Genomic DNA, 119,819 nt, shown 5'->3' on the forward strand with positions numbered 1-119,819 from the left:
GTGTGTAGCCAAAGGTAATATCTTTGGTTAGCTTGCTTGTTAGCTGAACCGTGAAGTCATTGTTAGGTTAGGTAAACTACCCTACTTTAAGAATAGACTTGTCCGACAGAAAACCAATCGATCTGTCTGTTGGACTATGCTACTTCGAAAGGAGGGTAGTATACCTGACCTAATAATGACTTCACGGTTCAGCTAACAAGCAAGCTAACAAAAGATATTACCTTTGGCTAAACACTCAATGGAATCTGCTGTAACGATCATTTGTATTTGTACTGGGATCGAAACAGGAGTAATAGCTCGCTGAAGCTCGCATTACACATGTTTCTTAGCCTCGTTCAAATACAGCTGATATTTAAAGACACTAAACAGTTATTGTCTATATATAAGATTTAAAACGTAAAAGTTTATTATTAGACTCTTTGATGTTCAAATTCCAATACATTTAAACTACTTTCTAATGTGAAACAAATGCATGTATTTACATTGAAAATTTGCGATGCCTATGTAATTGAAATTGCATATCACATACCGTCAGCCAGCCAAATAGAAAACAAAATGCAAAAACAAAACACATTTGTCATTAACCAATCCAGCTTTACGCAATTTTATTATCAAATAAACAGTTTTTGTAAAGCTTCATGTGGACCCTTTGACTAAAATGGCTGTGTTTACACCACACAGATTCTGAGTGCAGACAAACCAGTGCATCTGGAAAAAAATAATTCATCTGTCAATCTAAACATCATCAATGACCCTTTTTTGTTTTGTACAAAAAATGAATGATTGAGTCAAGCTCAATTTACCTAATTCATTTAAAGTTAAAACCCCTATTTTTTTTAATTTTCAAATTGTTTTTTGAATAAATCTGGTGTTGCTGTTTTTGTTGTTGTTGTTGTTATTTTTGTTGTTGTTGTTGTTGTTGATGTTTTTGACCAACATAGACCTAACAGCAAGCATAAGAAAAATAACAAAAAAAGAAATAAGAACAAGACAATCTTGACCTTTGTATAGAAAAACTTTGCTGTTCAAAAGCAAGAAACGCCCTTGAATAAATAATCGAACCAGTATGGTACAAAATATGTTAAATATTCTAACGGTAATATCAAAGTAAACACTTCATTAAGCTTAGTGTAGAACTAATTAACAAAAATGTAAATATCAGCTGCTGTACGCTGCTATGGGTTTTTAATAAAGTAGTACCACAATAATCATTGTTTCGTGAAGTACCTCTTCACGGAATTTGGGTATGGCATTACCTTAATATCTTAACTGCCTCTGTGACTTCAAGGAAGCTTGTTTGTCTCGAGTGGTGGACCTTGTATCTATCCCCGGTCTTTAACGTCACGGAAACAGATGTAAACAATCTAAGTCATACATTTTCACCTTCAATATTAGAGGTCCGTCAGATTGCCCCGTTGTTACCTTTTTTTTTAAAAAAAGATCTATTTTTTATCATTGTTCTCTTTCTTTGTTTTGGACTCCTGTGATTGGTTGAATATTTTTATATGATCTCTTGAACCTTTGCTGTCATCAACACACTCGTCCTGGAATTAATATTGCAATACGCATTTTTTCATCATTACAGTTCCACGAGTATGTAGTTGTATATAACCAAACTCAAGCGAAATATACGTATTTCAGCTAGCTATATTCATTTTTTTTTCATTTCTCAATTGTTATATTTTTTTTCAAAGAAATCGCCTTTGCGTAAATGCGGAACACGAACAGACTACAAAATGAACTGCGATGTAAATAATAACAATACCATCGTTCGATCGAAATAGAGAAGAATCATACCAGGATAAACATGAATCTTAAAATTATTTATATACCTGCTATTTATACAGAAATTGACTGAGTGAACGCAGGATGAAACTCAATTTGCAAATAACAGAAAGCTTAGTCTTAATAAAGTAACCATTCTAGTCAATTTGATATGATTATTTCCCCTGTAAATCTTGGAAATGGATGTTACCAGTCGTGGAATGACTCAACGGATCATAATAACGCTTTATTAAACTAGAGAAACATTACTTTTCACTAGCTTATTATTGACAAAGCAGTTATTTATGAGATCAGATTTATTATTTTAAGAGCGATTAATCTAAATCACAGTTATATACGATCTTCTTTTGTTCAAAAAGGGAAAATAAATTGGTTTGTTTAACATTAGCCTCTAATCTTGTTAAAGAAAATGGATAGGCGAGGCTGTCAGAAAGCATGGTATAATAGGCAGTACAAAAAATATCAGAATTAAGCTATTCGAAGAAGATTGTTATTTCGCATCATGGTATCATATTATGAAAGCGAGTCCAGTAATATGATTGCAAAAAAGGGATTCAGAAACACCTTTTCCAAATGTGTTTGTGGACAAATAAAACAGGCAGACAATTTCTCCGTCAAAATCCATCGGGTAAAATGATCGTAAAGGTCATTTATAACGCGTTTTAAACACCATCGACATTTGAAATTAAACAAAGGAGTGATGCCATGCCGAAAGTTTTTTGTAATAACCACCCTCATTTTTGCGCTTTCGGTTTCGCATTTTTTACATTGTACGTTATCCACTTGTTAAACGTATATACGGTTTGATTTAATCCCAGCATATGTACCTTTGTATGCTTATATCATGTCTTTGTTCTTCTCTGTGCCCTTGTTATTGTAAAGTTTTATAGTAATAAGGCATATATATATATATATAATGTTTAAAAATAGCAACAATCAACATCCAATCTATTTAGGCGTGGATCAGTTTGTGAAAATAAACTGATACAGTTACTGAATTAAAATAATATTTTTCATATATATATATATAAAGTCAATTGTGGCGTAACAGACATACAGTTCAGTGTCGTAACAGCCATACAGTTCAGTGTCGTAACAGTTATACAGTTCAGTGTCGTAACAACCATACAATTCAGTGTCGTAACAGCCATACAGTCCAGTGTCGTAACAGCCACACAGTTCAGTGTCGTAACAGCCATACAGTCCATTGTCGTAACAGCCATACAGTTCAGTGGCGAAACAGTCATACAGTTCAGTGTCGTAACAGCCATACAGTTCAGTGTCGTAACAGCCATATAGTTCAGTGTCATGACAATCATACAATTCAGTGTCGTAACAGCCATACAGTCCAGTGGCGTACGAGCCACATAATTCAGTGTCGAAACAGCCATACAGTCCAGTGTCGTAACAGCCATACAGTTCAGTGTCGTGACAGCCATACATTTCAGTGTCATGACAGCCATACAGCTCAGTGTCGTAACAGCTGACAGTTCAGTGTTGTAACATCCATACAGTTCAGTGTCGTAACAGCTTACGGTTCAGTGGCGTAACAGCCATACAATTCAGTGGCGTAACTGCCACACAATTCAGTGTCGAAACAGCCATAAAGTTCAGTCTCGTAACAGCCATACAGTTCAGTGTCGTGCCAGCCATACACTTTAGTGTCGTAACAGTCATATAATTCAGTGTCGTAACAGCTTACGGTTCAGTGGCGTAACAATCATACAGTTCAGTGTCGTGACAGCCATACAGTCCAATGTCGTAACAGCCATACAGTTCAGTGTCGTAACAGCCATACAGTTAAGTGTCGTAACAACCATACAATTCAGTGTCGTAACAGCCATACAGTCCAGTGTCGTAACAGCCACACAGTTCAGTGTCGTAACAGCCATACTGTCCAGTGTCGTAACAGCCATACAGTTCAGTGGCGAAACAGTCATACAGTTCAGTGTCGTAACAGCCATACAGTTCAGTGTCATAACAGCCATATAGTTCAGTGTCATGACAATCATACAATTCAGTGTCGTAACAGCCATACAGTACAGTGTCGTAACAGCCATACTGTTCAATGTCGTAACAGCTATACAGTTCAGTGTCGTTACAGCCATACAGTCCGGTGTCGTAACAGCCATACAGTTCAGTGTCGTTACAGCCATACAGTTCAGTGTCGTAACAACTATACAGTTCAGTATCGTAACAGTCATACAGTTCAGTGTCGTAACAACCATACAGTCCAGTGTCGTAACAGCCATACAATTCAGTGTCATGACAACCATACAGTTCAGTGTCGTGACAGCTTACAGATCATTGGCGTAACAGCCATACTGTCCAGTGTCGTGACAGTCATACAATTCAGTATCGTAACAACCATACAGTTCAGTGTCATGACAACCATACAGTTCAGTGTCATGCCAACCATACAGTTCAGTATCGTAACAGCCATACAATTCAGTGTCGTATTAACCATTCAGTCCAGTGTCGTAACAGCCATACAGTTCAGTGTCGTAAAAGCCATTCAGTTCAGTGTCGTAACAACCATACAGTTCAGTGTCGTAACAGCCATAGAGTTCAGTGTCGTAACAGCCATACAGTTCAGTGTCATGACAACCTAACAGTTCAGAGTCGTGACAGCTTACGGTTCATTGGCGTAACAGCCATAATGTTCAGTGTCGTTACAACCATATAGTTCAGTGTCGTAACAGCCATACAGTTCAGTGTCGTAACAAATATACAGTTCAGTGTAGGAATAGTCATACAGTTCAGTGTCGTAACAGCCATACAGTTCAGTGTCGTAACAGCCATATAGTTCAGTGTCATGACAATCATACAATTCAGTGTCGTAACAGCCATACAGTCCAGTATCGTAACAGCCATACTGTTCAATGTCGTAACAGCCATACAGTTCAGTGTCGTTACAGCCATACAGTCCGGTGTCGTAACAGCCATACAGTTCAGTGTCGTAACAGCCATACAGTTCAGTGTCGTAACAAATATACAGTTCAGTATCGTAACAGTCATACAGTTCAGTGTCGTAACAACCATACAGTCCAGTGTCGTAACAGCCATACAGTTCAGTGTCATGACAACCATACAGTTCAGTGTCGTGACAGCTTACAGATCATTGGCGTAACAGCCATACTGTCCAGTGTCGTGACAGTCATACAATTCAGTATCGTAACAACCATACAGTTCAGTGTCATGACAACCATACAGTTCAGTGTCATGCCCACCATACAGTTCAGTGTCGTAACAGCCATACAATTCAGTGTCGTATTAACCATTCAGTCCAGTGTCGTAACAGCCATACAGTTCAGTGTCGTAAAAGCCATACAGTTCAGTGTCGTAACAACCATACAGTTCAGTGTCGTAACAGCCATACAGTTCAGTGTCGTAACAACCATCCAGTCCAGTGTCGTAACAGCCATACAGTTCAGTGTCATGACAACCTAACAGTTCAGTGTCGTGACAGCTTACGGTTCATTGGGGTAACAGCCATAATGTTCAGTGTCGTAACAACCATATAGTTCAGTGTCGTAACAGCCATACAGTTCAGTGTCGTAACAAATATACAGTTCAGTGTAGGAACAGCCATACAGTTCAGTGTCGTAACAACTATACAGTCCAGTATCGTAATAGCCATACAGTTCAGTGTCGTAACAGCCATACAGTTCAGTGTCGTAACAACCATACAGTTCAGTGTCGTAACAGCCATACAGTTCAGTGTCATGACAACCATACAGTTCAGTGTCGTGACAGCTTACGGTTCATTGGCGTAACAGCTTACGGTTCAGCCATACAGGTCAGTATCGTAACAGCCATACAGTTCAGTGTCGTAACAGCCATACAGTTCAGTGTCGTGACAGCTTACAGTTCATTGGCGTAACAGTCATACAGTCCAGTGTCGTAACAGCCATAAAGTTCAGTGTCGTAACAGCCATACAGTTCAATTTCATAACAGCCATACTGTCCAGTGTCGTAACATCCATACAGTTTAGTGTCGTAACAGCTTACGGTTCAGTGGCGTAACAGCCATACAGTTCAGTGGCGTACGAGCCACATAATTCAGTGTCGAAACAGCCATACAGTCCAGTGTCGTAACAGCCATACAGTTCAGTGTCGTGACAGCCATACATTTCAGTGTCATGACAGCCATACAGCTCAGTGTCGTAACAGCTGACAGTTCAGTGTTGTAACATCCATACAGTTCAGTGTCGTAACAGCTTACGGTTCAGTGGCGTAACAGCCATACAATTCAGTGGCGTAACTGCCACACAATTCAGTGTCGAAACAGCCATACAGTTCAGTGTCGTAACAGCCATACAGTTCAGTGTCGTGCCAGCTATACACTTCAGTGTCGTAACAGTCATATAATTCAGTGTCGTAACAGCTTACGGTTCAGTGGCGTAACAATCATACAGTTCAGTGTTGTGACAGCCATACAGTCCAATGTCGTAACAGCCATACAGTTCAGTGTCGTAACAGCCATACAGTTCAATAGCGTAACAGCCATACAGTTCAGTGTCGTAACAGCCATACAGTTCAGTGTCGTAACAGCTTACGGTTCAGTGGCGTAACAGCCATACAGTTCAGTGTCGTGACAGCCATACAGTCCAGTGTCGTGACAGCCATACAGTTCAGTGTCATGACAGCCATACAGTTCAGTGTCGTAACAGCCATACAGTTCAGTGTAATGACAGCCATACAGTTCAGTGTCGTTACAGCTTACGGTTCAGTGTCATAACAGTCATACAGTTCACTGTCGTGACAGTCATACATTCCAGTGTTGTAACAACCATACAGTTCACTGTCGTGACAGTCATACAATCCAGTGTCGTAACAGCCATACAGTTCAGTGTCGTTACAACTTACGGTTCGGTGTCGTAACAGCCATACTGTCCAGTGTCGTGACAGTCATACAATTCAGTGTCGTAACAACCATACTGTTCACTGTCGTGACAGTCATACAATCCAGTGTCGTAACAGCCATACAGTTCAATGTCGTAACAGCCATAGAGTTCAGTGGCGTAACAGCTTACGGTTCAGTGGCATAACAGTCATACAGTTCAGTGGCATAACAGCCAGATAGTTCAGTGGCGAAACAGTCATACAGTTCTGTGCCGTAACAGCCATACAGTTCTGTGCCGTAACAGCCATACAGTTCAGTGTCATGACAGCCATACAATTCAATGTCGTGACAGCTTACGGTTCAGTGTCGAAACAGCCATACAGTTCAGTGGCGTAACAGCTAAATGTTCAGTGGCGTAACAGTCATACAGTTCAGTATCGTAACAGCCATACAGTTCAGTGTCGTAACAGCCATACAGTCCAGTGTCGTGACAGCTTACGGTTCATTGGCGTAACAGCCATACAGTTCATTGTCATGACAGCCATACAGTTCAGTGTCGTAACAACCTGATAGTTCAGTGGCGTAACAGCCATACAGTTGAGTGGCGTAACAGCCATACAGTTCAGTGTCATAACAACAATACATTTCAGTGTCGTGACAGCCATACAGTTCAGTGTCGTAACAGCTTACGGTTCAGTGGTGTAACAGCCATACAGATCAGTATCGTTACAGCCATACTGTTCAGTGTCGTAACAGCCATACAGTTCAGTGTCTTGACAGCTTACGGTTCATTGGCGTAACAGCCATACAGTTCATTGGCGTAACAGCCATACAGTTCAGTGTCGGAACAGCCATACAGTTCAACGTCATTACAGCCATACAGTTTAGTGTCGTAACAGCCATAGAGATCAGTGTTGTGACAGCTTATGGTTCAGTGTCGTAACAGCCATACAGTTCAATGTCGTTACAGCCATACAGTTCAGTGTGGTGACAGCCATATAGTTCAGTGTCGTAACAGCCATACAGTCCAGTGTTGTGACAGCCACACAGTTCAGTTTCGTGACAGCCATATAGTTCAGTATCGTACCAGCCATATAGTTCAGTGTCGTGACAGCTATACAGTCCAGTGGCGTGACAGCCAAGTTCAGTGTCATGACAGCCATACAGTTCAGTGTCGTAACAGCCATACAGTTCAGTGTCATGACAGCCATATAGTTCAGTGTCGTAAGAGCTTACGGTTCAGTGGCGTAACAGCCATACAGTTCAGTGTCATGACAGCCATACAGTCCAGTGTCGTGACAGCCATACAGTTTAGTGTCATGACGGCCATACAGTTCAGTGTCGTTACAGCCATACAGTTCAGTGTTATGACAGCCATACAGTTCAGTGTCGTTACAGCTTACGGTTCAGTGTCATTACAGTCATACAGTTCACTGTCGTGACAGTCATACAATCCAGTGTCGTAACAACCATACAGTTCACTGTCGTGACAGTCATACAATCCAGTGTCGTAACAGCCATACAGTTCAGTGTTGTTACAACTTACGGTTCGGTGTCGTAACAGCCATACTGTCCAGTGTCGTGACAGTCATACAATTCAGTGTCGTAACAACCATACAATTCACTGTCGTGACAGTCATACTATCCAGTGTCGTAACAGGCATACAGTTCAGTGTCGTGACAGCCATACAGTTCAGTGTCGTAACAGCCAAAGAGTTCAGTGGCGTATTAGCTTACGGTTCAGTGGCGTAACAGTCATACAGTTCAGTGGCATAACAGCAAGATAGTTCAGTGGCGAAACAGTCATACAGTTCTGTGCCGTAACAGCAATACAGTTCAGTGTCATGACAGCCATACAATTCAGTGTCGTGACAGCTTACGGTTCAGTGTCGAAACAGCCATACAGTTCAGTGGCGTAACAGCTAAATGTTCAGTGGCGTAACAGCCATACAGTTCAGTACCGTAACAGCCATACAGTCCAGTGTCGTGACAGCTTACGGTTCATTGGCGTAACAGCAATACAGTTCATTGTCATGACAGCCATACAGTTCAGTGTCGTAACAGCCTGATAGTTCAGTGGCGTAACAGCCATACAGTTGAGTGGCGTAACAGCCATACAGGTCAGTGTCATAACAACAATACATTTCAGTGTCGTGTCAGCCATACAGTTCAGTGTCGTAACAGCTTACGGTTCAGTGGCGTAACAGCCATACAGGTCAGTATCATAACAGCCATACTGTTCAGTGTCGTAACAGCCATACAGTTCAGTGTCTTGACAGCTTACGGTTCATTGGCGTAACAGCCATACAGTTCATTGGCGTAACAGCCATACAGTTCAGTGTCGGAACAGCCATACAGTTCAACGTCATGACAGCCATACAGTTTAGTGTCGTAACAGCCATACAGATCAGTGTCGTGACAGCTTACGGTTCAGTGTCGTAACAGCCATACAGTTCAGTGTCGTTACAGCCATACAGTTCAGTGTGGTGACAGCCATATAGTTCAGTGTCGTAACAGCCATACAGTCCAGTGTTGTGACAGCCACACAGTTCAGTTTCGTGACAGCCATATAGTTCAGTGTCGTAACAGCCGTACAGTCCAGTGTCGTGACATTCATACAATTCAGTGTAGTAACAGCCATACAGTTCAGTAGCGTAACAGCTATACAGTTCAGTGTCGTTACAGCCATACAGTTCAGTGTCATGACAGCCATATAGTTCAGTGTCGTAACAGTCATACAGTTCAGTGTCGTAACAGCCATACAGTTCAGTATCGTAACAGCCATACAGTTCAGTGTTGTGACAGCTTTACTGTCCAGTGGCGTGACAGTCATACAATTCAGTGTCGTGACAGCCATATAAATCAGTTGCGTGAGTCATACTATCCAGTGTCGTAACAGCCATACAGTTCAGTGTCGTGACAGCCATACAGTTCAGTGTCGTGACAGCCATACAGTTCAGTGTCGTAACAGCCATAGAGTTCAGTGGCGTATTAGCTTACGGTTCAGTGGCGTAACAGTCATACAGTTCAGTGGCATAACAGCAAGATAGTTCAGTGGCGAAACAGTCATACAGTTCTGTGCCGTAACAGCCATACAGTTCAGTGTCATGACAGCCATACAATTCAGTGTCGTGACAGCTTACGGTTCAGTGTCGAAACAGCCATACAGTTCAGTGGCGTAACAGCTAAATGTTCAGTGGCGTAACAGCCATACAGTTCAGTACCATAACAGCCATACAGTCCAGTGTCGTGACAGCTTACGGTTCATTGGCGTAACAGCAATACAGTTCATTGTCATGACAGCCATACAGTTCAGTGTCGTAACAGCCTGATAGTTCAGTGGCGTAACAGCCATACAGTTGAGTGGCGTAACAGCCATACAGTTCAGTGTCATAACAACAATACATTTCAGTGTCGTGTCAGCCATTCAGTTCAGTGTCGTAACAGCTTACGGTTCAGTGGCGTAACAGCCATACAGGTCAGTATCGTAACAGCCATACTGTTCAGTGTCGTAACAGCCATACAGTTCAGTGTCTTGACAGCTTACGGTTCATTGGCGTAACAGCCATACAGTTCATTGGCGTAACAGCCATACAGTTCAGTGTCGGAACAGCCATACAGTTCAACGTCATGACAGCCATACAGTTTAGTGTCGTAACAGCCATACAGATCAGTGTCGTGACAGCTTACGGTTCAGTGTCGTAACAGCCATACAGTTCAGTGTCGTTACAGCCATACAGTTTAGTGTGGTGACAGCCATATAGTTCAGTGTCGTAACAGCCATACAGTCCAGTGTTGTGACAGCCACACAGTTCAGTTTCGTGACAGCCATATAGTTCAGTGTCGTAACAGCCATACAGTCCAGTGTCGTGACATTCATACAATTCAGTGTAGTAACAGCCATACAGTTCAGTAGCGTAACAGCTATACAGTTCAGTGTCGTTACAGCCATACAGTTCAGTGTCATGACAGCCATATAGTTCAGTGTCGTAACAGTCATACAGTTCAGTGTCGTAACAGCCATACAGTTCAGTGTCGTGACAGCTATACTGTCCAGTGGCGTGACAGTCATACAATTCAGTGTCGTGACAGCCATATAATTCAGTTGCGTGACAGCCATTAAGTTCAATGGCTGTTGTTTGTTACTGTATAGCATATTTGGTTTTTTTAGTTTATTATTTTTGACATGAATGTGGCCGTTGAATTCTCGTTTCAATTGTTTTACATTTGTCATTTCAGGGTCTTTTATTATAGCTTGCTATGTAGTAAAGGTTTTGCTCATTGTTTAAGGTCGTACGGTGGCCTGTAGTTGCTAACTTCTACTTCATTTGGTCTCTCGTGGAGAGTTGTCTTACTAGCAATCATCTCCTTATTTTTATAAAGGCAATAATCCACTTCAATTTCTGAATCACTTCGTAATTGCAAATCCATGTAAGCTAATTATGTAAACCTCAGACTAAACCACAAGACGGTAAAACACAGACTTTGACTACAACACATTTGCAAAGATTTTGAATTAATTTTGACATTTAACCTTTAAAATATAAATAATACTTAAAACAAGGAAAATTTCAATACTTTCTTTGTTTGTCAATATTGATATTTGTTTGCCCTTAGATACATTGAGATAGTATTTGCTTAAGGAAAACATATTACCCATACACTTAAGATATTAACTCAGAAAATCTTTGATAACACAAATTTTGTTTGAAGTATTTTGAACTGAATGTAACATGCTTTAAAAGAACTACCGCATACTTTTCAATCAACCTAATTTAAATCTCTTTTTTTGTGAACGTTCCTACGACGCGTACAGATATACCGTTTGATATTTTGTTCTTTGCTCAGCATGACTCGTTTTTAACAATCATACCTTAAAGAATACCGGCTTCTTGCAATTGGCCTTGAAAGGTGTCTATCAGAATTTATGAAACCATGATAATCAAACAGTAATTAAAAAAAAGGCAGACAACACGGACGGTAGGTCTAATTTTAACTACATTTGTAAAATAAAAAACAATTTTAAAACTCGATCACGACTCGCAGTAAGAAAGCGATTCATCAAATGTTCCTCTCCAATAGCCCTGTGATCCCAGTGTCTCGGATGATAAAAGTAAGTAGTTAACCACAGGCAATCACAGACTCAGAATTAGCCATCTTTCTGTTGAGAAAACTTTATCAATTATTAAGATTTGTTAGAAGATAGTGACGGGCAAAACAAATTACAGTTTTTCGATCGGTGTTAACGTCACATCGATCCCTTGCTTTTTAAATTCTAACATCTGATCGATGTCTAATCTGTATATATATATATATGATAAATATGTACTTTTCGCCTTGAAGATGTTGCTAGTATGTTCATTGATTAAAAACCTTTTAATGCAGAAATTTAATCAAACGATCATAAAATTTACATTTTCTATTCCCAAAAATCAATTAATCATGTCTAAATTTGATTTGGCAGTAAAATAGTAATATTTAACATCCAACAATTCATTTCCATTGATCACAATATGAAACAAACATTTTGATGTGGAAATAAAACAAACCACACTGACGGAAAAGTAAACTTAGCATGAAAAGATGGTTAATGTATCGCACACGAAGAGTTTGTAAGTAGCAACCATCCGAATGGTATAGTAATCAGAACGTGTGCACAAATTACAAAACGGGCTTCAATTAGAAGTAAAACTTAGAAATAGTTTGTCAGCAGGGATTAAATCAATCATTCACTTATTGCAGAAGACAAGTTATTTGTAATATTGAATGACACAAGGGGCTTTTTGTTGACATCGCTAGGCTATAGTTGGGTAAGTTGCACCAATTAAGTTAGAATAAGTGTAATTATTTTAAAACGGTTTTATATGAAAAGTAATATTCCGCCAGGTGTCGATTTTCGATATCGTTTTTATTTCTTTATAATGTCTTTACTGTTTTAGATCAATTTGTATTTTTTTGTTATTGCCGTAGCAACTTTTTTTGCATGACATTTGTTTTTTTAATTAATTATTTTTTTTTTTTTTGCATAAAAGTGAAGTGTTTCAAATTATTTGATTTACTTTAAAAAAATTAATTATTGAATGTTTACTTAAAGAAGTATATATATTGTAAGGCGAATCACATCGATCAGGATCATATTACCATATAGAAATTCAATATTTCCTTTAAATTCTTTATTTGCTTAAATTCAATTAAATAGATTTAAAGAAAGAAATCAGAATAAAGTTGAAAAAATCAATTTTCATTTCAAATGTTGTCTACAGTAAAACACACATTTATATTGATACAGATATATTTATAATGATTTATCAAAAAGAAAATACAAACAATATTTGTTCTGCAAGTGGAGTGCCTTTTATCTACAAGATAATGTTATAAATTTAGCGAGTTTATAAAAAATATAAATAGTTCACCAGCTTTTAATGGCCGATTGAACTAAATTTTAATTGGCAAAGTGTAAGTTACAAGATATACATGAATACGACATCAAATCAATTTCCCATGTATTTTGTTTCGTAATAAATACATTTAAGTACTCCAAGAATTTTTAAACTGCAAATTCGCTTTAATGCCCTCCACAGGAGAGCACATACATGTATATTCATATCAAATATTAAAACCGGTATTAAACAAATTATGACGTAAATTGAAAAAATACAAATGCATACTAGGTAAGAAAATAAATAAATGAACATAATAAAAAAATCATACTTTTTAAATGTCGTGCGTCTGAAGCGCTTTTCTGGATTTATATTCTTCAGGAACGCTCAAGCATCATTTGGAAGCGGATGCGTATACTGGGGTGTCTATACTTGTAAATACGTAGAAACGTTAGCTTTATGATTAAAGGGGACCTAGGTGGAATAGCCAAATTAATCTCTGAACAAATTTTGGCCGAGGGAGTTGGAACCTTAATTTACAAATGTATAAAGAGGAGTCATTTTTTTTCTTCTTGTTTAGTGACTGTAACATAGATTTTGCATTCCTTTTATTTGACTTTCTCACTTTTCACGGTAACAGAAGAGATTTATGTTTGCTTTTTTCATAAGCAGTTTTTATCAAGGTATATTTCTCATAATTTATTGATTCGAAAATATATAATGATTTCTAGTAGCACGTTGACATGTACTTTTCTTTTCAAGTTATAAGTTGAAATACATTTCATAAACTAAGATTAGTTTTTATTATCAAATATTAATCTGAATTCTTCAAATTCTGCATCGTCCTAAAAATGCATGAAATTGAAATATTTGCCACTGGATGTTAAGCAACCAACAATCAATCAAATTTTGCAATAACCCGAATAATTCAGTCGTTAAATTCCGCTACTCTACGGTGCTATACATTCCTCGCAAATAGGAGAGATCGATTACGGGGAGTTGTTCGGGTTAATTTGGTATAATGTCTTCTTAAAAACGCCAACAACCAAAGTGTATATGGACAAACAAACCCATTAAAGATACAAAGAAATGTTCCCGCTTTTAATTGTCGTCTGGTCGTAACAAGAGACAGTGACGATATAATCGTAAACAGTTAGAATGCCAAATGAATTGTAAAATTGAAGAGCTAGGTTAAAAACAAAATTTCCTATAAGTTAAACCAATCATGCCACGGTCATCTGAGACTACTGTTAGACTATAGTTATAGTAGTTTCAGCGGATATCTACGCCTGGGAGTTGATAAACCTTTGTGTTTTGAATTATTTTATCATTTAATGAAGATAAGATTTACAGAAAATGACTATATACATGATACTAAGAGGAAACTTATGTGAATATAATTCAAATTAACCATTAAAAATTCACAATCTGATTAGATTCAGGAACCATTACTGTTACTATGTAGAGCTCTTGTTGCTATTCAAGGTTCGAGACGACAATTAAAGACGGGAAAATTCCTTGTTAACTTTCATGTCATTATTCAATACTGTCATTGTTTATAATATCTCTGTACAATGGATTTTTTGGTTAATGAGAATAAAGATATATATTGTGGGTACCCATTCAAAGTTCCAAACATTTTTTTTTAAACAATATCAATTCTCCGTAAACATGGTATTGATTAGTACCTCATTACACAAAAGATCTTATTGTAAATATAAAGTTTACATACAGTCTTAATGTCAAAAAGTATGTATCTTTCTTACTGTAAATCAGGCAGCCACATGTTACCTTAAATCGAACTCAAAAGTTCATATTACAGGTTTTATTTTATTTCGTCAATAGATATATGTGATGATATATCAAATAATATTATAATTAAATCTTTTACGATAGTACGAGTTTGTATTGATATATTTTTTTATGATTTTATGTATTTTTATAATACAATTTGAAATGATTGTGATCAGCTAATTACAATAGCTCCAATTACTAATGACTTTACTAGGTCATCTCAGGCACCGACCATTTATCTTGTGCGTTTGTGTGTGGGAGCGGTGGAGAAGGCATGTATTTATCTCGGGACAAACTCATTTTTTATTATCCCAAAAAAAGAAGAAAAAAAAAAAAACAAAAAAAAAAACCACACACATTTTTTTCAGCTTCATACAAGAACATGATTATTTTTAGATACTAAATTTTAATATATTTCCTAACCTAATTTTCAGTGGAAACACATGATTTTTTTTCCATTTCAATATTATTTTTTTAAAGAAATTTAGAACTAGAACAATAAGGAAAAATATGCCCCCCTTTACATACACAAAAGATGATTGGTCGTTGTCTTAATATTTATTATATGAGCGGACTGACTGTTGTATACATGCATATAGATATCTACAAATAAAATTCAGATCTTATAGCATGGAGTCAACAGTGATGAAAGTAGCGTCAAACACCAATCAATTAAATATCGTAAGGTATAATCACTCGAGTTTAGTTACGACCTCTAAATATCACTACGAGTTATATATCGTTTGTTATTTTGTCTCGATGATGTATAACCGACGTCTACTTTTATTTATTTCCATTCTAACATAATTCTTCGTCGAGACAAGCCATCATGTGCTTTTCAGAAATCAAATCATTCATCTGGAATACACTATAAAAAGTAATGTACAATTACTCCAAAATGGTTTACGTAAACTCGGTTGACACTCGGGTTGACACCACAAGTAGTGCATCATAACACATTAGACAACGAATGGGGACACTGTTTCCGGGAAATATACAATATATTTCTGAATACACTACTGAAAATGTAGACAGCTCCTGTAATGAGGGGATAATTTCGAAATCACATATACAAATGTTCAATTGTCTGACTTTGGAAATTGTCTGAATAAATGCTACATATGTCAAAATAATTTGTAAACATTCGTCGCAATTTGCGTCCAAAAAATGTCAATCGACCTAACAAAAAGAAATGAGTATCAATTTGCATAAATTCTATCGTACAGATTTACGGCGTATTCCACGATGAGGTGACTGCGATAGTCCTTCAAGAAAATATTGTCAGCATGGTAGTTTTTAACAATTGTATATACACAAAAAGTTTATAATTGATGACAGTTATGAGAAGCTAACTTCCTCTTTCTTTTTTAAAGCGAACGAGGACAGGCTGTAGTAGATTAAAGTACTAGTAATAACAGTTATTTTGAAGGAGTTTATTGATCATGGATAAATTGGGTCGACTCTGAAACTAAGTCCGAAGGCTATCTGTGTGAAAAGCCGAATTTTCACATTAATTAACTGTAAACATGGTAAATGTAAAAATTACTTTTCGATAAAATGCATAGTATTACTAAATTATCCTACCGAATTAGACTATTTACCGGATTTGTAATAACATAAGCAACACGACGGGTGCCACATGTGGAGCAGGATCTGCTAACCCCTCCGGAGCACCTGAGATCACCCCCAGTTTTTGGTGGGGTTCGTGTTGCTTAGTCTTTAGTTTTCTATGTTGTGTCATCTGTACTATTATTTGTCTGTTTGTCTTTTTATTTTTGGCCATGGCGTTGTCAGTTTGTTTTCGATCTATGAGTTTGACTGTCCCTCTGGTATCTTTCGTCCCTCTTTTATGCCCAGATGACATATTTTATCAGAGGCGGATTCCTTTGGTGTCAACTGGTGCACTTGACACCTACCTCTTGTTAGCAAAATTTATGCACCATATAGAGTATATTCAAAATTTTGATTTATATACCAGTTAGTCATTAATGACAATCTTGTCAATCTATTTCCAATACAATAGATTTATATCATAAGGAAACTAATTCCACATTAATATACATTGAATATGTAATTACCGATCATGTATTGCTAATTCGGTTACTGGCTCTACTCTTTTTTTGTGACAAAAATGGTGGGTGACACACTCCTAAAAAAATTCTGGATCGGTTCATGTTTACGAACACTTATAAAACTGCTTCGCATCTTAGGATGCTGTACCTTTGAGATGTGTTTATACATTGTACATGTATACACTTTTTAGTTGACACGACGCACATATTTTATTTTATAAAAGAGTCCAAACGAAAATTTAAGTGCACACTCATTCTAACGTTATATATAGGTAGTACGTATCAATTTGTACACAAATTTTCAACATGATAGAAAGCGCTAAGATTAGGTCAATAAGAAAGTAAGAAGATATGAGCGGCAACCAAAGATTTAAAGTTGAAAAAAAAACAGACGAAAGAAAAGAAATGAAAAGATCAACAATATTCGTAAAAAAGGTACATAGAAACAAAGATAAAGCAACACAATCCTAAACAAAAATCAGGGATGAAAGGAATAGCCCGATATTTGTGCATCAAACTCCCGAGTTTTAGGAAAATATTATATAGTACCCAAATGAATTACTCTCTGTAACATCCGAATTACATATCTGGATTTAAGTTTACTGTTCAGACTATTGCTGAGGTGTACTGTAAATTGATAGTGGAACCCTCTTGAGTATCTCGTATTACCTGAGTGGAAAATCATTCAGTGTTAGTTGACAGCAATACCCGTTGTAAGGGGAAACGAATTTTAAGTTTGTACGAATATGAGAGATGCACGCATAACCGACCCGAAACGACAAATTTTACACTTTCACAATGCAACAGGATTCAACCAAGTTTGTTTTTTACGCTTAGATCTAACGACAAATAGTGACCAGGCCGTGGATCGAAGAAGTGCATATTTTTGTTTCTTTACGATCAGGGCAAGGTCATGATTTTGTTTGTTTCTTTGCGATAAGGGTAAGGTAATGGTTTTCTTTGTTTCTTTACAATAAGGGCAAGCTTTTGTTTTTTTGCGTTAAGGGCAAGATATTTGTTTTCTTTTCTTCTTTACAAAAAAAGAAAGGTACTGTATTTCGTTGTTTCTTTGTGATAAGGGCAAGGTTATGATTTTCTTTGTTTCTATATGATAAGGGCAAGGTTGTGGTTTTCTTTGTTTCTTTAAGATAAGATCTAGGTTGTGGTTTTCTTTTTGTCTTTAAGATAAGGACAAGGTAGTAGTTTTCTTTGTTTTTGGTGTGCTCGGTGGTATTTTTTTATTGTCTACAAAAAGAAACACAAATACATTTTAGAAAATATTTTGAAAATAAAACAACATCGAAAATTTCAAGGGGACTTAAAATCTGAAGTCATATATCATGTATAGCATTACTTTGTAAAACAAATGTTATATACTGATGTGTATTTTGCTACTTATAATTTATGAACAATAATAATGGTCATGTTTAAAATTTTCGTCAATCTGTATACATACTTAATATAAAACAAGGAGATGTGGTCTGATTACCAAAGAGACAACAGAGTTAAATTTAAGTATGGATGTGTGTGGTTTTTTTTTTAATTTTCTTTCTGACCGGCCTTTCGATTTTGAAATTTGACTGACGAAAAACAATTAAAAAACAGACACGACCTAAGGCTTCAAACAGGAATCAATAGTTTCTGGAATTGCACATGGTAAAGAATATTTTTAATGAGTACGTGTCACTTGTAAGGTATGTTATTCTTTTGTTAGGTTTTATCAGCATACAAGAATATTTTCAAAATTGACATCGACACTTGTTTCTATATAAATAGACATCTGCTTATATACATGTCGTAAAACCAATACTACTATTGTAATAAAGCTAATATGCACATGTATGCATCATAATTTACATATGTCCTGAACAAGCTGTCATATGTAAATCTGCCTTTGAAATAAGTAATTAAGTTCAGATATACCATGAATTAAACTTCTTAGCCTAAATTAGGCTGATATGCATAAAACCACATAAGCTAAGATATCCAATCGTACGTAGTACTAATTTATCGTAGGACATGTAGAAAAATCTATCCGTTCGGAACAAATCTTGACTTAGGTAACCCAGGTTCAACAGTCTCGTTGTAGACTATATTTCTTGTGTTTTGTGTCCCTTAGAGAATTTGGTATTGATTGTAGATTTTTTTATTCTCTTTTTACCCCACGGGTTCAGTTTGGTTTACTGTCGTTTCATTTGGGTTCGTGGAAACCAACGGCTTGATTTAAGCTTGTAATGAAAACACACGTTTTGACAGACGACAAAAAAAGACAAAGAGCATGTGGTGAGGTTAATAAACATTTGATATTTTGTCAATTTTTATAGACTTCCCCTTTTTGAATGAAAATATATACCTTGGAATTTGGTATTTTTGTAAAGCAAAGTCTTGCCTATTCCCCGGTTTGAAGGCATACATACACATTAATTGCCCATTCCCCGTTTGGTCGACTTTGAATAACATTTTTAAAACATGAAAACTATTAAATATTATGACACAGACAACAGCTCCTTTATATAATATCTCCAACAGATTGCACATATTTGCTAATGTAACAAGAATGGACCAAGAAGATCAAAGATATACAGTTTTTTCTTCTATAAATTTACATGTATTTAGCGGAACTAATCTATTTCAATCGTCATAAGAAATTAACTTAAATATAAAACAACCATCTGTCCTCAGTTTACATCCGTGTAACAATACATCCGTGAAATATATTTCATTACTTAGATGAAATATACAACTAATAAGTCCTGATTAGTTTGTAATCGAATTGGAGGTGAGTACACTAAGAATCCATTTAATAGAGATATTATTCATTGTTTTTCAAGCACTCTTCAATCACGTTTGTCATCTGGTTGAACAAGTATGCTGATGAGAACTGGCAGAATAGTTCGAAAGGCAAGTTATTGACGTGTCTTAATGAAATTTTATTAATATTTTGATATTAGTTTTTTCTATGTCATTAAATGAAAAGATGATTTGCATTATTTACATATATACAAAGAGAATTAGATATACAACATAAGGCACATTGTCGGAAAATATACAATTAATCAATACAAAAAAAGCGATACGTCTAGCTTTCTTTTGGTATTGTAGCGATTTGATGCTATATTGCTTTTCGAGAAAATACCGGTACATGCATTTTTTTATCCTTGTTTTTTCAGGAAGGCGCTAAAATATTCTTTTTTGAATTCTTTCTTGTTGTTTCAGCCTTTAATACTATTATAGTTTATTCTATCAAAGAAAATCGTGTCGGGTTAAGCAAATTTATACTGAAGCTAGCAACTTCCTGTTGTCTTAATTTCTTAAATGATTTATTTTGTTCAATGTCTGTTATGGTGCTATATAAAACACAATATCAGACCAATGACAGAAATTTTGTTTTTGTTTTCCTCACGAAACTGCTGTCACACCAAAAAGTTGACATTTTTCTCTCATTGGTCATAATTTGTAAACTTATGCAAGACAAAAAGTCTGCATCCTTTAAATGGAATAGACATGATCGAACCCGAACCGCGTAGAGGACACCAAAGACATTACCGTTACCACTCGAGTTGGCTAGACAGCTGGAATTACAAAGAAATAGATATTTTTAATACTTTAATGACTTACTTAACATACATAGACATAAAAACATTCAAATCATATATATATTGCTGCCATTGAACAATATAGTGTATGCCATCAAATAGATATAAAACATAGAATTTAACAACATTGCAATACAAACTAAATTCGACACAGGCGGGCCATTTATAGTTTAAGACATGCATCCGCCAAATAAATAAGTTTTCCAATACCCCAAGCTTCAATACGCCTTGAACATTATTGATAAACTTCAACAGGGGACATCTTCTGTGTCAGTCTTATAATTGTGTGCTCGCCTCAATTGCGAGGGTGGGGACGGGGTGGAGGCGGAACGTGCGCACATTTTAGTGAGTGTGCTTCATACAAAATGTGCTTCGGTCACCACTTTTTCAATCCATTAAAATTACAAAAAGAACCATTCAATTCTTAGATAATTAAATTTTTGAAAATAATATCTAGAAATTTTACCGCTGAAGTACCGCACAGGACGCATACAGCAAAATTGGAAATTCTGCTGAAATTGGATCACACTCTACCTGTAGGGGTAGAAGGGAGAATCGGTTTATATCATTCAGATTTAGTGGAGAAGAGCAATACGTCCGAATTGTCAACCTTTCGTTAAAAAATGTACATTTTACATTCAAATTGTTAAGGAAATTCGTATTATAGTTATACTTCCCATATATATTAATCAGTCTATTGAATGAGCTTATTTATAGAGAGGTTGTCAATAACATTTTTATAAGGGTTCTATGGCATAAGCCTTAAATGTATTATTCGGGACAACAGTTTGGAAAGGGATTAACTATGCTGTTAAACAAACTTTCAACGACATCATTGGAATGATATTTTACATTTAAAGTTTGGGGGTGAACGGGTTAATGTTCTTTGTAGGAAAACGTAATTATATGCACATTTGTATCGGTTGAATTATGATGACGTAGTTAATATAATCTGGGTCAATGGTTGACTGATTTTCATTGACTGTTATAACACATCTCTTTTTCATATTAGAAATTAATTTGAAAATAAAATTAAAAAAAATCTTTTTTAAACGACAAAAACATCAACATATTTCATTACCGATAGATGCATGAGGCGCATACATTAGAGAAAAAAATTGATTGATAATTACAATATAAATACATGTTCCGAATGAGTATATATGAGTATTTGGACCATACGCGTTAAAACATACAATTGAATATGGAATCATGTTGACATACAAATAACAAATGAAATGCATCACTGACAGATGTTTGGCTTGTTAAACGCACGGAATTGTGAAACTTTGATACATTTTTTACATGTATTTAATTTTCAGATTTAGTTTACTCTTTAAATTTGTGATTTTCCTACTTATAAACAAAGCTGCTTTGCATGGTGTAATATGTGATTTGACATAATTTATATTTGGATTTTTACATAAAGTTGATAATTTAATTTGAAAAGTTGAGAATGCGTTCATTGCATGGCAAAAGAACAGAAGGTTTAGATAAAGCTGACGGATTTTTTCATATTTTTCAAAATTTTATAATGAAAATATTGCAAACAACTTTTTTGACTGTAATGATGTTTTTGGTTCTTGCGAGAAATTTGAAAAGTAAAACAAATAAATCAATAGATTTTTTTTATCGAAAAAGCACGTTATGCGTATATGGACATGACTTTAAAAGCCGATGCGATCTTGTTTCATCAACAAGACATTAAACAAAGAAATGAAATGCATCTTCTAAAACAATGTACTGCGTACACAGGTTTTAATCCCGTGAATTTTTTGTTGTATTTTTGAAAGAAAAAAAATATAGATTTTGTGAACGTAAACGTAAATTTTAATCCCATGGAAACCTTTTCTGCCTTCGTTTAAAATTATTAACTTTATGAAATTCAATAGTTGTCAATTGAATGACCAATTTAGTTGCATTATTGTTTATTCGGCAAAATTCAGCTTATCGTCCTGAATACCCACGAAATATTTGTTACTGGACGTTGAGCAAACAGAAATTAATACCAATCGAAATAATTTAAAGTTTTAAAACACATATTATTTAAAGTTACAAGTTTGATAAAGTATAGTTACTATGGTCATATTGATTTTCTATTTTTAGTTTATTCTTAACAAATAAAAAAGACATCAATTACCTTACATAATTATTTGTAAATAGACCTTCTTATACCCCGGGAATAGCCATTATACTACGCAAACAATAAATTATGAATATGATTATTAAAGGCTGATTGAAGAAGTCCATTATATCTTCAGGTAAGGTTTCAGGTAAAGTTGTTTTCGCATGATTAAACTGTCAACAAACCCCAACACAACCAGGTAGGTTAATAATTAACCTGTGCGTATCAATTGTTTTGAAACAAACACCTGCCAATCAAAACGAAATCTAATACATTTCAGCTACCGATTCTGTGCGCTTAGTGGCTACTTTGAAAGATTTATATACAAGTTTGATACCTTACCGTTATGTACACTGATTAAAGTGATATAAATAATCACATACCTGGATTTTTTTTTGTTATTTCAGAGTATAATATATACAACACTTCGTTGACTGACAGTAACTTGAATGATCACCTATGTCAATTTCACTGACAATGTAGTTGTAGTCATCGCTGGATTCAAATGCGTGGAAAGTATGGGAGAGTACACAAGCTGAACAATCTTGTGGAATTTAAAATGTGATTCAAGTTTATAGATATGGATGTAAAATTTTATAATTATTTATTGAATATATTATGAAGTGGAAGCAACGTATATTATTTTGTGGAATAACAACTTTGTTCGTGTGTAGTGTAGTTTTTCTTCTACAAGCACTACCCCAAGTAAAAGTTAGTTCTTTTAGATTAACAAATAGTGGACGATATATGAATTATGGAGAAAATACAGCACACATGTCAGCAATTCGAAAACGGCTGAACAAAAGTAACTACACCAGCGATGATTTTAGTCCCGAAAAGGGGGACCCTAATTTACTTCGAGGATTCCAAGGAGGACAAGTTGGTGGAATACGGAATAATATACAACCACTTCAATTCTATCCTTCAGCTAATTTTGTAAATTATACAGATAAAGATGTTGACTATCTTTTAAAAAAATTACAGTCCATAAATAAAGAAATCTACAATTTTGAGAAACTAAGGAAAATGTCGTACAAACAATTGATAGAAAACTACCACGATAGTATCAAAAAAGGAAAATATCTCTCAGCATACCGGACATATGAGGGGTAAGTTATTATATATTATCGTTTTATTTATGCAAAATAACAATATAGTTGTGTTTCCTCCCTACGCAATCTCAGCCACTGTTATTTTTATCTGTGATGTAGATTTAGCTTTCCATTAAAAAAAAAAAAATATACAAATTACACGAGTAGTTTGGGCATGTAGATCATTTTCAGATGCATGGACACATGTTCTGAAACATAAAATATATGCTCTCCCCGCGGGCAGTCATATTTTACTAATTACAAATTTATTTCCTCATTAAATCGGATGAAAAACTTTTTCGTTGTCCAACATATGGTTTCAGTGTAGGGTCCGAACATGTGTTACATTTATTCAAAGCTCCTTGGTCAGTCATATTTTATCTGAAAATAAAACATGTAAAATGAAATTGATTTTACGGTATTGCAAACGGAATCATAAAAACACATCGTCACTAAATCACACCTGCTTCTGCGTCAGACTACAAAATGAGATTTAATTACATGACGATAATCCCTAAAGCAGTTAACCTATCTGAAGTTCCTTTAATACAATTAATAGTACCATTCAAGTATATAGATACATCAATGGTCGTATTAAAGTTGTATGTGTAAAAACACACTCCTTAGTTGTTCAGGTCCAATGTACCGGCTTATCATATGCCTTGTTTCTGGAAGTATTTGGGTCCGACACGGGACAGAAAAAAGGAGCGGAAAAGTTAACAAGGGGAAATAGATAAACACGGGACAAAACCATTGCTGCAGGAAAAACGACGAAAAGACCATCGAATGAATGACATTATTTCTCATAAAACTACAGTGACATAAAACTAGAGTTCACTGAATTGTAACATGCATGTGTGAATAATATAATGAAATTAACTTAAAGGACTCAGTCTGACTTTCACATTTATAACTTTGATACATTTACATAATTTTTTCTATTACACAATGTATTACAATATTTGGTTAGTTAAATGTTGATCAAATTAAAAGATATTAGGGGAAAACGACGAAAAGCCAATCAAAAGTCCACAAAACAATACACGCAGACAATTAAAGATTTAGTATCACGAACACCACCAAAAACCGCAAGTACATGCCTCCTTTAAAAAGAGGTGCACCTCCATGTGCAAACTACCCCTCAGGCCTGTATCTACAAGTACAAGTCGAGAATAAAAAAATACTTTGCCAATACATACGTTTGTCATAAAAACATTTTGTGCCTTTAAAAGCTATAATGATCATTAATAGAATGACGTCTTGCCAGAAGAAGCATTTGGTGACTTTATTAACAATTACAATCTTTAGAGTTGCGAAAATGAGGTCCATGTCCATCAAGAGTTACATGATCATAAATATGTTTTTGTTTAATGTTTATACTTGTAGTTCTTGATTGCTGTGTTAATACTGTGTTACATTTTGTTTTTTAGTTTGACTCATATGGGTGTAATATTGCTAATAAAACGATTAAATGTAAAAAAAAAAAAACAACAAACAAAACATAGCAAATCCTTTGTATGGCAAATAAATATATAAATGAATTATGAAAGAATCCGTAATTCGAAAACAAATTGATTTTTTGGTAGAAGATATAAATCTTCTGTCGACAAAAAACAAAGAAAAATACAATTAAAAATTAACTAGATGTAAAAGTTAGACATTAACAACATTTTCCATTTATAACTATATAATTGTACAAATTAATCATGTCGCTTTTGTACATGTTATTTTGTATTAATGTTCTGCCGTTTTAAGTAAATAACAATAAGTATGTTACACGTTGTTACAATGCCCCAAGGTTGGGTGACTGTCGTTGCAATGTATTATACATTATGTTACCAAAAAAGTCTTTACTATAATGTATCGTAACACAAAATAATGAAATTACTTTTAGTTAATTTGCTCGAAAAAATGTTCTTGAATAAATTATCATTTTAATAACAATTAATTAGACTTTTAACTTTGTTTATTCTCATAGTTATGGATGTCACGATCATGCATAATTAAAGCACATACAGCTACTTGAATATTTGTTCGCTGTTAGATATCCAAAGCCCCTTTCTCTCTCTAGTTCTCTCGGTCCATACTCGTTCTATAAAAAAAAAATGAGTGGCGCTTTAATTATGGTCTGAAAAGTTTGATCCATTTTGTTTTCAAACCTGTTGGTTTCGAATGGACAAGACCGGATCTTTTATGGTTTACCATACAATATTGGAGGGTGTAGATTGGGGTTTGTAGAATAGAGAATAATGGGCAAAAAATATAAAGAATAGAGAAAATTGGACCAAAAAATAAAGATTAGAGAATAATGAGGTGCTAAAATATAAAGAATAGATAATAATGGACAAAAAGTATTAAGAATCGAGAAAATGGCCTAAAAATTAAAGAAATGAAGGACCATCATCTTGGTTTTGCCCATTGGTGAAGGTTGCACCGTGACCTTCAGTTGTAGAGACCCTTTTCCTTCAGGTTTTTGTAGATATGTGCATCATATAAATATGAAATATTACTCAATTTCATAACTTTATGATCACAGTGCATTAATGAATGAATGTAATTAAATTCGAATTGTGGAAACATGGGAATTTTATGGAAACCAAGCCAACATAAAAACAAGTGTATCAAACGTGCCTCGTGCTACATATACATTTTGTACATTTAACTTTTGTACTCATTTTTGAACCTCCATATTGATAAATATGATAATTATATTGAAAATTACTAAACCGACAAACTATACTGAAATTCTTCCTTTTAAATCACCGACTATTTAAATTACTTTCAATGCACGGAATAATACACCATTATTACGAATAAGAAGTGTTTTATGTAATATCAATGAAGCAGAGTATACCCGAAGTGTAATTAGAAACCCGAATGTTTAGCAAGATAATGCATGGGAACTAGTGTAAAGGAAACATTGTAAAAAAATGTTGATCAATGTTGAGGTTTCATCGTCTGACGTAATACTACACTGAGAGCAAACACGGACATTTTTAAATTAGTACTAAGAAAAATTGCATCAAAAATATTTCTCTTTGTTTGGTTTCTGAAAAAAATGTATAAACATATTGGAGTTTTGAATTTACGGAACAAAATTTCTGGTTTACTCGCCGATGACCACGATATAACGTCGCATCCTATAAAAGAACTAGAAAAATAAAAGATTTTCTTTTATCTTTAAATAATGCAAGAACGATTGGTTAATTTGTTTTTTGCTTTATGTCCAGTGGAAAATATTTCACGAATATCCACGACGAGAACAAAGGAATAAACAAATCTGGAGAAGAGAGAAAAAATGTGCTCGCCGTTCACGTATTATTTTAATATTTTATTTTAGTTTCACTATTTAGACGATTTTGTGAAGAGGCAACACAACTATATACATATTTGTGTTTCCTGCCTAACAACATAAATTTTCTATCCTCGCCTAACACATTTGTTGACATTCTTGAATATGCACCGTTAAAGTCCAGACATTTCCCAATATAGAGCTATAGTCCATGTAAAATATTTTACATTTTATCTACCTACCTACCCTTATTTTTCTGCAAGGAGGCAGGAAACAAGCATATGTTTTTTTGGACATGTTTTTTTTGACTAACTTAGGTACGATTCGTAAGACGTTGTTATCTCAATGTGTTTATTTTTCTATATTTAGAATGGGAGGATGTACATTACATTTCCGTTGTACCCGGCAACAAAGATTTAACAAATCTATAGATTTATTTTCACAAAGATCAATTATATCATCTAGCATTTAATATTTTCTTTATACGTAAAATCAACAACCTTAAAATCTTTCGGATTATAGTAATCTTCAGGGCCCTCTATCCACAACCGTTTCGTATGGCGTGATCGTAGAGTGCTTATCATAAAAACTGGATTATTCGGGTGAAGTAATTGTAATGAATGTGTGATCGATCTTACCCATGAACCCTCATAAATTTAGAGAGAAAAGTGAATTTAGGGCCTAAACTCGCTGTGACTTTGAGATGAAGAACAGCAATAAAAGCGTTTTTTTTTTGCTGTGCATGTACTGATTTTGTGTCATGGATGGATACCCCATATTATCCTCTATTTTTTCTAAATTACAAGTTTTACAATCGTCATGAGGAAAAGGAATTTACGAAGTTATACTTGTTTTATTTGTTATATTTTGATCTTTCTAAAAGTTGTACGCTGTATCAATGACTCACGACATACCTTTGTCTTTTTTCATTTAATTATGAATTCACCGTTTTAGAATTTTAATATCGTTTTGGGAAATATGTTCAGAATCGAGCACCACAACGTTGTGCATGATTGAATAACAATATCAAAACCAATTAATATTCAACGGAATAGAGATATTTTTCTTTTAATGACCGATCAATAAGATTTTCACTATCCTTTTGAAAAAGAAGCGGGAAATAACGATTACGGTTTACGGGTATAAAGTCTGTTATTAGAAGTTCTATTGACCTTGCATGTAGATAACAAGTTGTCTTGTATAAGCAGAGGATTGAGGAGTTTACCCGCCCCATTTGACCAGCAAATGTTTTTGTAGTACATTTCTGATTTTTGGCAGTCTATTGAAATATAGAACTCTGATTTCGTTATACTCCATATGAGCTCATATGGAGTATAACGAAATCAGAGTTCTATATTTTAATTAGACTGTGATTTTTGACTTTTTAATCCCAATTTTTAATTTTAGGCATACGCCCCCCTCCCCCATTACAATTTAAACTCTAGAGCTCTGAGCTACCAGCTGCTGTTGTTCAGCTAGATATAATACATCAAAACCAACACAAATGATACATCAAAACTAACACAACCGATTCAACAACGTTTCATGGATAACTTGTACTCATACGAATTTGAAATATATTTTTATTTTCAGCCCAGCACTAAAAATGGTTTGATACCCATTTTGCTGCCTACCGTCATGTAATTATTAATGAAGGTTATTTTTCTTCTTAAAATCATAATATATTTCTGATATCGGTATTTAAGTACTGGAAAGAAAATGAAGCAAGGAAGAGCAACGCAAATTGGATAATTTGACGCACAAATCGATCTGCATGACGTGTACCGACATTCATTTAGTGCATTTGCACAGTTTCAATTGCACAGCATTTATATAACTTAATTTCATTACATCATATATAATATAATTAAATTCTGGGAGCTTAATCAGCATGTACGCAACAACTGCATGTTGAACGCCGATCAAACATTTAAAGGCAACTCCTTGCCTACCCGCAATCAAACAATAGAGTCTTTGAAAATTACAAAACATATTTTATTGCGTCCATGTTTAGTACCAGATGTTTTTGAAAATTGTGAAAGAAATTGCTCAATTCTTTTCCGATATGATCTGCTTGCATTTTTATTTCAAAACAAACTACATAATTCTTGTAAAAAACACAAATAAACCAGACATTTATTATATTTCAATTTTCAAAAGTTCATTTTATATTGCCACTTCAAAGGACATTATATAACATAAAACACACTGATAATAATACTCGACGAGTCCATAAAATAAATAGTTAAGATATACAGCAAAGTAAAGCGTTGATTTCCCAATTAAACAACAGAGCAACCATGGTTTGATGGTTCGATTGAAGAACAAGCTGACATATGTTTTGGCTTATGACGTGCTGTGTAATACTATCCGAAAAGACAGGCGGTTTAAATGCTGTTTGATATATTTTTCCAATTCTTTGTATTTTTTGAAGTGTTGACATTTTATCTATAGTCTTAAGATTTTCACAGACAGCTGTTGAACAAGTATACAAGTATCTAAACATTTTTACAGGTTCTAAACACTTGATCTTCTTTGGTATTTTAAGCATATAATTAGAGATTATTGGTATTTGAGTAAAATGTTTGTCTGTTTTAAGGTTAATTTCGTACGGATACTTGAAACGGTTGGTTGAAAAACGAATCAAAGCACTCAGAATCCTGATGGAATCGTGTCACTAAAGACGTTTCACCTTTGGCTCTTGAAGCCCTTTTAGTATCAAATGTTTGCAAATTTAAGGCTTTGTAAATTATCCATGTCTTCATTTATTATTTGACCCACTATGTGTAAAGGTCAAGTAGTAATCTAGAATACAAGGTTAACTAGTGGTTTGTCCCTTACTCTGCCTATACCACACATACAAAATGCAACATGTTTCTAAACGAGAAAATGATAGGCTGGAGTATGCTATGTGTTTAAAAAATTTAATGCCAATAAAATTTCACTGATTGAATAAACATCAACGTAATTAGATTGTATGTTGATGGTCGCTAATCTCAGAGGAAGTACGAACAAGTTTAAATGTCCGCATTCGTTTAAAACAAATCAGGTTAAATACAATCCGATTTAACATATTTCAAACTATAAAGGACACTAAATAATACACGGCCAATCTTCAGGCCAAGCAAGTTATTTTTGCTTTCCTAAATAATGAAAAGTTTAATGACCTTACACTGACATTTTTCAAACACCATTTATGTGTACTTATGTACTTATGTATCCCGTCATACTTTGAACGACAAAATTATTTTATTTATTAATATTACTTTTACTGTTAAGTCTGTTTTTTGTAATATACATTTGACGTGACTCTGTACTTATGTATCCCGTCATACTTTGAACCACAAAATTATTGTATTTATTAAAATTACTTTTACTGTTAAGTCTGTTTTTTGTGATATCCATTTTACGTGACTCTGTACTTATGTATCCCGTCATACTTTGAACGACAAAATTATTTTATGTCTACCTGTGCGAATTTCAAACGCGCGATTTTACGCCAGTACTTAAAACCTTCCATCCTTTATGTGTGGATTGAAACCCCTCTTTTTCGATTTTTGTTGTTCATTTTTATACGCCCGTCAAAATTTTGACGGGACGTATTATGGTATACAAATGTCGTCTGTCCGTCTGTCCGTCTGTCTGTCTGTGCGGCGTAAACATGTCGCACCGTAACTTGAGAACGACTTATCCAAATTTCATGAAACTTAAGATAGTTGTTTCTTATGATAGTCAAACGATCTGTATACGTTTTGGTGAAAATAAGATTAAAACTTTTTGAGTTACGGGACTTAGTAACTAAAACGGGTGTGTGTTTTTTTTTCACATGTCGCGCCGTTTCTTAAAAACAATTTATGATTATTGCTTAAAACTTTACACACTTCATAGTTATATTAATCTTAAGATCTGTATACTTTTTGGTGATGATTCAAAATTTTATTTTTGAGTTATTGAGTATTTTGTAAAAAAAAAAGAGGGGGAGGGGTTTTTCACATGTCGCGCCCTATCTCAAAAACGATTTATGATTATTGCTTAAAAGTTTACACACTTCTTAGTTATATTAATCTTAAGATCTGTATACTTTTTGGTTTTGATTCAAAATTTTATTTTAGAGATATTGATTTTTTTTAAAAAGGGGGGTTTTCACATGTCGCACCGTATCTCAAAAACGATTTATGATTATTGCTTAAAATTTTACACACTTTTTAGTTATATTAATCTAAAGATCTGTATACTTTTTGGTTTTGATTCAAAATTTTATTTTAGAGATATTGAGTTTTTTGTAAAAAAAGGGGGGTCTTTGCATGTCGCGCCGTTTGTCAGAAACTATTTATGACTATTTATGACGGGCGTATCATGCGCTCATGGCGCAGCTGTTTATTAATTATGTGAACGTTAAACTTTCATTGTGTTCCGGTGGTTGGAACCCCCTTTTCAAATGGTTGGATCCGCGCCTGCCTTCTCCCTTGAATGATATTGATTGAAGCTGTCATCATCTAAAAGTGCATTTATGTATATAAACCATTCACATCAATCGATTAGGCCGTAACCTATATTTTTTTTCAATGAAAATTAAATAATAAATGTTTGTTTTGTTATAAAACCAAATAGTTGATCTGATCCCAATTTTATATTTAATAGATCACAACATTTTCCATTTAATAAACAAATAATTCTGTTAAAAAATCGAATACTACATTTAAAGGATCAAACAATGTAATACAACTAAAACAAATAATCTGTTAGATTATCAATCTCAAAGTGAGACAACAGCCGTCGGAATAGTTAGTGAAATTAAGTATTAACAGAAGTCCATTACGGTCTAGTAATGGACTTCTGGTATTAATGATTGAAATGAAAAAAGAAAAAAAAAACAAACAAACAAACACGTATTGCCGGTATCTGTACATAAATTCGCTGATAGATTGAATTATAACGTACTGGTTTGCGGACTTTTGAACCCTTTTACTGCAATTCGTTAGGCACTAACGTATCAACTACGGTGGCTTATATATTCTCATCTGCTGCAAGGGGAGAGAACAAAATTAACTATCATCACGTTCTCATTCGTTGTTTTCATTATCACTGAGTGCGACCTGTCACCTGGTTTTCACTTGCCATGACACCGGGTGTCATTTGTGGAGCAGAAACTGATAACCCTTAATTGCACAGAGTACATGAATCCAACTACGGTATTTTGGTGCATGGAGTTGCTTTTACTTAAGTCTTTATGACGTTTTTTGGATGTTATTTGACTTTTCTTGATTCTTTTGGTCATGGCAGCGTTTGTCTTTTTCGAATTATGGTTTTTAATTGCCTCCGTAGTATCGCCTCCTCTAATTTGTAACCAGACACGCTCATACCAAAACGTTTTAGATAGGTAAAGATGCAAAAACACGTGGCATTTAGAATATAAGCTGATTGGCTTAGCGTCTGAAAAAGTTGATTTATCCACTTTGTAACTTTATGAAATGCGAATCGTGCGTGTTTTGTACAACTTTATATATGTTTTAACATCAAATATATTATTACCATGATATATCGGACCGAGTGTATGTGCAAATTATCATACAAAGTGAAATGATTTGTCACAATGGTAGGATCGATTTATAATACATTTCGGTGCATTGTATTATATACCTAGATATGAGTGAGTGGGGCTATATTATATTCTCATTGTCCGTCCCCGTTCGTTTTTTCCATACTACTAGACAGATTGAGTTCATATTTGGTCAACAGCTTGGCAGTGATGATCGAGTTGTAACGTGTGAACACTTTTCGGATTTGTCAGTCTCCATGCTTCCTGTTTTTCGAGACACTTAATTACCATTTGGGGTATGCTTAGAAAGACAACGCGTGTATTTTTATTTGCTATTTTCTGAAAAGTAAGCAATAAGCTAGCTGTTTCAGCTTCAAACTCACTGATATTTTATAAAAAATACCTACAACACATGGGAATTATTATACATGCAAATTCAACTGCATAAATTATTGTGAAAATATAGAAATTATTACATTGTTTATCACGTATATCAATCATATATTTAAAACATATGCCAATCAGTTAACTATTTCTGAATTCAGCAGACGAGAAATATTGTTGTGACGTATCTGTCGTTTGGTGCAGAGTTTACCGCACAACATGCAATGAAAATAGATTAGAAATGCATGGGAAAATTTAATCAGCTTACAACTACAATAATTATCATTCACGTATCGAACTATCAGCTACGTATCTACGAGGGTCTGGATTTAGGAGGAGGGAGGGGTCTTCATTTCTTTTATCTTAATTTAAGGCATTTTTTTCTATTCCTTATAAACTTTCCCCATTATTCTCTATTCTGTAAACCCCATTCACACCCTCGAAGAGTAACAAGGAAAATAAAGAAGAGATAAATTTCTGTCTGTAAGTTTATTCGTGCGACACGCAACGTGAGTTAACACTTATTCTTATACAAGAGCTTCGTCCTAAACATGGATGATATATTTGTCACTTGATGTTAAGCAACCAACAGTCAATCTATTCTATCTAGAGACAAGACAAAGGAGGATTCACGTACGTGCTACACAAAATAAAATAATCCTCCTTATATAAGCTTTGTTTTAAGACTCATCCTGGTACACATAGGCTAAATGTATAATATATATGGATTAAGTTATACTCCGTAGTGAAACATGTTAAGTTTTAAGCTTTTAAAAGTACCCAAAAAAATAGTATATAATATAAGTATATAAAAATAAAAGCTATTATCTTCTAAAGAAAACACAACAAAATAACAATTTAGCAAAGATTTATGTTACTATATTAAACTTAATTTCTGAAAGAAAGAAAAAATGAACAAAGATTATCAATAGAATCACAGCTAACCATAGTTTTAAAGTTATATGCAATATTATTTCTTAGTTAAGGATTCATTGTCATCTGAGGTTGTCACTTTTTGTAGATGAACCGGGGTCACATTTTAATATAATACATAACAAATACTTTATTGTCATGTAAATCATGTACAGATAATTGACATGTATAATGAACACAGTTGTCAACTTCTAAGTCATTTGGTCTCTGGTGGACAGTTGTCTCATTGGCAATCACACCACATCTTCTCATTTTTATATCATATATAATAAGCATATCCCTAGTAATTGTGAAAGCAAAAAAAAAAAAAACCTATTCATATATAATATAAATAAATTAAGGGTCCCCTATCCTCAGTTCTAATGTCTGCTTGATTAAATACGCTAAGCCTTCTACTTCCCTGGAGGTTGATTGGCAGAGAATATGGCTATTGTTTTTTCAATTTCTTGCTATGAATTAAAAATATATGCCAAAAACATGTCAAGGTCAGGTCAAGCTCATGTCGAGGTCATAACTTTTTTTAACTGTATACGTGTTTGAATATTAAATCCAAAGTTTTCAATTTTATTATACATGAAAAAGAAAAACTTGTATAATTTGCTTAAAACTTTAACACCAGAACAAGCGAATAAATATGATTACCTCTTAAAGAGGCCAGCATATATATCTAAGGACATGAGTCCTTACATGTATAGTTTATGGACTATTATAACCTTTATGATGATTTGATTAGTTTAATGAGAACTTTGTTCTATAAACAGTTCTAAAATGATTCACACATTTAAATTTAAATCGAATAATCAGTACACGTGTACGTCTACGTCTAATAGAATCTTGTAATCTGATTAACATTTACATTAAAAGTCAGCAATCATATAAATCTGTTTAATTGATTAATTTTTATATGCTATCCCCGCTTCAGCTTTTAAAATTAATGTGCATTTGAATTAAACTATAGAATATTAGAAATAAAGTTTCTAATGAATCACAGATTATTTAAATTTACTCTTGGACAGGCATCTTTTTACTCCAACTCCTTTTTCCTCTCCAGTGCCAGTAATAATACCCGCCCAGGTCATGTCCATCTTATAACAAATACGCCACAATTATTTTTTAACTTATTATCTAGTACAGATGACAATTTCAGAAAGGATTTCTTTACCTTGAGAATGAATGCATTGGTATTAAGCATAAAAAGAAAAAAACTGCATTGAAATAGCTTTTTATCCTGTTATATAAATGTACTGGAGACATCTTAATGGGCAATATCACTCAAACTGTCTGAGTTTAGATTAAGAAAACTTTTGTGTCATGGAATAGTAATGTATATTTACAACTATTATTCACACAAGACACATTTTTAAGGCTTCATTATCACTGATTGCGACCTGTCACCGGGCTTTTACTTGCCATGAGTAACATACCGGGTGTCATTTGTGGAGCAGAAGCTGATAACCCTTAATTGCACATGCATCCAACTACGGTATTTTGGTGCATGGAGTTGCTTGACTTAAGTCTTCATGCAGTGTTTGGATGTTATGTGCCTGATCTTGATTCTTTTGGTCATGGCACCGTTTGTCTTTTTTTGAATTATGGTTTTTAATTGCCTCCATAGTATCGTCTCCTCTAATTTGTAACCAGAAACTCTCATAACAAAACGTTTTAGATAGGCAAATATGCAAAAACACGTGGCATTTAGAATATAAGCTGATTGGCTTTGCGTCTGATTTCTTTACTCTGAGAATGAATGCAAGGGTATTAAGCACAAAAAGAAAAAAACTGCATTGAAATAGCTTTTTATCCTGTTATATAAATGTACTGGAGACATCTTAATGGGCAATATCACTCAAACTGCCTGAGTTTAAATTAAGAAAACTTCTGTGTCATGGAATAGTAATGTAAATTTACAACTGTAATCCACACAAGACACATTTTTAAGGCTTTAAGTTTTAAAAAGTGGGAATCTCAAAAACAGAATTCCATGAAAAACACAAGAAATAGAGAATAAATGTGAATGTTTGTTTAAAGATTTATGTATTAAAATAAGAATTTGACGCATTTAGGTAAGCGTGACGTATATCAGATAGATTTCTACAATACATTAAAAGTCACAAACCTTTAAATACATTTAGCGGTACATTACTTATTTCACAGGACGTCAACCCTGTAAAATATATATTTTATTATAGATATACTTAAAATTTTTAAAGCTTGAAACTGCACTCCTCTATTCAGTGATATCAAAATGGCTTTGTTTTTTATGCCGGTCTCTTTTATGGCTGACTATATGGTATGGGATTTGCTCATTGTTGATGACCATACACACCCTATAGTTGATTGTATCCTCGTTCTTTGGTATCTGATGGAAAATTGACCGTTTGACAATCATACCAAATCTTCTCATTTTTCAATTAAACAATAATACATAACACATCACAATCTAATTCTTCTAAACACCTATCCTCCTTTTTGACATCACACAATGCGATCGACTGATTACCAGCTTTAACAAAGAAATATTTACCCCTTCATAGAACATGAAAATTAACCGAGGATTCGGGGGTTTGTACTGCTCAATCTTTAGTTTTCTGTGTAGTGTTATGTTGACTGCTGTTTTGTCTTTGCGTGCGGTTCTCCCGATTTATCGATTAGGTTTGTAGTACCAATTTACAGCAGAAATATTTGAGTGCGTGAATCGTGCATACACAACACCGATGTTATGAGTTCGATTCCCGCTCGTGGCAGATGCGTTCGACTTCAATTATAATTGACTTTTACTATCAGCATTCCTGCCGATGTTCAATTGTTCTGTCGGGACACTTTGGCTTCCTTTACCTATAAAACTGACCGCCATGATATAACCAATAGTGCTCAAAGTGGCGTTAAACACCAACAATCAATCAATCAGTTGTGCATACAAGTTTAATTTGCATTAATGTTGCTTAATGATCTGTAGATTCTTTATGGTAGCTTATTTATAAAAGAAACCAACTGGCCAACAGATTTTTTCAGCCAAAATATATAAGAAGATGTGGTATGAGTGCCAATGAGACAACTCTCCATCCAAGTCACAATTTGTAAAAGTAAACCATTATATATAGGTCAAAGTACGGCCTTCAACACGGAGCCTTGGCTCACACCGAACAGCAAGCTATAAAGGGCCCCAAAAATGACAAGTGTAAAACCATTCAAACAGGAAACACTTATTAACCACATCAACAAACGACAACCACTGAACATCAGGTTCCTGACTTAGGACAGGTGCAAACAAATGCAGCGGGTTTAAACGTTTTAATAGGCGCCAACCTTCACCCTACCTGAAACAATAGTGTAACATCACAACATAGAAAGACACACTATAAAATATCAATTGACATGGCTTAACTCAATCAAAAGACATATTAACAAAAACAAATGAACATACACTGAACGAATAAATTTGATCTATGACACAATGTAAATACAAAATTAATATTAAGTTTATGTTACCACTGACTTATATAGCTTTTAATGATTGGTACTCTTTCAGTTTAAAGTACATAAGGAATATAGATGTTTACGTTCTACCTACAAAGACAGGAGACTTCACTGCAACATCGTATTACACACTAACAACCTATGCCCTTGAGTTACTCATATATGTATAAACCCGTATGAATACGGGTTTATACATATATGAGTTACTCATATATGTATAAACCCGTATTCATACATCTGTGAGTTACTGAAGGGCATTGGCTTTGGTGTAAACATTTGACGTCTAATGACAATATTTGTGTATTCGACAGTAAAGATAGTTACGAAGTAAATCCAGTAATTATTATAATAATAAATAAATAATAAATATCATTATTGTTATATCAACATATTTTAAAATTTGAAACAGCACTATTCTATTCAGTGATATCAAAATGGCTTTGTTTTTTATGCCGATGTCTTTTATGGCTGACTATACGGTATGGGATTTGCTCATTGTTGATGACCATACATCCCCTATAGTTGATTGTATCCTCGTTCTTTGTTATCTGATGGAAAATTGACCGTTTGACAATCATACCAAATCTTCTCATTTTTCAATTAAACAATAATACATAACACATCTCAATCTAATTCTTCTAAACACCTATCCTCCTTTTTGACATCACAGAATGTGTTCGACTGATTACCAGCTTTAACAAAGAAATATTTACCCCTTCATAGAACATGAAAATTAACCGAGGATTCGGGGGTTTGTACTGCTCAATCTTTAGTTTTCTGTGTAGTGTTATGTTAACTGCTGTTTTGTCTTTGCGTGCGGTTCTCCCGATTTATCGATTAGGTTTGTAGTACCAATTTACAGCAGAAATATTTGAGTGCGTGAATCGTGCATACACAACACCGATGTTATGAGTTCGATTCCTGCTCGTGGCAGATGCGTTCGACTTCAATTATAATTGACTTTTACTATCAGCATTCCTGTCGATGTTCAATTGTTCTGTCGGGACACTTTGGCTTCCTTTACCTATGAAACTGACCGCCATGATATAACCAATAGTGCTCAAAGTGGCGTTAAACACCAACAATCAATCAATCAGTTGTGCATACAAGTTTAATTTGCTATAATATTGCTTAATGATCTGTAGATTCTTTATGGTAGCTTATTTATAAAAGAAACCAACTGGCCAACAGATTTTTTCAGTCAATAGATATAAGAAGATGTGGTATGAGTGCCAATGAGACAACTCTCCATCCAAGTCACAATTTGTAAAAGTAAACCATTATAGGTCAAAGTACGGCCGTCAACACGGAGCCTTGGCTCACACCGAACAACAAGCTATAAAGGACCCCAAAAATGACAAGTGTAAAACCATTCAAACAGGAAACACTTATTAACCACATCAACAAACGACAACCACTGAACATCAGGTTCCTGACTTAGGACAGGTGCAAACAAATGCAGCGGTTTTAAACGTTTTAATAGGCGCCAACCTTCACCCTACCTGAAACAATAGTGTAATATCACAACATAGAAAGACACACTATAAAATATCAATTGACATGGCTTAACTCAATCAAAAGACAAATTAACAAAAACAAATGAACATACACTGAACGAATAAATTTGATCTATGACACAATGTAAATACAAAATTAATATTAAGTTTATGTTACCACTGATTTATATAGCTTTTAATTATTGGTACTCTCTCAGTTTAAAGTACATAAGGAATATAGATATTTACGGTCTACCTACCAAGACAGGAGACTTCACTGCAACATCGTATTACACACTAACAACCTTTGCCCTTGAGTTACTCATAGATGTGTAAACCCGTATTCATACATGTATATCTGTGAGTTACTGAAGGGCATTGGCTTTGGTGTAAACATTTGACGTCTAATGACAATATTTGTGTATTCGACAGTAAAGATAGTTACGAAGTAAATCCAGTAATTATTATAATAATAAATAAATAATAAATATCATTATTGTTATATCAACATATTTAGTTTGTGACAAAAACAAAAACATGTCATAAAAAATAAATATAGCAAAGAAATAACAATAAAAGCTCGGTTGTCTAACTTTGACGTTGTTGCAAGATGTTTCGATTTGCTCATACAATTATTTGATTAATTACATCCATTTATTACTTCCAATGTAATGTATGGTTAATTATATCAGAAGTCTTCTTCGTGTACCGACTACCATAAAAAACTACTGGTTTTCCATGTCAAATTTGTAATTCCATTTAGCAAATTTTAAAACCAAAGTGGTAGTTCGACAATACGGACTTAACATTTCGTCGTGTGAATCATAAAATGATGTTTTTACCATTTGTCTAACTGTTGGGAAATTGAATATGAAGTTTAAAAGCGCAGTATCATAAACATTTGATAGAGACATAAAAAGTTATATGGTAATTGAATTTACGTACATGAAGAGTAACTCTTTGTTCGACTGTTTTTTTTTATAAACAAACAACTTTAAAAAAAAGCTCTGACAAAAACTCGTAGGGTGTAAAAATCTCATGTTTAGGTTGAATAGGGAGATAGACCATTGTACTTGGATATCAAATATATTAATTATCTCCATTTTTATAAAAAGTGGCCGTAGAAAGTTTCTCCGTATTTGATGTTTTTGTATGCTCTTATGTTTTTTTTGTTAAGTTATAGCGATGAGACGAAGAACATCAATTAAAGCGCTGTTCCTTTGCTTTTTGTGTTTTTACTGTGGATATACTGATTATGTGTCATGGATGGGTACCCCATATCCTTTCTTTTCTATTATATATAACACGATTAGACTTACATGACGAATTTTGTTCTCGATCAGACTCCTGTAGAAGGTGTTGGACAACGTTTAAATTCTTTTAAGAAGATACTTCTAATGGAGAAATCTATTTTTGTTCTGTCTTTACAGAGGTTATATGACAAATTGGGAGAAGTTCCATAAAGGAATTCACCAGACAGCTTTATACGACCCAAAAGATCAAAGCATTGATGGTTTGTTAATGGATATGACTAACGAACCAATTATAGATGTAGGTAAGTAACAAAGAAACAGGAACCGGAATGTTACAAATATCTATTACCAGAATATATAAATTTCTTACTAACATTTTGTCAGATTACAAACCTTAACAGCACATTATTTTATTTACATCGTTCGTCTATACAGAATATAATATTGGTCCAAAGCTTATATTTTTTTTTAAAAAGCAGTGCAAGTTTGTACCCACTTTCGAAATTACAAATGTTGACGTATTTTATTAGGCTTTATCCCAAATCTCTAATTGGTTTATTAAACAACAATCAGTATAAAATCCCCATGTAATTCTTCTGAAAAAGCTACTTTTAATATTACAGAATGAGTTGAGTTGATGGTATTCTCGTTTACCCCACATTTTTTAGTCATACATAGTAGTAATAAAGTAAAAGAAAACAAATTTCATTAAACGAAAGAGGAACTATATCCGTACGAAAACCAAAAGGCGGTAATCTACTTGTGGTAACCGGAAACACGCCATACCCTTCCAGGGCAGTTGAGGTTATTCCCCCTTAGTATTTAGTTGGGTTGGTGTTTCTCAATATTTTATTTTCTGTGTAGTGTTTCGCCTTTCGTCTGCTGTCTAAAACATTTTTGAAAGACCGAGAAGATACTAAGGTGCAAAGAAATATCATAGGGTCAATAAAAACAAGACATCACCATGGCTAAAAAAGAAAAACGACGAAAAGACAAACAATAAGAAAATACTACACAGAACATTAAAGATTGAACAACATGAACTCCGCCCAAAGGTGGTTGTGAACTCATGTGATCTGGAAGAGTAAGTAGTTCCCGCCGACTTATGATTTTGTTTGGCTTCTTGGTATGTTCGTTCTTTTTTTCTAGCGATATGACCGCGCACCATGGACGTTAACCACGCATGTCTTAAAAACAAAATATCAATTTAAACAAAACTTGCTGAATACAAATCGTCATGTTCACTAAATGTTAATATAATTATAATTTTAATCAGTTGTTTCGTAATTTTATTTCTGATTAGATCAACAGTTGAAGTTGTGAGAAAACATAAAGCTTTCCAAAGTTCTCGTATGTCTTCCATTTGCTGTGACAGCAGACGATTAATTATTATCGCACGCGACTTCGTTATTTCATTATAATGCCGTTAATGGTGATTGTTTTGAATAAAGAAACATGTTAGGGTACTTAGTGCAGTAATATAACAGATGTTTTATCGGGAGTTTTTTTTATGACACATGACTAGGTGACAAGAGAGTAATCAAATATTCACAGGTAATTTTTTTTAACTATGTCGTGTTCATCAAATATTGATCATATTCTAATGCCTTTCGAAACAAGAAATGTTTAATCCGATTTATTCAGTTATAAAATGAGGAAGGTTGATTTAACCTTTGTGATATGCATGAATAGATGTTGTAAATTTGTGAGTTCGGTAAATATTCACGGTAATGACTGCATTGATAAAGCCGTGACAGATTTTCACCTTGTGCACTTAGTTGTCTTTTACTTTTTAATCTTGTCACACGAAAGTGCAAATGTTTTGCATTTTATTTAAATCTTAAAAAATGTAGTTATTGGTTTTTTCAATCTTCGATGAGCAAATTAAATCAGCAAAAACTACAAATTCATTATTGAAACATATATAGATTTATATATATTTTTTTATGATCATTTTATATCAGTTTTGACCTGTCTTTATTAATTAATGCAGTCATAGCATACGCGTTTTTCTGTTTAATTTTTTTGGATTTGTGCATGGCAAAAATACAATTTTACGTTAATGTAACACTATACTCTTATAAAATAGAAAATAAAAAAAATATTCCTCATTTTTATTATAGAAATGAAAGAAGGCGGTACACAACTGAAGCTGATTATAACTTTTAGTGACGAAGGACAAGCTTTATTTAAACCAATGAGGTATGAAATTTATTACCCAGATTCAAACACATTGATCAAAGATATGAAATTGGAAATGAAAAAAAGGATGATCTATAAAATGCGTCCTGGTTGTCATTAAACTCAATATTCATGTGTTGAATACAAAATATTTCCATTTAGAAAATGAGACCGTTTCAATAATTCAAACGTAAAATATTTTAGATATGAAGTTATTTAAATTTAAATGACAGATTTATAAGTTTGATATTTTCATGGTAGCTTAATTATTGCCTTCTTTAAGAGATTTTTATGATATTTGTACAGTGTTGCAGAACCATTAACAAAACACATAAGTCTTGCAATGACAGCTTTTTATGTATACCGATAACACATTAAATGGTTTCTTTGCTTATAAATATAACACATGATTACACCAGAAAAATATACTAATTAAGTTCACACCACATTAGCTTAAAGTACGTGCAAAAACTACGTATCATAAGGATATACATGTAACATTTGGAAAAACTACAAATGAAGAAGGCATAGGTGAATTAAATATTAATAAGTGATTAATTAAAAACTTATTACTTTTGTATTAGTAAATGTATAAGTCATCAAAATTACCGTTTATATGTTCTTTGTTTGTTCTATCAGAATCTAATGGACTATGGAGAATATTTTCATAATGCATTCACCAACATGTTGTGATTGGTTAAATACGTCCTTAACAATGAACTTTCAACAAATGACGTGATGTTAATCTAATTTTGGAATAAGAACAATCAAACTACCCATTGTCTGAAAGATTCTGAAATAGCTTCTGGAACACCTGAGATCACACTCGGTTTTTGAAGGGCTTTGTGTTACTCGGTCTTTAGTTTTCTATGTTGTGTTTTGTATACTGTTAACACTGGACACTTTTAATTTGCAAAACACTCATTTGCAAATCCGCCGCCGCCTCTCCTTAGACCTACAGTGTCGTGTAAATAACCAAAATGTGCGGAATTACATGGGATTCAATAATTTCATTGCTTTTCTGCTGTTATTATTATATATATTTTGTAATTTGATTTAGAAAAACATGGGATTTTCAATATCCCATGGGATAGGGCAAATCCCATGGGATTGACCATTATCCCATGGGATTTTGATTAAATCCCATAGGATTTTTTTGGGTCCCATGGGATAATTGTAGTCCCATGGGACAACAAATATCCCATGCGACTATAATTATCCCATGGGATTTTTAATATCCCATGGGACAAAATAAAATCCTATGGAATTCAAATTATAAATATACAGTAATGTGTATGTTACAATGAATTCTGTTTGGTAGTAAAAAGTTTATAATATATATATGAGTGTATTTTGTTTTTTTTCATTTTGTCACAAACATGTTTTTAATTTGTTTATATGACAATAAAGATTATTATTATTTTGGAAATATAATAATATTTAAAGTCAAAAAATAAAATCCTTTAACTGAAATAAAATGATGACGTCTTAATAAAAGAAAAAAATATTGATTTGAAATCTTTGTCTTCTTTGTTTTATTATGAAAAATAGAACTGAAAAAAATATTTCATATTCTGACTGAATAAATTGACAAAGCACAGTTAATAGTTTACTCTTTTCATGAGGTAAAGTTTTCTTTGTTATAGTTCCATTGCAATACATGAATATGCAAATGATTTGAATCTTATTCCTTTGTGGTGTTCATAATATTACATTTATAAATTTATAAAATAAACACTTTTCCTGTTAAGTTTTAGTTTTCTTGTTTCAGCTTGCTATGAACAATTATTCAGTCCACTATATAAGAGTCAAGTAAATAAATTATTTCATCCACTAGAATATTCCTACAATTCTTAGACAAAACATTTTTGCAATCTGTTCTTCAAAAATCTTCCTCCGTACATCTTTATTGGATGGAGTGATTTAAATGAGTGGACAAAGCAAGTTCATTTGGACAACAAAATACTAATATATTTTTTCATTCCTCCCTTCTTTCAATTGATAATTACGTTGTTGCATTTACATGATTAAGTTCTTGAGCATCTATGATCATGATGATATGACTCCTTTTTGTTTATAGTCATTATGTTGAAATTTCCTCTTTCTTATGTAGGAAAAAAAACACATTCCATTTCAAATTAATAAAAAAAGTCACACTATGTAGAAAAATATCAACTTTAAGTTTGCTGTTCAGTATTGACCTGTTGAATGATGATCATGAAAACCAAGATGTCTGACCTACAAATACACAAAACTCAAAAATTATAAATGAAGAGAAATACAGCAATAAAATGGCTATTTTATCATGTTTATGTACATTTTGATAAAAATTTCATTTGAATATTTAAAATTGTAAGAACTCTTATTTCAGTGCTTTGTGTCTATGGTTTTCATATTAGTTGTTTTTTGTGCCTTGTTGCAGTCTTTTGAGTTAAGCCAATTGCAACAAATGTTTACAGTTTGTTCAAATGTTGTGCTGTTATTAAAACCACTGTCCCAGGTTAGGGGTGGGTTGGGTGCTCACTAAATGTTTATTTTATTAGTTGATATTTGCTTTGAATTAGCTGTCAGTAACTGTGAGTACTAATAGATCTGTATGTTGAGTCTTTTTTGTTAAAGGGAAAGAATAAATTTCCAGCCACATCGGGTCTGTGTTTTTGGTAGCTGTCTTTCTGCTTTGTTGCATTCTAATGAGTTAATAAAATTGAGAATGAAAACGGGAATGTATCAAAAAAACCTGACCCAAGAGCAGAAAAAAACTCTTTTCAACTGATTTTATAGTTTTTATATTGAACTGACACTTACACCAATGTCCTTAATTAGAGGAGGATTTGGCGCCAGCAAACATGTTAAACTATGCCACATTTTGTAAGTGTCTGTCCCAAGTCAGGGGTCTATTATTCAGTGGTTGTCAATTGTTGCTATATATCATATTTGTTTTTTGTTTATTTTTTTGTGCAAAAATCAGGCACTTAGCTTTCACCTTTGTGGTGTTTCCCCCAAGCATGTTTAGCATGGATAGACACCATGCCCTTTTTAAATGACGCCATGCCCTTATTGAATTGTTCTACATTTGTTATTTCATGGCCTTTTATGGATTACTATGCAGTATAGGGTTTGCTCATTGTTGAAGGCTGTACAATGAACTAATTTTGTTAAATTTAATGTCATTTGATCTCTATTGGAGAAAAGTCTCAATGGCAATCGTACGGCTTCTTATTTTTATATCAACCCTGCCATATTTTGCCTGTCATTATTTACAGGTCATCATTGGCCTCTAATAAGTAATTGCATTGCTTACATCCACTTAATTGAACTCTGGTGGATAGTTTTCTCATTTATCATACCACATCTTATTTTCATAATAATCATTATTCAAGGGCAATAACTTTTATAGAAGTGGACTTACCATTTAGGCTTTGTTGACGTCTGTAAATCTATTTTTGTTGATAATTTCTTTTGTTTATAGTTTCCCTTTATCTTTAATGTTCTTGCCCTACACATAAAAGGGTAAACATTATCATTTAATGACAATAACTACTATTACATAATGAGTAGGCAACTGACAATTTTGGATCATTTGTATCTTGTCTTGCTCATCATTTTTGCTTGATATTATCAATATTCTATGAAAATGAGGTCACAGTAATATTAAACTTGGCAGACAGACATCTTCTTATTTTTATATGACACCTTGCAGTCATTCCATACACCAACAAGTAGACATATGCTTATAATATCTGATAAAATGAATAAAATGCTGGGCGCAGCTTGATACGACCCCCCCTTAATTTTTTGAACCCCCTCATGATTCATCACCCCAAACTCAATCCCAGCCTTCCCTTTGTGGTATGGTACCTTGCAGTACAATTTCAGAGAGATCCATACACTTATACACAAGTTATTGTCTGGAAACTAGAAAAATGCTTGTTTTTTTGGCCCCTTTTTGGCCCCAAATTCCTAAACGTTTAGGGCAATTACCCCAAAACTCAAACCCAGCTTTCCCTTTGTGATATGGAACCTTGTAGTACAATTTCATAAAGATGCATACACTTACACACAAGTTATTGTCCTGAAACTAGAAAAATGCTTGTTTTTTGCCCCTTTTTTGGCCCCTTATTCCTAAAATTTTGAGGCAATTACCCCAAAAATCAATCCCAGCCTTCCCTTTGTGGTATGGTACCTTGCAGAACAATTTCAGAGAGATCCATACACTTGAACACAAGTTATTGTCTGGAAACTAGAAAAATGCTTATTTTTGGCCCCTTTTTCCTAAACATTTTGGGCAATTACCCCCAAACTCAATTCCAGCTTTCCCTTTGTGATATGGAACCTTGTAGTACAATTTCAGAAAGATCCATACACTTACACACAAGTTATTGTCATGAAACTAGAAAAATGCTTGTTTTTTGCCCCTATTTTTGCCCCTAATTCCTAATATTTTGAGGCAATTGCCCCCAAAATCAATCCCAGCCTTCCCTATGTGGTATGGTACCTTGCAGTACAATTTCAGAGAGATCCTTACACTTGAGCACAAGTTATGTCTGGAAGTTACAAAAATGCTTATTTTTGGCCCCTAATTCCTTAACTGTTGGTACCATAACCTCAAAATCAATCCTTATGGTAAAATTTCATAGAGATCCATTCACTTAAACTAAAGTTAGAGTGCGAAAACCAATGTGTCTTATGACGACGACAACGCCAACGTCATACCAATTTTTTGGGGTCGTATAAAAAACCAAGAAAACTTAGCATTGACCAAAGAACCATAAAATGCGATCATGGTTATATGAATCTGCCAGACAGACATGCACACCTTACAATCGTTACATCCGCCAAATATAATTTACCTGTTGCTTAAAGCATATGATAAACTGACAAAACAATGCAAACTTTTCATTGACCAATGAACCATGAAAATGAGGTCAAGGTCATATAAAACATGCCAGACAGACATGTGCATCTCACAATCATTCCATTCACCAAATAAAGGGGCCTTATTCATGTTATTGCTTACAGTATCCGAAAAAAACCACAAAAGCTAAACATTGTCCAATGTACTATGAAAATAAAGTCAAGGTAAGATGAAACTTCTCAGTCAGACATATGCACCTTACAATCATTCCATACACCAAATATAGTTGACCTATTGCTAATTTGAAAATAAGAAAATAGAAAAACTGACCAAAAAACAAAAAAATAACATTGAGCAATGAACCATAAAAATGAGGTCAAGGTCGAATAAAACATGCCAGACTAACATGTACATCCTTAAAAATTTTCATACACCAAATATACTTGACATGTTGCATACAGTATTAGAAAAACTGGACATTTTTACCTAGGAATAGTGATGTCATGGACTAGGAAAATTAGTCTGGGGACATAAATTACTGACATCGGACTAAATATACTAGTAAATTCTGTATCCATGGACTTTTTATACTAGTTATATTTGTCTGACCAGACAATTTATCTCTTACACTAGTTCTCAGAGAGACATGTCACCTTACCTTGACACATTATTCTGACTCTGAACAAACCAGTATTTGCTCTTACTCCTTAATAATACTGCCTGCTAAGGGGAGAAGCAGCAAATACCAACTTTAAAGTCTTTGGTTTTACCCGGTTGGGTTCAAAATAAACAACCTTCTGCACGTGAGGTGAACACGCTACCACGAGACCAGGCAGTATAATATAAGGAGTTTACCCAAGATTTAAAGTTTCCAAGTTTTTGCAAAAACTGGATCAAAATCATCATTGAAAAGCAATAACTTTTTAATAAGATTTAAGTTTCTCTTTAATTATTACAGTTTTCGAGATAAAAAGGCAAATTCAAGAAATATGAAGAAAAAAAAAATGGTTAAAATCTGTATTTAAGGCAACAACTCCTATGAGCTTTGATGCAAATGGACAGTAGATTTTTTTTTCAACATTCTGAACATTTCTACCCTTGTCAGATATTGTCTATCTATTTTAGCCTTTTGTAGCTTATTACGCAGTTTGGCTTTTTAGCCCATTGTTGAAATCTGTACGGTGACCTATATATTTGTTAACTTCTACGTTTTTAGTTTCTGTTGAAGAGCCGTCACATTGGCAATGATACCATATTTGTATATGTTCTTGTCATGTAGGTGTAAGGAGACAACCTTTTCGATTTTCTGGAGGGATAAAAAGGGGAGACAGATTTTTTATCACCTGGCCTGGTAAGTTTTTCAGGGTTCGTAAGGATAGAAAACCCGGCAAATTGTAACAAACCCCTGTGGTAAAACCATATTTGCCAAAAGATTAGTCCAAATAATTATGACGTCTTGCAAGGCTATTTTAACTTTTTTCTGGGCACGTAATAGTCAAAGTTGTGACTGAGTGCGGAAATATGAAGATAGATAGATAGAAAAATTATAAAGGGACATAACTGAAGAACGGTAAAAGTGACGCTACCCAAATTTGAACTTGATCTGAGTTTTGTGGAAATAAGCATTGTGTTTAAGTCTCATAACATTTGGTTGAGGCTAACTTAAGTAGAGAACAGAAACTTAAAATTCAGCAATTTTTCTATTTGTAAACACGCATAACTCTAGAACGGTTGTGTATAAGTTTTATAACATTTGGTTGAGACAAACTAAAGTTAGAGAACGGAAACGAAAAATTCAGCAATTTTTATGTTTATAAAGGGACATTACTCAAGAATGGTAAAAGTGTCGCCACCAAATTTCGTACTTAATCTGTATTATGTAGTAATAAGCATTGTGTATAAGTTTCATAACATTTGGTTGAGGCAAACTAAAGTTAGAAAACGGAAACAAAAAATTTGTACTTGATCTTAGTTTTGTGGTAATGAATATTGGGTATAGGTTCCATAATGTTTGGTTGGGGCAAACTTAAGTTACAGAATGGAAACTAAAAATTTGCAATCTTTCAATTTATAAAGGGGCATAACTCAATAATGGTTAAAGTGAAACTACCCAAATTCAACTTGATCTGTGTTTTATCAGTGGAAGTCAAAATTAAACATTGCATTGTATAAAGCATTGATTGTAGTTGATTCAACTATAATAATGGACAAAGGAAGATAATTCCAATTTTAAAAATTACTTGATATTTAGAAGAAAATAAAAATTTTGCAATTTTTCCATTTATAAAGGGGCATAACTCTAGAACGGTTAAAGTGACGCCACCAAAATTCAAACTTGATCTGTGTTTTGTGGTGATAAGCATTGTGTATAAGTTTTATAACATTTGGTTGAGGCAAACTTAGAACAGAAACTAAAAATTTTGCAATTTTTCCATTTATAAAGGGGCATAACTCTAGAACGGTTATAGTGACGCCACCAAAATTCAAACTTGATCTGTGTTTTGTGGTAATAAGCATTGCATGTGTATAAGTTTTTACTTTAACATTTGGTTGAGGCAAACTCAAGTTAGAGAACGGAAACCAATTTTGGGACGTACGGACGTACAAGGGTAAAACTTAATGCCCCCACCGCTACGGCGGGGCCATAAAAAAATAGCCTTGCTAGACGTCATAATTATTTGGACTACCAAAAGATGTAACCTATTACCTAATTCTTACTTGTTTGGGGAAGAGGGGATTACGTATCCGAACCACTATTCAATCTAAATCAGTGAACTGAATTATTGTCTTTTGCAGTAGTCCGAGTCGACATCTGTAACTAATCATGCAAATTGATAGTCAACAGTATACCTTTTTCAGAATGTCAGTTCACAAAGAATCACTGGTGATAGGGGAGTGTAACCGATAAATTGATCCTAAATCAGATAAGATTTTCCAAGGACAACTAACACAATACGTCCTTGGATTTTCCCAGTAACGGAGAACCCCTTTCTTTGAGTGAATATAAATAGTGACGGGGGTCTCACAAACAAATTTAAATCTGAATTACAGGAACATCGATTAGCAAAGTAAACTTACATATTAATCTCGAAGCTATTTACGGTAAAGACAGACTGTGCCCCTGATATTGGAATTAAGGTATTATACATTTGTGTATTTTACTCGGGGGGGGGGGGGGGGGGGGGGGGGGGGGGGCACTTCCTATATACAAGGTGATAGGACGTGCCGCTGGAATAGGTCACTTTGTCCAGCTTGAAAATATGGGAATAGGACTGGGGAAAACTATTAGAAATATATGATAAGGTCGATAAAGTTCCAATTACTTGTATATGAAAAGCCCTGTCATTTTTTCACAGCCGAAAGTCTCGCCGTAAGTAAACACTACATACAGAATCTTAGCCTTAAATATTCCACTTTTCCAACACACCCCACGAAAACCAACCAATATGGGAAAAGGTTACAATTTTACCCACGCAATATATGAAAAGGTATACATTTTTAAGATCTGAATTATATTAATAGGGTGGGGTAACAGAACCCCAGCGACACCCCCTATCAATTAAGTATTGAAGTGCCCCCCCCCCCCCCCCCCCCCCCCCGGAGGTATTTTACTGCTACAAGATATTTGATTTGCTAATCACGCACCCGTTGATGAGCAGAGAACCATACTTTCAAGCCAGGGGCAGTCTATACTAACAGTTAGTATAGAAAGTACCTGTAAAAAGGCAGGCAAATCCTAACAGTACTGTAACTTAATGATACATGTATATCAAGTTACAGCACCTCACCCAGCACAGTTAGCACACTGGTGTGTGTCAGTCTTATAATATAAAACTGCGTAGGTTCATATCGTTTGATTCAACGTTTTTCCGGATATTTTTTAGGACCGTTGTCAACATTGTCAAATCCGACCTGCCACTTTGCAACCTGACCTTCAAAAACATAGTTCGACTAAAAACAATGCCAGTCAAAACTGCTTTTTGAGACTGGGCGACTGAAAAAGTTTTAAAATATGACCCTGTGACCCTACTTGGAATTCTTCATTCATCGGCGTGTGTCGGTTTGGCTAAAAAGGGGGCAGTGTTTTTTTTTCTTGGGACAAAAAATTGTTTCTATCTTTATTAAAAAAAAAAAATTAAGACCAATCATAAACTTTTTTTTCAAAACTCAGTGTCGTATTTTATTGTTTTCCCAACAATTTTTAATAAAAGCTTAAAATGTTTGTTTCACTCGCCTCGGACTTCCCTCCTGATTTTTTTTCTCAAGAAATTATAGAATAGTAAATGGATATATATATATATATGTCTGTGGTCACCGTCATGCAGTTAGATAAGAAATTCCAGCATGCATCATCAAATAATTCATGTGTATTTGTGACATCAACATAACTGAAACATTATATTATTTTCCAGTAATTATGTAAATCAATTTGATTTACAATTATATATGTCTGGGACTTATGCATGTATATATCTCACAGGCACTTGTCTCAGAAAAAAAAATCTTATATACTTTAATAAAAGTATATAGGAAAAAAATTCTAAGACAAGTGCCTGTGATATATCTGTCAGTCCCAGAATAATAAATATGATTGTATCTTAATCTTTGGAAAAATCCGATTATTAAATTGTTAAATTCTTTTACGTCATAATTATATCAAAGTATACTTTTTAAAGTTTTAAATTTTAAAGTTAAAATGAATATTCCGTTTTGATCTGAGGAAAAACTTTTTAAACTGTAATGACATGGTCAGTCAACTGATTTGTTGCCAGGCTGATTACAGGTAATTAAAGCATGCAGTAATTTTCTATTACGACAGTGCGTGTACCCTGGGGTGTGTATAACGTATTAGAAATATCATAGTTTTCTAGAGAACATCCTGTCTATGTGTAATACAGATTGATGACATTACACAAATTTTTTTTCGTTAAATGTAGTTATGTATCTGTGTCCATTCCCTATTGCAACACTACAATTCTTTCGAAGAAAAAAATGTTAAAATTTAAAAAAAAAAATCATTTATATAAAATAAAGAAGAAAAAAGTAGCAAATAAACTTATGTAACTACGCATTGAGTAAACATAATTTCACTTTACATGTACAAACCCTAGAGAAAACGTATATATAGATGTGTTTAAAAAGGCCAATTCCCAGTGGATTTATTTCACACTAGGACCACAGGCACTTGTCTCAGAATTTTGTTTCCTATATACCTTAATACAGGGACTTTCTATACTAACTTAGTATAGAAAGTCCCTGCTTAATATAACATTAAAAGTATATAGGAAATTTTTTTCTAAAACAAGTGCCTGTGACTAGGAACTAAGATAACTAGAACTAAGTTCATTTTTGTCTGATACATGTATACCTATAGATAATGTACATAATTAAGAACAGCTTCAAATATATGCCTATAAATTAACGGTACGTCTAAAAACCGCTCAGGACCTCCTGACTGCAGACAGGACATAAAAAGTCACTCAGGACATGTATATATGTTTTAGTGAGCGTTGAGGGTATACATTCGATAGATAATTTAATATTTGATCTTATAATATTGGTTTTGATAAAATCAAACCAACATAAAAGAAGTTATTTGGGATACGTCATGCATGACCGATGATCATATTCAATACCAATCATCATTTTGATTACGACGTTTGATCTTTAATAATTAGGACTGATTGGTGATGGTTATAAACACATACAAGTAAACTTTGCAAACAAACAAAAAAAAAACGTTTCCTTAGAAAAATTATAAAAATACATGAATATTGTTTTTACAAAAAAAGTTAAATAAATTTTTCGTTTTGTATGTAATAATTGAAGCCATTTAGAAATATAAGAAATCTTCACATAGTCGGGAAATTTTCAATTCAAGTTATTTCATTTGAAAACGTTAACAAATATAGATCTTATTCGATGTAAAATGTGGCGTCCTTGGAGACCAAAACCCCGTTTAAATAGGGTTTGTCTACTTTCGTCTATTGCCGAACATTCTATAATCAAGGATTTTTACAAATCCTTGCTATAATATAATGAATCGCGTCGCCAATATCACCACAATTACATAAAGTACAAATACAATCTTCTAAATATTTGGCATCTAACAATTACAATAGGAAATTTTGAGTCGAAACTGAAGTACCAAATCTACAAAAATAATCACTATTTTTTGTAGTAGTGGGCGTTGAAAACTAAACTGTTTATAATCTTTTTTTTCTCCTAAATTAATTGAAACTCCTGAAATAATTTAACATTAACTATAGACAGCTTACATATGCAAATCTATTTAGAAGTATGTGAGTGTATAGTAATAATTTGTTCATTAACCCCCCTTTTTCCTTCTATAAAATTACATTGTAATCGATTTTATTTCCAAATTTGTGCTTGCTAGGATTGACACTTAGAACGTACAACAAAAAGTAACTAGTAAAAAGTCACGATTCAGTTTTGGGATATTTTTTTCTTTGAATAAACTTAATTTTAAAAACATTTCAGTATTTTTCTGAAACATTTTTAAAAGGAAACGGACTTGTAAACAAAATTTATTTTTGAATATTAATATGAACAATGATTGTTAAGAAAACAATCTGCCAAAGTGGTTTGGTAATTAACTGAAGTCATGCTGTCAAAAATGTCTCCTTTTTATAAGTTATTGATAAAAAAAACTATTTGAAGGCGAATTAATCATTTCCTCAACTAAATACATTTATCAATAAATAAAGTCAATTCGTCAAGAACTTTCTCTCATATATTTAAACAATTGTAAAATAATTAATTTAAACCTTTTTCCTGCGACTTTCTGTCCGTTTACCAATACTTATTCCTTGTTAAGTTTTTTCATATCCATTTACGAATACTTATAACGTGATAATTATTTTTTCCGGATGCTTTTTATCCTATTTTCATATCAAACAACCATGTTACCCGTAGAACGGAGTTAAGTACAAATTTAGGAATTTAGTACTTAAAATTTTCAACAACAAAATTTTACATTTTCATTTACCTGGATTTTTTTCTACGCTTCGAAGCCGCCACCCTGTATCAAACTTATCCAACACCTCGCATGGCGTATTCACGATGTGGAGGGATTGACAATATACAATCAAAGTTAGCAATATACAGCAAGTAAGTAATTGGGTGTTGAATGACAGTAGATCTGAATTTGGAAATTTTTAAATTGAATTTAACCTGTTTAGAACGTGTACTGTATTTGTTCAATAAAATTACACACATAATATGGGCTGATATGCATAAAACCACTTTAAGTTCAAGGTATCAATGAAACTGGGTCTGCATGAAAAAATGACTTATCACATAATACCAGAACCTATGTTTAGCCTACTGTTACACAATAAGAAAATATAGCTGTAGGCCTAGTTGAAAATCTTTACAAATTATTTATTCTTTTAATTTCTGTTTGACTGTCTGGGTGCTTCTTATGTGTTTTAAATGCTATAGTCAAGTTTTATAGACTGTTGTGCGTCATTTGGTCGTTTTTAAGTTTTTGCCATGGCGTTTGTCAGTATGTCTTCGACTTATAAGCAGTTTTATCGAGGATTTGTATAGTGAGATTGCTTTTATATAATCTGCATCTCTTGTGCTGTATTTTAAAATGTATTACAATTGCTGCATCTTTACACATTCATCAATACACCAAAAAATATGAATAAAGCTTTCGTATATATATAAATAAGGAGATGTGGTACGATTGGTAATGAAACAACTATCCGCCAGTTCAATTCAAAAACCTGATATAAGCAAATGTGACTTACTTACTTACTTTAGTCAGAGAGATCTTGAATCTGAATTCAAGGATACGAAGTGGGAAGGGTTTAGAGGTAGATTAAGGTGAGGGCATGGGGGCCCGCCCCTTTTTTAGAAAAAAATTGGTTGATTATTTAGAGAATCACTGAAGCGGGCCCCCTCTTTATGCATGACAGTTAGTGCCTCCTTATGACATTTTTTGGATCCGCAACTGGTGAGGACTTCATAAATAAATATTTAGTAAGTTTTTGTTTTGTGATAAATAATGTATTTATACAGAAATAGGATAAAATAAACTACCGAAAGCTTAAGTCCACATAACAGGGTATGGATGGGGGTTAACAGAATAGAGAATAACGGGCAAACAATAAAGATTAAAGAATAATGAAATGCTAAAATATGCGGAAAGAGAGTAATGAGCCGCAAAAAGTGTAAGTTTGTAGAAATATAGCAAAACAAAAAATAAAGAACACAGAAAAAGAAGACCCCCCCCCCCCCCCCCCAGATCCTGACTTCAACTTTAACGCTGCCGGGATATTTTTTAGACAAAGTGCACGTATTAGTAGTCAGCCGAAACCACTAAGCGTTTTGCATCCATACGGTTTTTTTTTCGGGATACTGACTGCATAGTAAACTATCAATGTACTAGTTTTTGTTCTCGAGGGATGACCCTATTACAGAGACATATATACACATATGTGTAAATATGTCTCTGCCCTATTACGTGTCAGTAACCTCCTCGACACGGTTCATTTTTACGGCGGCTCAGTTTTGTCTTAAGAATGAACATAATTGATAAGTTTCTTTCCCCTGCATTTCTCGATCGCACTTGTAAATAGCACATTGGTCTCAAGACATTGGTTACAACACTTGCCGTCAGTACTCAAAATTGGAAAAATATTAAATAAGAAGGTATAGAAAATTAAATTAATGCACACACACTATTATCAACCACAGACATGATGTTTTTCTCAATTTGCCTAAATCGTTATTACGCAATACAACGAGGGTGAAAACCCACCACTTTGAACACAGTCACAGGCACCGGCATGCTGTGAACTTGTAAGTTTCCCAAATGAGTAACTATCCATTACTTTTCTAGTGTAAAGTTTTATTTAATACACATTTGATTTGAAATGGCATATCAGAGACATATATAAACATATATCATAGGCTCCTCCCTTATGAAAAGTTCTGGATCTGCCACTGTATATTCATAAAATAAACCAACAAATTATCCAAAAGATGAATAATACTTAATACTTACGACTAAGATTGATTATAAGTATACTTGAGTCGGTTTTACAAAAAAAAAAACTTACAATTTATCGTAAGTATACTGTATTGTACATGACTTAATTACTATCAATATTATTTGTAAGTTTTTTTGTGAAACTGACTGCTGAATTGTTTTTCCATGCCTATGGTACATCTAAGTCGTATGCTTTTTTTAAAACCACCTCCAGGGTATAATGTCTGCTCGCCCATAGAATCTGTTTGTAGATATAGGAAGATGTGGTATGAGTGCCAATGAGACAACTCTCCATCATTTTTGTCCATCCAAGTCACACAAATTGTTTGTACCAACAAAAATAAATACACAAAGTTAATCCAGAATTATGTGTTTATCATTTTTTTTTATGTTTAGGTTGCCAGCAAGATGAAAAGAACAATGCAGTTCAAAAGTCAAAATGTGGATAAGCTGCGGTACAAGGTCCTACTTTTGCAGATTTTCATATTTTGCATGAATGAATTTGAAGTTTATATTATGGAGGGCAGAGAAAGAAAAGAAACACTTCAGTTTTCCTGCTTCTGAAGGATAAATGTAAAACATCTTGTTTGGTAAGTTTTATGCTCTGTTATGATAGTGTTTGTGCATCCATCTGTCTTTCTCTAAATTGTATTCACTTAAAGTTTTTGGTTACAGTTCACCATGAACTTCAGTTAGTAACTTGTGGTTTTACATGTATATACTCAAAATTTAGTACTTTAAAATGTTCATGTATTTTTGTCGAGCCTGCAACTTTTGTCGCAGAAAGCTCGACATAGGGATAGTGATCCGGTGGCGGCTACGACGGTGGTGTTAGCAGTGGGGGGTCTCTTCCTATATAAAGGTATATACATATGTGCCGCTGGAATGGGTCCCTTTTTGATGCATCAAATATATCAATGGGGTGCAATTTTACCGAGGAAATATATCAATGGGTCATAATTTTTCAGTTTGTTGTGCAACGATCTTCACTTAATGGGTTATGATTTCGCTGTGAAATATATGTATAGGTAGGGATTTCACAATTATTCAATATATGAATGGGGGTTGTTTTTTAAATTCCAGCTGCACAACTGTACCCAAAATCCCATGTTGAGACCCCCCCCCCCCCGTGGGCGTTAGCTAACTTCCTAAAAGCTTTATATTTTAGAAGGTGGAAGACCTGGATGCTTCATACTTTGTATATAGATGGCTCATGATACTCATTCTGTCTGAAACATGTCCATTGTCCTTGACCTCATTTTCATGGTTCAGTGACTATTTGAAAAAAAAGTTCAGATTTTTTGTAATGTTAATTTCTCTCATATTATGAGTAATAGGATAACTATATTTAGTATGTGCGTACCTTGCAAGGTCCTCATGCTCGTCAGAGAGTTTTCACTTGACCTAGACCTCATTTCATGGATCAGTGAACAAGAACTTAGTCTTAGATGCATGATTTTTTTTATTAGTTGTTAGTGGCTTTGTACTAGCTGTCAGTAACTGCGAGTACTCTCAGATCTGTACTTAGTGTCTTTTTGTTGTTTGGATGTACAAGTACCCGGCCACGTCCACTTGTATTTGTAGTATTTGTATTTTTATCCATCTGATGAGTTAAGCCTCTTTCAACTGATTTTTATACGACTGCAAAAAAATTTTGCGGCCGTATATTGGTATGACGTTGGCGTCGTCGTCGTTGTCCGAAGATACATTGGTTTTCGCACTCTAACTTTAGTTGAAGTGAATGGATCTCTATGGAATTTTACCATAAGGTTCAATACCACAAAAGAAAGGTTGGGATTGATTTTGGGGGTTATGGTACCAACAGTTAAGGAATTAGGGGCCAAAAAGGGGCCAAAAATAAGCATTTTTGTAACTTCCAGACATAACTTGTGTGTTAGTGTATGGATCTCTCTGACATTGTACCACAAGGTTCCATATCACAAACGGAATGCTGGGATTGATTTTGGGGGTAATTGCCTCAAAATTTTAGGAATTAGGGGCCAAAAAAGGGGCAAAAAACAAGCATTTTTCTAGTTTCATGACAATAACTTGTGTGTAAGTGTATGGATCTTTCTGAAATTGTACTACAAGGTTCCATATCACAAAGAGAAAGCTGGAATTGAGTTTGGGGGTAATTGCCCAAAACGTTTTGGAAAAAGGGGCCAAAAATAAGCATTTTTCTAGTTTCCAGACAATAACTTGTGTTCAAGTGTATGGATCTCTCTGAAATTGTACTGCAAGGAACCATACCTCTAAGGGAAGGCTGGGATTGATTTTGGGGTAATTGCCTTAAAATTTTAGGAATTAGTGGCCAAAAAGGGGCAAAAAACAAGCATTTTTCTAGTTTCCGGACAATAACTTGTGTGCAAGTGTATGGATCTTTATGAAATTGTACTACAAGGTTCCATATCACAAAGGGAAAGCTGGGTTTGAGTTTGGGGATAATTGCCGTAAACGTTTAGGAATTTGGGGCCCAAAAGGGACAAAAAAACAAGCATTTTTCTAGTTTCCAGACAATAACTTGTGTTCAAGTGTATGAATCTCTCTGAAATTGTACTGCAAGGTACCATACCACAAAGGGAAGGCTGTTATTGAGTTTTGGGGTGATGAATCATAAGGGGGTTCAAAAAATTTGGGGGGGGATTTTTTTTTCCTTTTTTTTCTTTAAAATTTTCCATTTTAAGGTAGATAGGGTGTCTTCCTCCATCTTGGATTTTGAAATACCAGAAAACAATCGGTCTAGATCTTTAATACAAGGTGCAAATTTTGAGAGTAGTAGGTAATTCATGTGTAAGAATTTTCATTTCTATATAGAAAATGACATATTTCATCATATTTATGGTTGAATTTTACAAAAAAACAGAATACTTTTGTTTGATTCTATTTTTTCCAACTTTGCCACATAAGGGGAGGCAACTCAAATGTAAGGGCAGATAATTCAGATAAAGTTACTTTTACAATAGAATGTGTTAGGAATTTACCTATTTTATTATGTAGCAAGAAACAGGTCCCGTGACCCCTTTTTTTCTTTTTCTTATCTGAAAGCATACTATTATATTAGAGCTATCTTCTCATATTTTATCTCAAAATTCTATGGTGTAGTTTTCGTTTTATGGCAGAAAATTGGGTTTTCCATGCATTATCTATACAAAATCTGTCAATTTTGCACAACCTATAGTGTGAAAATAAGCCCCGTGACCCATTCTTTTTATTATTATTTTTTAAAAAGCATGATATAAACTACATTTTGGCAAATTATTAAAAAATTCTATGGATTATAATTAAGACACCCCATCTACCTTAAATTGGTTAATTCTGATTTATATATAAAAGCAAATAATAATGATATGGTTTGAATAGATAAATTAAATTTTTTTAAGTTCTTAGACCACATTCATTCTGTGTCAGAAACCTATGCTGTGTCAAATATTTAATCACAATCCAAATTCAGAGCTGTATCAAGCTTGAATGTTGTGTCCATACTTGCCCCAACTGTTCAGGGTTCGACCTCTGTGGTCGTATCAAGCTGAGCCCCAACGGAGCATTTTATTATTGTTCGTTCTTATGTTGTACTGTTACACCACTGTCCCAGGTTAGGGGAAGGGTTTAGATCCCGCTAACATGTTTAACCCCGCCACATTCTGTATGTATGTGCCTGTCCCAAGTCAGGAGCCTGTAATTCAGTGGTTGTTGTTTGTTTATGTGTTACATATTTGTTTTTCGTTCATTTTTTGTACATAAATTAGGCCGTTAGTTTTTCGTTTGAATTGTTTTACATTGTCATTTCAGGGCCTTTTATAGCTGACTGCGGGGTATGGGCTTTGCTCATTGTTAAAGGCCGTACGGTGACCTATAGTTGTTAATTTCTGTGTCATTTGGTCTCTTGTGGAGAGTTGTTGTCTCATTGGCAATCATACCACATCTTCTTTTTTATATTTAAGGTTAAGTTTTGGTGGTCAAGTCCATATCTCAGATACTATAAGCAATAGGTCTAGTATATTGGGTGTATGGAAGGACTGTAAGGTGTACATGACCAACTGGCAGGTGTCATCTGACCTTGACCTCATTTTCATGGTTCAGTGGTTATAGTTAAGTTTTTGTGTTTTGGTCTGTTTTTCTTATACTGTATGCAATAGGTCTACTATATTTGGTGTATGGAATGATTGTAAGGTGTACATGTCTAGCTGGCAGGTGTCATCTGACCATGACCTCATTTTCATGGTTCAGTAGTCAAAGTTAAATTTTTGAGTTTTGGTCTTTTTTTCTAATACTAAATGCAATAGTCAACTATATTTGGTGTATGGAAACATTTTATGATGTACATGTCAGTCCCGCAGGTTTAATTTGACCTTGACCTTATTTTCACGGTTCATTGCTCAGTGTTACGTTTTTGTGTTTTGGTCTGTTTTTCTTAATCTATAAGCAATAGGTCAACTATATGTGTTGTATGGAAGGATTGTAAGCTGTACATGTCTGCCTGGCATGGTTCATCTGATCTTCACCTCATTTCCATGGTTCATTGGTCAATGTTTAGTTTTCTTGGTTAAGTCTGCTTCTTAGAAACTATAAGCAATACCCGTAGGTCAACTGTATTTAGTAATTTGAATGATTATAAGGTGTACATATATTTCTTGTCAGGTTTATATGACCTTGAATTCATTTTTCTTGGATCATGTTGAGTTTATGTGATAGTTGTAGTAAAGCTTTATATTTAGGACTATCAACATGATATCAATGATTAGTAAAGAAGGCGCAACATTTCAGCGTGTGCACTCTTGTGTATACATTAAACACCACATTTACTGTTTTTACCCTGATTTTATGGATCACTGAATATAGATATGTCATAATGTGAAATTATAGTACATTCTTAGGTTAAAGTTTTAGGTTAAGGTACATAGTTGTTGAAGTTGAATTTCATACACATGTTCATTATGTGGTGAATTTTTAAATTCAGTGCCAAACTAAGATTTTGAGCCTGATTACATGATTGACTAGACATTGACACATGCTAGTGTTTGCCAGGCATTGTGTCCTGTACTAAGAACTTTAATAGTACTCGCTGAGTTTGGAGTTTTTGTGAAAGTTTAATATTAGTGAGATTTTTGCATGACATCCTGTCAACTGCTTGTTGATCATGTTTATACATGTCTTAAAATTAATATCCAACACATTGTTGTTTTTTTGACCTTTGAAATAAGTTATTTGATAGAATAATAATGTTTTGAGATTATCAAAATAAAAAATATCCCATTTTTACTACATTGTGTATTAATGATTAAGTATATAAAAAAGAAGATTTAGGATATATGTATAACCATATATAAAAATGAGACAGCAACCGAACAACACAAAAATAAGAAAAAAAAACAATATAATTTTTTGTATCAATGTTATAATTTCCAACATGTCCAAAGAGTTCAATGTATTTTCTAATTGAAATAAAACACAAGTGGAACTCTTTCAGAACTTCAGAAGCTTAAAGAAGTGCTGTTTCTATTGTTGGCTTTCTGTATAATATATTGCAAATTCTTGTGAAAAATGGAATTTTATTGTAATTGCCTAAAGTTTTAACATTGATCTATATATATATAACTGGGGAAAATACCCAAATGTTATAAAGAAGAATACATAAATTGATTGTTATATAATATTAGAATAGGAAGATGTGGTATATTGCTAATTTGACAACTCTCCATCAGAGACCAAAGGATGTAGGAGGTTAGCAACTGATGACACTGGACAACCTTCAACAATCAGTAAAATCCATACCGCATAGCTATTTTTATTGAAAATCATATGTTCTTGCTACATGTATGCAAACAATTTTTTATTATCCATAACTTCAGATTTTAATGGTTCTTTTTCAGAAGGATTGAAATTCATCACTGAGAATAAAAGGAGAAAACACAGAAACAAGACCAAAATAAATTCAAAGACAAAAGTCAGATCAGTTATTATTTTCATCACTCAGCCAATGAATTGAAGTTCTATTAAATATCTAAAGATATTAAAACCACAATAATGACAATGTTCTGTGCTGAATGGCAAAAAAGTGGACTATACATAACGACCACACAATGCTGGATGATGAGAAACTATTTATTTTTTGGGTGGAGGGATATCCTGAAAAAAAAAATAGATTTATGTAAAAAGCTACTAGTATGTTAAGCCTATTAATAGAGTTTTCATTGAATTCAAATGGGAAAAAATTGTGTTTCAAAAAAGTATTCTAGAATTCATAAATAAACATATATTGATACTTACATTATCTGCTTTGTTGTTTAAAAGTTTAGTTTTGAACAGTTATAGAACAATATAATTGCATTAACATTTCAAAGGAAAAAAAAGGTATTCAACTAAAAAGATTCATCTTAAAACAATTTACTACCAAACAGAATTCATTGTAACATACACATTTATTTACTGTATATTTATAATTTGAATCATAGGATTTTATTTTGTCCCATGGGATATTAAAAATCCCATGGGATAATTATAGTCCCATGGGATTTTTTTTGTCCCATGGGACAACAAATATCCCATGGGACTACAATTATCCCATGGGACCCAAAAAAATCCTATGGGATTTAACCAAAATCCCATGGGATAATGGTCAATCCCATGGGATTTGCCCTATCCCATGGGATATTGAAAATCCCATGTTTTTCTAAATCAAATTACAAAATATATATAATAATAACAGCAGAAAAGCAATGAAATTATTGAATCCCATGTAATTCCGCACATTTTGGTTATTTACACGACACTGTAGGTCTAAGGAGAGGCGGCGGCGGATTTGCAAATGAGTGTTTTGCAAATTAAAAGTGTCCAGTGTTTGTTGTTTGTCTTACGGTCGCATTTTTTTTTGCAATGGCGTTGTCAGTTTGTATTCGACTTATGAGTTTGAATGTGCCTTTCAGTTTTGTATCTTTCGCTTCTCTTATATCGGACTGTGAAGTAACAACCCTTATTCATAACGAAAATAAGATTTACCACACCCGCCTCAAGAAGGAAATATTCTAGATATGAAGATATTTAAATTTAAATGACGGTTTTATATTTTCATGGTTGCTTAATTATTGCCTTTTTGAAAAGATTTTTATGATAATTGTACAGTGTTGCAGAACCATTAACAAAACATATAAGTCTTCGCAATGACAACTTTTATGTATACCTAGAGCACATTAATGGGTATCTTTGCTTATAAAGACCTATAAATATAACACATGATTACACCAGAAAAATGAAATATACTAAATAAGTTCACACCACATTAGCTAAAAGTACGTGCAAAAACTACGTATCATAAGGATATACGTGTAACATTTGGAAAAACTACAAATGAAGAAGGCATAGGTGAATGCAATATTAATAAATGATAAATTAATAACTTATTAATTCAGTGGTTGTCGTTTGTTGCTGTATATCATATTTTTTTTCGTTCATTATTTTTTACATAAATCAAGCCATTAGTTTTCTCGTTTGAATTGTTTTACATTTGTCATTTCGGGGCCTTTTATAGCTGACTATGCGGTATGGGTTTTACTCATTGTTGAAGGCCGTACGGTGACCTATAGTTGTTAATTTCTGTGCTATTTAGTCTCTTGTGGAGAGTTGTCTCATTGGCAATCATACCACATCTTCTTATTTTTATATGTACCACATCTTCGTATTTCTATACTAACATTTTTTTTATATTATTCTTCAAGCTCATTGTACATGAAATCTCCATCCCCTTGTCAACGTGACATTTTGCAGAGTTTTATGTAGTGTTTTTAATTGGAAATAATTTCATAATGCTATAAACGCGGCTAAAGGGTTACAAGCCGATGATACATATTACGACACACTCAAACCTGCTGTCCTAAGTCAGGAGCCTGTTGTTCAGTGGTTGTCGTTTGTTGATGTGGTTCATAAGTGTTTCTCGTTTTTTTACATAGATTAGACCGTTGGTTTTCCTGTTTGAATTGTTTTACACTAGTCTTTTTTGGGGCCCTTTATAGCTTGCTGTTCGGTTTGAGCCAAGGCTCTGTGTTGAAGGCCGTACTTTGACCTATAATTGTTTACTTTTTACACATTGTGACTTGGATGGAGAGTTGTCTTATTGGCACTCATACCACATCTTCTTATTTCTATTAAGGTCACCTCTATCAAGCGAAAACCGGGTCTTGTAAGGCCACCATCATCTTGTCTCGCTGTAGTAATACTTTAAAAACTTAATTCAATTGTCATCTCTCTTATAAAGTCACTTTTCTCTTGTCCCAAGAGTGACCTTAATTTACATGTTTGACTGTATCTTTATATGACGATACTATTGTAAGACGTCATGATGATAAGTGTTTGACCTGAAGGTCTATGGTCAATATATCGTCATAATGTAACATAAAACGACTTCATTGGGGATTGATATCAGCCAAAGGCATAGTGATATTGGTATCACACTCGTGCGAGCTCATATAGGATATACCGGGTGTGTGCATTGATGAGAAAGCAACTAGCGATGGAATAAAACTAACAAAAAAGACATTTCGTTTTCTGATTTCTGCCACCGTTTGTCTGATTTCTAGGTTGGAAGGGAATATAGGTTTTACGGAGCACCTGATGTCCCCATGCTTTAGGTTGAGTTCGTATTACTCAATCTTTAGTTTGTAGTGTTTTGTAGAATTTTTTTTGTCTTTTCGTCGATTTTCGGTTTCCTCAGTTTTTCAGTCTCTCTTCGACTTTCAAGTTTTTATTCTTCTTCTAGCATCTTCCGTTACTTATTTTGGTGGAAAATACTTAAGAAATACAAGGTTTTTTTAGGTACATGTAATAACTTTCTCTATAAATTGCAGGTAAAAAATCAGGAACGTTGCAAGGAACAGTCAAAAGCCATAAATTATAGAAAGAAAAAACAACACTATGATAAAAAAAAATACTTATCTCACTTAAAAAGATATGACAAAAGCATTATCCAAATAGATATTTTAAACTCATTTACATCTTTGTAAAATACATCTTGTTGGAAAATACTTTTTTAGGTAAAGCCTTGGTTCATAACTAAATATTAATGACAAGATCTTAGATGTGTCTATCGGGGCAGGTTTTACAATTTTACACTAAATGTAAAATGCAAAAATGTAAAACAAAATTCAAGAATAGAAATACTGATGTCTAATGTCGTATGAACATCTGAAAAAGAGAAACGAAAGATACAAAAGGGAAATTCAAACTCATAAATTGAAAAAAAAACTGACAATGCCATGGCAAAAAAAGTAGAAACAATCAAAAGACAACATAGAAAACTAGACTGAACAACACGAACCCCACCAAAAACCGGGTTCATCTCAGGTGCTCCGGAAGGGTATTGAAAGGTTGTTTTTTTGTAGATATATAATACCCGTTGTTCAGGGTAATATAGGACTTTGTGCGGAGCTCATTGAAATCATATAAATACGCTTTCATCCGAAAATGTAATTTCGAAATTCATTTAATATTATTGTGACAAGATATATTTAGAGGTACCTTTTTTTATTTTCAGACATTCCAGAGACTACGAAACATTGCCAGACCATTTTTATTTTACCGATTATGAGCGACATAATGCCGAAATAGCCGCGTTTCATTTAGACAAGTAAGTTATATTTTTGAACTAGTCTTTCTGTTTCAGTATCACCTGTAGTTGTTTGCATTTTTGATAAGTGACCTTCGGTAATTTGTTTTCTCGTTGGCAGTTATGCCAAAGTACCTTATTTGTATTATGAGAAATATAAAATATTAAAAGGTTTAAACAAAAATACCGAACCCCAAGGTAAATTAAGAAAAGGGGAAATTCCACAAAACCTGAAAAAAATCAAACGTTTGACTATATCAACCAACGGAACGTAACTCTTGTAGGGAACGCATTGGAAATGATAGTAAACATGCGTATATTCAGCACTACATTAGTGTGTATGAAGTGGTGCATATATGTGTATAACGTTTTACAGGATATGAAAAGAGAGGCGAAGGATACCAACGGGACATTCAAACTCATAAGTCGAAAATAAACTAACAACGCCATGGCTAAAAAAGAAAAAGACAAACAGACAAACAGACAAACGACAGTACACAAAACACAACATAGAAAACCAAAGACTGAGCAAGACGAACCCAACCAAAACGGCGAAAAGAGGACGGGATTGTAGTTACGACAATTGGAACATATCCGTTGCCATCTGTGAAATGAGGCTTAATACAACGCTATAAATTCGATACACTATTTTTGTGATTAATAACGGAAACTTAAAGAAGCAGCTGAAGCATAAATGTCAAGCAAGAGCTAAAAAAGGGGGCGAGGATACCAAAGGAACATTCAAACCTAACAAGTGGACGAAAAGCTGACAACGCCATGGCTAAAAAGAAAAAGAAAAAAAAGAAGAAAAAACACAAAGACGAACAAATCGACAGAACCTACAACGACTCGGATAACTGAAGATTTAGCAACATAAACCCCCACCAAAAGCCGGGTGTGAACTCAGGTGCTTCGGAAGGGAAAGCAGTTTTTGCTCAAGTTACAAATCGGCCACAACAACATGTACAGCATGCTATTGCGTATTAGTTATACACTGACACGAATATAACCAGGTTATTGCTTGAACTTAATGCAAAAATTAGGATTTTCATGATTGTCGCAATACATCAAATAATTTTAACTTGTAGTTGCATAGAAAAATGTAACGAAAATGTATATGTGCATTTTATCTTGATGATATAAAATTTTGACATACACAAATAAGATTATAAAAAAACTTACAACATGTCACATGCTAGCATGGCTTAACCAGATAAAACTTGGTTTTATCTATCATTGTACATTACATCTTAAAGAAATACATTGTCGACAAACGCAAAGTATAGCATTTAAGAAACGAAAAGTGCCACGTTGTATAGCGTAAGTTAACCAATTGAAGCTTGGTGCCATATCTAAAGAAGCTATAATTTGTATTTGCTTAGAGAAAATAAGACGGGAATATGTCACGGACAGACGGACAAACGGGTTGATTAAGGTAAATCAGTATACTTGTTGTGCTGAATCTGGATTCGCCTCATGGTTGATACATGAATTGCAGGAGAAATACCAATTAACAAATAAAATCTCACATACTAATACACCATTGATATATTTACGCATTTTCCGTCTAGTAAAGAAATAACTTGTATATTAAATACGTACTTAGTCTAGACGGGAAATGCATAAATTTATTAAATACAAAAATATTAAAATATACTGAAAAAAACCCAAATAAAACACGAGATGAAAAGAAACGTTAACTATTTTGAACAAACCTAACACAAGATCGTGCAAATAAGACTTCATTAAACACTCTTAAAAATCTAAAAAAAACAAAATTTTTTAAAACAAACCACATTACAATTTGATAACGTAAGCAACATATATTAGTTACAAAGATGGCAAGCAGGATATAATTTTAGGGAAATTTTCAGTTTTTAACATAACTACATTGTTTTTACACATCTTGTACCAGCTTGTATGATGGACAGTGTTATACTTCTATTTTCTTATAAAGTACGATACAAAAATGAATTGTGTTTGTGTGTCCAATTTGTCATCTTTAAAAGTGGCATTGACTACATTTCGTAGCCGGAACACCAGGAAGTAAAATGACTATTAAAGTGACACCTGATTAAATGAGATAAAATTTTCCCGTTTATCCCCACGACTTAGATTTTATATAGTACCATTCTAATCTAGTTGGTGTTGTCTACATTTTTCTTTTACCACAAATGTAAAAAGAAATCCATCATCTATGCATAATAAATTTCTGTGAAACTGACATTTAACACGTAGTCAGTGTAGCTCAGACATGATTTATAACAAACTTTTAAAAAATTGTCCGTTTATAAATTTATGATTTAGTAGGAAACTAAGGTATCAACTCCCTCAAGGAAAACTGATCTTGGATGAATTTGACTAATATTTGTATGTGCGTTTTGGTCATCTGGTCATAAAGCTCTTCAACCGTTTCGGTTATTATACATCATTAGCTTTCACACATTCGGCATTGGTCGTTCCTGATGAAAGCAAATCCAGAAAAGCCTTTCGGACGCCTGAAATTTATAAAATGTTGTTTTCATTTTTTAAAGAACCAACTTTACTTTGTAGCATAAATAATAATAAAAGACCAAAGAATATGTTGTAAATCGAGAGAAATAGTTAAAAAATTAAGGAAATTATTTCGTGTAACTTCATTGCAGTGTAATTAACACATCGTGTACCATCCTGCAGCTACAAAAAAAAAATGTAGGACTAATAGATAAAATGTATTAGTCCAACCTACAGTTTTTACTTTTTTACGGATGTAAAAAAATGTAGTTCGGGCATGTGCACTTTTAAAGTAATTTGTGATTGACTATATTCCGTAGCCTAAGCGATAAGACAAATGACAAAGGAACATCAGGTTTAAGGAGTTAATTATTTCATCATGTTAATTACCAGATCACTCGTATGTTCATAATACTAATGAAGTTGTAAAATATCACTCAGTAGATGTCCCTTTCCATGACATTTATTAGACAACTTTTATATTATTTATCATTTTTTGAACGACGTGTGATTATATTATGTATTTTATGACGATAAATAAATAAAAAAAAAATGCTTTCATAATGAGACTTTTATGGCAATAAACAAAAATAGCTTTTGTTTGCAGTTTTTAATTTACTGACTGACATGAAATTATTGATATAACATCGACAATTAGTATGGAAGTGATGATCTGTAAAACATTAAGATGGTACAATAATTTAGTAGCATTTTATTTCTTATAACATCGAAATTAAATATTGATTTAAACCCTGCTCACATATATGACTTAAAATTAAGTAAAATTGATGTTATTAAAAAGACGATAGGGGAACTTTGATACACTTAAATGATTTAAATAGCTCATTATAACGCAAACGATCAGGATATCAGAGTTGTCTACCTTTTACAAAAAAGGCATTTCATTGCACAAGGTCATGTTTTTCTCTGACTGTTAATGACATCTTTACACTACATCCGTTTGATTGATATTTTAGCTAAGATACATTATTGTTTTTATTAGTTATTATTGGCTTTGAACTAGGTTTCAGTTGCTGCGAGTACTCTCAGATCTGGACTTTGTGTAGTTTATGCTTTTTTTAGATTTGTGTGTGATTTGTATCGATCTGATGAGTTGAGGCCTCTTCAACTGATTTGTACAGTTTGTTCTTATGTTTTACAGTTACACCACTGTCCCAGGTTAGGGGGAAGATTGGCGCCAGCAAACAGGTTCAACCCCGCCGCATTCTGTTTGTGCCTGTCCCAAATCAGGGACCTGTAATTCAGTGATTTTCGTTTGTTGCTGTATATCATGTTTGTTTTTCGTTCATTGTTTTAGACAGAAATCAGGCCGTCAGTTTTCTCGTTTGAATTGTTTTACATTTGTCCTTTGGGGTCTTTTATAACTTACTATGCGGTATGGGTTTATCGCATTATTGAAGGCTGTACGGTGACCTGTAGTTGTTAACTTCAACATCACTTGGTCTATAGTGGATAGCTGGCAATCATTCCACATCGTCTTATTTTTATAATACTTTACGTTACTCTCTGTAAATCGAAGACCCGGAAACCACTAACACATAGACAAAGCCGTACACTTCTTAACGCCCTTTCTTCTTCATGATTTATCTTAGTTTTAAACCTCAACAAAAAGTCATTTAACTTGTGCAAAAAATGCAATTTTGTAAGAAATTATCCAAAAGAAGGAAGGGCATTAAGAAGTCAAATTATAATATAAAAAACGAATTTACAGAGATATGATTTCAACTTCGCCGGTACGCTAAAGTCAAATTGAGAATATCCACTTATCATTTTAATTGCTTACATGTATTTGTCATATATTTTTTAAAGCACCATTTTAGAATTGATATACATGTCACGTTTAACACCTTTGCTATATTTAGCTCTTGCGTATTCAGGAAACACATTTTAAAACCTAAGAAATGTCATGACCGTATTTTTTGAATTGTAAACAGTAAACTTGCATATCATGTTAATATATTACTTAAAATGCATGAATTATGCGTACTCCTAATTGTCAACGCCTTATTGTTTTCTTTGAATTGTCGGCGCCATTGTTTTCATGGAATACAGACCAGATATATGAGGGTGTGGATGGGGGTCCCTCATTTCTGTATTCTTTAATTTACGGGGCATTTTTCTTTATCTTTAAAAAATAACGCTTATTATGGCCTCGCCTAGTGGCGGGTCGCCCTATAGTAATCAGTCTGTCCGTCCGTCCGTAACAAATTTTGTCCGCTCTATATCTAGAGAACCGTTATAATTTCATACTTTATACTTGCCATGTATATTAACCAACACCAGAGGGTGTGCCATAATGTTTGTACAACTTCCTAGGTCAAAGTTCAAGGTCAGCGGGGCCCACAGAGGTGGCTCCAATCTCAATGTTGTCTTTTTCTGTACAATTCTCGTGAAAATTATTTTACTATTCGATTTATCTGGTATTGCACAATTTCTTTATCCTTTATACTCTTGCACCCCATTATTCTTTATACTCTTGCACCCCATTATTCTTTATACTTTTGCACCCAATTATCCTTTATACTCTTGCACCCCATTATTCTTTATACTCTTGCACCCCATTATTCTTTATACTTTTGCACCCAATTATCCTTTATACTCTTGCACCCCATTATTCTTTATACTCTTGCACCCCATTATTCTTTATACTCTTGCACCCTATTATTCTTTATACTCTTGCACCCCATTATCCTTTATACTCTTGCACCCCATTATTCTTTATACTTTTGCGCCCCATTTTTCTCTATTCTTCATTGTTTTGTTCATTTTTCTCTATTCATTAATTCATTTGGTCATTATTCTACATTCTGTTAACCCCACCTAGACCCTTATACATTTAGATCATTATTTGATAGATGATTCCTCCACTGACTAGAGACTCAATGTGTGACGCTATCAAGTATATATTTCCACTTGTTTGTTACTATCATTTATATTCGTTTATTATGACACGAAAACTGGCCATGGTCTGGCTACGTTATAATAGATAGAAAACTCCCGGTGTTGTATTTTGCAGACTGTTGATTGTCATTTCATCGTTCTTCTTTTTAGTTAAGGTTTTGTCTGTTTTCTTCGACTTTTGATTATTGATTGTCCCTTTGGTATATTCTGCCTTCTTTCTGCTTCCTAATTCAGGAAAAATTCTGTTCATCAATACTTTTTTTTATCAAAATAAAGAAAGGAAAAACATATGGCTATCCTGCACTTATCAATGGTATTACACCAATAACTATAGGATACAACATTCAAGTTACTTGTTCACCCCTGTAATACTGGTGTCCTCTACCAGCCGAACTCAAAACCAAGGATCTATGAACAAGGCATTTATACGCAACGTTTATTTTTCTTACGTTTATGTCACAAAAATGATGTTTTTACTTATATTTACAATGTTTACAACTACAATAAACATTTTTGTACTAATTAACGATAAATATGAAAGAATATTTACAGTTATCAATTATAAAATTATTATGCCTCTATTCACTATAAACATGATAAAAACATGTTTGGATACCAATCTCAAAATACGCCATTACACTGATTTCCCAAAGTGGGGATGTCAAATACGTCTATTAATACTTGAATAAACATAAAACTATATTTAAACCGTAACATATTCAAGAATGCATCAAACCTAAATTGATCTAAACAATTTAATTATATAGATAAATAGATACTTTATTCTCTAGAAACTAAATACAAGTTTACAGAGAAAGTACAATATAAATACAAATACAATAGTTGAGGGTAAACAAATACAGTACGATAAAGTAAAATGAAGTACAACTTTATGAAGACATACCAATTGAAACCTAATACTTTTGTCTTCTGAGAGTAGCTATAAAACATCCTCCATTGAAACATATTTACAGATAATAATAATATTGTGTTTATAGTTATTGTCACGCTTATCAAAAAGGGTTGTGAAAAGAAAGGACTGTACACGATTGACGGTTTAAGCATAAATAAACTCATCATAGATACCAGGATTAAAAGTTTGTACGTCAGAGGCACGTTTCGTCTACAAAAGACTCATCAGTGAAGCTCGAATCAAAAATGTTGAACAGGCCAAATAAAGTACGAAGTTGAAGAGCATTGAGGACCTGCATAGTAAGCGAAACATTTACATTCACGTAAAAGCCTGGAGTATTTTATATTCCTGACAACTTTAAAAATATGACTCACTTTTTGTCCGTCCGAAACAAACGGTTTCCAGGTTATAATTTCAGTTCGATTTGGGGTAGTACCTTTTAACCCCTCAACACTTCTACCATTTATAAAATGGATGTCAGGTTTGTTTTTACAGCTTCCAGAGTTACTTCACTCATTATTTTCTCCAAATTGTAAATACGTATTCAGGATGATAGATAGAGTTTGAATTTGAGCGATTTCGGGATGAATTTAAGTTTTAGTATCTTTGCTACCTACCATATAGTGCAGGTTTTGTTATATTGTGCACTTTTGCGAAATTGTTTTTTTTTATTCCTCACTGAGAACCGTGTCCTTAAATTGTATTATAATGATAAAAAAAAATCCAAATTATAACCTTCTTTTAGCTAGAATCTCATATGCCTTCCCGATTGTACTTTTAAAATACTGTAAATTCAGAAATTATTACCTGCATTTATTATTGCGATTTTTGAAAAAAGAACACACATGCGAGATTTATTATTATGATTTCAGGAAAATCTGCATGCAAATATATGTATCAGATATCAGAATGCGAGTTCTTATTATTGCGATTCTAACCCAGTTGCATCATTCGAAATAATAAAAACCTCGCAATAAATTCTGAATTTACAATAATCATAGTGCATGAGATAAATCAATAAAGTCTAATTACTTTTTGTTTTACAAATACATTTAATTCTTTCAGAGTTTTAGGATTTTATAGAGTCCCACCAACTGCTGGAAGAAAAGTGAACATGACATATGATATTAAAAGACTAGCAGATCACAAATTAGCAAAAACATTCTTCAAATCTCCAGGTAACTAAAATTTCTTACATAGCATGCATATGTAGCATATCTGTGAAATACTCAAACAAAGTCTACACATAGTGTGTTGAAAGTTTGTTAGTTTACGATTGCTTCAAGATACATAAACATTATATTATACATTGATGTCGCTATTGGACATAGAAATGATATCAGTGTTCCTGTTGCTCAATCATTATTCTTCTCTTTAGAATAATTGGGATTGTAATTTGACTTTCTTCGTTATTATTTAAATGGCCCATTAGTATTAAATATTTTTCAATGTGTGCTCGGTGGCCCATACCTTTATAATATTTTTAAAAATAGCACTTTCTAAACTTAATTTTTTGAAAATGATGTACAAAGCGTATTGTTTTTAATTTAGGACCCCCTATCATCATTGTACCTTTACACAGCTGTTACCGTAATGTCATCGTGTTTTAAAATAAAAACATCATAAAAGGAAGATATCATAATTTTTGTTTGTATTTCCGTATAAAGCCATTTTTCAAATGTCTAAAATAGAAAGATGAAATGATAGATATCACGATGATTTATAACAAGGAAACATAATTTGTTTTATTATCTTACAATTGACATGTTTATGTGAATTTCATAATGTATTAATTTTTATATGACGTATATTTAAATTAATAAATACTTACTCTGAATTTGATACTATGAAAAGTTTGAAACAATAGCTTGTAAACTATAAAAGCTAATCAATCTTTTTTTTAATCAAATCTTGTTATTGTCTAAGAAATTGAAATAATTCGGCTTTGAATTTAATGCACAATATGGGTATTTTGACGAGTGACGAATTGCTGAATGTATAACCATGCCCAGCTAAGGAATCAGCGTATGGCAAATAAATGATCTGCCCACTATGTATTTAACTGTTTAAAGATTATATTGCAATAAACTTTAGAAAAAAAAACAACAAACAACTTAGAATTTGAAATTGTTTTCCCGTTCATTTGAAAAGGCTGCTAATCGAGTTTTGTTAGTAACATATCAGTTTTAAGTTATACTCATGTGAAAGAGTTTAAATATTTTATCTTTTGAAATGATGTATTTTTCATCTTTAGCCAACAACGTTTGCTTTCATGGCGCCTGCTCCTACTACTGTGATACAAGCCATGCTATTTGTGGAAATCCAGACATGTTAGAAGGTTCCTTCGCTACATTCCTCCCTCCTGAAAAAATTGCTGCCAGGAAAACATGGCGGAATCCATGGAAACGGTCCTATAGTAAACACAGAAAGGCTTACTGGGAAGCTTATGATGATCTTTGTGAAAAGGTCAAACAACGTGCACCATATAATAAAGGGCGACGGCTTCTTGATCTCATAGATATGCATATTTTTGATTTTTTTCAAGGTAAAGTATATATTCACAGTATTTATATCCCTATCTGATAAACATATAGATCCTGTTTACGCTTAGCTTGCTAATATTTGACAATGCTCTGTTTAAATTTCTGTTCTGAAGATCATTTTAGGGGCCACGGGAGTTTTCGTCGATACATTCCTTAAAAGAATTAGATTAGAAATTTGGATGATGTCGAATATGATTATATTGATATACAGAATGTAGATTGGAGCGTTTTCTGACCCTTTAAAGGCTTGAAGCGATGCTAGGACAGGGTATTTCAATCAGATTGCATATACCCCTTCATTTCCATGTAGAGTGATTAAATAAAAAATATAAAAAAAAAAGTAACCCATTATTTTATTTATCATTATATTCTATTTCTTGTCTTGTGTAGACGAAAAGCACGTTTGTCGCTCTAAATTATAAGCCTGGAAGTATTGATGAGTTTGGTTTTTTCTTTTTAGATATAACCGCATTCACTGTTCGTTTTAACTTCATTTTCAGGAAATATGGATAGACATCATTATGAAACAATAAAAGATTTTGGCAATAATACATTCCATTTGCATTTAGACAATGGTAGAGGGTACGTATATTTTATTTATAGAATTGATACATAAATTGAAATAGACATGTATAAAAAGTAAAATAACAAAAAATACCGAACTCCAATGAAAATTCAAATCAAAAGCTCAAACACATCAAACGAATGGAAAACAACTCTCATATTCCTGACTTGGTACAGGCATTTCCTTGTGTAGAAAATTGTGGAGTAAACCTGGTTTTATTGCTAGATAAACATCTATTTTGTATGACAGTCGCATAAAATTCCATTATACTGACAATAATGTGTGAACAAAACAAACAGACATAATAGATAAAAATGTCAAAAATAGGGGTACAGCAGTCAGCATTGTGTTATAATCTTAATCACTATAAAAACAAACAAACATGTCAACAAAGAAAAACAAAATGACATATAGACAAAGCACATAAGCAAAAATGAAAGACAAGAATACCAAAAAATGGCCATAGCACAATAACACAATGGCGGGATGTAACAGTACTGAGCCTAGCCAAAAGGATATTATCCAAACTGGACTAAACAGTAAAGGTTAATAAAAGGAGACGTTGGGTATACGTCATTTGGACAGCACAACGAAAACCCTTAAAAAACCGTGGGTGATACTATCAAAAGTCTGCGACCAAAGCCGAATTTTATACCTAAAAACCTTTAAAACTCAAAATAAAGTTATCACAAAAGACAGCAACCGAAAATATAGCTGACTTGGGAAAACAGATGAATATCATACAAATGAGGGGATGTGGTTTGATTGCCAATAAAATTTATATCCACAAGAGACCAAATGACGTAGATGGCAGTAACTATAATGCACCCTTCATCCTTCAAGAAAGAGCGCACACATACTATATATTATTTAAAAAGAGGGGCGAAAGATACCAAAGGGACATTCAAACTCATAAGTCGAAAATAAACAGACAACGCCATGGCTAAAAAAGAAAAAGACAACCAATAGTACACAAAACACAACATACAAAACTAAAGACTGAGCAACACGAACCCCACCAAAAACTGGGGGTGATCTCAGGTGCTCCGGAAGGGTAAGCAGATCATGATCCACATGTTGCACCCTTTGTGTTGCTCATGTTAGTACAAACCCGGTAATAAGTCTAATTCGGTAGGTCACATTCGGAAAAAGGGGACGGGATTGTAGTTACGACATCAGGAACATATCCGCTATCATCTGTGAAACGGATATTCCGTAACGGTCAACCAACTCGTGATGGCGTCCGTAAAATTTACCAAGGGATGATTTCAACTTCACCACTTAAAACTCTTGGTTTAATATCTTCCATGTGAGCAGCAACCCTCTATCAAGGAAATCATAATAGGAAATACAAGCCCTGGAATATCGTATCAACTGGGAGATATATACTCCGTACTCAATAAAGCACCCTCTGGCCAGCCTATTTGTAAAACAATTCAAACGAAAAACAAATCTTGCTGACAAAACAACAGCAACCACTGAATTATAGGCCCTCGTTTTTTTTTCTGTCGGATGTGTTTGAAATATTTGTAAATGATAACATCAGGTGAAGTTAAACATTGGCAATTACATAGTGTATAATTCATTTCTTTTTCTGACCAATTTAACTAAATTAAGATGATTATACTATTTAAGTATGTTACAGTTTTAATGTATCAACATTTGTAAATATGATATATGTTGAATTTGGTATAGGATTTGATAATATCTAATTATTACATTAATATTTTCGTTTTAGGTTTGGTAAAAGCATTCATGATGAAATGTCCATATTAGCCCCAATCTATCAATGCTGTCAAATCCGTTATTCAACATTTCTGAAGTTAGCAAAGCTTTATGTTGGACCAGAGAAACTTAGTTCTGAAACAAGGCAGTCTCTCTCCAAAGATTCCATAAGTCCCATATTAACAGAACCTCATTTATATGCCCTAGACAGGCGCGTTATCAAAGTGCTAAAAGAAATATATACATGCATAGAAGATGGTAAACCTATTGATGAAGTAATCATTGACCGATGACAGTAATTGTAGATGAAAGCTGATTAAGGCATAGCAATTTTTAATAAGAACCTCTTGATATTAATAATCTGAGAAATTGAAGAAGATATCATAGGGCAATAATATCCATTGTGAATGGGCATTGATAAAGGGATAGGGATTGTGATATGAAAGTTTAGAAAGTTTAGATATATGATAATCTGAATAATTGAATAATTGATTATTGACTGGAAATGTTTTGTAGTAGAGTAATAGGGATTTAAAGCTACATTATATCTGACATTTTTGTATTTGTTCAACCACTGATATTATAAATGACAAATGTAACTGTTTGTTGTTTAATTTTTGAAACCTCAATACCGTTGATATAATAATGTTAAAGGTTACACTGCCGTACACCGGCTGATAATTCAATTTTAATAAGCAGATTGCTTACGTTTCTTAATATTTTGACAGCATCTTTTATCATCCAAGTTGTAATTCGTTTTTGTAAACTCAATTCTAGCTAAATTTATTTTGACTAATAAAAAGATATTGATCAAGAATCAAGTAAACAAGATATTTGTCAACATTTGACTAAACATAAAAACAATGGTTAAAAGTATATTTTACAAAGTTTAAGTAAAAACAAGATTTGTGTGAGCAAAACATATGTATAAAATTCATTGCATTAGCATAGAAAAATGTGTGGAAAACCAGTTTAAAATTGAAACAGCTAAAATTATTTTGATTTACATCAGTTTCGTTGAGTGTGCAAGGTATTATGAAAGCCCTGATTTTCAGAATTAACATATCTACAAATTCATTACATATGAGACAAGTTTCATCTTAAACATTGTGTTTTTTAGTTTTGTATTGTGAGATGTACAAATGATGTATGACATGTTATATGTATACCTGTTCATGGTTGTTGTATCATCTGTCAATTCTATTAATATTTGGCTCTCCAATCATCAACTTACTAGTTATGTGAGCCTTAAAGGGGCATTAGCTACGAATTAGACAAAATCTAGAATATATTTGATTTTTCAAGCATTTATAAAAGTTTAATTTTGAAATAATTTTTCGCTATTAGCTGTCAGTTTGGTTCGATTTTGTAAAAATAGGCTAAAACATCGCTGATGTATTATTGGCTTGCAAGTCGATAATTTAACCTCATTTGAACCGGTATTTAGTCGACCTTTAATTGGACCCTTTTCTGGATATGGGCTTTGCACGTTCTTAGCATGTTCAGTTATCAAAAAGAAAAGAATGTCAACATTGAAAAGTGAAACAATGAATTCACTGGCAATAATCATTTCTTTGTCTGATTCGACACACAAAAAAACATACTTATACAGGTTCAAACAATGGTCTTTGATATTAAATCAAACTGTATGTGCTTATCTGTGTATTTGTATTCATATCTATATTTATATTAGGTCATAGACTATCGGCATCTGTGGTAGTCATCTCGATGGTTAATTAGATGGCGTTTAGACTTAAATACACACGAAATGCTGATAAATTATAACGATTCTATGCATTGTTAATTGTTTCTTTTTATAAAAAATAAGGTGATGAGTTTTGTCTTTTTGTAACTTTGATATACGTTTTAGTAAGTTATAATAAATCAAATATGAGAATGTGAGTAAAATCGGTGAACCCGAATTTGACAGCTAAAGTCCTTTTAAAAGAATGCGTTACATAAGTTTTAAATGGGTATTTAATCCCTATAAAACTCCGACCGTGCAAGACCCTCATGGGTAGTTAAGGTCGCTAAAAAAAGCTCGTCACCTATAAAACTAATTATCCAATTTTCTTTGTAAAAGAATATTTTACTAAATATACGATATTTGGAAGTCAGTCTTAAAAACAGTGCCTAAAAAGTTTTGTAATAACTTACGTTCACGCCGCTGTTTATTTTTAATGTGAGAACTCTTTGATCTTATTTCAAAGTTTGTGTATTTGGTTTACTCTTGCGCATGTCTTTTTGATTGGCTACGTGTCTAGTCCGTCATTTATTTGCTATTTCTGTCTTTTTTTGACAAAAATTTTGACAGTTTAAGTTTCTTCTAATTTTGTCTTCTCTATCACGTTGATGAGAAAACGATGCCTTTGTAGAATACTTTAATTAATGTTCTTGAAAAGTTGGCTTTTGGAAAGCTCCAATACTTCATGTTATTTGGTGTTTTTTCAGTAATTTCAGGTCTTTATTATTGATCTGGACCGCAATACCTCATTCATGTACCCTAATGTTTTTGAAATTTAGATTAATGGATGCCGTTATCATTCAGGGTTTCACGAAAAGATACAATATAATGAGACTTTCACTTCATTTTACTGCATTCATTTTATTTCTGGCATTTTGGGGGCTAGCTGTGGCTCACTGGTAGACTTTGTCATTCCCGTTAGTACGTGACTTATTTCTTAAGAAGAAGGTCAAACATTTAAAGGGTTATGACCAGTCATACTTGGAACGCGTTTATTCTTTTCATTTGTCTTTGATTCTTGTTTCATAATGCAATCGGATATTTCATTATACTAATATACCTGTGGGATATTCGTATCGTCTCTTCGTATCATGCTTCCATTGTGAGCTAACGGTAACATTCAAATTTTGTATTACAACACTGTTAACTTCGTTGTACTCCATACTGTCCCCTCCCAAGACAACAGGAATTATAAAACCTTTTAACGACATCTGATTGCATGATAAAACAATATCTGTGTAATGTTTAAAAATATGAAATTCATTAATTTTCGACTTGAAATCAGAAGAAATCTAGGTGAGCCTCGTTTTAGTTCCTATTTTTAAAGCTGGTACACATATATTTATATTTTCCAACAATATTCTTATATTGCATTGTTATGAATTAATGACATTCAGTTTATAACTGAATTGATGAAAGTGGTTACAACTACAACAACTTTTTATAGAAAAAAGTTTTGGCATTCATTTTACTAATTGATGGTTAGGGTTTGTATGTTTTGCTTCATCTTTGAACTGTATATGAAATTACATATTCAAGGCATCATACAAGTGCTCTTAGGTCAGAATGCCACATATTGTTTTCTTTTTTTTTGCAAAATTGTAGCGATTGATATACTAGTATCACATTTAATTTTTTTTACGTTTCTGAGTTGCTTGTTACATAACTTTCAGGCATGTTATATATCTAAGAACGCTAACATTACAACCATTAATCAAAGTGTTAACAGGTTTTTTTTTGGTTATATTTTAAGTTTTTCCATTGAATCTTTAGCTTTTTTTCTTGACCTGTATTGTATACACTTGTGGAATTGTCTCCCGTTGTCCACAATTTGTCATGTCGCTAAGTCGTTTTATCGGAATGTAGTTATATGGTATTTACTTATCTGATATATTTTCTTCTATGAAAATAGTCGTTTACGGTTTAGGAATAAAAAAAAAAAAACAATGAGATCTAAGCATTTCAATTCAATGTCTCACTTCTAGAAGGGAACTGCTACTACCAACGTGTTAGCTTTCTATTTTAAAATAAATGGTCTTTTTTATGCTTTATGACTGCATTTAGCCTACGGAAATTAAGTATCATACAATAAATGTCCGTGCAAATAGTACTACGTCAAAGGATGTTAACATTTTCTGAAGCAGGCAGGTCAAATTGATTAAGCAATACATTTTCAATTCAAAACTAAATATGTTAGAACAGACTGAAAAGCAGAAAATTACATCTTTGAAACAATAAACGATTATTAAACTGAATTCGTAATCCCCATGCAGACATACTGTACAGCTGCCGAAAATTGTTCCTTTATATCCATTTATATAACTTTTCAATCACAGACTGTGTTAAATTTATTAATGTAATACAGAAATGGTGCTAAATAAATAAAACGTGATTTAAAATTCGTAACTTTGCTGGAAAATATTTTTGTAGGAAAATCTTCACAAATGCTCGCTGTTTTTCAACCTATAAATGTTTTATTTAATCCACTAAGTGAATTAGAACATTTTAGAAGTAACGTAGGCAAGAGTATTTGTCTATCAGTATACATGCTACTTTATGTATAACAGTTTGTATCGATACCTATTAAATATATATGATATTAAATAAATAATTCCAGTGAAAGAGCGAGTTAAAGTTTCTAAAAGAATATTTATTTTTCTTGTGTGGTAATAAGCAGTATTTCTTTATGTTCAGATGGTACAAGGAGTACAAACAAATAAAAGATAAGACAAAAATAATAGTTTTGTTGTCAATTATATTTGACATTTACGTGACTGTCAGTACGGTTCGGAGAATAGTTCCCAGACATATCACAAGATGTTACATAGCAATTTAACCACGGCGGTTCCCATTCGTCTAACGAAACTGACTGCCTTCCCGAAGGAAATGTGTTTACCTCTGGTATTTATTGGTTAAATGATGATTAGTCTTTATATTACTGTTTTTACAAAATAGAGTGGCATTCTCACTCGAGTTCCAGGTGAACAAGCGACTGCATAAAATTGTATCTGAGGAAGGAAAATTGTGTAAGTTTCTATGGATCTACTCACTTCATGTTCCAACCACATTGAATGTTTATTGCGTAGTAATAGTCATTATGGTATTTTTTTTATGACAGATCTTAAAGGTCACTATTTAAAATAATTCACTAGTTTTCTAGTCCCGAGGAGATTTATAGTTACACTGCTTGACAAATTGTATATATGGAATTTTCCTTATTGACCTCTAAATGTTTGATCATTATTGCTTTGTTGGGTTGCTGTCTCCTTGAAGTTTTCCCGAATTCTCGTTTTTCACTAAAACATGATATTACACAATAAAACACAGTACGCTTTGTTTAAAGCAATACCAATCATAATGAGAAAAAAAAAACCCGCAGAATACCCGTTTCACATTCGATTCTTTTTCTGAAAATTGATACTGATATGTACGTAAAATCACCATACAGAGGTTAGTCAGTCCTCAGTAAATCAACATGGTAATATACACACATAAGGTTACATGATTGAGCTATTTCAGAATTAACATATTTTGATTCGTAAAGCATTGGCATTGCGAGAATCATCTTCAGCTATGCCCCAAAAAATAGTTTGAAGCAATAATCAATGATACTATAAGGTTCAGGAGCCCACTATTATTATAAAATAGTTCATGATGATTTTTTTGGAAGTGTCCATTTTATAACATATTTGAGTAGTTTGTGGGTTAAGACTATAGTCAGGAATATGACAGTTGTTTTCCATTCGTTTGATGTGTTTGAGTTTTTGATTTTGCCATTTGATAAGGAATTTCCGATTTTGAATTTTCCTTGGAGTTTGGTATTTTTGTTATTTTACTTTTTTGTAAAATCAAAATACTTTAAACAAGCGAAGCATTGTTGGCCAACTGTCACATAAGGCCAGACGATTTACAGATCAGACGACTATTACGGTATTTAGCGATCTGAGAATACGAAACATGTTGCTTATATCCCAGAGTAAGACACATTGTATTATCAATCGATTAATAAAAGTTACAGTAAAAATCATGTAGTGTTGGTAGAAGTTGTTCTTCCTCATAACCATGCTGGAACAGTTTTTGTGTCAAGAGCACACATCTGTTAAAGAATGCCTTATAATCTGAACATACTTACGCGTAAATAGTTTATTTAGATAAGTTATCGCCAAACGATTGAACAGAGAGTATGTTACTGAATTTCGACAATTTATCTGTCTTCAGTGATCATCGTGGGAAAATATTTGAAAAATCAAAAGTTAAAAAGCTGATACAATTTAAAAATGGATCAAAGTAAAGGCAAACTCTTAAAAAAAAGGTGAAAGAATCAGAACTATGTACAAGATAACGCATTTATTATTTAAAAAAGATTTATAAAGATTTATAAACAGCAAGGTCAAAAAAAAAAATTACATGAAGATATGGATTGTCCATGGATGGATTTTCTCTACTCGGTAACTTTATAGTCCAGCTGATTCGGGCATGTTTTTAGGAGAATTGTGTGTTTGATGATGTCACAATGAACCTTTGCACAATTGTAGATCTATATATGTTAGTCAATTTAAGCTATGAACCCACGCTGAAAAATCCAAAATGGCGGCCATTTCAAAGATGGCTGCCAATCAGTCAAAATTTCGGCACCATGTATAAATTAAAGCAAATAATATTCAAATCAAATCTTTCAAAAGCATATGAAATATGTAATCCAATGTTTCTAGAAAGTCATGGCGGCATATTAGACATTAAAGCTTTTTTTGAATGACGGAAAATTTCAAAATGGCGGCCAAAAAGTAAAAATGAACTAAACTAAAACAAGGCTCTGCTGATATTAATATTTTTCATCTAAATGCACTTTGCGGTTCATACGATGTTCTAAGGATTGTGTTTCCCTGATACATCAATGCTGTATGCAAAAAAATTTAATCGAAGATCCATTTAAGGGAAACATTCGAATGTTTTAGGACGCCTTTGAGATTTGTTTGACTGTGTACCATCTGAGTCACAAATGATAATGTATATGTTCTTCTCCTTGTCACATTCCCATTTTTTCCTCGACTCTTCATCAAGATGACCAAAAAATATAACTCAGCACAGACTTTCTATTTGCATTGAATAACACCACTCGTGCTAACAGTTGGCCATAAATTACACCTCCTTCTGAAACACCTGCGTTGACCCCCTAGGCTCAAAGAAAAGGGACTCATGTTTTTTATGCTGTCAATGCTGTGTTATTTGTTCTATATTTTTCAATGTCTGTGTTGTCATCCAGTGAAAGTTGTGTTTATCCATCGTATAGACACATAAAACCTTATTTCATTCCAAACTTTCACATTTGGTAAAATTTTAGATACTTTACATATACCAAAATGTTTTAAATTTGGTGATACTGGATATGACTCATCAAGCTATTTGAACAATAGTACCTAGGCAGCTGACCCTTCTTTAGCACTTGAGATCATCCCCGTTTGCTCAATTTATAGATTTTAGTGTAGAGATGTCTTGACTGGTGTTCGTCTATTTTCTTTGGGTTTTTTTTGTCCATGCTGATGTCTGGTTTTGTTTTTCTAATGATTTGTGAGAAATGCATAACTCCTCGCCACATTTTAAATAGCACTGCACATATCATCATTGTCCTCGCAAAGTTTTATCTACTGTTTTGATATCTTTCAACCACATTTTATTCGCTCATTTTAAAATGCTGATACTTGTGATAAATGTCCAATAGGGTATATGCCATCCGCATTCCCTCGAAGTAGCACTACGGATAAAAGGCTGAACCTAAAGCTTTCATATGCTTATAGATCAATAGAAACGTTTTAATTACTATAGCCATTTCTGAACATGACACCCTATTCATATGCTGTATTTGTGCGATATTGATGGTCAATCCTGTTGCCCGATCTTCTCTTTTTACAAGTGTATAGTATACCAATGACTTGATCTACATTTACCATTTTCAAATCACGTTTGCACACTTGAACTGTATATTTGAATTGCATAATATCGCACACGGGTACTAGAAGCAATAATTCGGAATGAAATATGTGAAAAACACACTGAGTAGCAGTATGATGACACCTATATACACCCAGAAGGGAACATTCTGTTAATGATCTCACACCAAAACGTTAAGTTCAATCTTTAATGTAACAGGCCAGTTGTGGTTAAGTGGGATCAATTTCTCCATATTAATCCATTCTTTAAATGTTACATAGTTTCATCTTGGTCTCGTTCCTCGGAAAAAATTATGTAAGCATCTTTGTATATGATTGAGAAGTACACCTACTGTAACCTCATAGATATGTCTTGTTTATGGTGCATGAGAGTCTCTAAAAAGAATCTACTGTTCATGAAGTACTATGTTTCCTTGATTGAACAATTGTTCAATTACTGTTTTCTTACCAATCACATAAGGTTTTCAACAATACCAATCCTATATGTATATATATATCAAAACTACTCTGTGTTGTGCTAAAATGTGTTTGCCCAGTTCCACCTTTCCGATTTGGCAAACGCAAAAGATCACAAGTGATAATGTATACATGTCTCGGAAAACAGTTAACACATTGCTGGATAGTATTATGGAATTTCGAATCGACGTGACAGATTTTATCTCTTCCTGAAACATTGCGGACTGATGTATAAAAGCGAAAGGACATTTATTTGTCTTTGCTCTCCAGACATACTTAGCGTTTTCATTATCATCTGCCTCAAGCCATATGTGTTATCTTTTTGTTAACTTATGTAAGGATAGAGTTGCACAATTGATTTATTATGCCAGGTTGGCAAACATGTATTTTTGGTTAGACAATTGAGTCGTGTCCATAAAACGATTATTACTAGATGTATGTATGAAACGCATGGTCATATTTGGGTAATGCTATGATATATCTCATTCTTTACTAATATTATTTGTTACTAAGTTATAGCAATAATACAAACATTTGTGCGGGCGCGTAATATATTAGTTAAAGTATGAGAGAATACAAAAAATTAGGTTATGACGAATTAGCCAAGTTAGATAAAAAAAAATGATGAAATATGGAAATTTTCGTACTATGTGACAATTCTTTAGCCGTAGTTGAACTCCTGTAGTTGTCAATATTGTCAATGGCTGCTGTTGTAAAACCACCAGGATTCGCGAAAGGATCCACATATTCAATTCTGAAGCTTTAATAGATGGAATCTTCTATTACTGTAGATAAATGGATAATTGGATCATACATAAACGACCAATGATAACTGTACATTTTGTCATTTAGTACCTCTTTTATTGGTCCTAGCATCCAGTAGAAAGGTCATATACATTACGAGATGGTCCTCGTTGAGTTGAATGTAGTAATAAAGAAGAATAAAACAGAAGCCAATTCGAAATGGATAGCGTTGTATTTGCCTCAATGGAATAATTTGACTGAAACGAAAATTAACTATTGTTTTTGATGACTGTTGAAAAGACTATTGCCTACATTATGATTTTTTGAACTACCTATATGTGCAGCATATTCACATATCGTTGTCATACAAGCAGATTTTTTGCGGTTGCCTGTTTAATTGCAACATTAGCATTATAATTAGACAGAAGAAGTAGGCAACTGCCTTGTTAATGGCGACTCGAGAAGTTTTCATTCTAGTTAAGTCTAGCTTAAATATTGGAATAACGCCAGTATCTGACCACTCGTTGTAAACTACATTTCTGCAAGAATGGTACCGGTATTTACGATTTTCTATACTTTCTAAATCTTTTGATGTTTGGCTTTAGTATAAAAATGTGGCATGCACTTTTTATCACAGGGCACTTAGTTTTACTGAAGGTACGTCAAAACAAAATACTGTGTAACCTTATTTAACGGATCTTGTTGATTTTGTTATCATATGGCGGCCATCTTGGAAAAAGCCGCCATTTTTAAATTTCATCCTGGGTCCATTGGTAATATTGTTCGAAGCATCAAGCACTACTAACATTCCAAATTTGAACTTGTATTAGTGATATTTGTGATATTTGCTGATTTTGTTATTTTGAGACGGCCATCTTGGAAAAGGCCGCCATATTGAAATTTCAAGGGGGTATAAAGGTAATATTTTTCGTACACCCCGCGCTACTCTCATGTCATATTTGTCCTTGAATTTGACCTTAAACATGCTATATAAGTGACATATGTGGATTTTTGATATTTTATGGCGGCCATCTTGGAAAAAGCCGCCATTTTGAAATTACAAGGTGGGTTCATAGCTTATATGTTTTTAAACACCTAGAAATACTACCATACCAAATTTGGTGCTTTTATCATCAAACCAACAATTTTTTTCACCAATCTGCCGGACTATAATTGCTATTTCGTCAAATGTTTGGATTGAACACAACATGAATGAAATAGAAATAGCAGTCTACATTGAAACGTGTAAATTTCTGTATGTTGCCTCTGAAAGGTTGTTCTTGGTTTATCTCCATCAGGACGCTTAAACCTAAAACCTTTAAGCCAAGGATGTGTCAGTAATGAATAAAGGGACATATCGATAAGAAAATGACCTCGAATGGTGGCCATATAAATGCTGATTATCCCTTATCTGTCTATAAGTGTAATAAATAAGTTGAAAAAAAATACCAAGCACACATTTGACTTTTCTACCATTAACACAAGTATTCCCTGTTCCAGACTAAAAGACAAATTGAAAGAATCGGTTCTGCTTTTTACATGAATGGTCAACGTAGATATAATTCCCTTGTCTAAGGGAGAAATAAAAACCACTTTGGATTCAAACAAAACATTCTCTGAAACTGACGTTATGAAGTCCCTGATTTCATAATTTGTTATGTTTGGAGGACTATTGGCATTCCCATTGGAAACAATAGTTCTCTTTTTGACGACTTGTTCCTTTATTCACATGAGGCAGACTGCATACAAGAGTTTTTTCAGAAGAATCTAGAAAAAGAAGCTAGTATGATCCTTTAACTTTACGTTCCTTTTTATAGATGATGTCTTGTAACTAAATAATTCAAAGTTTGGTGATAATATTTAACGCATCTATCCTATTGAACAACTTGAAATAAAGAATAAAACAGACAAAGCTATGTCTGCCTCACATCTTAACATATATTTAGAAATTAACAAGGTCGATTGAGAACAAAACTTTACGACAAAAGAGATGACTTAAGGACCCAAATTGTGAACTTTCTATTCTCTCTAGCAACATTCCAATAGCACCTGCATATCTCCTTATTTATACAATATATATCAAAGAGCTTGTATTTTCTGTCAGGACTTCCTATTAGAAGGTTGATACTTACAATAAAGATTTTGATCCAAGAGTTCCAATTGGTGAAGTTGAAATCATCCCTTGAAAAATTTACGGACGCCATCACGGGTTGGTTGACCGTTATTGAATATCTGATTCACAGATGAAGACAGACATGTTCCATTTGTCGTAAGCACAATTCGTCTCCTTTTTCTCGAATGCGATATATCGACTTAGACTTATCATCAGGTTTGTTCTTACATGAGCAACACGACGGGTGCCACATGAAGAGCAGTATCACCTTACCCTCCCGGAGCTCCTGCGAGCACCCAAAATTTTTGGTAGGGTTCGTGTCAATCAGTTTTCAGTTTTCGATGTTGTTGTTTATATATTTTTGTTGTCATTTGGTCGTTTTTTTGGGTTTTTTTGCCTATCGACTTATGACTTGAATTATCCCTTTGGTATCTTTCGCCTCTCTTTTTAATAATGACAGTTTAAGATAACTGTTTTTTAAAGGTGAGTAGTTAACATTCTTAAAGCATGATTTGTTCCCAACTCCTTGTTTTATAAAAATAATAGATATACAACCATAAACAATACACTTAAATACCATATACTATAATAATGTTAAGATGAAATGCTCCTTTGTCAAAATAGTGAATAATAGATTGACCAAAATGAGATTTAGCATTTATATCCCTAGCTGGTTGTTTGAGATGTTTCTCCGCCAACTGTTGCTGAAATATTTTTGTAAGGCGTCATACAAGTGCTCTTAGATGAGATACAACATATTGTTTCCATTCTTTTGTAATAGTGTAGCAATTGATATACCATATACCTTATTTCCTTTTTTTGCGTTTTTACGTTAGTTTTGATAAAAATAAATAATTTGTTAATTAGTCTTATCTTAAAAGGGCATTAGCTACGATTTAGACAAAAACTTTAAATACGAATCTTTTTGTTTCAAGCATTAATAAAAACGATATATTGACATATCATTTCGTTATAAGCAGTAAGTTTGGTCAAAATTTGTCAAAATAAGCTCGACCTCATGTTAATCCGTTTTCATGTGAATTTCATTTTAACCCCTTAGCTGGAGATGGGTTACGCATGTACTATCCGTGTTCAGCTTTTAAAAGGAAAAGAATGTCAACATTGAAAGTAAAACAATGGTGAACCATTTCGTTGACTGATTCGATCCACAAAAAAAAATCATTCTTATACAGGTAAACACGATAATGAACTTGGTTTTTAAACCTAAGCATGAAATCAAACAGATATAGAAAATTCCAATTGCACGTGGTCGCTATCTATTCATATTTATGTTTATATTTATATCGGGTTATATTGCTGTTGGCAGTCTTCGGAGGCTATCTCGATGGTTAATTAGATGACGTCTAGACTAAAATACCTCTTCGTATTTTCATATGAGTCGGAGTTACTTTAGACACTTGTCAAAAACAAGAAGATCAAAGAAGCCTGATCATTTAATTTCACATTCAGATATATTGATGATATTCGTTCCATTAACAATCCAAACTTTTTCTGCTTGGGTTCCATTAACATATCCTCCAGAACTAGTAAAGAAACAACAGACACGGCTTACTCCGCCTCATTGTTATACGTATTAACACAAAACTACTCAAATAGTTTATAAAGAAGAACGATGGTAATTATCACTTCAAAAAAATCGCCATGAACTGTTTGAAATAGCAATGAAAGAAACAACAGACATGGCTTCATCCGCCTCATTTTTAGACTTATACCTCGAATTCCCCCCACCTAAGCAGTAATATACCAACTTAACCTTCATATGGAATAAACATTTCCCAACTCATCCGGTATTCAAGAGCTTGCAGAAGCTTCTCATACTTTATAAAACGTCACAAGCGTCTGAGCAGAAAGTTGATGAATCTGGGTTATGTCAAAGAACGTCTCATCTTTTTTCTAAAAAAAAACTTGTCGGAAGATACCAAGACCTTGTTGTTAAATATTCCGTATCAACTTCACAAATAATACATGGTGGTCTTGAAGTATAGATTCTAGGTACTGACGTTTTTTATCATCTTAATTACGTGATATAGTGTTCTTTTTATTTGTCTTTGTATATGCTCAACTTTTCAGTGCATCTTTACTAAAAGCTATCAACTTTGGTTGAATCTTCTGTTTTGTTACCAACATCTTCCCAATTCCATCACTTTGTAGCAAGCAGAAATTACCTTCTTGAAATTATTGTGTACAGGTTCCCAAAGTCATCGACCTATATATAGAAAGATTATTCTGAGCTACTTACTGTTATGTTTTCATATGAAAAAGAAGCCCCTTTCCAGTTCGTTTCTTTATGTGTTTATTGCGATACTATCACAAGAAGCTTGATTATTATGCATATGTCACTTTTATAAGTAAACTGACCTATAACAATTCATACAATATATATAATATGCCAGATTGAAAGTTTTGTATTTCATAATTACCAAAAAAAATACGAGATCAACATTCTGCTTTTAATTTATATTTTTTAAATCATTTGTTTTCGAATTAGCCAATTGGAAGGATAGAAAATCGGACAAACGACTATCTACATCTTTAGAGCAGAGTTAATACACTGGGTGTTAATATCGTCTGAACGCGGATGTTGATATTTTGAACACAAACGTTAAAATTTTTGACATTTGTCTAAGCCTAGCCATTCAATGAACATGTGGCATTAAAACATTGAACATTCCGTGTTCAAGTTTTAAACGCGTCAAGACGCGCCAGGCGTCCGTTATATTTACAGTATGTATTCTATGACATCGTCGAGTTGTCTTCCGTTGTCCAGATTTTGAATATTTTTAATAATTACATTAAAATGTTTGAGTAATATATTAAGATTGTGATAGTATGCTTTTATGTACAGATATATCTAATATATCCTTACGTTAAACAGTTGCTTTTGGTTTAATATTTAAACAATGCAATCTTAGCATTTGATTTTTTGAAAAACTTTTTAAAGATAATTGCTATTACCATCATTTGAGCTTTCACTTTTAAAATAAATGGCTTTCTGTATAGGCGAGTGACTTTTGTCAAAAAGACTCTTAGTTAAGGAATTTAATTACAACCACCTAATACACAGCTATATTTAAATAACGGAGTGTCTATTTGTCCGGCTAGCCGGAAGAATAGTTAAAAATCTCTATTTGTCCGGCTAGCCGGAAGAATAGTTAAACATCTCTATTTGTCCGGCCATCCGTTTGAGCATGCGTAAATATTCAATATCAACAACAGCGTCATGTGATGCGGAAATTGACCCGGATGAGGTGTCGGATAGCAAACGCGCGTATGCAATGGACGTTTTGAGAATATGATGATCGGAATATATATATCTTATGATGTCCTAAAGAAAGTTAGAGAGAATGTGATTGCTTTAGAAACAAACTTCTATAGGGCAGATTACAGAACAATAGCGTGTGCACGTAAACTGAGAAGAATAAAGCGTGAAATCAAACGCATTTTCTGAAATTGCTGGTTTACCTCCATCAGTACCTCTACCTGTATCAATGGAGGCAATGCAATACGAATAAAAACAATTCACAGGAAAACGTCTAAATACTTGGATGCATTATTTCTAAGTTCTACTACAACGGAGATATATGAACATGCTACGATATGCCTGGACTAGGAATAGTATACCTGGGTTGGGGTTTAATCCCCCTTTTTATTTCATTATGTTTTATTTCTTTTGTCAATAAACAATTTTTACTATCATAAACACAGCCTTTCTTTGGGGATAATTTAACATGTGCCTACCCCTTTCTCTTATTTCTTTGTGCTAAAAAACAACGAACATTTTGAATAAAAAAATCTTGCAAAATCATTTGACGACTTCATTCAGTGGAACCGAACATCAAGGAAAATGATAAATATAGGATCTTCTCTAGGAATCATACATGCCCATTGAAGCCATAAATCAGTGGACTCCTAACCTTGCAGGAAATTCATTGGTAGAATATTAAAAGAGGACAGGCATTGTTGCCCCCTTTTCCCCTTAAAATGAGGCCCTTCATGGGAGTTTCCAAGTAATCACATAATCACAAATGATTTGCCAATATAATCACATAATCATTAATTATTTTTTTAAACAAGATAATCAAATAATCAAAAATACAGTCCTAGATGATCAAATAATCAAATAATCATGAAATATTTGGTCTGTTAATTAAATAAACGCTATAAAAACGGCCAAGTAATCACATAATCAAAAACCCCATGAGGAGGCTCTAAAATGAAAAATAAATCACTACAAAGAAAATTTATTTGCATTTTTATTTGTTTTAGTGAATGGAAACTATTTTGTACAATTAATAGCAAAGTGACTTTAATTCAGAAGTGTATTTGTTGCATATCAATCGATGTTGATATTCTTCTTTTGGTCTCGGCATTTGACAAGCTTTTTATATTAACGGGGAATCAGCGTGTTCCATAGAACAGTCAGTAGAAAAATCAATCAAACTTGGTCCTTGAGGAGTTTATTCCCATGATAATTCTGTTATTATTTTTTTTTTCATTATTACTATTTTCCATAATGTTTTATCTTGAGTTTATAATCAGTAACGTGCGCGCGGAGAATGTGCAACAAATGAATTATAGTTCCAATGTTTGCCACTATATTCTCCATTGGATGCTACAATAACCACTTACCCAACGCATACTCATTATTATTGGTCATGAATGGCCGGAATAATAGCATAATAGCAGAGAAAAGCTATTCTTCCGGATGGCCGGACGAAAAGACATTATTTTCTATTCGTCCGGCTAGCCGGACGAATAGCCACTGCCTATTAAATATCATTCAAAAGCTTTTTATCTGTACTTTCTGTTTTGCACAGTCGTAAAAAAAAAAATCGTACGATGCAATTTCCGTTAAATCAAGGTCAAAATTCAATAATGAACATTAAAAAATTTTGCTAGAATTAAAAAAAAAATAATTTTCTTTTACTTTTAGGATAACAAATTTCAAAATATCATATGAACCTTATAGGTGTAATACCACCAAATCATAGTACGTCACATCCGGTTGCATACGAAAATATATAGAAAAAAAATATTCCCTTGAATTTGACAGTTGTAGGTATTTGATCCTACATTTCATTGCAGTAAAACATTTCTGTGTCATAAACATATTTCTTGGGTATTTCAAAGCACCATTATTTTTTTATTTGGGGTTTCTATAGAATATTTTGGAAACTTGAGGTTACATGGTTACTAAAGCTTGTACACAGGTTAAAAAAGGGGGAAACTTTGATTGGTTAACTTCCAGTGATGGTTATTTTCTTATATGCAATGAAATGTTATGTGAAATTTTTTCTAGTACTGGACAGGATAAAACTTTACTCATGCCAAGTATTTCTTTATTTAAAACAAAGATAAATTCTGCACAATTTTTTGAAAAGTGCAAATTTAACAAAAACTAATAGGGGAAAATCAATGGTTGTATTACACCTATAGAACAGGATACAATTATTCCAAATAATACAAAATTCAAGGTGTTAGTTGCGCAACATTTACATCAAGATGTAACTCTAAAAAAATCAAAAATGAAAAAAAAGGTCATAAAAGCAAACTTCAGCCATATTTATATGCTCAAAAAAATTGGATTATGGTTTTATGGTCTTAGATATTGTTGTCATAGGTTATAAACGCAACTTATGTATATTACTCTGGAAATAGCCTTCTATCGAAGGGTTTGGAGTTGCTCAAAATACCACCATCTGCCCTTTTTAGTATTTTTTTGATAGATGGAATTTGTTTTTTACAGTTAAAAAAATGTTGACATGATAAATTTGTAAACCTTCATGGATTGTTATGAAACTTGAACAAAAGCTAATCGTGAAGACCAAGAAAAAGCATCTAGTAAAGAAAGGTTTTAATTTAAAAAAAAATCTGTATTTTACTGATAAATGGACTCAATTTTAAAGTCAACATTACACTTTTAAACTGACAGCAGCAATTGCAGACGAGACATGGGGTTCGGCGGAGCCCTTTACAATTTTTTTAGAAAAGATAAAACTTCAAACCAGTTTGGCATGCAATTTATGTGCGCGACCTTAATGAGTAGAAAAGAAAGCTGAATAAATAAACTTCAATCTTTTTTAATATGAAAAGTAAGCAAATTGAACGAAAAAATTGGTGTAAAATCAGCTAAACAAGACTCAACACCAAAATAACAAAGATCCGCGAAAATAAGTTTAAAAAACTCGTTAAAGATACAAGGCATATAATTTTGTACACTTCTCGCGCGTTAAGTCTTCAAATGACTCAGTGATGCTCGAAAGTTAAAAGACCGAATTAAGTACGAAGTTGAAGAGCTTTGAGGAACCCGAATTTAATTAATTTGGTTACGTTAACATACAACCAATTCAAAGTCTTGATATATTCAACAACAATTTTCCAATACACAGCTGTCTAAATATTTTACCGTGAGTTGATATAAATAAGAAGATGTGGTATGAGTGCCAATGAGACAACTCTCCATCCAAGTCACAATGTATAAAAAGTAAACAATTATAGGTCAAAGTTTGGCCTTCAACACGGAGCCTTAGATCACACCGAACAGCAATCTATAAAAGGCCCCAAAATGACTAGTGTAAAACAATTCAAACAGGAAAACCAACGGTATAATCTATATAAAAAAAAACAAGAAACGAGAAACAAATATGAACCACACCAACAAACGACAACCACTGAACAACAGGTTCCTGACTTAGAACAGGTGCATGCAAATGCAGCGGGTTCAAACGTTTTATAAGGCTCCAACCTTCACCCTAACCGGAAACAGTACTGTAACATTACAACATAAAAAGACTCACTATAAAATATCAACTGAAATGGCTTAACTCGATTAAAAAGACATATAAACAAAAACAGGTAAACATACACTGAACGAATAAGTTTGATCTATGACACAATATAGATACAATATTGATAAAAAAGATGTAGGAACAATGTCAAAAAGACAATTCTAAACTGGGACAAAATGGGGTTAAATAAAATAAACATACACAGGTATATTTAAATATGATAATTTTGTTGTTAGGAGTGCGGAAATTTTTTTACAAAATAAATAAATTTGTTGTTCACAGTACGAGTACAAAAGAAATTTATCGTCATACTAAATACTTATCAAAGGTGGTACATATTAGAAATAGTGAGACGAGATATAACACAAAATAACTAAACATTGAATTGTAACTTGGATGGAGAGTTGTCTCATTGGCACTCATATCACATCTTCCTATATCTATTGAATAACAGAAATGCATTACAAATTGTGTCAACAGGTCAAATTAACAAGAAAGTACGATTTGAGAGTACTCGCAGTTACTGAAAGCTAATTAAAAGCCAAAAACAATTAATAAAAAATCATACATCAGAGACTAACATCTATTAAAACACATCCCAGGGATTTAGTGTTTTAACGCCATGGACAGTCAAAGAAGAAATGACTTGTGCAATGCCAAAATAAAAGTATCGACAGGCAGTAGGATAGTTAGGATTTAACCTTATAATAAATATGTATCATGTTATATCATGTATATATAGATAAAGCAATCTCTTAATAGAAAATAAACGTGGATGTGTATTTATACATCCAAAAAACCATTCGAAAAGAATTCAAATTTAGCTTTGTTTTAATTTGTTGATGACAAAATCGATGTAAGTGTCAATGTAAACAATATTCAAAGATCTTATTACAACATTAATAAGATAACCTTTACTAATAAGTTTGTTTAAAGGTTCGATGAGTTTACACGGATCACACAGTGCTTTTAGTACAATATTACCGGAAAATTGAGGATGTGAAATACCGTTTTTAATAAATTTTCTACAGGTACAGCCAAATTTACTCATCTAATCTTTGTATCTATGAAGGAATTTAGTAAATGTTTTAAGTAATTTATGGTAACGAAATCCCTGATATAATAATTTACCAGAAATGCATTGATTACATTCGTTAAAATCTATGACATCACTACAAACACGGGCATAACGAACGAGTTGGGATATATAAACACCGTATGATGGAGCTAAAGGAACATCGCCGTCTAAAAAAAGGAAAACTAAAAATATTGAATGAAAAATCGTCTCTTTTGTCGTAAATTTTAGTATGGAGTTTCTCTTTAGAAATTGAAATGTCTAAATCTAGAAAAGGACAACTACTGCTGTTTATGTTGGATTTATTTAAAGTAAGTTCCTTTGGGTAAATTTCGGTAGTATATTTAGAGAACTCTGGATTATTTAACGAAAAAATATCAAGGTAACGGTAGGTATTGTTGAATGTGTCAATCAAATGTAACAATGACGTGTCTTTACTGAGTTAGGCCATAAACTGTGATTCATAGCAATACAGGAATACATCTGTTATGAAAGGGGCGCAATTAGTGCCCATAGGAATACCTACTACCTGTCGATACACTTTATCGCCAAAACGTACATATATGTTGTCCAGGAGAAAATTTAAAGCTTCAAACCATATCTTCACATTTCCAGTAAGTGTATCTTGCAAACTTTCCTTTTTCGTTACAGGAAAGGACTTTATTTTATTTAACGCCATTTTGTCCAAGGTTATAGTTGTTTTTCTGACATTGTCATAGATCAAATTTATTGGTTCAGTGTATGTTTACTTGTTTTTGTTAATATACATTTTTGATTGATTTAAGCCGATTCAATTGATATTTTATAGAGTGTCTTTCTATGTTGTAATTTTACACTACTATTTCAGGTTAGGGTGAAGGTTGGCGCCTGTTAAAACGTTCAAAAACCCGCTGCATTTGTATGCACCTGTCCTAAGTCAGGAGCCTGTTGTTCAGTGGTTGTCGTTTGTTGGTGCAGTTCTTAAGTGTTTCTCGTTTTTTATATAGATTAGACCGTTGGTTTTCCTGTTTGAATCGTTTTACACTAGTCATTTTGGGGCCCTTGATAGCTTGCTGTTCTGTGTGATCATAGGCTCCGTGTTGAAAGCCGTACTTTGAACTATAATTTTTTACTTTTTACACATTGTGACTTGGATGGAGAGTTGTCTCATTGGCACTTATACCACTTCTTTTTATTTCTATTTAAACGAGTTACTGCAAATAAATTTGCAATGAGATTTTTAAAAAAGATCATACAATTAAATATGAAAACAAATTTTCTTGATAAGATTGTGTAACCTAGATGTAGCCGTATATATGTCCTTTGTGTACATGAATCAATTTTCAGTCAATTAGGAACAAATGACCTCCCGGAAGTCATCTAATTCTAAAACATCACTTATGTTTCCGGAATACCTTTGATGAGGATATCATGTAGCACATATACCATATAATTTTAATGCAGATACATAGCCAAGTTATGTAATGCTAATGGTTCTACCTTCCATGAACAGTTTTGTTTATGCAGTTTTAGTAAACAGCAATATCAAAAGTACTATTTTTTTGTCAGAGGCTTTTTCTTTTACAAAATTATCATGATGTGGATTAGTTGAATTGTCATGTTGGTGGTGTGACACTTACACAGTAATTTTCGTCCTTATATTACTAACATCTTAACCATTTAGGAAGTATAACTAGGATAATTGCGAACTGCTAGCATTTTTTAAACCAAATTAATTATTATCATTTTTGTTTAATTTGGTGCTTTCAAACTGTTGATTTATGTACATCGTGAATGCTAGAAACCAAAATTATGAAAACAAAGGAGGTACACTACTTGCATACGTGATTACAAATCCGTGTAGGATCAACTTTGTTTTTAGTGAGTTTTGATAAAGAATAAAAACCAATGAAATTGTAACGTGTCAATAATCAGGTTCTTAAAAAATAGGTAGTCCTATAAGGTTTTTTACTTTTAACAGATACAAAGATCATAACATGACTAGTATATGATCATTGTAACGTCTTTTTTTTTTCTGTCATCGACGAAATATGCATTTAAACTATGAAAATTGCATTATGCAGTTGAAGCATCCAAGAACAAAAGTTTTTTTAATTTGTATATGAGAATTCTTTATAATGTCACATTTCATTAAATAATTTTTTATCTATTTTTGAATATATTTTTATATCATTTTATGGTTGACTTTATGTAAATCAAGTCTTTCAATTATATCAATGTTTATAATGAAATAACAAATCACATATATAAAACAAGTCAAAAGATAGACCCGCAGTAATAATACAACTCTTAAACTTTAAGTTTTGCCCCTAAATTCACACCAAAACCATGTTGCCTTCTTGTTATATTTCCTTTAAATGTTTTAACATGTTTTTAGAATTGTGTTCCATCAACTTAATATTGACTCCATACAATGTTTAAACGTTAAAGAGCTAAAAAGCTGTGTTTTTGCAGATTGTAGTATTTTGGGCATCTCTATGTCTTTGAGATGTATGCTTGGTTGTGAGCCAAGGCTCCGTGTTGAAGACCGTACTTTGACCTATAATGGTTTACTTTTATAAATTTTGACTTGGATGGAGAGTTGTCTCATTGGCACTCATACCACATCTTCTTATATCTATTGATCGTTTTGCTAGCATTTAGTGTGTTTACAGTAAATTGATGATGTCAAAAACGTCTTTAGCACTAATATTGACTCCAAAAAATGTTTAAACGCAAAAGAGCTAAAAAAAACTGTGTTGGTATGCTTGGTATGCATTTAGAGTGATTAAAGTAAATTGATGACGTCCTTAGCACAAAATAACGGATTTTATTTGGTTTGAGTTGAAAAAATGAATCACGTGCGATTTTTTTACGACCGGGCAAAACAGAAAGTGCAGGTGATAAGTAAGGTTTCGAATGATATATAATATAGCCATGTGTTAGGAAGGTACAGTTAAAATTAAATGTAATGGTTAATGTCGCTCTATAGTATACTACATGTCTGTACTGTTTGTACTGTCTGTCCGTTCGAAATTTTTTACAGATGACAATGGTACGGTTGCCTATAATTGCTTACATCCACTGTATTTGAACTTTGGTGGATAGTTGTTTCATTGGCAATCATACCTCATCTCCTTATTTTTTATAATGGATTTGTTCCAATCGTCGTAAACACAATCCCGTCCTCCTTTTCCCCGAATGTGACCTACCGACTTAGACATGTGAAATAGGATCTGTTTATCCTCCTGAAGCACCTGAGATCACCGCCGGTTTTTATTGGTAGGGTTCGTTCGTGTTGCTTAGTCTTTAGTTTTCTATTTTGTTTGTTGTAAACTCTTGTTTGTCTTTTGGTCTTTTTCTTCTTTAGCCATGGCCTTGTCAATTTAATTTTTACTTACCTCAAACGATGAAAATTACCTCTTTAATAGAATAAACGACAATTAAACTGAATTTGCAATCCCTATGCAGACATAATGTACAGTTGCCGAATATTGGTCCTGTATATATAATTATATACCTGTTCAATCACAAACTTTTGAATTTATAAATGTAATACAGAATGGTGCTAAATAGAACGTTTCAAATTCGTAACTTCGCTGGAAAATATTTTTGTAAGAGAATGTTCACAAATGCTAACTGGTTATAAATGCTTGATTGAATCCACCAAGAAAATTATAGCATTTTAGATTCGACTAGGCAAATGTGTTGGTCCATCAGTATTCATGCTACTTTATGCATAAAAAGTTAAATCACAAAAATACTGAACTCCGAGGAAAATTAAAAACGAAAAGTCCCTAATCAAATGGCAAAATTAAAAGCACAAACATATCAAACGAATGGACAACAACTATTCCTGACTTGGTACAGGTATTTTCTTATGTAGAAAATGTTGGATTGAACCTGGTTTTATATCGCCAAACCTCTCACTCGTACGACAGTCGCATCAACTTCCATTATATTGTTTACATGTACGATGTAACTTATTGTATCGATACCTACTACATGTATGATTTTAGAAAAATAATTCTAAAGAAAGAGCGAGTTTAATTTTCTAGAAACATATTTATTTTTCTTGTGTGGTTATAAACAGTATTTCTTTATGTTCAAATGGTACAAGGAGTACAATCAAATAAGAGATAAGAAAAAAATCGTAGTTTTGTTGTCCTTTTACATGTCAGTGTTTATCGGCGAATAGTTTCCACAACATATCACAAGATATCAAATGGCAGGATAACCACGACGGTTTCCATTCGTGGAAGAAAACTGACTGCCCTTTCGAAGGAAATGTGTTCACCGTCTTGTATTTAGTGGTGGAAATGGTGATTATAAGTCTTCAGTTTTCAGTTTCTAAAATATAAAGTGTCTTTCTCACTCGAATTTCAGGTGAACAGGCGACTGCATAAATTGTTGTATCTCAGGAAGGAAAAAAAACGTAGTTTCCTTACATCTACTCATTTCATGTTCCAACCACTTTAAATGTTCATTGCGTAGTAATATTCCTTAGGGTATTTGGTTGATGACAGATCTTTAACGTCACTATATAGAATAATTCACTAGTTTTCTAGTCTCGAAGAGATTTAGATTTACACTGCTTCATATATTGTATATATGGACTTTTCCATTATTGACCTCTACATGATGGATAATTTTTGTTTTTTTGGGTTGCTGTCTCCTTGAAGTTTTTCCCACTTTCTCGTTATTCACTGACAACATATTACAGTGTCCCCTCACTTTTTTTTGTTAAAGCAACGCGAATAATAATGAGAAAAACATACTCTCAGATCTGTACTTAGTGTCTTTTCTTTTGTATGGATGTATAAATACCCTGCCACGTCCGGTCTGGTTGTTTTTTCTGCTGTGTATCGATCTGATGAGTTAAGCCCTTTTCAACTACTTTATAGAGTTTGTTTATATGTTGTGCTGTTACACCACTGTCCCAGGTTAGAGGGAGGGTTTGGTGCCCGCTAACATGTTTAACCCGGCTACATTCTGTATGTGTCTGTACCAAGTCAGGAGCCTGTACTTCAGTGGGTGTCGTTTGTTTCTCTATATCATATTTGTTTTTTGTTCATTGTTTTGTTCATAAAGCATGCCGTTAGTTTTCTCGTTTGAATTATTTAACATTTTTCTTTGTGGGGCCTTTTATAACTGAATATGCGGTATGCGTTTGGCTCATTGTTGATTGCCGTACGGTGACCTATAGTTTTGAACTTCTATGTCATTTGGTCTCTGGTGGAGAGTTGTCTCGTTGGCAAATCATACCATATCTTCTTATTTTTATATATACGCCAAAAAAACAAACAAAACCTACGTAAAATGCCTATTTCATATCCGATTCTTTTTCTGAATTTTAACACTGATGTGTGACTTAAAAATCGTCATACAGAGGTGAGTTAGTCCCAAGTATATCAACAGGGAAATATACACGCATAACTAAGCTATTTTAGAATTAACATATTTTTATTCGTAAAGCATGGGTATTGCGAGAAGTCATCGTCAGCTCCGCCCCGAAAAAAAGTTTGAAGCAATAATCAAATATACCAAAATAATAATTTGGTATGCATGACATGCATTTTGTCTTAATAAAACTCTTCAGTTTTCTGTCCCTTTTCAATTGTATAAGCATTTATAAAGACAGGACCCAACCAGATCATCGAAATAGTTTTTGCAAAGAGAATGACAATAATACTATAAGGTTGAGGAGCCCACTGTTACTCTAAATAGTTTATTCCAATGAAAATAATCATCGTTCCACTTTATAACCTATTTGAGTAGTTTGTGGGTTTAGACTATACATATGTTAGTAAAATCAAAATACTTTAAACAAGCTGAAGCATAGTAAACCAACTATCACATAAGGGCAGACGATTTATAGATCAGACGACTATTATGGTATCTAGTGATTTAAGAACCCGAAACATGTTGCTTATATCCTGAGAGAAAGACACATCGTATCGTTAATCGATTCGTAATAGTTATAGTAAAATTATATAGTGTCGGTAGAAGTTGTTCTTTCTCATAACCATTCTTGAACAGTTTTTGTGTCAAGAGCACACCTCTGTTTCAGAAGCCAACGATGTGTCAGTACATGATAAAGGGGCATATAGGGAAGAAAATGATTACGAATGACAGCCATATAAATGCTGATTATCGCTTATATGTCAAATATCAAGCATACATTTGATCTGTTACGTTTAGAGGAATATTGGCATTCCAATTGCAACCAACTTTTTTCCTCTTGTTACCAACTTGTTCCTTTATTCATATGAGGTGATTATGTTGAACGCATCTATCCCATTGAACTTGGAAAAATGAGATAACAGATACATATATGTCTGCCTTACATTTTAACTCATATTTAGTAATTAACAATGACGATCGATTGAGAACAAAACATTACAACAAAAGAGATGATTTTTTCTTCCCATTTTTGTACTTTCTATTTCTTTAAATTTATAGCAACATTCCAATAGCGCCTGCATATGGGGCATATATCTCCCTGTTGATACAGTATGCAAGAGCTTGCTTTTTCTGTCATAACTTCCTCGATAGAGGGTTGATGCTTACAATGAAGCTTTTGAATCAAGAGTTCCAAGTGGTGAAGCTGATATCATCCCTTGAAAAAAAAGCAATGGCTTTCTGTATACTACTTATCTGTATTGTCTGTCCTTGAAAATGTTACGGACGCCATCACGAGTTGGTCGACCTTTATAGAATATCTGTTTGACAGATATGTTCAAATCTTCGTTACAATTACCTTCTTCTCCTTTTCCCCATGACCTTACGAATTAGACTAATCAGCGGATTTGTACTTAAATGAACAACACAACTGGTGTGTAGCAGGATCCGCTTTCCCTTCATGTTGCTTAGTCTTTAGTTTTCTATGTTGTGTTTTGTATATTGTTGTTTGTCTTTTGGTCCTTTTTCCTTTTTTGCCATGGCGTTGTCAGTTTATTTTCGACTCATGACTTTGAATGTCCCTTTGGTATTTTCTCCACTCTTTTTGGGATTACGAAATTGAGAGTATAACATTTAATGAAACGGGCTGGTTACATTGATTTATCAATTCAGGTCAGTTCAAAGCCAATTACGATCAATTATAAAAACATGTTGATAAAACTTGAGTAAGAAGAAATATAATACTACTTTGAAAGAACAAATGACTATAAAAATGTATTTTTAATCTCCATACAGACCGAATATACAGTTGCCGAAAGTTGTTCCTTTATATCATTTAATAGAGGTTTTCAATCACAAACTGTGTCAAATTAAGAAATGTAATACAGAAATGGTGCTTAATAAAATTAACATGATATATCATAACAGTTCGTTACTTCACTGAGAATGCTATGGAAATAAACTTATACCCACTACAAAAACTAAAATATTTTAAAAGGCCTCAATGAAATGGTTTAAAATGCAGCTAAACAGTGCGTTTACATGGCAAAGCATATCTCTATCAAATAAGCAGAAACAGAATTTGTGTATTCTCAGTGAACGAACGAGTTTAAAATAAGTTTATAGAATTCGGAGTGTGTTTCTTTTTCTCGCCTCTTGATAAACATGATTTATTCATTTTCAATTAGTACAAGGAGTACAAACAAATAAAACATAAAATACTTCTTTTGTTTCGAATTTATCATTTATTCAAAATTTACGAAGAGTTATGGACGTATAAGTTATAAAAGCAATAATAATATGAGGAGGGTATACGTGCGGCTGGCAAATTCAGTTCGTAAAATGGCCGCTACGGAAACCACATCAAAATGCCATTTTATTGCGTGAACGAGAAAAAACGTTTTTCGGATGCATGTGTCTATAAAATATGCAAGACCACAGTTGCTTCTAGTGCAGGAGAAACAGTTTTTTCTACCGGAACACGTCTGTTCTTCCGAAGATGTCAGTGGTAAAACGGACGTTCTTTGAGGGTATGTTTGTTTACTTTAAATGCATTAATTTATTTATATTTGTCATATCCCTGCAATTTACAATCGATGATTTGAATATAACAGGAAGGTAATGAAATAACCATTACATAAAAACGACTAAAGCTTCAAAACGTTGCACCGAAAAACTAGTCTGACGACACAAAACAAAAATATCCTTTTGGGTCATGATGTCATGGGATTTATAAAAAATAAGAAGTTTCTCTTCCACTTGTGTCAAGTTTTATTTAGGTTCTATGCTTAAGGTCAAGTTACAGTAAATGGGTTATGTCACAGATTTTCTTAAAGTTTACATACAACCTTGGTGCTCTGAACTTCGAAAAAATAATGCATTTATCTCTTTTATTTTCGGAAATATTACTGATTGAATTCTTTCAAAATAGGTGAACATTTGTATATAAAGCACATAAAATCGACCAAAACGTTCTAAGATTTGTCTTAAAATCATCAAATGTCTAATTTTTAATACAATTTTGTTTTTAAAACAGAGGGTCACAGACTTCGTTTTAACGGTTTACAATCATTCAAAGTTGTGTACAAGGTGAAAATACCACAAAACGTCGGAATAATCGAAACGTTGTCGCGTTGTAGGCCGTAAAACGTCGATTTTTAACGTTTTTCACCACCAACATGGTAACAGATTGGTTAATACACCAAAAACGAAGTCAGTGACCACATGATTATTTCATATCATTTAAACGGAAATTTTTGTACCAGCATCATATGGTTTTTTTAAGAAAATCAATGTATTTAAAATTGGTTTGATTATCTTAAGACAATTCAAGAACGGTTTTCGCCGATTTTGTGTGCTTTCTATACAAATGTTCACCTATCTTGAAATAATTTTATTCAGTAATATTTCCGAAAATAAAAGAGATTATTGCATTAATTTTGCGATTTTCAGGTATAATTCAACCAGCCAAAGTTGTATGCAAAATTTTACAGAAATCTGTGACATAGCCCATTTACTGTTGCTTGACGTTAAGTGAACTATATTTTAAGTATTGAGAGAAGATGTAATTATTGAAACTATCATGAACTGTTAAAGGGGTCATCTTATCAATGTGTTCTATTAAATGTTTCTTAGCATTTCCGATATTTGATTTGTTTATCCCTTACTAACGTTAGTGTTATGGCGACTGGGGGGATCAGCCACACAGACGATTATATATATTTTGTCATTTTTGAAGATAAATACAAATATTTCACAGATTTCTTCTGTACAGCCTTTTAATTCATGATTTAAGAAAACTATTATTGAAAGTGATTTATATCTTTAGCGTTGATTCTTAAAGTGAAATGTAAATGTATAATATATTTTCAGTTTGGTATCATGTTGACTTTCCGACTGTTTTGAATTTGGCGCCATCGATGATTTTATATATAGATGAACCCGCATTTGGCGTTCTTATTTGGAATTCTAGGATTTGTCATGAGTGATTGCATATATATATATAAGTAAGTCCATTTTGTCTTAGCTTCTCGCTTATCATGGCCTTCAGAAATGTTGTGATGAGGTATATGCAACCAGTGGCACCAATAAGATGTGGAATCTAAATATTTTGAAATATCCACTCCAAAATCTTCAATCACCATCTTTACAATTTTGCAATTACATCAAAATCTTTGATGTTTTTACGTTTCACAATAATATTCCCTATACTGAACGTCTCATTAACCAGAACATTTTCTATACAATTGGAAAAGAAAGATATACATTCCTTTTTTAAGCTTATGAAAAATATATATTCTGAAGAATCACACTGATTCCCACAACAAATACACGAATATTATTATCAAAATGCTGGAGCTTGATTGACGACATATTGGTTAAGTGAATAGATATTTCAGCGACAGTCGGTATTTCAATGGGTACTACTTGTGCACAACTTCTAGCAGGCTTGTTTTTGTACTCATATGAGGCAGAATGCATACAGAACCTTTTTAAAGACAAACACAAATATCTTACAAGGGTCTTTAATTTCACTATCATACATATTGATGATATCCTGTTCTCAGAAATAACCTACTTCCAATGAGTGCTTATACATATTAGGTTGTGTCTGTTGCATATCTTTCTCCTCGACATTGACACACATGAATGACTTCAAACTTGGATCTATGTCTAACGTGATGATTTCAACTTTCCAATCCTCAACTGTCAATTTTGAAGTATAAGCATACAATCTATTCCATCGTTAGGCGTTTACATATCTCGGTAATTACGTTACACTCATGCATGTGTATACTATACGGACTTCATTAACATGAGTGTGCTCTTTACACAAACACTGCAGCAACATAGTTATGAGATAAGCTGTGTTGGTGTCTCAACTCACTAGCGACATGTTTTCGCAGTCTTAGATCTTTAGAAAACAGTATAGTCGAAAGATCTGTAATTTAACCAATTGAGTCCTATCCTCGTAACATGTTTACTGAACATCATTCGCATGGCGGGTATAGCAGGAGAAGCTTACCGTTTCGACACACCCTTTCTTGCTTCTTATCATGAGTTCATGCTATTCCCTCAGTTTTTGTTTGTTACCTTGATTTGTATTATCTTTATAGATTTACAAATTTTGAGCATCGGTAAAATAGTGACGCTTTATGCTTAACTTGCTATTCTAATGTTTCCCAGAAATAGGGATTAGTATGTCCTAAACATAATGCATGTACCATCATACGTTTCACAACAACCGTAGCACGGTAATTTAATGCTAAATATAACTCTTTGTATTATGTACGTCTATCTTTTACAAACGATGTGCAAAAACTCATCAAAGATACCTGGCATATAATTTGGTACGCAAGACGAGCATTTTGTCGACACATGACTCATCAGTGGCGCTAGATCGAATCAAAACAGTTAACAGGCTAAATCAAATAAGTGCTTGAAAAGGAATTAAAAACCAAAAATTCCGAAAAGTTGTGAAAAATACGCCTAAGGCAAATTATTCCTTGGGTAGAACAACGGAAGTCTTTTTTTAATAATTTAACGTTTTATAGAAAGTAGATTTACAAAAAAACGAAAATATCAACGAAAATTCATATGTCAATACAAAAGTGCTGACAACTGGGCCGGTGATACCTTTGGGGACGAAACGTCAACTACAAGTGACATCGACCAAGTGTTCGTACAAGGTTTATAAGTTGCTACGCCAGACTCAAGTTTCGCCAACACGGACAACACGACATTCTAACTTAGAATGGAAACAACTGAACAGTTGGTTTTCGTGTCATGCGTATTCGGGCTATTGCAACATTTACTTCAATGTAGATCCACTGCATTAACTTTAATATAGATCAACTGACTGGTACTTAAATGCAAATAAGCAGACATTTACATAAGAGTAGAAATGCTTATCTTAATTGGTATATAGGTCTAATTATTGTATTCATACAATGTATTTATAGACTTTATCTTAAATGTATTTTTTTTTAATTTGACTTAAATGTAGATTAACATACCTTTGGACTATGACTTACATCTATACATAATGACCGTTACGGTATATTTACTATTTTTTACTGTAATGTTTTACATTTGTCATTTCGATGCCTTTTTCTACCATTTTCTACATAAGGAAATGCCTGTGCCAAGTCAGGAATATGACAGTTGTTTCAATTCGTTTGATGTGTTTGAGCTTTGGATTTTGCCATTGGATAAGGGACTTTCCGTTTTGAATTTTCCTTGGAGTTCGGTATTTTTGTTATTTTACATGTTTATAGCTTACTATTTCGTATGGTTTTGCTCATTATTGAAGACCATATAGTGACCTATAGTTGTTACATTCTACGTCATTTGGTCTCTGGTAAAGAGTTGTCTTATTGGCAATCATGTCACGTTTTCTTATTTCTATAATGACCTTAGTCTCACCACCTTATTGGATAAAACTTTTACATGAGTTATAGAGTGCAATTTCTACTGGCACCGAAAATGGTGTTTGATAGGGGAAGTACTGATGCCTTGCAACAGGTCACTTACGGACCAAATATACTGAATAGTAATCATTTAATTGAATGTGCTTAAATGTATTAAGTTTGCACCAGACTGAATAAGAAACATACTTCAACAATTAACATTCTAGCGATTTTTACATTGTTTTTTTTTTATACAAATCGTTAAATTATTGTCAATTTAATATCAAATAATTCCTGTGTAATGCTGTACGTTATTCAAGACTGAGAGTTAATCGTCTGTATAATTTTATACCCTATTGTGAAGTATATAAAGGGACACACTCGCTTTGACAAAACTCTTGCAACTTTTACTATATTGTACTTTCAATTCGCATTGCGCAGGCGCATGCAAAAATTAACATTCTAGCGATTTTTACATCGTTTTTTTTTAATTCAAATCTTTTAAATTATTGTCGATTTGCTTTGAGTTTTCAACCACTTTGGTTCGATTGTTGAAACTATTGTAAATATAATGTCGATATTAATTAATAATAAATAAAACAAAAAATATGATTTAGTTGAAGCAGAGACATATATTACAAAGTACTGGTTGAAGCTGGCATGGGAAGAGAATAATTTACATAAAAATATATGTTCCAGTTGGAGTTTTTGTGGTTCAAAACAGATATTTAAAACACATAACCTCTTTCGCGAACTTTGAAGACCTGTATATGTTCCATTAACAATTTTTATGCAATTATAAATGTGTTTAAAATATATTCGGATGTGATGTTTTGTTGAGGTCTGCTGAAAGACCAACAATTGAGCAAAATCGATAGTTACAGTATTCCAGCGTACATCCAAACGTGTGGAGCCAAGTTTTAACTTGGGCCTACAGTACTATTAATAATAAAATCGAATGGATTTTTACTCCAGGCAATGCAACAATTTCAAAGTAAGAATGCTATAAATATATTAGTTGGTAATGCTTTATTTGTCAGATGTAGGCTTATTAGACTTGTTTCTTCCCCGATCTTCCTCATGCAGCAGGAGCTTTGCTTATTGCCTTTGATTTTCATATAATGTGTTTCTTCCACTGATTTCTTCCTCCTTTTCTTACACATTCCCAATTTATTTATATATGTGTTTATGCCTTAAAGATGAAATCATATTCATTTGGATATGGTTCGGTATAAGTTTATGGAGCTGTACGTCAAACTGAATTAAGTTGTCCTTATGACCGTCATACAATTGTCCATGTTTTGAGTTTGAGCAGGTAGATGTTTCTTTAAGTTTATATCCTAAAAGGATTCACTACACGCACTGTTAAGCTTAGGTCTTATTAGTCTATAGATTATTGAGAAAACACAGAGAGGTCCGAAAAGAGGAGAGGGGGGGGGGGGGGGGGGGGTCGGGGTAAATTGTTTGATCCTTAATTTCTGAAAAAGAAAATAAGTTAGTTTATACAGGGAACAGGGAAGAGAAAAATAGTTTGTTTCCCTTGAAAATTATGATAAAATAAATATAACATTGAGTTTTAAAATAAATCTTGTTCCTGTCTATATTTGATATTGAAGAAAATAGTTTTTATTTCAAATTCATTCGCATTATAAAAAAATTCACTGCATTTTGTACTAAATTTATTGTGTTCTCTAAGGCTTAAGAGTTGCATTCAGTATATAAAAAAACTTGTTTTTGGCAACAACTTGTATCAATTTGTCAAAACCAAAAAAATATATATGGATTTGCACTTTTTTATAGAAAATTGTAGAAATGTATATAATTTTAGAGTTATATGCCCAGAATACAGCCTCGAAAATTTTCTATTTCAAGTTTTTATCCAAAACTAGAATGCTGACTTTCTATCTGAAATGTTTCAATGTTCTGATATTTATGTGTCTAGGCTGATGTCAAGTTTTATTGATCATTTGTAAACTATGAATCCAGAGAAAAGTAGATTAACATTGAAAAAAACGATTTATGGTCCTCGACCTGGTCCTAGTGTGTTTAAAACAATTTAAATGTAAGGTACTTTATTTACATAAAAAGACGAAGTCCTTCATAAAATTTTCACAAAATCTATATAAAAATAACTTAAGAATGATTGTTTTGCCACATCTTACTTCAATCTGACGGATAACTAGCGGTTCAAATATATGCTTATTGAGGCTAACTTTCAAGCAAGTATCCATTTCAAAGTGAAAAATTTGACGCAGACCATACTGTCTGGAAGAAAAGTATAAAGCAAGAGTTCTTTCTATTCAGGCTTCTTGTATCAAGACATCTAAGCATACAAAATGAGTAAAAAAAAAAAAAACAAATTTCTACTTCTATGGCATCTGTATGCATTTTTATAAGTAAATATGTGCTATCGCTTAAATTGACCCACAGTTGACCATTTTATATTTATTTAGTATGCTATTTGTTGCTTTTCTTTCTGTTAAAATTACATTAAATATATACAAAGTGATTATTTTCAACAAAAAACTTCATAAATTTTTATTTGTACAAAATATTTACAGTTTTATACAAGCCCTTCCATTATTTGATAAACTCTTTTTTCACAGACTCATACAGGTTAATTGACATTGGAAAAACTTTAAAAAATCTTATACATCAAATGACTATTTTTCTACTGTTACATTGAATATATGATCACTAAATGGTACCTTATGTTCAGAACATTTAAAAACTTATCTATTAAAAACAAATATTCTTTTCTCATAGTTGAAGAGATATTAACATTGTTGACTCCATTAATTAGAAAAGACAATATTCTTTCTTTTAATTGAAATGTTGTACCAGTATTAAAAACCAATGAACTTTGAAGTTAAGGATTTCTTCGGATCAATTGTATTTCTTATGTTATATTTTAGATATCTGTATAATATGTCAAGCTCTATATCTTTTTTCCGCATTAATTAAGAATGCCAATATGCCTTCTTTTAATTGAAAATCTTTTATATAGTATAGTTAACTTGGTATCTCAACTATGATGAATTATATTATTTAAGATATGAGCAAAATAAAATGTTCAGTTATTGTTATTTTCATTGACAAGATAGAAAATAACATATTTTCTTATCCTTGATCATTCTTAGGATCTTTCAGTCCAGAAATAGGACCTGACCAGTGGATTTAGAATAGATGAGTTTTAAAATGGGTACCACTTCAACAAACAACAAGTTATAGCAATAGCTCACGTGTATGGTCAGGCAAGCTAAAAATAAACGTAAACAGTAACCATTATAAAAAAAAATCAGGTTTCAAACAAAAAAATATTGGAAAACTTATGTCTCATTTGTTAAAATAAAAATGTTGTCACATCAGATTTAAATGCATTAATAGTTCAAACCTTTCATTGTGCTATATGCCTGAATGAATTTGATTAAGAAAAAATTAAATCTATCATTGTTAAAAAAAACTTAAGACTTTATATACCACTAATTAATTTATTTTATTTATTTATTTTATATATTTTATTCATTTTATTTATTTTCTTTATTTACATGTATTCATTAATTTATTTAATATTTAGAAAACCATTCCTTAATACATTTTCATATATTAATACTTTAAAAAAATCTGATCTGCTAAACGCAAGCATAATCAGTTTCATTAACAGAGATTTTGGATGGGGGTCATTCAAATCTGTATTCTTTACTTTTAAAGGCAATTTTTCGCTATTCTTTATACATTTTTGGCCTAATTTTCTCTTTATTTATTCTGTTTGCCCTTTTTTCTTTAGCATTGACCTTTCATTCTTCATTCTGTTAACCCCACCCAGACCCTCTTTACAGGATAGACATGCATTTCATGTACCCCGATTGAATTTAGTGTTTGGCCACTGAAAGCCACTTTCCTTCTAATAAAAAAGAACGAAGGAAATAGAATGAATGAGAGAAACAACACAGCACTTCAAACTTCAAAAATTAGAATACTCATCGTTATCAGTGGTGGTTCAAATGTTTCGCCCCTCATTCTGGTCGACCCACTTCATAGATTCATTGTTGATTTGTAATCGTTCTTTATAAGCCACAAGAGTGGACCTGTGTATAGAAATATTGGTATCCCTGGGCAATAAAACCCAGTTGGAATCGGGAAGTTTGATCGTGTGCTTTGTGTAGAGAGTTTGTCGCTGTAGGAATTAGATCTTATTCCAGTTGCAGTCGAATTTCTTGTCCATCCTCATGGTCGACCACTCCGCAGAACATATCTATTCGATTACTGTTAATTTACTCCCGTCCTAACTATGCATGCACTCTTGCCACAAGACGTTTACCAATCTACCAAACCTGTATCTGTAATATTGCGACGCCGGTTTCAGTAATTTAAAGGATGCTAACGTACATTAACAATACAAAATTATCCACACGAAAGACGCACTGCGGTTTTGGAAACGCACTAAAGCAAATACGCTCGAGTTTCAAATTATTTACCTTACATGTACCTACTACGGGGGAAGGTAAAGCTACGCAATTGAAATAGCAAACAAATAATTTGAAATATGGTACCCTGTGCATTCAGTGTGCATATTTGTAATGTGTTTGGTCGTAGATACAGAGGCGAAGGATACCAAAGGGACATTCAAACTCATAAGTCGAAAATAAACGGACAACGTCATGGCTAAAAAAGAAAACAACAAACAGACAAACAGACAAACAACATTACACATAACACAACATAGAAAACCAAAGACTGAGCAACACGAACCCTTCAAAAACTGGGGTGATCTCAGGTGCTCCGGAAGGGTAAGCAGATCCTGCTCCACATGTGGCACCCATCGTATTGCTCAAATTAGTACAAACCGGCCGGTTTACTAACATGATCAACATGTTATTATTTAAAAAAAAGCAAATCGTGTGTGTAATTCTGATACTACAAAATAGCGGGTAGCTTTTTTTTATATAGATTAGACCGTTTGTATTCCTGTTTGAATGGTTTTACACTAGTCATTTTTGGGCCCTTTATAGCTTGCTGTTCGGTGTGAGCCAAGGCTCCGTGTTGAAGGCCGTACTTTGACCTATAATGGTTTACTATTATAATCCGTGACTTGGATGGAGAGTTGTCTCATTGGCACTCATACCACATCTTCTTATATCTATATACACACATATAGACTGTTTAAAGATAATGTAAAAACTGGACCGTATGTACGCCTAAATATAGCCAAGCCTGAAAGACGTACTATGACTCTGTTTCGGTCTAGTGCACTACCCTTGGCCTATAAGATTGGCAGGTACTCAAGGCTGCCAATCCCGGTAGAAGAAAGAATCTGTGTTTTTGCAACCTTGGTTGTGTAGAAAATGAAAAAAAGTTTCTTCTTGAAAACTATCTCGTAATTACGAGAAAACTATCTCGTAATTACGAGATAAAATTACATATATATATATACTTGAAAATTTGCCATTTATACATAAATTACGTTCACACAGAAAACATATAAATGTCCTGTACTTGTGCGCGTTTTTTGTAATCCAACTCTTGAAATGTATTTTTGACTACCAGTTTGCCATACTCTTATAAGATAAAGATTATCAAGGTATTTAATTGTGCTCTATAGTTTTCTGAGAAAAAATCGGATGCCTTTATTATCAGAAAATAGTTAATATGATATATCATTTCGATTGTACGGCAATGCGTAACATTAGATATGTCCTATTTTCGGTGCAAAATATAGTTAGCATGCATTTTGTGTCTTGGGATACAGGGACACGTATGTGTGGTATTACGAGATTAAAAATGTAGTTTATGGTTTATATCTCTGAAACTAAAGCATTTAGAGCAAATATGACAGGGTTGTTGGGATGCTGCCCCTGAATTGGTAATTTTAATGATTATTTTTCAGTTTTTGGTTATTATCTTGAATATTATGATAGAAAGATATAAACTGTAGGAGCAAAAATGTTTAGCCAAGTAAGATCTACAAATAAGTCAAATTACCAAAATTGTCAATTGACCCCTTAAGGAGTTATTGCCCTTTAAAGTCATTTCTGCAATTAAGTAAATTTTTTTAATCTTTTACAAAAATCTTTCTCCTCTTAATCTACTTGGCCAAATGAATTTTTATCTCGTAAGTACGAGATAGTTTTCTCGTAATTACGCGATATTTATCTCGTAATTACGCGATAGTTATCTCGTAATTACGAGATAATTATCTCGTAATTACGAGATAAAAAACTTCTTATCTCGTAATTACGCGATAGTTTTCTCGTAATTACGCGATAATTATCTCGTAATTACGCGATAGTTATCTCGTAATAACGAGATAAAAAAACTCTTAATCTCGTAATTACGCGATAATTATCTCGTAATTACGAGATAATTATCTCATAATTACGAGATAAAACTATGATTACCTCGTAATTACGAGATAAAAATCTTATCTTGTAATTACACGATAATTATCTCGTAATTACGAGATAAAACAATGATTATCTCGTAATTACACGATAATTATCGCGTAATTACGCGATAGTTTTCTCGTAATTACGAGATAAAAAAATATTTTTTTTGTGACCCTTATAGGCTTTCGTAGTTTCCACTTGTGTCCACTATTTATTTAATTTTTATATAAAGATATAACGATGTGTTCAGATTAGTACTGATTTGTTTAAGCCACACATACGTGTCCCTGTTTCCCCAGACACAAAATGCATGCTAACTATATTTTGCACCGAAAATAGGACATATCTAATGTTACGCATTGCCGTACAATCGAAATGATATATCATATTAACTATTTTCTGATAATAAAGGCATCCGATTTTTTCTCAGAAAACTATAGAGCACAATTAAATACCTTGATAATCTTTATCTTATAAGAGTATGGCAAGCTGGTAGTCAACAATACATTTCAAGAGTTGGATTACAAAAAACGCGCACAAGTACAGGACATTTATATGTTTTCTGTGTGAACGTAATTTATGTATAAATGGCAAATTTTCAAGTCAAGGATTTCGTTATTACAAATTAATTAAAACTTTACACAATTCTTTCATCGATACAAAGATTTGGTTACAAAGATTGGGAGTATCTGTAGAATTCACAGGATATCACATGCTAATTCTTACGGTGATGTTGTTTATAAAGCCCTTAACTATAGACAAGCTCCATGTAAACTAATTGATCATTTGAATAAACTTATTCTTAAAGGTTATCGATTTAACTCAGTAGTAAAATCTTTAAATATTGTATTTATCGGTACTAACATTAATTCTTTTAATGAAAAAAAAAAAAAAAAAAAAAAAAACTAAATATATAATACTCTATATGTTAATTAATAATAACTCATAATCCTACATCTTGTCGTTCCTTTTTACTTGTATGTTGGTATTGTTCAAGGTCATGCGTTCTCGGAATGTTTATGATGTCTTTACACTTAATCCGTTGGATGTGTACCGTAAGATACTTTAGTCTGAGAAAACATGGTTTATTTATTAGTTGTAATTGGCTTTGAACTAGCTTTCAGTTCAGTAAACGTAACTGCGAGTACTTTATTTCGGTGCTTTGTGTCTATTCGTTTTATGTTGTGTTTGTGCTTAGTACCGATCTTTTGAGTTAAGCAAAGTGCAACTGATTTTTACAGTGTGTTCTTATATTGTGCTGTTACACTACTGTCACCAGTTAGAGGAGGGTGGAACGCTCACTAAAATGTTTAACCCCGCCCAATTCTTTTGGTGCCTGTCCAAAGAAAGTAGCCTATAGTAAAGTGGTTGTCGTTTGTTAATGTCCGTCCTATTTGTTTTTCGTAAATTGTTTTGTTATAAATTGTATCGTTAGTTTTCTCATTTGAATTGTTTTACATTTTGCATGTTGGGGCCTTTTATAACGACTAAAAGGTATGGATTTTTCTCATTTTTGAAGGCCGTACGGTGGCTTATATTTGCTTACTACTACTTCATATTAACTCTGGTGGACAGTTGTCTAATTGGCAATCATACCACATCTCCTCATTTTCATATACAGAATGTACAAGTTCTGGACCTCTTTTCCAAAATATAGAATTTTGTTGGACACTGCCAATTTCTTTAATATTTTTTTTTATCTTAGATTAAACAGTACTCATCTAAACTGCTATACAAATTTGAGATGAGAGAAATTCACACTTTTCAAACTCATGAAGTCATGGAATTAAAAGAAGTACAAAACAGACATATTATGAATAGAAGGGCATCAACAAAAAGTCATTAAAGGTTTATATGAACTAATATTTTATTCAGAAGCAATACAGCTGATATATATATATATCAGCAGGGTTTAAGAACATTTGTTGTTCGACTTGTTGGTCAAATGCGTTTTATTAAAATATACTTTTTCACTTTTTTGGTCTTTTGGAAAATGTTGTTTGTGCTGTATTTAGACCCCTCTAACAAGAAATTTGTTTTGCATGCACACGTATAAAAATTGCGGTTTTTATCCAACGCAATCATAGGTTTGAACGTTGTTTTCAATTTAGACTTGTTTATATATATATATATAAATATTAGTCATGATCCATCTTCATGTCGAGGAAAGGTAACACTAGGCCACCGAAAGCTGAATTTTAGTTCAGTCTAGGTGGCCGAGTGGTCTAGAGACCTGGACACAGTGCAGGCGGTGTTGTCTCGATATCCCAATAGCATGAGTTCGAATCCCGGCGGGGGAAGAACAAAAATTTGCTTGAGTAATTATGTATATATATATATATATGCTTCCGCAAATTTACAGATCTAACATTGTTGGGCTGTTATTTAGACGAATTATATATACAGAATGTATTTTTAGCCTTGTATCACCATCACTGGTGATCCGATGGATAAAATCTGTCGTAGAGTTGTCACTGGTTCAGACGTACTTATAATATAATTATTTCTGTGACTGTATCCTACATTAATTTGTAAGATCCTCTATGATAGATAATTCAGCTGATCTGTAATATTCCATCTTCATGCCTTATATATCATGCACTGTGTTACGATGCTAGATAAAAACTGACAAGGAAAGGTAAGACCCGGTCACCGAAAGCTTAATTCTATCAAGCCTAGGTGGACGAGTGGTCTAGCGCGCGGGGCATAATGCAAGGCGATTTGGTACCACGATATATCAGTAGCATGAGTTCGAACCCCGGCCAGGGAAGAACAAAAATTTTCTTCCGCAAATTTAAAGATCTAACATTGTTGGGCTGTTATTTAGACGAATTATATAATTATACAGAATGTATTTTCAGCCTTGTATCACCATCACTGGTGATCCGATGGATAAAATCTGTCGTAGAATATATATATATATACAAGTCTAAATTGAGAACAACGTTCAAACCTATGATTGCGTTGGATAAACACCGCAATTTTTATACGTGTGCATGCAAAACAAATTTCTTGGTAAAGGGGTCTAAATACAGCACAAACAACATTTTCCAAAAGACCAAAAAAGTGACAAAGTATATTTTAACAAATATATACTAGATATATATATATAGAATATTCAACTCGTCTAAACATCAGCCCAACAATGTTAGATCTGTAAATTTTTTGTTCTTCCCTCGCCGGGATTCGAAATTCATGCTACTGAGATATCGTGACACCAAATCGCCTGCACTGTATCCGACGCGCTAGACCACACGACCACCTAGGCTTCACAATAATAAAGCTTTCGGTGGCCGGGTGTTACCTTTCCTCGTCAGTTTTAATCTAGCGTCGTAATACAGTACATGATATATAAGGCATGAAGATGGAATTGTTACAGATCAGTTGAAATATCTATTGTAAAGGATCCTACAAATTAATGCAAGATGCAGTCACAGAAATAATTAGGTCTTTCCACTTTTCTGTGGAAAGACCTATTGTATTTGTTCTGATTATTAGGTCTTTCCACTTTTCTGTGGAAAGACCTATTGTATTTGTTCTGATTATTATTATTATTATTATTATTATTATTTTTTATTCCGCCTAATTTTGTTCTCGCGTAAAATTTTTGTTTCGCAAGATGTCGCTTAGATATTTCTTATATAGTATCATACAGTTTATGCGCTTTTTATTTTCACCCATTCTAAGCCGAACAATTTTCTTTGTAGGAGTTATCTCCCTGAACACTGTTTTCCTTGTGACTGCATCTCCTCCGTAACCGTAAAAGAAAGCGACAAGTTTATTTTACCAAATGGCTCGCTATATCCTCAGGATTTTTTGTCCAATTTTGACGGAAGCGATACGAAGACTCCATATGAGAGTTATTTCCCCTAATGCATTTGAAATAAGTGATATGCATTTGTAACTGGTAAACCATAAGTGATAGAGACCTAGGGTCTGTTGATTTGAGGTCCTTGATCCTAAAGAATAGAAAACTAGGTCAAGGTCAAAGGTCAAGGTCATGTTGTGATTTTTTTACATTAAGTTCATATCGCTTCTTCCTAGAAAGAGTTATAGATATCGACAAAACAATTTAACCAAAAAGTTTGTCGCGACACGTGTTTACTAGAATTTTTGGTCGAAATGGTACGCGTCATTTTATTGCAGGGTCAATGTCCCTGTTATGGTCAAATCAACAAATTACTTATCAAAACTTCAAACTTTGCAGCTATCATGTTGTAAATGTTTCTTATCTCAATAATGAACCACAGTCTACCACTACACTCCCCCCCCTTTTTTTTCAACTGATTTTTTTTTTTAAGTTATCCCATTTCAAAGAAAAGAAGATCGCTTTTAGTCCCGTGCATTATACTGTAAAATGCTAATCCTTCTTATGTACAAATTTCTTTCTGAAATAGAAATCCATCCCTGCAAAAATCTGCTCCAATTCATGTATTTTCTGAAATTAATCGATGAGACACGTGCGGTCCGCTTGATTGCGAAATTAAAATCAATGTATTACTGAAATCCTACAATCAAATTTCTAAACATGCATTAAAATACAAATCTGTGCTCCCGTAAACATGTGTACGTAATATGTATGCATGATCCGACATCAATGACCTGTACAAAATAAAAACAATAGTTATCGTGTTTCTTTGATCAATACACATGTGCTCTGTTCAACGGTCTCCCCTGAAAAGACAGACATATATATTCGAGGGTCACGTGACTTCACAAAACCATCTCGCGCGCGGATCTAAATTTAGAATAAAACATTGCATATCCAAATAAGGAAAATAAAACTTCCAAGATAAAATTTACTCCGTTTTCCTACAAATTCAATCAAAATGCATACACAGCAAATAGATGACAAATGGAAGTCCGAGGTAACATAGAAACTAGAGAAAAATTATAAACGAATGATGCTAGGATCAATTTTTATGAGGACATCTCAGGCGTCCGTTTGGCTGTGCGGGATGTCTAAGTACGCAGTCACGTTCGGTCAGAATATAGGCGTTATTTAAGTTAGCTGCGTCGCACAGAGAAAGTGCCATGCATGCAATCAATCAATCAATCAATCAATCGATCAATCGACCGACCGACCAACCAACCAACCAAAAAACCAATTAATCATGTTTCGGAGGGGAAAGACCGTTTAACAATTGTTTTTAAAACAATTGATTTATATTTATATTTATAAGTATGTCTGAACCAGTGACAACTCTACAACAGATTAATCCATCGGATCACCAGCAGTGATGGTGATACATGGCTGTGTACATTCTGTATATACAACTCGTCTAAACATCAGCCCAACAATGTTAGATCTGTAAATTTGCTTTCGCAAATTTTTTGTTCTTCCCTCGCCAGGATTCGAACTCATGCTACTGAGATATCGTGACACCAAATCGCCTGCACTGTATCCCGGCGAGGGAAGAACAAAAAATTTGCGAAAGCAAATTTACAGATCTCTAACATTGTTGGGCTGATGTTTAGACGAGTTGTATATACAGAATGTACACAGCCATGTATCACCATCACTGCTGGTGATCCGATGGATTAATCTGTTGTAGAGTTGTCACTGGTTCAGACGTACTTATAAATATAATTATTTCTATGACTGTATCTTGCATTAATTTGTCCATCCTTTACAATAGATATTTTAGCTGATCTGTAACAATTCCATCTTCATGCCTTATATATCATGTACTGTATTACGACGCTAGATTAAAACTGACGAGGAAAGGTAACACCCGGCCACCGAAAGCTTTATTATTGTGAAGCCTAGGTGGTCGTGTGGTCTAGCGCATCGGATATAGTGCAGACGATTTGGTGTCACGATATCTCAGTAGCACGAGTTCGAATCCCGGCGAGGGAAGAACAAAAAATTTGCGAA

At 33.3% G+C, this 119,819-nt stretch overlaps 1 protein-coding gene and 2 long non-coding RNA genes across 5 annotated transcripts; 2 read left to right on the top strand and 1 right to left on the bottom strand.

The window, feature by feature from the left end:
- The first annotated feature begins 12,146 nt into the window (after positions 1-12,146).
- Positions 12,147-81,359, top strand: LOC127709668 (extracellular serine/threonine protein kinase FAM20C-like). 2 transcript variants are annotated; one of them, XM_052215299.1, is made up of 9 exons: positions 12,147-12,441; positions 23,006-23,707; positions 40,241-40,365; positions 42,187-42,265; positions 65,645-65,737; positions 73,110-73,222; positions 74,299-74,589; positions 75,088-75,169; positions 76,891-81,359. In XM_052215299.1, exons 2-9 carry the CDS (start codon positions 23,217-23,219, stop codon positions 77,168-77,170), a joined length of 1,554 nt encoding a protein of 517 aa, XP_052071259.1. In that variant the 5' UTR covers positions 12,147-12,441; positions 23,006-23,216; the 3' UTR covers positions 77,171-81,359. The 2 variants fall into 2 exon arrangements, with proteins under 2 accessions (XP_052071259.1, XP_052071260.1); XM_052215300.1 differs by lacking the exon at positions 12,147-12,441 and adding an exon at positions 22,752-22,797.
- On the bottom strand, positions 43,464-50,112 carry LOC127709682 (uncharacterized). Its single transcript, XR_007985706.1, has 3 exons — positions 49,950-50,112; positions 45,654-45,740; positions 43,464-44,482 (listed from the first exon to the last, which is right to left on the bottom strand). It is a non-coding gene; the product is annotated as an uncharacterized LOC127709682 (long non-coding RNA).
- LOC127709680 (uncharacterized) lies at positions 53,882-62,314 on the top strand. 2 transcript variants are annotated; one of them, XR_007985704.1, is made up of 3 exons: positions 53,882-54,230; positions 56,518-56,711; positions 61,992-62,314. It is a non-coding gene; the product is annotated as an uncharacterized LOC127709680 (long non-coding RNA). The 2 variants fall into 2 exon arrangements; XR_007985703.1 differs by lacking the exon at positions 53,882-54,230 and adding an exon at positions 55,640-55,781.
- Positions 81,360-119,819: the final 38,460 nt, after the last annotated feature.

This window comes from Mytilus californianus, unplaced genomic scaffold, assembly GCF_021869535.1.
Source record: "Mytilus californianus isolate M0D057914Y unplaced genomic scaffold, xbMytCali1.0.p SCAF_7, whole genome shotgun sequence".
Lineage (NCBI taxonomy): Eukaryota > Metazoa > Mollusca > Bivalvia > Mytilida > Mytilidae > Mytilus > Mytilus californianus.

Excerpts from the sequence above, each read along its gene's own strand:
- LOC127709668 (XM_052215299.1), top strand. The coding sequence starts at position 23,217 with ATGAAGTGGAAGCAACGTATATTATTTTGTGGAATAACAACTTTGTTC. Across the intron at positions 65,738-73,109 it reads GCCGCGTTTCATTTAGACAA|AGTTTTAGGATTTTATAGAG; the intron begins GTAAGTTATATT and ends TAATTCTTTCAG. Across the intron at positions 75,170-76,890 it reads CATTTAGACAATGGTAGAGG|GTTTGGTAAAAGCATTCATG; the intron begins GTACGTATATTT and ends TTTTCGTTTTAG.